Source organism: Oncorhynchus tshawytscha, linkage group LG13, assembly GCF_018296145.1.
Source record: "Oncorhynchus tshawytscha isolate Ot180627B linkage group LG13, Otsh_v2.0, whole genome shotgun sequence".
NCBI lineage: Eukaryota > Metazoa > Chordata > Actinopteri > Salmoniformes > Salmonidae > Oncorhynchus > Oncorhynchus tshawytscha.
In genome coordinates this window covers 76,735,924-76,844,900 of record NC_056441.1, presented here as the reverse complement: position 1 = coordinate 76,844,900, position 108,977 = coordinate 76,735,924, and the positions used below count along the sequence as shown (strand labels likewise).

General features: G+C 44.9%; 4 protein-coding genes, 1 long non-coding RNA gene and 1 pseudogene across 8 annotated transcripts; 3 read left to right on the top strand and 3 right to left on the bottom strand.

Moving 5' to 3' along the window:
* Positions 1-1,932: 1,932 nt before the first annotated feature.
* akt2 (v-akt murine thymoma viral oncogene homolog 2) lies at positions 1,933-23,899 on the top strand. Of its 2 annotated transcripts, none has more exons than XM_024443270.2 (12): positions 1,933-2,531; positions 14,089-14,257; positions 17,054-17,185; positions 17,466-17,577; positions 17,846-17,996; positions 18,632-18,763; positions 19,070-19,135; positions 19,248-19,439; positions 20,015-20,143; positions 20,449-20,663; positions 20,744-20,934; positions 21,055-23,899. In XM_024443270.2, the coding sequence occupies exons 2-12, from the start codon at positions 14,212-14,214 to the stop codon at positions 21,132-21,134; spliced, it is 1,446 nt and encodes a 481-aa protein (XP_024299038.1). In that variant the 5' UTR covers positions 1,933-2,531; positions 14,089-14,211; the 3' UTR covers positions 21,135-23,899. The 2 variants fall into 2 exon arrangements, with proteins under 2 accessions (XP_024299038.1, XP_024299039.1); XM_024443271.2 differs by having other exon boundaries at positions 2,037-2,143.
* A 1,004-nt stretch (positions 23,900-24,903) lies between these two features.
* ccnp (cyclin P) lies at positions 24,904-34,837 on the top strand. Of its 2 annotated transcripts, none has more exons than XM_024443273.2 (9): positions 24,904-25,083; positions 29,691-29,816; positions 30,258-30,333; positions 30,426-30,598; positions 32,473-32,571; positions 32,792-32,947; positions 33,170-33,328; positions 33,819-33,997; positions 34,127-34,837. In XM_024443273.2, the coding sequence occupies exons 1-9, from the start codon at positions 25,030-25,032 to the stop codon at positions 34,302-34,304; spliced, it is 1,200 nt and encodes a 399-aa protein (XP_024299041.1). In that variant the 5' UTR covers positions 24,904-25,029; the 3' UTR covers positions 34,305-34,837. The 2 variants fall into 2 exon arrangements, with proteins under 2 accessions (XP_024299041.1, XP_024299040.1); XM_024443272.2 differs by lacking the exon at positions 24,904-25,083 and adding an exon at positions 29,467-29,551.
* An 11,229-nt stretch (positions 34,838-46,066) lies between these two features.
* Positions 46,067-68,478, bottom strand: LOC112266194 (annotated as a pseudogene).
* Positions 68,479-74,845: 6,367 nt separating this feature from the next.
* On the bottom strand, positions 74,846-81,852 carry LOC112265991 (von Willebrand factor A domain-containing protein 7). 2 transcript variants are annotated; one of them, XM_042296376.1, is made up of 11 exons: positions 81,813-81,852; positions 81,494-81,610; positions 81,201-81,407; positions 80,753-80,885; positions 80,495-80,647; positions 80,296-80,388; positions 79,882-80,162; positions 79,508-79,644; positions 79,119-79,278; positions 78,557-78,878; positions 74,846-74,998 (listed from the first exon to the last, which is right to left on the bottom strand). In XM_042296376.1, exons 1-11 carry the CDS (start codon positions 81,831-81,833, stop codon positions 74,949-74,951), a joined length of 1,674 nt encoding a protein of 557 aa, XP_042152310.1. In that variant the 5' UTR covers positions 81,834-81,852; the 3' UTR covers positions 74,846-74,948. The 2 variants fall into 2 exon arrangements, with proteins under 2 accessions (XP_042152310.1, XP_024299267.1); XM_024443499.1 differs by lacking the exon at positions 74,846-74,998 and having other exon boundaries at positions 78,233-78,878.
* Positions 81,853-83,730: 1,878 nt separating this feature from the next.
* LOC112266193 (von Willebrand factor A domain-containing protein 7-like) lies at positions 83,731-88,217 on the bottom strand. The gene is made up of 7 exons (XM_024443646.2): positions 88,012-88,217; positions 86,776-87,021; positions 85,329-85,562; positions 85,047-85,143; positions 84,835-84,969; positions 84,411-84,606; positions 83,731-83,935 (listed from the first exon to the last, which is right to left on the bottom strand). The coding sequence occupies exons 2-7, from the start codon at positions 87,013-87,015 to the stop codon at positions 83,731-83,733; spliced, it is 1,107 nt and encodes a 368-aa protein (XP_024299414.1). The 5' UTR covers positions 87,016-87,021; positions 88,012-88,217.
* A 13,310-nt stretch (positions 88,218-101,527) lies between these two features.
* LOC112265710 lies at positions 101,528-102,488 on the top strand. Its single transcript, XR_002955805.2, has 3 exons — positions 101,528-101,562; positions 101,876-101,964; positions 102,251-102,488. It is a non-coding gene; the product is annotated as an uncharacterized LOC112265710 (long non-coding RNA).
* Positions 102,489-108,977: the final 6,489 nt, after the last annotated feature.

The window sequence follows — 108,977 nt, the reverse complement described above, 5'->3', positions numbered from 1 at the left end:
ACCAAAGTTAAGATGAGTTTTCATCCGTGTAGTAAGACCACTGGGAATGGTTTTGATCACAGAAATAAACTATCTGAAAGGTATTGGAAACTCAATGTTATAAATTGAAATGTGAAAGAAACATGAAAGAATATTACCCCTGTTGTCAAAAACATCAAGAACAAAGTTAATATTCTTTCTTCTCATGCCAGCTAGTGTAGAACAATTACTTATTCTTTAGGGTTATGTCTGAATTATGCCACAAAAGAGCTTTGTGTTGTTAAAAATTGTGCAGGAAACATATTTTCCAGGACATTAAAGCTTGTTGGTGAAACCTAGCCAATTTAGCGGGTAATATTTCAGGAATATAATTACATTTCAGTTCAAACTGAATACCTCCCAACTTATTAAACACATCGTTTAGAATTAAATACCAAATTGATTCTGTATTGACCAAACATATTTTCAACCAATTGCTCTTGAAAGTGTTATTTATGTCAACAAAATCCAACACTTCCAGACCTCATTCAGATATTTTATTTGAGAGGACTGACTTTTTTAGTTTGTAAAATGTATTTTTCCAGATGAAGTCAATAAAGGTGTTGTTGATGTCTTTATTAGGTAGAGGGATTTACAAATAAAGATAATGAGGCGTACACAAAGCGAGACAGTCCCTCTGCCTTGGACAGAAGCACTCTCCCAAGTATAGAAAGATCCCTTTGTAGCCAATTATTAAATATATTATTGGTTTTCTTAAAAAAACAAATTGCGAGAAATGAATGTCTGACTAAGTGGTTTTTTGGTAGATGTATTCCTAAATATTTAACACAGCCCTTTACAGGAATATTTTCGATTTCTTTACATCAGAGTCATATAATCATAAGATTTCACATTTAGAAATGTTCAGTTTGAGTTCAGATGTGATAGAGAATGCAGTGATAGCATTAAGGGTAGGGACGACCTGGTCTTTGTCTTAAAAAATAAAAAAAAGAGTAGTAGCATCAGCCAGTTGGGAAATTTTGATTGCTATGTAAAAATGGATAAGCCATGCAGATTTGTATTATTAAGAATATCTAGAGATAAAGTTCCACTACCAAAATGAATAAAAAGGCTGAAATTGGGCATCTCTGTTGTACACTTCTGTTGATACTGAATATTTTGGAAGTAGTAAGTTTTAATATCACATAACTATTTATCTATGTAAAAAAAAATGTGAATGACTTTGAAAACAATTTCTCCGAAACCAAAATGTTTAAGAGACCGAAAGAGAAATGAATGTTCAATTGTGTCAAAGGTTTTACAGAAGTCCAAAACTAAAATGACAGCATCGGAGTCAATTGCATCTGAACACTAAACGAGTGTATTGTAATCAATATTTAATAAAGTAATTGGTTTCCAATTGTCAATGAAAGAAGGGTATTTGTCAGGCTTCGGAATCAGTGAAATAAGGCCCTTTTTCATAGTGGAGACTATTTTACAATTTTCAATGACACCTTGAAGCATATTAAAAATAGGGTATTCTAGTATCTCCCAAACCTGCCTATAGAATTCATCTGACAGGCCATCAGGGCCAGGTTATTTCCCTTTTTTCATTGAATTCAGACCCTCATCTATTGTCTTCGATTGACACAGGTGAATCGCAAACTGTGGAACTAATCTTCAATTACAGGGACATAATTCTGAATGTGGCAAATGTAGCTATCACAGCCATCTTCCTGAAATTGTGAGTTGTAAAGGTTTTCATAAAAGGACTAGACCAATGTTGATAATATCAGCTATTGTAATGGGATCTTTGCATTATTTTAACTTTATTTAACTAGGCAAGGTAGTTATGAACAAATTCATATTTTCAATGACGGCCTAGGAATAATGGCTCATTTTTACCTTGTCAGCTAGGGGATTCGATCTTGCAACTTCCCGGTTATTAGTCCAACGCTCTAACCACTAGGCTACCTGCCGCCCATTTACGTCATCAATTTTCAGTTAAATTACACATTTTGTTTTGGAGTATCTCTTTTCAAGTGCAAACAAATAGTTGGTGTTTCTTTTCGAGTTCTTAGTTGTTTCATGTGGGGTGGCCTCTCAAAACGTCATATCCTGTTTGTGAGCGTTTGGACGGGGCCTGCTGATTAATTGAAGCACCAGCAATAACAGGGGACTGAAGGTAAAAGCAAAGATTGTTATAACGTAAAAGGGAGAACAATAATGCCGGAAAAAAATACATATGAACTGTAATTCCAAATCATAACGATTTGTAATTCTTTAAAAGTTGACTAGTAAAAACTAACGTACAATTCGCGAGTTTACACGACCACCGTTTTACTAACGTTATGCTAAGTTAGCTAACTAACCTGCAATAACACGCCGCCGTTGTGGGAAGAAAAACAAGCTCAGCTGGCATTCGTTGGTTATTTTTTGGAGGATGTGAGACAGAGATCAATACACCACCTTGGAGAATCTGCAGAGGATTTGCTACTTCGTGAGAGTGTTATCCAGTTTGCTATTATTTCGGGGAGAGGGTCTCTTTGGCTAAAGTATCTACAGAAGTCAAGGTAAGGAGCTTATTGTCAGTCGACGCAGAACTCGAATGATTGAGAACTAGCTGTTAGGAACTAACCAGCGAATGTTAGCCAGCTAGCTGCTAACAACACACAACTAAAGGCAGTAAAACGTTAATTTACTATTCAATTCAAATGGCTTTATTGACATGGGAAACATGTGCCAAAGCAAGTGCCAAAGCAAGTGAAATAATCAATACAAAATGTACAGTAAACATTACATTAACAAAAGTTTCAAAGGAATAAAGACATTTTAAATGTCATATGGCTATGTACAGTGTCATAATTATGTACAAAAGGGAAAATAAACATAGATATGGGTTGTATTTACAATGGTGTTTGTTCTTCACTGGTTGCCCTTGTGCCAACAGGTCACAAATCTTTCTGCGGTGATGGCACAATGTGGCATTTCACCCGATAGATATGGGAACAAAATGTAATATGTTTTCAAATTCTTTGTGGATCTGTGTAATCTGAGGGAAATATGTCTCTCTAATATGGTCATACATTTGGAAGGAGGTTAGGAAATCCAGCTCAGTTTCCACCTCATTTTGTGGGCAGTGAGCACATAGCCTGTCTTCTCTTGGGAGCCAGGTCTGCCTACGGTGGCCTTTCTCAATAGCAAGGCTATGCTCACTGAGTCTGTGCATGGTCAAAGCTTTCCTTACTTTTGGGTCAGTTACGTGGTCAGTTATTCTCCCTCTGTACTCTCTGTTTAGGGCCAAATAGCATTCTAGTTTGCTCTGTTTTTTTGTTAATTCTTTCCAATGTGTCAAGTAATTATTTTTTTGTTTTCTCGTGATTTGGTTGGGTCTAATTGTGTTGCTGTCCTGAGGCTCTGTGAGGTCTGTTTGTGAACACAGCCCCAGGACCAGCTTGCTTAGGGGATTCTTCTCTAGGTTAATCTCTCTCTAGGTGTTGACTTTGTTATGGAAGGTTAGGGAATCTTTTCTTCGGGTGGTTGTAGAATTTAACGTCACTTTTCTGGATTTTGATCATTAACGGTTATAGGCATAATTCTGCAGGGTCTTAATTTGTGGTTTGTCCCATTTTGTGAATTCTTGGTTGGTGAGCGGATCCCAGACCTCACAACCATAAAGGGCAATGGGTTCTATAACTGATTCAACTATTATTTTGCCAGATGCTTAAAGGCCCTCCTTGTCTTGTCACTCCGTACATGTTGGACCACCAACAGAGCTGATGAAAAGGACTAATCAAGCCATGTCTTTGTTGGTAAATGGCAGTTTGTTTGGTTGATAACGTTAATGCGAACAAATTGGTCAGGTCGTTGGCTAACTGTCACAGGTTACCGGCATCTTTGGCTTTATTTTAGCATGTTTAGTAAGTAACTAGCTACCTACTAAGGTTAACGTTTTGTCTTGCTAACGTTGCTTAGTTAATGTTAGCTAGCTACGCTAGTTAGCTATTAATTTCAGTAGGCCATACAGGATGGCTAATTGTAACTTCATTTTGTAAACATCAGTCATTGGTAGCTAGGTAGAGATAGCCAGATGGCTAAGCTAACCGGCAATTGTTCACAGCAGGTCCTGCAGAGGCGAATTTAGTTCAGAGTGTGTTAACTAACCATTATCCATTGTTGTTCATTCACCGACGCCTCCATGCAGTGGTTTCATTTTATCTGTCAACAAAATTTTTACGGGGCAGGTGTAGATGGCGACCTAGCCGATTAAACTAAACTAAACGATTTATGATGACTTGAGTCGGCTAATATCGATTCATGGTCACCGTTCGACGTAACGCTACTCTGAAAAGGCCCGGTCATTTAAGGCTTCAGTTGAGGTAGCCTCTTGTTTCATGCAGTAATGTTATTTAGCTAAGTCATGTCACCCACACACAAGTTTTTCTTTTGAAAGTAGCAACCTACCCACCTAGTTGATGCTGTTATTTGTGTTGTTTGAATTTGTATCAATTCAAGTGTCTTACTGGTACCCAGTTCTCATCAAAATCAACCCATTAAACAGCCCACAGATTTACACTTGATTATTTTAATAATAGATTTGGAATTGACTAAGTGGAAGGGATCCATTGGATTTTATCTCTGCAAACAGTACAGTTCAAACAGACACCAGTCACTTCTGTGTAATGTCAGGCCCCTCCCACTGTTTATCCTTTTATTTTGTTAACAAATAATCATTGAACATTTGACTACTCCTCTCCCAATAGAATATGGTTAAATCTATGGAGCCTATCCTGTAGCAGAACGTGTTGTCCCATTGTGTTTCTAGGAATTGATAATGCTGGTTCCCCTGTGGGGAGGCAGGTAGCCTAACGGTTAAAGGACAATTTCACCCAAAAATGGTCTTTAGGTATTTGTTTCATTAGTCTCTATTTTCAAAGTTAAATGTCTTAAATTTGATTGCTGACATGCAAAACATTTTGGGACTATATCAATAATGGACTAATAGTTTTTGGGTGGAATTTTCCTTTTCAGAACTTTGGACTGGTAACCAAAGGTCCCAGAGCTGACTAGGTGGAAAATCAGTCGACATGCCCTTAAGCAAGGCACTTAACCGTAATTGCTCCTCTAAGTTGCTCTGAATCAGTGTGTCAAATAAATGACTAAAATATATAATGTTATGCTATTTCTGCCATCTTGGAGATGGGAAGCAAAATGTTTTGGATCCCAACAGACGTCTGACCTATTAGTTGATGAAGGGAAAAGCTCATCCTCTAAAGCAGAACAACTTCACATGTGATTCTTTGAAACTCTCATGTCAATCTATTGGCCAGGAGACCAGTTGCCATGATGAGCTGCAGTTTGGATTGTGCTTTGTAGTAGAGGTCGACCGATTAATCGGTATAGCCGATTAATTAGGGCCGATTTCAAGTTTTCATAACAATCGGAAATCTGTATTTTTGGGCGCCTATTTTTTTTTTTTTTTCACACCTTTTATTTAATCTTTATTTAACTAGGCAAGTCAGTTCAGAACACATTCTTATTTTCAATGACGGCCTAGGAACAGTGGGTTAACTGCCTTGTTCAGGAGCAGAACGACAGATTTTCACCTTGTCAGCTCGGGGGATCCAATCTTGCAACCTTACAGTTAACTAGTCCAACGCAATAACGACCTGCCTCTCTCTCGTTGCACTCCACAAGGAGACTGCCTGTTAGGCGAATGCAGTAAGCCAAGGTAAGTTGCTAGCTAGCATTAAACTTATCTTATAAAAAACTATAAATCAATCATAATCACTAGTTAACTACACATGGTTGATGATATTACTAGATATTATCTAGCGTGTCTTACGTTGCATATAATCTGACTGAGCATACAAGTATCTGACTGAGCGGTGGTAGGCAGAAGCAGATGCGTAAACATTCATTCAAACAGCACTTTCGTGAGTTTTGCCAGCAGCTCTTCGTTGTGCGTCAAGTATTGCGCTGTTTATGACTTCAAGCCTATCAACTCCAGAGATGAGGCTCGTGTAACCGAAGTGAAATGACTAGCAAGTTAGCATGCGCAAATTATCGTTATGTTGCAGGTTCGAGCCCAGGGAGGAGCGAGGAGAGGGACGGAAGCTATACTGTTACACTGGCAATACTAAAGTGCCTATAAGAACATCCAATAGTCAAAGGTTAATGAAATACAAATAGTATTGAGGGAAATAGTCCTATAATTCCTATAATAACTACAACTTAAAACTTCTTACCTGGGAATATTGAAGACTCATGTTAAAAGGAACCACCAGCTTTCATATGTTCTCATGTTCTTGAGCAAGGAACTGAAACGTTAGCTTTCTTACATGGCACATATTTTACATGGAACATATTGCACTTTTACTTTCTTCTCCAACACTTTGTTTTTGCATTATTTAACCCAAATTGAACATGTTTCATTATTTACTTGAGGCTAAATTGATTTTATTGGTGTAATATATTAAGTTAAAATAAGTGTTCATTCAGTATTGTTGTAATTGTCATTATTACAAACAAATAAATAAATCAGCCCATTAATCGGTATCGGCTTTTATGGCCCTCCAATAATCGGTATCGACATTGAAAAATCATAATCGGTCGACCTCTACTTTGTAGGTCTAATCTGAGATTTGACACTGCAGTGTTCAGGCATGTTGCCCATCCCTTGGAACAAAACAAATCGCTAGTGACATACCAGTAGAGAGCTCATCTCTTTACCTGGCAACACCAGAGTACCAGTACTGTTGCCTACCTCCATCTGTCATTACGACTTGCATCATGCCATTTTCTTTTGAAATGTCAGTTGGAAGTCAGAGTAATGGGTAAACAAACCGAAAAGAGGCGACAGATCAAGCTAGCTGCAAAAGATTTTACCCAATTTGGTCATGTTACTACCATGATGGTAGCACTAGTTCTGTTTGTCTTGTTCCTCTAGAGCAGTGGTTCCCAAACTGAGGGGTCGGCAGGAACTCAACTTGCTCTTTAAAGTTGTAATTGTAGAATGCACCTTGGGTATTGCATCATCAGTTCTTCTGGTCATGTTTTCTAGCCCATATATATTGTTTTAGTCACTCAAATATCACATGAATACACATGGCAAAATGTATAGAATTGCAAGAAAATTTGCTTTAAACCCACAAAATGTCTCCACCAACAAGAGGGATGTGAACAGTTTGTGTCATCGGCAGTGCTTGTGCGCATAGAAATAGACGTGGATCGTTGCCGGGGGGGAAGCAAGATGTTCCCCAATGCTGGAATGGCGGCCCGAGTGAAAAGGTTTGGGAATCCCTGCTCTAGAGGACTTCACGTGTGTATGAGTTGGGTAAATGAGATAAGGAAGCAGCAGCGGGGGGTGGGGTGATGAAAGGTAGTTGGCAGTTATTTTATTGTGTAGCCTAGTTGTGTAACAGCCGGTGGGCAGTGCATCACAAGGTGGGGATTATTCGGTAGTGCGGTGCCCATGGTAACCAGGAGTACGGCCAGCCTGTGCCAGGGCAAGCTGAGACAGGTGGCCGCTGGGCTCTAACTGAACAGAGCTGGCTGCAGAACAGACACAGACCCAACACTTTCTGGTGATGAGGATTCACATACACACGGGCCAGAATCAGAAAGAGGAGTCAGTCAACAGAGACTTGATGATTTAATAAAAAACATGTCAGCCTTGCTGGTCCAATTTTTTTTGCTCTCCTCATTTTACACCTGCATGCCTGTAAAGGCATCCACATGCTTCCCAACCATAACAGTTTGGAACAGTTAGGCATATGTTTTGACATTTTGAACAGATATGTAATTGTTAATTGGATCAGTCTAAAACATTGCACATACACTGCTGCCATCCAGTGGCCATAATCCAAATTGCACCCGGGCTGGAATAATACATCATGGCTGTTCTCTTTCTCTCTCCAAAGATGGTACAAAAACAAAACTCATGTTTATTTTCTTTGTATTACCTTTTACCAGATGTAATGTTAAATTATCCTACATTAATTTCACATTTCCACAAACTTCAAAGTGTTTCCTTTTAAATGGTATCAATAATATGCATGTCCTTGCTTCAGGTCCTGAGCTTACAGGCACTTAGATTTGGTCATTTTAGGCAGAAATTGAAAAAAGGGTCAGATCCTTAAGAGGTTTTAACAAACAATAGAACTATGCACAAGGACTACTTTTAAAAATGGCCACTGAAAATGTTACCAACACATTTACAGTGCATTCGGGAAGTATTGACACCTTTTTCCACATTTTGTTACATTACAGCCTTATTATAAAATTTTGGAACACATTTAAAACAGATTCATTATGTACATAAGTATTCAGACCCTAGCATCCCGAGTGGCGCAGCGTTCTAAAGCACAGCAACGCAGGTCTATCTGCGTCACTACAGATCCTGATTCGATCCCAGGCTGTGTCACAGCCTGTCTCGACCGCAAGACCCATGTGGCGGCGTACAATTGGCCCTGCGTTGTGTGGGTTAAGGGAGGGTTTGGCTGGCCGGTTTGTCCTTGTCCCATCTCGCTCTAGCGACTTCTGTGGCAGGCCGGGCGCAATGCACGCTGACATGATCGCCAGGTGTACGGTGTTACCTCCGACACAATGGTGTGCCTGGGTTCTGGGTTAAGCGAGCGTTGTGTCAAGAAGCAGTGCGACTTGGCGGGGTCATGTTTCAGAGGACGCACGGTTCTCGACCTTCGGCTCTCCCGAGTCCGTACGGGAGTTGCAGCGATGGGACAAGACTGTAACTACCACTTGGATATCATGAATAAGAGGTGAAAAAATATAATTATTCAGACCTGTGGCTATGAGATTCGAATTTGAGCTCCGGTGCATCCTGTTTCCACCTGTGGTAAATGCAATCGATTCGGCATGATTATGAAAGGTACACACCACAGTTGACAGTGCTTGTCAGAGCAAAAATCAAGCCATGTGGTCGAAGGAATTTTCCGTAGAGCTCCAAGAGAGGATTGTGTCGAGGCGCAGATCTGGTAAAGGGTACCAAAAAAATTCTGCAGCATTAAAGGTCCCCAAGAACAAGTAGTTAGCTATTCATTTCAGTAGGCCATACAGGATGGCTAATTGTTACTTCATTTTGTAAACATCAGTCATTGGTAGCTAGGTAGAGATAGACAGATGGCTAAGCTAACCGGCCATTGTTCACAGCAGTTCCATCGTTCTTAAATGGAAGAAGTTTGGGCCTTGGCCAGGGAGTCGACCAAGAACCAGGAGCACCAAGTCTAGGTCCAAAGGCAGCTTCTACCCCCAAAGCCATAAGGCTCCTAAACAGCTAATCAAAGGGCTACCCACACCCCTCTTTTATGCTGCTGCTACTATCTGTTTGTCTTTCCATTGTACTTTAACTCTACCTACATGCACATAAACCTCAATTACCTCTACTAACCGGTGCCCCCACACATTGACTCTGTACCGATATGTCCTGTATATAGCATCGCTATTGTTATTTTTCGGCTGCTGTTCAATTATTTGTTAATTTTATTTTCTATTTTTTTACTTCATACTTTTTTCTTTACTTCATAAAGCGTTGTTGGTTAAGGATTGTAAGTAAGCATTTCACTGTAAGGTCTACACCCGTTGTATTCGGCACATGTGACAAATACAATTTTATTTGATTTTGATTTGAACCCGATGGTCACTCTATAGAGCTCCAAAGTTACTCTGTGTAGATGGTTGTCCTTCTGGAAGGTTCCCCCATCTCTGCAGCACCAATCGGGCCTTTAGTAAAAGGCACATGACAGCCCGCTTTGAGCGTGCCAAAAGGCACCTAAAGACTCTTAGGCCATGAGAAACAAGATTCTCTGGTCTGATGAAACCAAGATTGAACTCTTTGGCCTGAATGCCAAGCAACACATCTGGAGGAAACCTGGCACCACCCCTACGGTGAAGCGTGGTGGCAGCATCATGCTGTGGAGATGTTTTTCAGTGGCAGGGACTGGGAGGCAAGTCAGGATCGAGTGAAAGCTGAATGAAGCAAAGTTCAGAGAGATGCTTGATGAAAACCTGCTCCAGAGTGCTCAGGACCTCAGACTAGGAGCGAAGGTTCACTTTTAATAGGACAACGATCCTAAGCACCCAGCCAAGACAACACAGGAGTGGCTTCGGGACAAGTCTCTGAATGTCTTAGAGTGGCCCAGCCGGAGCCCAGACTTGAACCCGATCGAACATCTCTGGAGAGACCTGAAAATAGCTGTGCAGCGACACTCCCCATCCAACCTGACAGAGCTTGAGAGGATCTGCAAAGAAGAATGGAAGAAACTCCCCAAATACAGGTGTGCCAAGCTTGTAGCGTCCTACCAAAAGACTCAAGGCTGTAAATCGCAACCTAAGGTGCTTCAATAAAGTACTAGGCAAAGGCTTTGAATACTTTTATCTACAGTTGAAGTCGGAAGTTTACATACACTTATTAAGTTAACTCTTTTTTTCAACCACTCCACAAATTTCTTGAAAACAAACTATAGTTTTGGCAAGTCGGTTAGGACATCTACTTTGTGCATGACACAAGGAATTTTTCCAACAATTGTTTACAGACAGATTATTTCACTTAAAGTTTCTCACTGTCTGCATGTTTTATGGGCAAATGTTTGCTCTTTTGGGGGTGGGGGGGGTGTCTGTTATTGTACTGTCCTGAGCATTAACGTCTATATGTTGGATAACATGAATGACATGACTATTGTTGTCTCTTGCTAGGCACGTGAGGTTTCAAGACTGCTAGGGTTGGAGCAATTGTAGCGCAGTATTAATTATAATGAGCCAAGCAGCTGAATTATGAAAACAAGTGATTTTAACCTTAAGATGGTACGAATTCTACAAAAAATGTATTTAAATATCCTTGCTGTCCTGTAGAGCAATGGTTTCCCAACCTTTTTCAGTTAATGTAACACCAAGTACATTTTGCTCTGTTCAGAGTACCACTGAAGTACCCCCTTATGTATATTTTACCAGTAGGCCTATGGTCTCATGAGTCTTCTCAAGTACCCCCTGTGGATGGGCCAAGTACTCCCAGAAGTGGAAAGCCAAATTAGTTGCAAACAATATATTCTGGGCACCATCAGACTACTCAAGATGTTTTGAGAGCAACAAAATGTTCATGCAGAAACAGGGGTGTAACTGGAAATATTGGTTATGTAAAGAAATGGCTATAGCTATATACTTTGCTTTGGCAAATTGGGTGGGGTTATATCCTTCCTGTTTGGCCCTGTCCGGGGGTGTCCTCGGATGGGGCCACAGTGTCTCCTGACCCCTCCTGTCTCAGCCTCCAGTATTTATGCTGCAGTAGTTTATGTGTCGGAGGGCTAGGGTGAGTTTGTTATATCTGGAGTACTTCTCCTGTCCTATTCGGTGTCCTGTGTGAATTTAAGTGTGCGTTCTCTAATTCTCTCTTTCTCTCTCGGAGGACCTGAGCCCTAGGACCATGCCCCAGGACTACCTGACATGATGACTGTCCCCAGTCCACCTGGCCGTGCTGCTGCTCCAGTTTCAACTGTTCTGCCTTAATAATAATAATAATAATAATAATAATAATAATATTTCAACCATGCTGGTCATTTATGAACATTTGAACATCTTGGCCATGTTCTGTTATAATCTCCACCCGGCACAGCCAGAAGAGGACTGGCCACCCCACATAGCCTGGTTCCTCTCTAGGTTTCTTCCTAGGTTTTGGCCTTTCTAGGGAGTTTTTCCAAGCCACCGTGCTTCTACACCTGCATTGCTTGCTGTTTGGGGTTTTAGGCTGGGTTTCTGTACAGCACTTTGAGATATCAGCTGATGTACGAAGGGCTATATAAATAAATTTGATTTGATTTTGATTTGATCTATATACGATGATGATGATGATGATGATGAATGATATGTAGCCAATAATGGGTGCTCGATATGCACTAGGCTAGATATGCATATTGGCTGCCTAGGCTAGATAATTTGCTAATTCATAAACGTTAATGATATACAGTGCATGACACAAGTAATATTTCCAACAATTGTTTACAGACAGACAATTTTGCATATAATTCACTGTCACAATTCCAGTGGGTCAGAAGTTTACATATACTAAGTTGACTGTGCCTTTAAACAGCTGGGAAAAATTATGTCATGGCTTTAGAATCTTCCGATAGGCTAATTGACATCATTTGAGTCAATTGGAGATGTACTTGTGGATGTATTTCAAGACCTACCTTCAAACTCAGTGCCTCTTTGCTTGACATCATGGGAAAATCAAAGGAAATCAGCCAAGACCTCAGGAAAAAAAATGGTGGACCTCCCTCCAAGTCTGGCTCATCCTTGGGAGCAATGTCCAAAGGCCTGAAGGTACCATGTTCATCTGTACAAACAATAGTACGCAAGTATAAACACCATGGGACCACGCAGCCATCATACCGCTCAGGAAGGAGAGGTGTTCCGTCTCCTAGAGATGAACGTACTTTGGTGCGAAAAGTGCAAATCAATCCCAGAACAACAGCAAAGGACCTTGTGAAGATGCTGGAGGAAACCAGCTCAGCATTGAAGAAGCCTCTGCTCCAAAACCGCCATTAAAAAAAGCCAGACTACGGTTTGCAACTACACATGGGGTCAAAGATCGTACTTTTTTGGAGAAATGTCCTCTGGTCTGATGAAACAAAAATAGAACTGTTTGGTCATAATGACCATCATTATGTTTGGAGGGAAAAGGGGGATGCTTGCAAGCTGAAGAACACTATCCCAACCGTGAAGCACGGGGTGGCAGCATCATGTTGTGGTGGTGCTTTGCTGCAGGAGGGACTGGTGCACTTCACAAAATAGATGGGATCATGAGGGTGGAAAATTATATGGACATATTGAAGCAACGTCTCAAGACATCAGTCAGGAAGTTAAAGCTTGGTTGCAAATGTGTCTTCCACATGGACAATGACCCCAAGCATACTTCCAAAGTTGTGCCAAAATGGCTTCAGGACAACAAAGTCAAGGTATCGGAGTGGCCATCACAAAGCCCTGACCTCAATCCTATAGAAAATGTGTGGGCAGAACTGAAAAAGCGTGTGCGAGCAAAGAGGCCTACAAACATGACTCGGTTACACCAGCTCTGTCAGGAGGACTGGGCCAAAATTCGCCCAACTTATTGTGGGAAGCTTGTGGAAGGCTACCCAAATGTTTGACCCAAGTTAAACAATTTAAAGGCAATGCTACCAAATACTAATTGAGTGTATGTAAACTATTCTGACATTTCACATTCTTAAAATAAAGTGGTTATCCTAACTGACCGAAGACAGTGAATTTTTACTAGGATTAAATGTCAGGAACTGTGAAAAACTGAGTTTAAATGTATTTGGCTAAGGTGTATGTAAACTTTCAACTGTAAATGTGATTTGTCTAAACCTTGTTTTTGCTATTGTGTGTTTAAAATTGATTTAATTAGATTAAGGCTGTAATGTACTATCCCTTACTCTACTATTGTACAGGTGACCATCACAAAGTAGCCTTCTGCCATTGTAATCCTACTTTTTTTCATGCCGCCTAAGTCAAGTTTTTCTTTATTACTTTCAGAGATGGAAAAATGTGTTAAATATATATATTTTATATTTATTTTTTATATTTATATATAATCTTTAAGAACTTACAAAATAGAAGCTAGACAGGCAGAATAGAACATTCCAAAACAATGAATTTAGAAGTATTTTATGTTTGAGCAAAAGAACACCGGGCAAAATCTATAGAATTGCAGGAAACTGGCTTTAAAACGGCAAAATGTTCTCAGCTCAATGGAGAAATTTGTACAATTTGCAGCAAATTGGCTTCTGCGGCACCAAGATGGGGGCCTCTATAATGTACTCTAAAATGTAGCCTCCCCGACGACCAACCACGCTCATTGCCACGCCCCCTGCCATGCAACAGTGTTTTTCCTATCTGACAGTGCCTCTTTATTTCCAGTTTACATTACACACACATCTTGGAAAGTGATGTTTATGTAATCGTCATGTGGGCAATTATTTTCCATTGTCATAAACCAACGCAGTGACATGTTTTCATGATCATCAGTACTCAGCTTTTCATTTGTAATAATAATCAATGAATATGTATTCTCTTTCAATTGCGGCTAATATGTTTATCTCTGGTCTTTCTGTCCCCCAGGTATTGAGTGGCGTTTTTGTCAGAGACACATCTGACGCCCTTCGCCAACAGTCACAGCTCCCCCCCATATTCCCCCTGTGACCACACCCTGACACCACGCAACCCTCCGTCCTCTGCCCCAGCATGAACGACATCAGTGTGGTCAGAGAGGGCTGGCTCCATAAGAGGGGTGAGCTGAGCTTCACTAGTTGCTGTTTCACTGTGTCTGTTACTAGGACACTGTGTCCACTTTACTCAGAATTAGTTAAACATAAACCCTAATATAGTGGGGAGAACAAGTATTTGATAACCTGCAAAATCGGCAGTGTTTCCTACTTACAAAGCATGTAGAGGTCTGTAATTTGTATTATAGATACACTTCAACTGTGAGAGACGGAATCTAAAACAAAAATCAAGATAATCACATTGTATGATTTTTAAGTAATTAATTTGCATTTTATTTCATGACATAATTATTTGATACATCAGAAAAGCAGAACTTAATATTTGGTACAGAAACCTTTGTTTGCAATTACAGAGATCATACGTTTCCTGTAGTTCTTGACCAGGTTTGCACACACTGCAGCAGGGATTTTGGCCCACTCCTCCATACAGACCTTCTCCAGATCCTTCAGGTTTCGGGGCTGTCGCTGGGCAATACGGACTTTCAGCTCCCTCCAAAGACTTTCTATTGGGTTCAGGTCTGGAGACTGGCTAGGCCACTCCGGGACCTTAAGATGCTTCTTACGGAGCCACTCCTTAGTTGCCCTGGCTGTGTGTTTCGGGTCGTTGTCATGCTGGAAGACCCAGCCACAACCCATCTTCAATGCTCTTACTGAGGGAAGGAGGTTGTTGGCCAAGATCTTGCGATACATGGCCCCATCCATCCTCCCCTCAATACGGTGCAGTCGTCCTGTCCCCTTTGCAGAAAAGCATCCCCAAAGAATGATGTTTCCACCTCCATGCTTCACGGTTGGGATGGTGTTCTTGGGGTTGTACTCATCCTTCTTCTTCCTCCAAACACAGCGAGTGGAGTTTAGACCAAAAAGCTCTGTTTGTCTCATCAGACCACATGACCTTCTCCCATTCCTCCTCTGGATCATCCAGATGGTCATTGGCAAACTTCAGACGGGCCTGGACATGTGCTGGCTTGAGCAGGGGGACCTTGCGTGCGCTGTAGGATTTTAATCTATGACGGCGTAGTGTGTTACTAATGGTTTTCTTTGAGACTGTGGTCCCAGCTCTCTTCGGGTCATTGACCAGGTCCTGCTGTGTAGTTCTGGGCTGATCCCTCAACTTCCTCATGATCATTGATGCCCCACGAGGTGAGATCTTGCATGGAGGCCCAGACCGAGGGTGATTGACCGTCATCTTGAACTTCTTACATTTTCTAATAATTGTGCCAATAGTTGTTGCCTTCTCACCAAGCTGCTTGCCTATTGTCCTGTAGCCCATCCAAGCCTTGTGCAGGTCTACAATTTTACCCTGATGTCCTTACACAGCTCTCTGGTCTTGGCCATTGTGGAGAGGTTGGAGTCTGTTTGATTGAGTGTGTGGACAGGTGACTTTTATACAGGTAACGAGTTCAAACAGGTGCAGTTAATACAGGTAATGAGTGGAGAACAGGAGGACTTCTTAAAGAAAAACTAACAGGTCTGTGAGAGCTGGAATTCTTACTGGTTGGTAGGTGATCAAATACTTATGTCAAGCAATAAAATGCAAATTAATGACAACTTTTTATGGTATAGGGGACGCTTGCGTCCCACTTGGCCAAAAGCCAGGGGAAATGCAGTGCGGCAAATTCAAATAAATTGATATAAAAATCTAACTTTCATTAAATCACACATGTAAGATAGTAAATTAAAGGTACACTCGTTGTGAATCCAGCCAACATGTCAGATTTTAAAAAGACTTTTTGGCGAAAGCATAAGAAGCTATTATCTGATGATCGCACAACAGTAAACAAAGAGGGTAGCATATTTCAACCCTGCAGGCGCTACACAAAACGCAGAAATAAAATATAAAACATGCCTTACCTTTGACGAGTTTCTTTTGTTGGCACTCCAATATGTCCCATAAACATCACAATTGGTCCTTTTGTTTAATTGTTGTTTAATTCCGTCTATATATATCCAAAATGTCCATTTATTTGGCGCTTTTGATCCAGAAAAAAACAGCTTCCAAATTGCGCAACGTCACTACAAAATATTTCAAAAGTTGCCTGTAAACTTTGCCAAAACATTTCAAACTACTTTTGTAATACAACTTTAGGTATCGTTAAACGTTAATAGTCGATCAAATTGAAGACGGGTCTATCTGTGTTCAATACAGGAAGACAACAAACCAAGCTACTTTTCAAGTCTTGCGCAACTCTCAACAGTGTTACGCAGTTCCTAGATGGCCATACTTCCTCATTGCACAAATTAATAACCTCAACCAAATTCCAAAGACTGGTGACATCCAGTGGAAGCGGTAGGAACTGAAAACAAGTTCCTAAGAAATATCGTTTCCCAATGAGACCTCAGTGAACAGAGAGACTTAAAAAATAAAAACAATTCTGAACGGTTAGTCCTCTGGGTTTTGCCTGCTACATAAGTTATATTATACTCACAGACATGATTCAAACAGTTTTAGAAACTTCAGTGTTTTCTATCCAAATCTACTAATAATATGCATATCTTATATTCTTGGCATGAGTAGCAGGAAGTTGAAATTGGGCACGCTATTTATCCAAAAGTGAAAATGCTGCCCCCTATACCTTAAGTTAAAAATAATACAATGTGATTTTCTGGATTTTTGTTTTAGATTCCGTCTCTCACAGTTGAAGTGTACCTATGATAACAATTACAGACCTCTACATGCCTTGTAAGTAGGAAAACCTGCAAAATCGGCAGTGTATCAAATACTTGTTCTCTCCACTGTATGTATGGCTCATGTGCCCCTCTAACTCCCGCTCTCCCCCCTCTCTAACTCCCGCTCCCTGCAGGAGAGTACATTAAGACGTGGAGGCCGCGGTACTTCATCCTGAAGAGCGATGGCTCCTTCATCGGCTACAAGGAGAAACCAGAGATGTCGTCCGACCACAGCCTCCCACCCCTCAACAACTTCTCTGTGGCAGGTTGGTCTCTGTCATTTTTGGGCCAACTTCTGGAGCCTGGTGGTACTTGGATGAGAGTTGCTTGGTGCTGTTCACACAGATTGGCTCTCTTAATTGTTTTATTTTATTTTTTATTATTCCTTGTGTTTCCTCTCCTGGAATCCTTTCCTCACATCATAAGATTACTTTTTGAGGAGGTTTTTAGGGAAGACTGGGGGAGAGGAATCGAGGGACGACTATTGAGATTCACTCAGTGTCTAGAGTAGCGCACTCTAACTTCTCGATTACTCCCTGTCTGCAGAGTGCCAGCTGATGAAGACAGAACGGCCCAGGCCCAACACGTTTGTCATCCGCTGCCTACAGTGGACCACAGTCATAGAGCGCACCTTCCACGTGGAGAGTAACGAGGAAAGGTGAGAACAGAAAGGTCCAGAGGCAGGGACAACATGGAAGAGTTGAGTGGGTGTTTCTCTGTAAACTGGTCAATGCCCTCCTTCTCCAAGTTGTATTATTTTTACATAACCAACTTTCAGGATTAGAGGTCTGCAATTGACCCCATTAGTGACCTCACTAGTTAATCACCCTCATATCCACCGTATCTACACACATACACTCAGTCAATGTACATTAATGTCTTTTGGGCTTGAAGTGATCTACATTTAACCTCCTCTCTCCTTCCAGGGAGGAATGGATGAGGGCGATCCAAGCGGTGGCCAACGGCCTGAAGATGCGAGAGGAAGAGGCTCCCATGGACGTCACGTTTGGCTCCCCCAGCGACTGCAGCAGCATGGAGGAGATGGAGGTGGCCATGTCCAAGTCCCGCAACAAAGTGGTCAGTGTTCTGCTGCCAACCTAGCAGACCTGTCATTGTCCCCCTAGCAACCTAGCAGACCTGTCACTGTCCCCCTAGCAACCTAGCAGACCTGTCACTGTCCCCTAGCAGACCTGTCACTGTCCCCTAGCAACCTGCAGACCTCACTGTCCCCCTAGCAACCTAGCAGACCTGTCACTGTCCCCTAGCAACCTAGCAGACCTGCAACTGTCCCCCTAGCAACCTAGCAGTCCTGTCACTGCCCCCTAGCAACCTAGCAGACCTGTCACTGCCCCCCTAGCAACCTAGCAGACCTGTCAGTGCTCTTTGTGTTTGTCCAACAGCCCTCCTCTAGATGTGGCTGCGTTTGTCCATTGGAAACTCTGTATCCTAGTTCTGAATATCTCCTCCTTAGTAACAGTACCTCATCACAGCGGGTTTACCATCTCCCTATGTGACCTGGGCCATAGTGTGTGTTGGTGCGTTTTCTGCTCCATTCTCTGCCCGTTCTTCATCTAAAACCGTTGTGCAGGTCTATGTAAACTCTTTATTACTTATACTCTGTAATTGTCATGGTCAAATAAATCCTGTCATCCAAACTGTCTTGAGAGTTCAGATCTCAGACTTATTCATGGTGTTTGTCTCCCCCCCCACAGACCATGAGTGACTTTGACTACCTGAAGCTGCTAGGGAAGGGAACGTTTGGCAAGGTGATCCTGGTGAAGGAGAAGGCCACAGGAATGTACTACGCCATGAAGATCCTGAGGAAAGAAGTCATCATCGCTAAGGTAACCATTTGGCATCAAAGGAAATGACAGAGGCGTCCAAATGGTTCCTTATATATGGCGGTACTTTTGACCGGTACCCATAGGGCGCTGGTCAAAACTAGTAGTGCACTATATAGGGAAAAGTGTTCTGTTCTGTACGAGGCCAGACTTCTGCACCATACCCCTGGAAGTATGCTGCTTTTGATGACTGTTACTTCTTGGTTCTATTGTGGGTTCTTGAGTGGCTCAGAAGTCCAAGACCAGCTGTACACTGCTGGGTGAATGTCTGTCCCTCATGGTGTGTTTTTGTGTGATGTGTTCCATAAGGATGAGGTAGCACACACAGTAACAGAAAGCAGAGTCCTTCAGAATACAAGGCATCCCTTCTTAACGGTGAGTTCCTATCTGACATTATCTGACCTTACTGATTACAACATTTCATCAAGGAGCCACCTGATTCAAATGTGGTCACTAATTCTGACTCCTCCCCCCACCTCACACACAGACACTGAAATATGCGTTCCAAACACATGACCGGCTATGCTTTGTGATGGAATATGCAAACGGAGGAGAGCTGTTCTTTCACTTGTCGCGAGACCGTGTGTTCACAGAAGACCGGGCACGGTTCTACGGTGCGGAGATTGTGTCTGCGCTGGAGTACCTCCACTCACAGGACGTTGTCTACAGGGACCTGAAGGTAATGGCCGCTTCCCTGTCTGTATGTCTGGCTGATGTTTCCCTGACGCACCTCCTCACATTGAAAGTATATTCTCGAGACTAACATTTCGCACAATATGAAATATGGTCTGTTTTCCTGGACCCAGATGAAGCCCAGTCTTGGACTAAAAGTCCTTCTGAATTAGTATAGGACTAGGCTCAATCCTACCACAGACTGCTTAATCTGGGTCAAGGAAAACGGCCCATATTTCCTGTTGTTTGAAATGTTTCCGTACTGTTTCACCCATTTCATATGTAAATACTGTATTCTAGTCAAGTCCATTCTATTCAGCTATAGCTTTGTGTGTGTGTGTGACTATTCTATCCTACGTGTTCTTCAGATATACTACATATTCTGTCCACAACGTCTATACATCCCATCATATATAAATATGTGTATGCGACAATACTTTGATTTGAGCACAAGCCTCTTGGTGAAAAGCCTGTAAGTCTGTGGTCCATTCTACAGTTAGCTGTCATGTCAGCGGTGGTGTTTTCTGCTGCTGATTCTCCTGTGGTCACTCACTCTTCATTCTCTCTGTCTTCCTCTTCCAGCTGGAGAACTTAATGCTGGATAAAGATGGACACATAAAGATCACAGATTTTGGACTGTGTAAAGAGGGAATCACAGACGGGGCTACCATGAAGACCTTTTGTGGGACTCCAGAATACCTTGCACCTGAGGTAACTACAGCACAGTGAACAAAATCATACATTCTAGTTGTGCTTTGAACAGTACATGGCAGTGTGCCCAGTTAACAATTCCAGATGCATTCCTTGCTGGTTTCTCATCTTGGATTGGGTTCCAGTCAATAATTCTCTATCCAGCAAATAATGCTTAACATAAAAAGTTAATAACTCTACCATTGTAAAGTAAATGATTATCAACCGGAATAGACAGCCCGTCTCCAAATAGTTCATTGTTCAAATTGCAATGGCTTCCATAGAATTGGATTAGCTATTTCTCTTTGTATCTCTCTCCCCTCCAGGTATTAGAGGACAATGACTACGGCCGAGCGGTGGACTGGTGGGGCCTGGGTGTGGTCATGTATGAGATGATGTGCGGTCGACTGCCCTTTTACAACCAGGACCACGAGCGGTTGTTTGAGCTCATTCTCATGGAGGAGATCCGCTTCCCCAAGAACCTGGCCCCCGAAGCCAAGGCCCTGCTTGCTGGCCTGCTCAAAAAGGACCCCAAGCAGAGGTGTGTATTTCTGTCTTATATTTATATATATTGAGTGAAGAAAATAGTGACGATGCTGATGATTACTGATCATTTTGTAGGCTTGGAGGTGGACAAGAAGATGCCAAAGACGTGATGACTCATATGTTCTTCACCACCATCAACTGGCAGGATGTGGTAGAGAGGAAGCTCTTGCCTCCCTTCAAGCCCCAGGTGACGTCAGAGACGGACACGCGATACTTTGACGATGAGTTCACGGCACAGACCATCACCGTAACGCCCCCGGACAAGTGTGAGTTGAATGTGTCTCTTTGTGTTTGTCTCACTGTTTAAAAATGTTTTTTAATTGTAGGAAGAAAAATAAAACATTTCCTTGTTTGTGTATTAAATCTCCTGGTTCTGTCTACTCCAGACCACAGCTTAGATGCAGAAGACCAGGACCAGCGCACACACTTCCCTCAGTTCTCTTACTCCGCCAGCATACGGGACTGACCTCTCTCGCACACACTTCCCTCAGTTCTCTTACTCTGCCAGCATTTTGGACTGACCTCTCTCGCACACACTTCCCTCAGTTCTCTTACTCCGCCGCCAGCATACGGGACTGACCTCACACACTCACATGAGCAGGCAAGCTACCACATGTTCACACACTAGCACTGCTGGGGAAATGAGTGCGCGTGTGCACACAGACTGACACACTCAAACAAACACTTGCACAAGACACACACACACACCAGGAAGTGGTGAAAACATGGATCCTAGAGCATGACGTGATGACTGACCTCAGCAGGCCTGTGTGGATAGACTGGCGGCCCTGTCTCTCATTCTGACGGGACCAGGTGGAACAGGACAGGGCTGCCCTTGGCCATGCCTGCAGGACCCCACCTGTCTGCCCTCCACACTACTACTACACTGGGCACATCAAAATATCAACAACACTTTACCATCGCTGGGTTATGCCAGCAAATACCACTCCACCACCAGCCAAACGCATGCTGCACCTATCCAACACACACGAAGTCTCTGACAAGCAACACATTAATCCTTCCATACACTGCAGATGATTTTTTTTGTTTTTTTTTACTACTGGATAAAAAAAAAATAATAATAATAATCCAAACAAATGTAGAAACACATGAAAGAATAAGAAAAATATTTTTTTGGGGGGGGAGGGTGAAAAATATTTAAACTAGTTTTTATTTTGATTGTTACGGTTTTAAAAGCCATATTTCTGCAATTTACAAGTGCTCTTGCTGAAACTTGCTGTTACAAGTCGTGTGGACTGTTCCTACAGAGGGAAAGTGGAGTGGGAGAGGGGTAAGAAGAAGTGTGTACCTTGAAGAGTAGCCATTTCCCTGCTTGCACTGTGTATAGGAATGGGTTTGAGTGTGTGGAAGAGAATGTATGAACAACCATTTGAATTTCAACATCAGTTTTATGTTTATGCATCTGCATGGATATCTTTGGATTCTGCATGTCGGCTAAACAAGGAGAAGAAAGGACACTACAGCACAGTCGATGAGACTTTTAAAGGGAAAAGAGAGGTGGTGGAGTTGTAGCTTCAGCAGCCCTGTGGATTGACTTGTTCCCTGGTGGTTAGAACAGTCATGAGAAAAGAAAGAATAGAAGAGTGACCACAGCGCCAGCCTGACCAATCCCCTGTCCGGAGCCCAGTCCAGATCCCCACACAGCCATTCACATTTTTCCAGTAGCTGTCACTCCCTCTGAGCAGAAATATCCTGGAGAATAGCTGTCAATCATTTTTTCAAATCATCTGTTCACTTTTTATGTTGATGTAAAGATCTGTTGTTTTTTAAATAATTGGAACGTTTCCATATTTAAGGATGAAACCGTTTTAATCATGGATCAATTATTATTTGTGATGAGGCCAAGCTAGACTCATCACGAGGTTGATATTGAAGGTGGTGGTTAGTGTTTTTAAAGTAATATAAGACACAGACTAAGTCATTTGTCAGTATGCCGGAGTAGGACCATGTAAACAAGGGTTGGTGTCAATTTAGGAAGTCAACGGCGTTAGTCATGGATTGAAATGGAATTGACTCCAATTCTGGTGTGATGCTGTATATAATGACGAGATGGTCTTGTCTCTGCTCAAACAAAGGGAGTCGTCCCAAAGGCGGGAGGGTAGTCAATCTGCTTATCGCTGTATTCTCTCGTAGACAGATTTTGACGGAAGCGGAACCCTCACATGATGCACCAGTCTTGAATGCGTGCCTACTCCCCGTAAGGCATATAGAGAAGTGGTCACAGGTGAAACAACCATTGTGAGCCACAACTAAGTGCTGTGACATTTAATTTTTGCCTTAAAAAAAAAAAGATTCCTTCACTCATGGAACATTTCATTTATCTTTGTTCTTGATATAAGTTGTTCCCTTTTGGTCCACCTATTCCATAACTTTGGAAGACATTGTCTCAATTGTATATTATATTAAATGTGTGTGTGTATAAAACAAGTTTAAACATGTTTATTTCTTTAGGTTGTTCATTTCGATCATTCATGTGTTCCTTTGTGTGTGTGTGTGTGTTTGTGTGTACTCATGCACAGCAGCAGGTTGATGTGGGGCATTGTAGAACAGCTCTCGAGTCTGTACCTGTATCCTCCGTACCTCAGTGGGTTAGTATAGTCTGACTGCTGTACTCCAAGGCTGAGGCTATGAGAAACGGCAGGACCGGATTTCAGGGACAACCTCCCTCTGATGGACCTCTCATGTCGTCTTCAATGTTAGGATGGCCACGAGGGGGTGTTGTGGACCTTTTGTAATGTTGACACTGGCAGTAAAGCCACACGTCTCTGAACCTTGTTGCTCTCTGTCTCAATAAATTGACCATGCTTTGTCTAGTAGTGTGCACACCTAACATGCAAGCCAACACCCCTGACCTCTCTTGTAGGTTTTACACACAGACAATCGATATGGAACTCTTCACTGGCAATGTAAATACCAAAAAGGTTTGATGAATGCATCATTTATAGGCTAGAAGAGGGGAAATCCACAGCTTTGTAGATAGAATGTGAGTTGTAGCTTTACAATGATTACCTTGCTTCTCTGTATTTTGAATGTGATCAATAGTCACGAATGTCATATTGCAATGCTGGTGTACCAAGAGTTCTTAGCTTGTTTTTGAGTTGAGGTTTACCTGGGGAGGAGCTATGTTTTTAGGGAGAAGACTATGTCCTGGTAGACAGCTTCGGCTCCCTTGTTACAAGTATGTGCCAGTAAAGACTTTTACTGAATTAAGTGTTTGTCTCTTTCTTCATTTGGTTACCAGCTTCAATGTCCCATATGCTACCTTCTGCCGCTGTGCCCTCGAGCAAGGCACTATACCCCTAATTTCTCCAGTGCCCTGCTCCCAGCCTGTGATGTGTTCGAGGACCGAGCACGTCCCTATTCTCATAGACAGGTCTGCAGTGGAGCAGATTGAGAGCTTCAAGGTCCTTGGTGTCCACATCACCAACAAACTAACATGGTCCAAGCACAAAAAGACAGTCATGAAGAGTGCATGACAAAACATGTTCCCCCTCAGGAGTTTGAAAAGATTTGGCATGGGTCCTCAGATCCTCAAAAGGCTCTAGAGCTGCACCATCGGGAGCATGGTTGCTGGTTGCATCACTACCTGGTTTGGCAACTGCTCGGCCTCTGACCGCAAGGCACTACAGAGGGTAGTGCGAACGGCCCAGTACCTCACTGGGGCCAAGCTTCCTGACATCCAGAACTTCTATACCAGACGGTGTCAGGGGAAGGCCCGAAAAATTGTCAGACTCCAGCCACCCTAGTCAAAGACTGTTCTCTCTGCTACAGCACGGCAAGCGGTACCGGAGTGCCAAGTCTAGGTCGAAGCCATAAGACTCCTGAACATCTAATCAAATGGCTGCCCCGACTATTTGCACTCTGTACCCCCTCTTCTCTTATTCTTAAATGTTTTTTTAAGTGCATTGTTGGTTAGCGGCTCGTAAGTAAACATTTTACTGTAAGGTCTACACACCTGTTATATTCGGCGCATGTGACTCATGCCTTTTGATTTGGTGTTGTGTGTCGGTTTGGGTGTCGTCACAACAAAAATGCAAATAGACTAATAAAGCAAGCATTGTATTGTAAAAGTTTTGAATTACAAATGTATTGATGTAGGCTAATTCCTCATCTGCCAAATGTATGCTGAATATGTAAGAGTGTAAACTGATCTGGGATCACACACATGCAAATCATGACGTCCACCTCCCCAACCCCAATTAGTCAATCACGTGTGTTTATTAGCCGACTGTCAGATAATGTTGATTGTTTTGTGTCTCGCGTCTCATCTGCCACTCCTCGTGGTTTCAAAGTAGCTGCAGCGCCTCGAAGTGAATTTGCTCTCTCCGGATCGAAGCATCATGGCCAAGACCGGATTCTGCGATTCCATACCACTGCTGGACTTGCACAAGAAGGTGAGTTTAAAGTTGAAATATAATGCGTACAGTTTTGTGTATTCGACGTCCCATAATGTGTCCAAATATTTAAATGGGGCACAACACCGGTGACCCACACCTGCGAGTTTGTTTATCCCTTTCCAAGTAAATCACCAAATCAAGTAAATGCACGTCATCTTCTCTTCTCTTGTTGGGTAATGGCAGTGGAAACTGTGTTGCACTAGTTTAGTGTGTGGTGAGGGAATAATGACAAACGCACCTGGGGAGCTTTGTTTTCACATTGCCCTGAAAAAGGGAACCAGACTGAGAAATTCAAGCAAATCAAACTCAGACCAACTCTCAACAGGGGCTCTTTTTGAGGGCTCTGAGTTCCTTTTGGAGTGTTAACACTGAACAAAAAATGAAGCAAACCGCACTGAGTTCACACATTGGCTGAAAGGGACAAAGTGAGGACATGCTAACACACGTTGCTTGTCATATGGTTTATGAAACAAAGACTTTACCTTTCATATCAGCAAGAATCCCCCCAAAAATAATCATTTAGTACACAACTTTAGGGTTTCCACGCGGCCGTGGAGGGTCAGGGTTTCCATGCGGCCGTGGAGGGTTAGGGTGATTGTTTGTGGAAAACAGTATCTGCATATCTGTGTGTAACAGGAGACGGACACTACAAACATGTTGGCACTAAAAAATACTGTTGGCTGCAACTGTTACAACCAGTTAAAACTGTACAGCAGTGGAGGCTGCTGAGGGGAGGACGGCTCATAATAATGGTTGGAAGGGAGAAAATGGAATCTATGTATTCGATACCATTCTGCTCCAGCCATTACCACAAGCCCATCCTCCCAAATTAAGGCACCACCAGCCTCTTGTGGTATGCAGTGTATTTTGCATTTGTGAAATACTTTTGATGTGATATGAAAGTAGAGGGATTTGTTTCTAGAACTATACCGCGACTGAGCATTGGTTCACGTTTAGATGCATTTGGTTGTTTTGGTTTGCCTGGTTTTAAAAGTAAAAAGCCTTTAAACATGTCATGCTATTCTACATACTTTTACATATTAGCAGATTTTATTTATTTTTCTACCACACAAATTACCTAAATTACAGGCTAAGAATGGACAGTGACTCTTTAACTGCTGGCTACTCTTCAGTGAGTAGCTAAAACAACGGAGACAGCTTATGGTAGAGAAAATAACATTAAATTCTTTGGCAACGGCTCTTGTGCTCCCTCAACTTGACATCTGTAGCGACATGTTTTAGTGGCTTTCTTTTTTCCATAGCACAAGGTGCACCTGTGTAATGGTCATGCTGTTTAATCAGCTTCTTGCTATACCACAGCTGTCAAATGGATGGATTATCTTGGCAAAGGGGAAATACTCACTAACAGGCATGTAAACAAATTTGTGCACAATTTGAGAAGGTTTTGTACTTATGGAACATTTCTGAGATCTTTTATTTCAGCTCATGAAATATGGGACCAACACTTTACATGTTGCGTTTATAGTTCAGTCTCGATTACTTCCCAAGCGAAGTTTGTCTCTAAATGTCAATAACAATACAAGGATATCCCAATATGCATCTGATGTAATGTAAGTTACTTGAATCTGGTGTATTGTGAAGTCAATAACTCAGATAAATACATAATGGGAAAGAATTATTATAGTAGTAGTAGTAGTAGTAGTAGTAGTAGTAGTAGTAGTAGTAGTCGTCTATCAAAGTTGCTCTCTGGTCCTCCTCTATGCACTCTCCTTCTTACTCTGAACAGAACATAGACTAGTCTGCGCACAATATGGCATATTTTGGGGTGGGGACCAAGCCTAATCAAAAACTATTTTTGGCAGAAACCGTTGACTCCCCTCCTGAACTACCACCGTAGCTCTACACTGCACAGCCATTGGTTAAGAAGCACACAAACTATTTTGATCAGCAAGAGAAGAGCAGACGGGCATAGGGTTGGAATATCTATTGCAGTGTGTAAAAACGGCCTAGTTTTATTTACAGCATCCCAGCATCTTAGAAATATAACTTTGATCTGTGCTTAGTAGCTTGTTAATCAAATGATTGAGACCACATTAAATGGCCTATAGGCGCATTTGATATTGCCCGCCCAGAGGAGAATCGGAGATGAGGGGTGGCATCGCGCACGTGTGTGCACCTCATTTGGAAAGTATTCAGACCCCTTCCACATTTTGTTTTATTACAGCCTTATTCTAAAATAGATTTTTTTTTTAATACAATCTCATCTATCTAGACACAATACCCCATAATGAAAAAGCTGAAACAGGTTTTTAGAAATGTTGGCTAATTTACTTCCGTATTCAGACCCTTGCTATGAAATTTATCTCAGGTGCATTCTGTTTCCATTGATCATCCTTGAGCTGTTTCGACAACTTGATTGGAGTCCACCTGTGGTAAATTCGATTGATTGGACATGATTTGGAAAGGCACACACTTGTCTAGAAGGTTCCAGAGTTGGCAGTGCATGTCAAAGCAAAAACCAAGCCACAAGGTTGAAGGAATTGTCTGTAGAGCTCAGAGACAAGATTGTGTCAAGGCACAGATGCTGGGAAGGGTTCAAAAAATGACTGTCATTGTTGGGCCCCTTCGAACACAGTGGCCTCCATTATTCTTAAATGGTGGTTCCAAACTACTTCCAAGACTCTTCTTCTGGCCAAACTGAACATTCGGGAGAGGAGTGCCTTGGTCAGGGAGGTGACCAAGAACCCGATGGTCACTCTGACCGAATTCCAGAGTTCCTCTCTAAAGATGGCAGAACCTTCCATAAGGACAACTATCTCTGCAGCACTCCACCAATCAGGCCTTTATGGTAGTGGCCAGATGGAAGCCACTCCTCAGTAAAAGGCACATGACAGCCTGCTTGGAGTTTGCCAAACGCCACCTGAAGGACTCTGACCATGAGAAACAACATTCTCTGGTCTGATATAACCAAGATGGCATTCAGGCCAAAGAATTCAAAGAGTCACATTTGGAGGAAACCTGGCACCATCCCTACGGGGAAGCATGGCGGTGGCAGCATCATGCTGGGGGGGGGGGATGTTTTTCAGCGGCAGGGACTGGGAAACCAGTCAGGATTGAGGCAAAGCTGAACGGAGCAAAGTACAGAGTCCCTTGATGACAACCTACTCAGGACCTCCGACTGGGGCGACGGTTAACCTTCCAACAGGATAACAAGCCTTAGCACACAGCCAAGACAACACAGGCATGGCTTCTGGACAAGTCCTTGAGTGGCCCAGCCAGAGCCCAGACTTGAACCCGATCGAACATCTCTGGAGAGACCTGAAAATGGCTATGCAGCAAAGCTCCCCATCCAACCTGACGGGGCTTGAGAGGATCTTCAGAGAAGAATGGGAGGAACTCCCCAATACAGGTGTGCCAAGCTTGTAGAATTACACCCAAGAAGACTTGAGGCTGTAATTGCTGCCGAAGGTGCTTCAACAAAGTACAGAGTAAATGGTCCGGCTACTTACGTAAATGTTTCCGTTTTTAATAGTTAATTTCTAGACCTGGTTTCTCTGTCATTATGGGGTCATTATGGGGGATTGATTGATAGGGTGGGGGGTTGAATCCATCTTAAGAGGCTGTAACAACATGTAGAACAAGTGCAGGTCTGAATACTTTCTAAATGCATTTTCAATTTCAGACAAGTGGATGGTTTAGTGATTTTTAAATCTAGTCCAGGGGAGGGGCATTGTAATTTGTCAATTCTGTTTTTAGAATGCTTATTAGGATTTAAACTCAGCAAAAAAAAGAAACGTCTCTTTTTCAGGACCCTGCCTTTCAAAGATAATTTGTAAAAATCCAAGTAACTTCACAGATCTTCATTGTAAAGGCTTGAAACAGTTTCCCATGCTTGTTCAATGAACCATAAACAATTAATGAACATTAAATCAAAGTTTATTTGTCACGTGCGCCAAATACAACTGGTGTAGACCTTACAGTGAAATGCTTAACATGCACCTGTGGAACGGTCGTTAAGACATGAACAGCTTACAGACGGTGGGCAATTAAGGTTAGTTATGTAAACTTTGGACACTGAAGAGGCCTTTCCAGAAGGCCCCCAAGACGGCACTACAGGGAGACAGGACGGACAGCTGATTGTCCTCGCAGTGGCGGACCACGTGTAACAACACCTGCACAGGATCGGTACAAAATGGCAACAACTGCCCGAGTTACACCAGGAACGCACAATCCCTCCATTAGTACTCACTGTCCACAATAGGCTGGACTGAGGGCTTGTAGGCCTGTTGTAAGGCAGGTCCTCACCAGACATCACCGGCAACAACGTCGGCTATGGGCACAAACCCACCGTCGCTGGATCAGACAGGACTGGCAAAATTGCTTTTCACTGACGAGTTGCGGTTTTGTCTCACCAGGGGTGATGGTCGGATTCGCCTTTATCGTTGAAGGAATGGGCGTTACACCGAGGCCTGTGCTCTGGAACGGGATCGTGTTGGTGCTGGAGGTTCTGTCATGGTCTGGGGTGGTGTCACCGCATCTTCGGACTTTGCTTGTCATTGCAGGCAATGCTGAGTTTATATAGGTAACCGTTGTGTACATTTTAATCTGTCCCTAAGATGTATTTTTGGCTGCCTCCAACACAGGTGGTGGAAGAGAGACGAGCCCCCTTAAGAGCCTTGGCCAATGCCTGTGGGCCCAAAGAGCGTTGGCAGCCCCAGGAGGGAGAGTCCAAGGGGACCTACCAGAAAACTGAGCCAGAGGCCAGATGGGTACACCTTTTTCATTCTAATAGAGCCTGACCTGCCTTCTATTCCATTTCCTCTTCCCCCTGGTAATGCTCTTCCATCTTTTCTGGAGTGTAATCCTTAGTCCACACTGTAAAATTTGAGGTTCTATTGGACAAATTGAGGTAGGTTCCTTTCAGTTGGCTTATGTTTAAGGAGTGTTTTGCAACATAATTTGCATAATGAATAAACCCCAGCTGTGAAGGCCCACATTCAAGTGCATATACTAATGTCTCACCCCATTGCTTGCTCTCTAGTCTTTATGCATCGAGTACACTTCACATCAAATCATTTATTGAAGTCTCAGAACAGTATGTGGAGTCTCCATATTAATGCAGTCTTACAATACCAGATTTTGATATCTTATCCTTCCTCTGTGCCACGCTCTGTGTTAATGTAATTGTCCTGCTGTGTATGTCTGTGCAGGCCAGGAGGCTGCCTGTGTCAACAGATGATGGCATTATCATGGGCTTCCATGAGGACGACAGCCCCTCTCATTCAGGTCACTGCAATATATTCCTGTACCAAATATAACATGTAATTGTGTGTCAAGCCATGTCTGTACTAAGTTAACCCTATCTCTACTAAGGTCAGGTGGCTGTATGGAGGAAGAGGCTGTGCTGATCTACCTGCATGGCCTCCAGGGCCTCTATAGCCTGCAGGCGTTGGTGCCTGGCATGCTTCGTCATGAGACTGAGCTGGCCATGGAGACGCTTGGTCTTATCTACGACAGGAGCTACGCATGGGACATCTTCTCTGACATGATGGTGGGGGGTGTAATAGAGGTGGTTCCATGTAATGAGTAGCCTTGTGTCAGACCCAGATAGTCTTGTTAGATCCCAGAGTTAATTCCTAGGGTTTTTAGCTTCCTAGGCTTTAGCTCACACTCTTGTCACAACTTAGGAAAGTTGAACAAGATTGGGAATAGGCTTGTATTGTTAGTCAATCGCTCTACATTTTGAATCAGTAAATAGGTTTCCATCTACAGTTTTTATGCTGGTAGTCATACCGTATAATAAAAAAAAATATCACGTCAGCTGTGCTGCAACAGGAAGTTTTGGTACGATTTTTTAAATGCGGACAGAGCATTTGTTCATTCAACATGGTGTGATCTTTCTGTCTGTAAAATTAATTCAGCAAGCTATTGATTTTAGCAACCATAAACTTTGAGTCACGAAGGCCAAAGTCTGCACATTTGCTATTTAATGCAACCGTTTCTGTGACAAAACTATCGGTAGAGTTGAAGCTGTGATGGAAATGCAAACTTTATTTTTGTCTGCAAATTTCAATTTGGTGGAAATGCCACTGGGAAATTGTTTTTTTGCCAATGGGCTGGAAACCAAGCTAGTGGAGTTATTTTTGTTGGTTTGCTGTACTTCTGTCATTGACACGAGGTCGGCCGATTTAATTAGGGCCGATTTCAAGTTTTCATAACAATCAGAAATCTGTATTTTTGGGCACCGATTTGCCTTTTTTTAAATGTTTATTTATTACCTTTTTATATAACTAGGCAAGTCGGTTAAGAACATTCTTATTTTCAATGACGTTCTAGGAACGGTGGGTTCACTGCCTCGTTCAGGGGCAGAACATCATATTTTCACCTTGTCAGATCGGGGGATCCAATCTTAGTTAACTAGTCCAACACAATAACGACCTGCCTCTGTCTCTCGTTGCACTCCACAAGGAGACTGCCTGTTACGCGAATGCAGTAAGCCAAGGTAAGTTGCTAGCTAGCATTAAACTTATCTTATAAAAAAACAATCAATCATAATCACTAGTTAACTACACATGGTTGATATTACTAGATATTATCTAGTGTGTCCTGCGTTGCATATAATCTGACTAAGCATACAAGTATCTGACTGAGCGGTGGTAGGCAGAAGCAGGCGCGTAAACATTCATTCAAACAGCACTTACATGCGTTTTGTTGCAATGTTTATGACTTCAAGCCTATCAACTCCCGAGATGAGGCTGGTGTAACCGAAGTGAAATGGCTAGCTAGTTAGCGCGCGCAAATAGCGTTTCAAATGTCACTCGCTCTGAGCATGTGGTTGTTTCCCTTGCTCTGCATGGGTAACGCTGCTTCGATGGTGGCTGTTGCGTTGCTGGTTCGAGCCCAGGGAGGAGCGAGGAGAGGGACGGAAGCTATACTGTTACACTGGCAATACTAAAGTGCCTATAAGATCATCCAATAGTCAAAGGTTAATGAAATACAAATGGTATTGAGGGAAATAGTCCTACAATAACTACAACCTAAAACTTCTTACCTGGGAATATTGAAGACTCATGTTAAAAGGAACCACCAGCTTTCATATGTTCTTGAGCAAGGAACTGAAACGTTAGCTTTTTTACATAGCACATATTGCACTTTTACCTCCTTCTCCAACACTTTGTTTTTGCATTATTTAAACCAAATTGAACATGGTTCATTATTTACTTGAGGCTAAATTGATTTTATTGATGTATTATATTAAGTTAAAATAAGTGTTCATTCAGTATTGTTGTAATTGTCATTATTACAAATACATTTTTTTTATCGGCCGATTAATCGGTATTGGCTTTTTTGGTCCTCCAATAATCTGTATCGATGTTGAAAAATCATAATCGGTCGACCTCTAATTGACACTGCCTCCTTTTCCAGAGAAGTCAGTTGCGGTTCACCTTCCCCAATGCAGACCTACCCAGACCTTTCACATACACCACCCGTGCCATCCTGGTCGACTGGCTCATCCAAGTCCATGTGAGTTCCCCTCGTGTCCCTCTACTATTTATCTAAAAGGATTTCCTGGTTAAAATGTACTCAAATTGCTACTTCTCAAATTTAGAAAATGTGCACTTGACAACAGGTTGACCCTCTAAAGTGAAGCAGGTTTTAAGCAGATGCCCTTCAGCGTACCTAAGACTAAATGTATGTGGTAGAATTCAGGCCATTGTCCTCCCATCACCCCTGCCTCTTACAGGAGGTGTTCCATTTCTCAGAGGAGACCCTCTACCTGTCTGTCCACCTCCTGAACCGCTGCCTACACCAGATCAAGGTGAACACAGCCAAACTGCAGCTACTGGGAGTGGTCTGTCTCTTCCTGGCTGCCAAGAAAGAAGAGTGTCTTCTCCCTGAGGTACTCTACATCAAACCTAGGTCAGATACATATGGTGTTCTTCACCAATGTTTTCCCTCCCTGAAGCCATTATGCCTAGCTTGGTCAATTAAGAGTTGGATATATGTCTGGTTCTTCCAGACTTTCAAACACTGACAGTGGGAGCTAGAGAAGGGGATTGAGCAGGGTTGTTTTTGGACCAGGGCTTTCTCTAGTGTTCTCCAAACCCCTCCCTCTCTCCAGGTGTCTGAGCTGTGCTTCCTCATGGAGAATGGCTACTCCAATAGACAGCTGCTCCGGATGGAGCGCCGTGTCCTCACTGAGCTGAAGTTTGAGCTTTCCCACTGCTCTCCCCTGCACTTCCTGCTCCTCTCTGCCTCAATCGCTCACTGCAGTGCCAAGGTGGGTGAACCCTCACCACTTTAACCCTGAGCAGTTCGGCCAGATTCTAGAATGGACGCCATGTTGGCTCCTTTATTCTCTAAATGTTGGAGAGTTAACAAGACGAGTGCCTCTGACAGTTCCCTCAAATGACAGAGCAGTGAATTTAACACCCGTTTTGTTTTGTTTAGCATTCAGGATAATATGTAAATTGGTACGGTATTGTGATGTCAACAAATTGCATGTCTACCTTCACTGGACATCTTAATAGGGATATAAAACGTTCAGAAATAAACCGCACAATGCAGAATGTCAATTAGCAAGTGCTATATGGCGCCCTGGGAATGTTCAGACAGAAACCGCATTGGCCAAATGACTGCTTTAACTTAGTTGCTAGTCAAACTGCTCAGATTATCAGATCCACATGAAAATATTAGTTATCTGAGATGTGCAGCACAACCGCAATTTAAGACAACCTGGAACGTCCCCCTTTACGTGTCTCTACATCCAGGTGGTGTGGATGGCCCGTTACCTTCTGGAGCTCTCTCTGTTGGAGGGACAGTGTGTTGTGTTCCTAGCTGCCCACCTGGCTGGTGCTGCCCTCTGTCTGTCCCGCAGGGTACTGCAGGAGCCCCCCACCCCAGAGGGAGAGACTGCCTGGTGTGTTGCCTCAAGTATCCACGTAGGCAGGTGAGAAGAGGCTCTTTTCTTGATTGCAAATATACTTGACATCCAATCATTTTCACTATTAGACTTTGAAGTAGAATGTACTTCTGTTGTGTTTTGACTCAACCTTTGTGTCCTGTCTGCCTCCTTCAGTGAGACGACCCTGCTGAGGATAATGCTCATCCAGGCAGGGGCTGCAGCCCGGGCCCAGAGCAAAGACACTCGCGCTACTTTCCTCAAGTACTCCACAGCAGGGACCATGCATGTCAGCAGCCACCCGTCCCTGCTGAGTGCCCCGTGTCTGTTGGGCCTGCCAACTACACACACCTGAAGCCCCACAGTAGGCTACACATGAGGTGCGCGTCACTGTTTTTCTCTGGGAATGGGCCATTTTAGGAGGAATCAGTATCACATTTTGAGGAAGGGAGACGGACATCCTAAATGAGGACTGCTGGCCCTTAGTCACCTTTTACTTCCAGACATTTCATATTGTAAATGAGAGGGCTTGAGATGAAGGCTTGCGAGATTACATTTGACCCACCACATCAAGAAGAAGTGTGAGTGGGAGGAAGGGGACGTCAATATAATATGCAGTACCAAACTGACTTGTATGGTTAAGCAGGACTTGAGTGCCTGTTCTGGACTGGCCAGTGCCACATTTCTTTTATGCTCTTATCTTGGATCTAATTGCGAATAAAATTTAAAAAAATGTTTTGTCTTTTGATGATGTTTATCTTTTTTACTGTTTCTTGTAAAATGTTGGGACAAAAAAAGCAGGCTTCCATTGTTTAAATGTGAGATGGTTTAATGGAACTTTTTTAATAATGTTAAATAAAGTTGTCTGCTAGCATTTGTTGTACGCTACCTCTAAGTTTCTGCCTGCACTTATTTATATAGCCTGGCTACATTTGCCCCTTAGCTCAGGGATTCTTGAAAGTTGGGACAATCCTTGTCCAGCAGATAAACTGTCTACTGTGATTTCGGAAAGTATTCAGACCTGTTTCTCCACATTTTATATTACAGCCTTATTCTAAACATTTATGAAAAACAATTTAATACCTCTACATATAATGACAAAGGAAAAACAGGCTATTAGGAAAAAAATGTGCCCATTTATTATATTTTTTTAACCTGTTTGGGATAGGGGGCAGCATTTTCACATTTGGATGAAAAGCGTGCCCAGAGTAAACAGCCTGCTACTCAGTCCCAGTTGCGAATATATGCTTTATTATTATTATTAGTAGTAGTATTGGATAGAAAACACTCTGAAGTTTCTAAATTGTTTGAATGATGTCTGTGAGTATAACAGAACTCATATGTCAGGTGAAAACCTGAGAAATCCAACCAGGAAGTGGGAGATCTGAGGTTTGTAGTTTTTTCAAAGCTTGGCTTATCGAATAGTGTCTACAGTATCTAGTGCTCTTACCTCATGAAGATGGATTACTGGGCTGACCGTGCTAACAACAAGTAGCTATTTGGACATAAATGATGAACTTTATCAAACAAATCAAACATTTATTGTGGAACTGGGATTCCTGGGAGTGCATTCTGATGATCAACAAAGGTAAGTGAATATTTATACTATTTCTGACTTATGTTGACTCAAATGGTGGATATCTTTTTGGGTTGTTTTGGTCTCTGATTGCTGTACTCCGATTATTGCATAGTATGCTTTGTCCGTAAAGTTTTGTTTTAAAATCTGACACAGCTGTTGCATTAAGGAGAAGTCTATCTTTAATTCTGTGAATAACACTTGTATCTTATCAATGTTATGAGTATTTCTGTAAATTGATGTGGCTCTGCAAACTCACCGAATGTTTTGGAAGCAAAACATTACTGCACGTAACGCGCCAATGTAAAGATGTTTTGATATAAATATGCACTTTATCGAACAAAGCATACATGTGTTGTGTAACATGATGTCCTATGAGTATCATCTGATGATCATCAAAGGTTAGTGATTCATTTGATCTATATTTCTGCTTTTTGTGACGCCTATCTTTTGGCTGGAAAAATGGCTGTGTTTTTGTGACTTGGCTCTGACCTAACATAATCATGTTGTGCTTTTCGCTGTAAAGCATTTGTGAAATCGGAACAATGGGTAGATTAACAAGACGTTTATCTTTCATTTGGTTTATTGGACTTGTTAATGTGTGAAAGTTACACATTTCTAAAATTATATTTTGAATTTTGTGCGCTGCCTTTTCAGCGGAATGTTGAGGGGTTCCCTTAAGTATTTAGACTCTTGCTATGAGACTCAAAATGGAGCTCTAGTGCATGCTCTCGCCATTGAGCATTCTTAAATGTTTATACAACTTGATTGGAGTCCACCTGTGGTAAATTAAATTGGTTGGACATGATTTGGAAAGGCACACACATGTCAAGTCTCTCAGTTGACTGTACATGACAGAGTAAAAACCAAGCCATGACGTGGAAGGAATCATCTGTAGAGCTCTGAGACAAGATATGGGGATGTTTTTCAGTGGCAGGGACTAGAAGACTAGTCAGGAGTGTGGTAAAGATGACCTGCGCAAAGTACAGAGCGATCCATGATGAAAACCTGCTCAGGACTTCCAACTGGGGGGACGGTTCACCTTCCAACAGGATAACGACCCTAAGCACAAAGCCAACACAACACAGGAGTGACATCGGGACAAGTCTCTGAATGTCCTTGAGTGGCCCAGCCAGAGTCTGGACTTGCTGGTGGCACTCTGGATCATTGCTACTCATACAAAGCCCTCCCTCGCCCTGCTTTCGGCAAATCTGACCCACTCCATTTTGTTGCTCCCAGCCTATAGACAGAAACTAAAATGGGCAAAACCCGTGCTCACGTCTATTTAACGCTGGTCCGACCAATCTGATTCCATGCTTCAAGATTGCTTCGATCACGTGGACTGGGATGTGTTCCGTATAGCCCCAGACAACAACATTGATGTATACGCTGATTCAGCGAGAGAGTTTATTAGCAAGTGCATTGATGAATTCGTACCCACGGTGACGACTAAAACCTTCCCCAACCGGAAACCGTGGAATGATGGCCTTGAGAGGATCTGCATTCGCTGCCATGGTTTAAATCATGGCATGGTGACCTGAAACATGGCCGAATACAAACAGTGTAGCTATTCCCTCAAAGGCAATCAAACAAGCTAAGTGTCAGAGTTAAAGTAGTTTCAATTCAACGGCACAAATACGAGATGTACAGTGGGGCAAAAGTATTTAGTCAGCCACCAATTGTGCATGTTCTCCCACTTAAAAAGATGAGGCCTGTAATTTTCATCATAGGTACACTTCAACTATGACAGTCAAAATGAGGTTAAAAAAATCCAGAAAATCACATTGTAGGATTTTTTTGTGAATTTATTTGCAAATTATGGTGGAAAATAAGTATTTGGTCACCTACAAACAAGCAAGATTTCTGGCTCTCACCTGTAATTTCTTCTTTGAGAGGCTCTTCTGTCCTCCACTCGTTACCTGTATTAATGGCACCTGTTTGAACTTGTTATCAGTATAAAAGACACCTGTCCACAACTTCAAACAGTCACACTCCAAACTCCACTATGGCCAAGACCAAAGAGCTGTCAAAGGACACCAGAAACAAAATTGTAGACCTGCACCAGGCTGGGAAGACTGAATCTGCAATAGGTAAGCAGCTTGGTTTGAAGAAATCAACTGTGGGAGCAATTATTAGGAAATGGAAGACGTATACAAGACCACTGATAATCTCCCTCGATCTGGGGCTCCACGCAAGATCTCACCCCGTGGGGTCAAAATGATCACAAGAACGGTGAGCAAAAATCCCAGAACCACACGGGGGGACCTAATGAATGACCTGCAGAGAGCTGGGACCAAAGTAACAAAGCCTACCATCAGCAAGGGCATTGAAGATGAAACGTGGCTGGGTCTTTCAGCAGGACAATGATCCCAAACACACCGCCCGGGCAACGAAGGAGTGGCTTCGTAAGAAGCATTTCAAGGTCCTGGAGTGGCCTAGCCAGTCTCCAGATCTCAACCACATAGAAAATCTTTGGAGGGAGTTGAAAGTCCGTGTTGCCCAGCAACAGCCCCAAAACATCACTGCTCTAGAGGAGATCTGCATGGAGGAATGGGCCAAAATACCAGCAACAGTGTGTGTGAACCTTGTGAAGACTTACAGAAAATGTTTGACCTCTGTCATTGCCAACAAAGGGTATATAACAAAGTATTGACAAACTTTTGTTATTGACCAAATACTTATTTTCCACCATATTTTGCAAATAAATTCACTAAAAATCCTACAATGTGATTTTTCTGTATTTTTTTTCTTCTCATTTTGTCTGTCATAGTTGAAGTGTACGTATGATGAAAATGACAGGCCTCTCTCATCTTTTTAAGTGGGAGAACTTGCACAATTGGTGGCTGACTAAATACTTTTTTGCCCCACTGTATATACTGTACTCTATACCATCTACTGCATCTTGGCTAAGCCACACAGCCATCACTCATCCATATATCTATATGTACATATCCTTATTCATTCCTTTACACTTGTGGATAAGGTAGTTGTGAAATTGTTAGATTACTTGTTTAGATATTACTGCATGGTCGGAACTAGAAGCACAAGCATTTCGCTACACTCGCATTAACATCTGCTAACCATGTATGTGACCAATACAATTTTATTAGATTTTGACTTGAACCTGATCAAACATCTCTGGAGAGACCTGAAAATGGCTGTGCAGCAAAGCTCCCTATACAACTTGAGAGGATCTGCAGAGAAGAATGGGAGAAACTCTCCAAATACAGGTGTGCCAAGCTTGTAGTGTCATACCCAAGACTCAAAGCTGTAATCGCTGTAATAGTTATGTAAATATATTTCAATTTTTTAATTTAGTGTAACCGATGTGAAATGGCTAGCTAGTTAGCGGCTAATAGCATTTCAATCAGTGACGTCACTCGCTCTGAGACCTTGACGTAGTTGATCCCCTTGCTCTGCAAGGGCCGTGGCTTTTGTGGAGCGATGCTCATTGTTGATGTGTGCAGAGGGTCTCTGGTTCGAGCCCAGGTAGGGGCGAGGAGAGGGATGGAAGCTATGCTGTTACATTGATGCCGTTGACCCGGATCACTGGTTGCTCCGGAAAAGTTATTTTACCTGAAATGCACAAGTTCCTCTACTCCAACAATTAACCCACACATAAACGATTCTGTTTGCCGTTTTGTAGTCATCTGTCCTCCCAGGCTTTTTCATCTTTGAACTTATATGGTGATCGGAATCTAAACTTTCATTGTATTACCACACCGACCTGCAACACAGTTCGTCTTTCAATCACCCACGTGGGTATAACCAATGAGGAGATGGCACGTGGGTACCTGCTTCTATAAACCAATGAGCAGATGGGAGAGGCAGGACATTCAGCAAGATTTGCGTCAGAAATAGAAAGGAGTTCTATTTTAGCCCGTGGCAACGCAGATGCTCGTAGCACGAGCAGTGTGGGTGCCATTATTGAATAACATGGATTTCTAAATTTATTTTGTGACGCTCGCTACGTGTCAGGTCTAGTCAGCGCGTAAGAATCGCTCTCGCTCTTCAAGGGACTTTATTGGCATGGAAAACATATGATAGCATTGCCAAAGCAAGTGAAGTAGATATATACAGTTGTAACGATGTGAAAATGGTTGAAGTTAAAAAGGGAAAATAAACATAAATTGGGTTGTATTTACATTGGTGTTTGTTCTTCACTGGTTGCCCTTGTGGTAACAAGTCACAAATCTTGCTGCTGTGATGGCACACTAGTATTTTTTTCCATCTTTATTTAACCAGGTTGGTCAGTTGAGAACAAGTTCTCATTTACAACTGCGACCTGGCCAAGATAAAGCAAAGCAGTGGCGACACAGAGTTACACATGGAATAAACAAACACAGTCAATAACACAATAGAAAAATCTATATACAGTGTGTGCAAATGTAGTAAGATTAGGGAGGTAAGGCAATAAATAGGCCATAGTGGCAAAATAATTACAATTTAGCAATTTAACACTGGAGTGATAGATGTGCAGAAGATGAATGTGCAAGTAGAGATACTAGGGTGCAAAGGAGCAAAAAACAGTATGGTGATGAGGTAGTTGGATGGGCTGTTTACAGATGGGCTATGTACAGGTGCAGTGATCTGTGAGCTGCTCTGACAGCTGGTGCTTAAAGTTAGAGAGGGATATATGAGTTTCCAGCTTCAGAGATTTCTGCAATTCGTTCCAGTCATTGGCAGCAGAGAACTGGAAGGAGAGGTGGCCAAACGAGGATTTCAGCAGGTAGATATGGGGGGTTTTCCAAATCGGGTTTGTTTTCAAATTCTTGGTGGATCTGTGTAATCTGCGGAAACATGTGTCTAATATGGTCATACATTTGGCAGGAGGATTGGAAGTGCAGCTCAGTTTCCACCGCAAACTAAGTATTTATTATTCTACATTCTCCCAGATTGGGGCTCGAGGGCAGCCCACAAACAATTCCTTAATATCGACGGGAACAGTTTGTCGTTCTAGCAAGGGGAGGGTCGTCACTAGTTACCACAGCCACAAAGTCAACACGCATGTCTGCAATGTATCCTCTTAAACTGTGATTTTAAACTTAACCATGCTGCTAACCTTTAAATTACGACAAAAAAAGCTATTGTTTTCATGAATGTTTACAATAGGCCTATAACCAATTTTGACGTTGTGGCTGTGGCAACTAGTGGAAACCAGAGGGGAGGTCTAGGAAGCGGGGTTTTTTTCAGGTTGGGTACCGATTTATCAATTTTAGGACTGAGAATCGTCTCGTATGAACTAACCGTTAGGCTTCAGGCAGTCTTCACATCCCGGCAGCTAGATTATAAACTGAATGAGATAGGTGTAATAGAAACGCAGCGATAGACGCTTAGAGATGACATAAAGAAAGATCTAGAAATTAGGTGCTCTAATCAACAATAAGGCGAGACCGTAGCGCTATGCAAGGGAAGTGAGCCTCCAGTGGCAAAGAGTGTCAATTATTATTGGAGGTAAACTGTTGGTGATTTTTATATATATATGTACTTTGAGACACATTTTTAAAACAATTTTATTAAAAGTTCACTGACCAGTTTCTTTATGTGTACTATTTCACTTGATTTAAACCTGCTGTCCATGCTCAACCGGCCCTTTATCCACTATTAAGAAGCACATGCATACAAATTTGACAAGTATTGTTTTGTAATTTTCTTTCTTAGATGTATTTTTTTAGGCCTAATTATTTGACTTATTTTGTGCGTTTTGTATGTGGGGTTTGTTAACGTGTGCTAAAGCAATGGTTCCCGAGCAGGGGTACTAGGACCCCAGGGGGTACTTGGCCTGTCCACAGGGGGCCTATCCACAAAATGTACTTCAGGGGTACTCCAGGCAGAGCACAATTCAGTTAGTGGTACAGTAACCAAAAAATGGTTGGAAACCACAGTACAATAGTGAAAGTGTGTCTGCTCTGCCGAAGTTGTGATGTTAGGTAAAGGGTAGGGGAGAAGCCGCAGGTTGTGACATCGCACGTTTGATACACATGCACGTTTGTCCTAGTGCCCCTTTGTTTACGAAAGAACACCATAGAAATTTATCCATAAACAAAAGCTTAGTTGGAACATCATGAAACCTGCCATTGGGTACCATCATGTACAAGAAAGTGTCAGTTGTGCATCTATATTGGCCCCTGAAAACACTACTTTGTGCCTGCTAAAAAAGCTTGAAGCGCAAATAGATGTAATTTTGTCAACTTTTGTTTATTACATACATTTTTAACCAATCATTCTGCTTTCAAGTCTGTCCAAATACTGACTTAAATATTTTCTCCATGAGGTGTGTGTGTGTGTGTGTGTGTGTGTGTGTGTGTGTGTGTGTGTCAGTCAGAACAGAAAGGATGGGGTCGATCGGGTCAGACTCGAGCTATTATTTTCAATGACAGCCAAGGAACAGTGGGTTAACTGTCTTGTTCAGGGGCAGAACAACAGATTTTTACCTTGTCAGCTCGGGGATATAATCTTGCAACATTTCTGTTATGAGTCCAACACTAACCACTAGGCTACCTGCCACCCCAGATGTCAGAGAGGTGGAGCTCAGGCTGCTGGTTATGTATCCAGCAGCATACATAATTATTTTATTTCAAACCACAGAAAAACTCCTCACGAGGTCATTTTTCCTTTTACTTGGAGCCGAAGAGTCTCATATGACATGAGCTTTTTGAAGTACCATAGGCCTATGCATTTCAAAACATTCCAGTGAAATGTTACTAGATGATGTGTATTTGGTTGTCCATCAGTGCTCAGTATGCCTCCGGAACAGGGTTGTCGAAGTGGGCGAGAGCCACGCGCATCCAGGAAGAATACCAAGGACAGGAGCAACCCTGTCACCCTCCTGGCCTCAAGGAGTACTGCAGACAGAGTCCATCGGAAGAGGCTCTAGCAGCGGCTCTGAAAAATATTCTGGATATTCCGGTGAGGGAGAACGTTCCGGACACTCGCCCCAAAACGTGTCACCCTCCTGCCCACTTGCTCTTACTCACTCATTGTGTTTCCTGTTAACTCTCACACTGCCAGACTCGCTCATGAGTCATGACACACACAGGCTAGGCAGTGCAAGTCACAGCTTCTAATAGGATGGGTTACTGATGACAATATCACAATTATGTGATGAGGCAACCAATCAGTCAGAGGTGTTGTATTCATGCACACTGGCCCTCTACTCAGTAATATTGCTGATATAATTTCATGAATTCCTTCACGAGGGCTACTAGATTACTGTCCTTGATGATGTGTGAGTAGGACTTCACAGGTACCAGTGGGAAACTGTATAGCAGGAATCACGTGTCACATTTCTTGTGAGGACAGCTCCCATCCCCCCTGTATTCCCTTTCAATCTGTCTGTAATTCTTCAAGTCTTTACACTAAACTCTTCCCTTAACCTGCTTGTCTCTCTCTCCCCTTCTTCCTCTCCTCCAGACAACAACAGCTGTACAGACTGGCTCCATGCAGATGGGGAGGACCAGGGTAGCAGCATGAGTGAGCCCAGGGGAAGGAGGGTCTTCAGGGCCAGGTCAAGCCCGAGCAGGTCCCTCTCCAGGGTTACGACTTCCTGGTCCCCAGCCCCGGAGGCCCCGACCTCACCCCCACCTTCATCATCAAGAACATGGTGTTCAAATAGGTGAGAGAGGTGGGAGGCAGGCTTGGGGTCAATTCCATTTCAGTTACAGCCAATTGAGAAATTAATCCAAATTTCAAATGTTCCTAATTGAAAAACATGAAACTGACCCCAATCCCTGGTGTGAGGAGGGAAACGGAGGAGGAGAGCTTGAAACTGGAACAAGAGTGTGGGAGGTTGCCAATCATAGGACAGCAGAACTAAAAGGAGAGAAATAAATGTTGTGACAGGTGGAGGAAGAAGAGGTGACAACGGATGGGTAGAGCAGGTGGAGGAGGAAGAGATGACAGGTGACAGGAGGAAGAGGTGACAGGTGACAGGAGGAAGAGGTGAAAGAGGAGGAAGAGGTGACAGGTGAAAGAGGAGGAAGAGGTGACAGGTGAAAGAGGAGGAAGAGGTGACAGGTGAAAGAGGAGGAAGAGGTGACAGGTGAAAGAGGAGGAAGAGGTGACAGGTGAAAGAGGAGGAAGAGGTGACAGGTGAAAGAGGAGGAAGAGGTGACAGGTGAAAGAGGAGGAAGAGGTGACAGGTGAAAGGAGGAAGAGGTGACAGGTGAAAGAGGTGGAAGAGGTGACTGGTGACAGGAGGAAGAGGTGACTGGTGACAGGAGGAAGAGGTGACTGGAGGAAGAGGTGACTGGTGACAGGAGGAAGAGGTGACAGGAGGAAGAGGTGACTGGTGACAGGAGGAAGAGGTGACAGGAGGAAGAGGTGACAGGTGACAGGAGGAAGAGGTGACTGGAGGAAGAGGTGACTGGTGACAGGAGGAAGAGGTGACAGGAGGAAGAGGTGACAGGTGACAGGAGGAAGAGGTGACAGGAGGAAGAGGTGACAGGTGACAGGAGGAAGAGGTGACTGGAGGAAGAGGTGACTGGAGGAAGAGGTGACTGGAGGAAGAGGTGACAGGTGACAGGAGGAAGAGGTGACTGGTGACAGGAGGAAGAGGTGACTGGTGACAGGAGGAAGAGGTGACTGGTGACAGGAGGAAGAGGTGACTGGTGGAGGAGGAGGAGGTGACTGGTGGAGGAGGAAGAGGTGACTGGTGGAGGAGGAAGAGGTGACTGGTGGAGGAGGAAGAGGTGACTGGTGGAGGAGGAAGAAGAGGTGACTGGTGGAGGAGGAAGAGGTGACTGGTGGAGGAGGAAGAGGTGACTGGTGGAGGAGGAAGAGGTGACTGGTGGAGGAGGTGGAAGAGGTGACTGGTGGAGGAGGTGGAAGAGGTGACTGGTGGAGGAGGTGGAAGAGGTGACTGGTGGAGGAGGAGGAAGAGGTGACTGGTGGAGGAGGAAGAAGAGGTGACTGGTGGAGGAGGAAGAAGAGGTGACTGGTGGAGGAGGAAGAAGAGGTGACTGGTGGAGGAGGAGGAAGAGGTGACTGGTGGAGGAGGAGGAAGAGGTGACTGGTGGAGGAGGAGGTGGAGGAGAGGAGGTGACTGGTGGAGGAGGAAGAGGTGAGGTGACTAGTGGAGGAAGAGGTGACTGGTGGAGGAAGAGGTGACTGGTGGAGGAGGAGGTGACTGGTGGAGGAGGAAGAGGTGACTGGTGGAAGAGGTGACTGGTGGAGGAGGAAGAGGTGACTGGTGGAGGAGGAAGAGGTGACTGGTGGAGGAGGAAGAGGTGACTGGTGGAAGAGGTGACTGGTGGAGGAGGAAGAGGTGACTGGTGGAAGAGGTGACTGGTGGAGGAGGAAGAGGTGACTGGTGGAAGAGGTGACTGGTGGAGGAGGAAGAGGTGACTGGTGGAAGAGGTGACTGGTGGAGGAGGTGGAAGAGGTGACTGGTGGAGGAGGTGGAAGAGGTGACTGGTGGAGGAGGTGGAAGAGGTGACTGGTGGAGCTGGTGGAAGAGGTTTTGGAGGTGACTGGTGGAGGTGTTGACTGGTGGAAGAGTTGACTGGTGGAAGAGTTGACTGGTGGAAGAGTTGACTGGTGGAAGAGTTGACTGGTGGAAGAGTTGACTGGTGGGTAGAGGAGGTGACGGATGGGTAGAGGAGGTGACGGATGGGTAGAGGGTGGAGGTGACGAATGGGTAGAGGAGGTGACGAATGGGTAGAAGAGGTGGAAGAGGTGACGGATGATGGGTAGAGGAGGTGGAAGAAGGTGACGGATGGGTAGAGGAGGTGGAAGAGGTGACTGATGGGTAGAGGAGGTGGAAGAGGTGATGGATGGGTAGAGGAGGTGGAAGAGGTGACGGATGGGTAGAGGAGGTGGAAGAGGTGACGGATGGGTAGAGGAGGTGGAAGAGGTGACGGATGGGTAGAGGAGGTGGAAGAGGTGACGGATGGGTAGAGGAGGTGGAAGAGGTGACGGATGGGTAGAGGAGGTGGAAGAGGTGACGGATGGGTAGAGGAGGTGGAAGAGGTGACGGATGGGGTAGAGGAGGTGGAAGAGGTGACGGATGGGTAGAGGAGGTGGAAGAGGTGACGGATGGGTAGAGGAGGTGGAAGAGGTGACGGATGGGTAGAGGAGGTGACGGATGGGTAGAGGAGGTGACGGATGGGTAGAGGAGGTGGAAGAGGTGACGGATGGGTAGAGGAGGTGACAGGTGGAGGAGGAAGAGGTGACGGATGGGTGGAGGAGGAGGTTACAGGTGGTAAATGTCACAGTGAGCCAAGTCAAAACAACTGAATGATTTTAGGGATGTATTTGATGGCACCATTAGACTCATCCTCTTACAGCAAGTCAAGTCCCCTTTCAATAAGTTACCCTTTCTTTACAGTATGTGTTAGCATAAGGAGTTGCCTCTCTTTCTCTCATCTTCCCTTTATCTTTCCTTTCGGCTTCAGTATTGACAAAGTATTGTGATTTTAGACTAAATACTGTATACTGTGTAGTAGAAAAAGTGTGTGTGTGTTTGCTTCTTGAGTCTCATCTAAGGGAGTGCCAATACACACATTTCTATGTGACAAAGACAAAACACGCTTCATTTTTTAATCTACTTTAATTGGTGTTTCTAGAAAAACATCCTGTTTCTGATGTCTAGTAAGGATTATAAAAATGCAAGTGAAGGTTAACGTTGAGGTAAAGCACTAATTTACAAAACAAAAATGCCATTAGTCAGAGTTGCTGTATATTAGCCAAAGGTGGTCTTTCATAATAAGAAACTGACAATCTAGATGACATTTTATATGTGACTACAACTGCTACCATGGAAACTGGATTGAGTGACTTCAGAAAGGAAAGTCATGAGCTGCCAGTAACCCATGTTAAGCCCTGAGTGGGGACAGTTGAAAGAACTTTGTGTTGTACAATGTCAACCTACAGTGTCTCTAGGTTGCTTGAGCTATGTCCTTTCAAATGTAAGGTGGCAACACTTCAAATATGGAACATGATGACACTGTATTGAAACATGCACCATTGTTCATTATCAATGGGTTTCTCTCAATGTGTTGGTAAAGATACAAGAGTTCAGCTAGGTGTTAAAATAAACGTTCAGTATACGAAGAGCTTTGACACAGAAGCTTTTCTGGGTGTGTGTCAGTTGTCTGTGCTTTCCCCTGCTGCAGTCATGAGTGTACCTCCATCTCTGCTCCAGAGGACAGCCTTTCTCTTCCGGGTCAACGGGAGGTCATTGTCTGGTCGACACAAGTGGAGGAAATGCTGGGGAGTTGAGGGGAAAGTCAGCACATCAACATGTCAACTTTAGTGGTTGTTGGTTTCTTCAATAATTTATAGTGAATTAATAATACCTACCCACTCACTTTACAAAAATCATTTAAGATCTATATGTCCTCCAATTTGACCCTCTAAACATAATTATTCTATGACCAATCCACAAAGGAAACCTGAGTTTAAACTCCAGTCACAGGGCAGTCCCACTCTCACCTCTCTAAGGCTGCCTGTCACAGGGCAGTCCCACTCAAATCAAATCAAATCAAATTTTATTTGTCACATACACATGGTTAGCAGATGTTAATGCGAGTGTAGCGAAATGCTTGTGCTTCTAGTTCCGACAATGCAGTAATAACGAGCAAGTAATCTAACTAACAATTCCAAAAAAACTACTGTCTTATACACAGTGTAAGGGGATAAAGAATATGTACATAAGGATATATGAATGAGTGATGGTACAGAGCAGCATAGGCAAGATACAGTAGATGATATCGAGTACAGTATATACATATGAGATAAGTATGTAAACCAAGTGGCATAGTTAAAGTGGCTAGTGATACATGTATTACATAAGGATGCAGTCGATGATATAGAGTACAGTATCAACGTATGCGTATGAGATGAACAATGTAGGGTAAGTAACATTATATAAGGTAGCATTGTTTAAAGTGGCTAGTGATATATTTACATCATTTCCCATCAATTCCCATGATTAAAGTGGCTGGAGTAGAGTCAGTGTCATTGACAGTGTGTTGGCAGTAGCCACTCAATGTTAGTGGTGGCTGTTTAACAGTCTGATGGCCTTGAGATAGAAGCTCTTTTTCAGTCTCTCGGTCCCAGCTTTGATGCACCTGTACTGACCTCGCCTTCTGGATGACAGCGGGGTGAACAGGCAGTGGCTCGGGTGGTTGATGTCCTTGATGATCTTTATGGCCTTCCTGTAGCATCGGGTGGTGTAGATGTCCTGGAGGGCAGGTAGTTTGCCCCCGGTGATGCGTTGTGCAGACCTCACTACCCTCTGGAGAGCCTTACGGTTGAGGGCGGTGCAGTTGCCATACCAGGCGGTGATACAGCCCGCCAGGATGCTCTCGATTGTGCATCTGTAGAAGTTTGTGAGTGCTTTTGGTGACAAGCCGAATTTCTTCAGCCTCCTGAGGTTGAAGAGGCGCTGCTGCGCCTTCCTCACGATGCTGTCTGTGTGAGTGGACCAATTCAGTTTGTCTGTGATGTGTATGCCGAGGAACTTAAAACTTGCTACCCTCTCCACTACTGTTCCATCGATGTGGATGGGGGTGTTCCCTCTGCTGTTTCCTGAAGTCCACAATCATCTCCTTAGTTTTGTTGACGTTGAGTGTGAGGTTATTTTCCTGACACCACACTCCGAGGCCCTCACCTCCTCCCTGTAGGCCGTCTCGTCGTTGTTGGTAATCAAGCCTACCACTGTTGTGTCGTCCGCAAACTTGATGATTGAGTTGGAGCGTGCATGGCCACGCAGTCGTGGGTGAACAGGGAGTACAGGAGAGGGCTCAGAACGCACCCTTGTGGGGCCCCAGTGTTGAGGATCAGCGGGGAGGAGATGTTGTTGCCTACCCTCACCACCTGGGGGCGGCCCGTCAGGAAGTCCAGTACCCAGTTGCACAGGGCGGGGTCGAGACCCAGGGTCTCGAGCTTGATGACGAGCTTGGAGGGTACTATGATGTTGAATGCCGAGCTGTAGTCGATGAACAGCATTCTCACATAGGTATTCCTCTTGTCCAGATGGGTTAGGGCAGTGTGCAGTGTGGTTGAGATTGCATCGTCTGTGGACCTATTTGGGCGGTAAGCAAATTGGAGTGGGTCAAGGGTGTCAGGTAGGGTGGAGGTGATATGGTCCTTGACTAGTCTCTCAAAGCACTTCATGATGACGGATGTGAGTGCTACGGGCGGTAGTCGTTTAGCTCAGTTACCTTAGCTTTTTTGGGAACAGGAACAATGGTGGCCCTCTTGAAGCATGTGGGAACAGCAGACTGGTATAGGGATTGATTGAATATGTCCGTAAACACACCGGCCAGCTGGTCTGCGCATGCTCTGAGGCGCGGCTGGGGATGCCGTCTGGGCCTGCAGCCTTGCGAGGGTTAACACGTTTAAATGTCTTACTCACTTCGGCTGCAGTGAAGGAGAGACCGCATGTTTCCGTTGCAGGCCGTGTCAGTGGCACTGTATTGTCCTCAAAGCGGGCAAAACAGTTATTTAGTCTGCCTGGGAGCAAGACATCCTGGTCCGTGACTGGGCTGGGTTTCTTCCTGTAGTCCGTGATTGACTGTAGACCCTGCCACATGCCTCTTGTGTCTGAGCCGTTGAATTGAGATTCTACTTTGTCTCTGTACTGGCTCTTAGCTTGTTTGATAGCCTTGCGGAGGGAATAGCTGCACTGTTTGTATTCAGTCATGTTACCAGACACCTTGCCCTGATTAAAAGCAGTGGTTCGTGCCTTCAGTTTCACACGAATGCTGCCATCAATCCACGGTTTCTGGTTAGGGAATGTTTTAATCGTTGCTATGGGAACGACATCTTCAACGCACGTTCTAATGAACTCGCACACCGAATCAGCGTATTCGTCAATGTTGTTGTCTGACGCAATACGAAACATCTCCCAGTCCACGTGATGGAAGCAGTCTTGGAGTGTGGAGTCAGCTTGGTCGGACCAGCGTTGGACAGACCTAAGCGTGGGAGCTTCTTGTTTTAGTTTCTGTCTGTAGGCAGGGATCAACAAAATGGAGTCGTGGTCAGCTTTTCCGAAAGGGGGGCGGGGCAGGGCCTTATATGCGTCGCGGAAGTTAGAGTAACAATGATCCAGGGTCTTTCCACCCCTGGTTGCGCAATCGATATGCTGATAAAATTTAGGGAGTCTTGTTTTCAGATTAGCCTTGTTAAAATCCCCAGCTACAATGAATGCAGCCTCCGGATAAATCGTTTCCAGTTTGCAGAGAGTTAAATAAAGTTCGTTCAGAGCCATCGATGTGTCTGCTTGGGGGGGATATATACGGCTGTGATTATAATCGAAGAGAATTCTCTTGGTAGATAATGCGGTCTACATTTGATTGTGAGGAATTCTAAATCAGGTGAACAGAAGGATTTGAGTTCCTGTATGTTTCTTTCATCACACCATGTCACGTTGGCCATAAGGCATACGCCCCCGCCCCTCTTCTTACCAGAAAGATGTTTGTTTCTGTCTGCGCGATGCGTGGAGAAACCCGCTGGCTGCACCGCTTCGGATTGCGTCTCTCCAGTTAGCCATGTTTCCGTGAAGCAGAGAACGTTACAGTCTCTGATGTCCCTCTGGAATGCTACTCTTGCTCGGATTTCATCAACCTTGTTGTCAAGAGACTGGACATTGGTAAGAAGAATGCTAGGGAGTGGTGCACGATGTGCCCGTCTCCGGAGTCTGACCAGAAGACCGCTTCGTTTCCCTCTTTTTCTGAGTCGTTTTTTTTTTTGGTCGCTGCATGTGATCCACTCCGTTACACTGGTTGTAAGGCAGAACACAGGATCCGCATCGCGAAAAACATATTCTTGGTCGTACTGATGGTGAGTTGACGCTGATCTTATATTCAGTAGTTCTTCTCGGCTGTATGTAATGAAACCTAAGATGACCTGGGGTACTAGTGTAAGAAATAACACGTAAAAAAACAAAAAACTGCATAGTTTCCTAGGAACGCGAAGCGAGGCGGCCATCTCTGTCGGCGCCGGAAGTACCGGGGGTGTGACTAGGACAAACACACTCTCACCTGTCTAAGGCTGCCTGTCACAGGGCAGTCCCACTCTCACCTCTCTAAGGCTGCCTGTCACAGGGAAGTCCCACTCTCACCTCTCTAAGGCTGCCTGTCACAGGACAGTCCCACTCTCACCTCTCTAAGGCTGCCTGTCACAGGACAGTCCTACTCTCACCTCTCTAAGACTGCCTGTCACAGGACAGTCCCACTCTCACCTCTCTAAGGCTGCCTGTCCCGGTGCAGATCTGCAGCAGGGCCCACCCGGGGACCAGGACGATGGAGGAGAGGGCCAACAGCCAGCCCAGAACATACACCCATCCTGGGTACACATACCAGCGGTTGAAGGTCAGGGGCTGGTACTCCACCAGAGAGCAGATGAACGACACCTGGGAGAGACGAGGGAATGAGGATTTCTTCAACATTAATGCTTTTAACTTCTAGAATAACTCCAGATCAGTCCTTGTTGACGTGAACATAGTTGCTTGTGTAAAGCAAGTGAACGTCCAAATGCAACAGGTACCATTTGGCAAAACATGAATTTGTAAAATATTGCATTGTGATAGTGCCATCTCCTGGTACCTTAGAGGATTGCACAATGTGAGTCTTGCTTGCCGTTACTGTCTATCAAAGCCTGAAACTCACCAGAGAAACCAGAGGGGTCAGGTAGAGCCAGCAGAGCTTGAAGACGGGGTTAGGCCTCATCCCTGTCATGTCCTCTATTACGCCATACATACGCTCTGCACCTGGTGGGCAAGATTGGGTGCACGTTAATGACATTATCGACATTGTTGTATTGATACCAGGTTTATCATCTCAATAAGATTGATAGTGGAATGATACTGGTTTACCATTCTATAGGATTCTATGGCACTACAGTGTTTATCTTTTAAATATATTTTATAAATGATATTTTTTATTCAACAGAAATCATTGACAGAAATGTATTCCAGGTTAGTTCACATCAGCCTCACCAAATATCCATCCCATGGCCAGGGACTCGAACACAGAGAGGAAGAGCAAACAGGTTCCATTACAGGCATAGTAGTCAAACAGCTGGAACACATACATCCCACCCTGGGGACAGGAGGAGAGAGGTGTGACTAGGACAAACACTCTCTTTAAGTAGATCACAGAGATCTGGAACACATACATCCCACCCTGGTGACAGGAGGAGAGAGGTGTGACTAGGACAAACACTCTCTTTAAGTAGATCACAGAGATCTGGAACACATACATCCCACCCTGGGGACAGGAGGAGAGAGGTGTGACTAGGACAAACACTCTCTTTAAGTAGATCACAGAGATCTGGAACACATACATCCCACCCTGGGGACAGGAGGAGAGAGGTGTGACTAGGACAAACACTCTCTTTAAGTAGATCACAGAGATCTGGAACACATACATCCCACCCTGGGGACAGGAGGAGAGAGGTGTGACTAGGACAAACACTCTCTTTAAGTAGATCACAGAGATCTGGAACATATACATCCCACCCTGGGGACAAGAGGAGAGAGGTGTGACTAGGACAAACACTCTTTTTATTTATTTATTTTATTTTTTTGAATATTTTATTTTTGCATTTTTCAATTAAGAACATTCAAAACAAGTGAAAAGATATTAGACAACGATAGGACAAAGTGACAGTAACAGACGAGCGTAACAAAAATAAATAATAATCATAATTATATAAACAAACATACAATAAGAAAAGAAAAATAAAATGAGACAATGGATCACCTGCCGTAGGCTACATATTATACATTACGTGTGAAACATTGTGAAGATTATATATAGATTCAATCAATGTGATGTGGGGGGAGATTCTCCATATAGTCAATAAAAGGTTGCCAAATTCTGTAAAATGTCTTTAACTTATTCCTCAAGCAGTAAGTGATTTTTCTCCAAAGGGTACAACTATTAACTTCCGATAGCCACATTGCAACTGGCAGGGAGGAATCCAAGTTCCATTTCAAGGCAATACATTTCTTGGCAATCGCTAGCAATATTTCTGTTAGCTTTATAGTACGGCTTTGCCTAAGATTGGTGTTAGTAAAGTTACCCAGTAGACAGACCTCTGGGTCTAAAGGGAATGCAACCCCGTGAATTGAGGATATGGTATAGCATACCCCCTGCCAGAAACCGTGTAGTTTTGAACACTGCCAAGTGGAATGGAGGAATGTTCCTTCATCTGAGCCACATCTAAAACATAGGGAGGAGATATATGGGTTGAACTTGTGCAGTCTAGATGGGGTGATATAGAGCTGATGGAGGAAATTAAACTGGATCAGTCTGTATCTGGAGTTCAATGTGGATGTAACACCATCCCTGCATAGGTCACGCCATAGATCCTCATCAAGATCAACACCCAGATCTTTTCCCCATCTAAGTCGGGGTTTATCTAGCCCAGGCAGTGTTAGTCCTGACATAAGAGCATTGTAAACACGGGAAATGGCCTTGAACAGTGGTTGGTCTGCGTAGCAGAGTTGTTCAAAAGGTGACATCTTAGGTAGGTTCCATTGTCCCTTGAGAGTCACCCTAATAAAGTTTCGTAGTTGTAGGTAGCTAAAGAAGTCCCTGTTAGGCAAGTGGTATTTCTGTTTCAGCTGATCAAAAGACATAAGAACTCCCTCCTCGTAACAATGTTCCAGAAAGTTACTATTCTGGAAAAACATAGGGATCAATCGATTGTTCCATAAAGGGGTTTTAGGGAAAGGAATCCCCCTCGTCCGAACAGCTCATGCAGTTTGCACCATGCCAGGACAGAATGTATGATTAAAGGGTTGTCTGTGATGGTTTTTATAGATTTTCTGTCCCATTTGTAAAACAATTCTGCTCCAGTGTCATCATTTACCTCAAGCTTTTCAATGTTCAACCATGAGGGACAGGGACCATTGTCAAACCTCTGAGCCAGAAACCTAGACTGTGCAGCCCAGTAGTACATTCTAAAATTGGGGAGGTTTAAGCCCCCTTGACTGTAATCAAGGGTCAGTTTATCCAGGCCAACCCTAGGGGTTTTGCAGTGCCAGATAAACCGTCTGGTCAGCTTGTTGAGAGAGGAAAAAATGCTGCGGGAACAGGGATAGGGAGAGATTGAAACAGATATAGAAACCTGGGCAGGACATTCATTTTAATTACATTGATTCTACCCAGTAGAGTGAGAGGTAAGTCCATCCATTTACAAAGGTCAACCTCCACCTTTTGCAACAAACTGGCCAGATTGAGTTTATAGAGGATGTTCAGATTACCATCCACCATTATGCCCAAATATGTGAAGCCCATAGGCGACCATCTAAAAGGAAACTTGTGCTTGATGGTATGATGGTCAAAGACAGACAACGGTAAGATTTCGCTTTTATCAAAATTGACCTTATATCCAGAGAAAGAACTATAACACTGTAGTAGGATCTGCAAGTGAGAGAGGGAGTGTTCTGGGTTTGTTAGAAATAAGATAAGGTCGTCCGCAAAGAGTGATAATTTATGGGTATGGGGGCCCACCTCAAAGCCATGTATGTCAGGGCACGTTCTAATAGCCTCAGCCAACGGTTCGATGGCGAGGGCAAAGAGGTGGGGGCTAATTGGGCAACCTTGTCTGTTCTCCCTATAAAGAGGGAAAGAGGAGGAAGTAATCCCATTGGTAGCAATCCTAGCTTTAGGAGATTTGTAGAGTGATTTTATCAACTTTACAAACACGGTACCTAAACCGAACTTTTCCAAGACGCGAAAGCGGTATGGCCATTCAACCCTATCAAAGGCCTTTTCAGCGTAGAGGGAGACTGCGACACTAGGTATTTTGTTTTTGTTAGCAAGGTGAATTATATCAAAGAACCTTCTGAGATTATTGGAGGACAATCTATTAATTATGAAGCCAGTCTGATCTGGGTTGACCAACAGGGGAAGACATGACTCCAGTCTCTTAGATAGCATCTTGGTGACCAGTTTACAATCTGTGTTAAGGAGAGAGATTGGTCTATAGGAGGTGCACTTTAGCGGGTTTTTCCCTTTCTTGTGGATTACAGTAATCACTGCTTGAGAGAAGGACTCTGGAAAGCAGTTGTCTTCTCTGGCTTTTTAAGTACCTCCATAAGGTAGGGGACCAACAGCTCCCTAAATTCTTTATAGAACTCTGGAGGGAAGCCATCCTCCCCAGGAGATTTATTAGAAGGTAAGGATTTAATGGCCTCCAACAATTCAGGAACTGACAAGTGTTCACTCAGGCGCTCGCTGTCTTCCCCTGACAGGCATGGGAGGTTGAGAGAGGAGAGAAAGGAGTCGATCTCTGATAGATCATCGCCTGATTGGGAAGTGTAGAGGTCTTCATAGTATTTCTTAAAAGTATTATTAATTTCAGTAGGGTCGAAAGATATCTCATTAGTAAGAGTTTCTATGGCATTAATTGTCCTCTTACTTTCCTCTGCTTTCAGTTGCCATGCCAATACTTTGTGAGCTTTCTCTCAAGCTCGTAATAACGCTGTTTTGATTTAGTGATGGCCCTCTCAGCTTGATATGTGTTCAGAATATTATATTTCAGTTTTTATTTACCAAAAGCCTGTATAGATCTTTAGTTGGGCCTCTTTGGTAGGTTCTCTCGAGCTCTGAGATTTCAGATTCAAGGGCACTCAGTTCCGCACCGTGTTTTCTCTTCAGCCCTTTAGTATAGGAAATAATCTGTCCCCTCAGATAGGCCTTCAATGTGTCCCAAAGAATGAAGCTGTCAGGAGCAGAGGGTTTGTTTGTCAAAGTAAAAATATTGATCTGCTCTTTGATGAATGCACAAAATTCAGGTTGCTTTAGGAGTGTAGAATTGAGTCTCCATCTATATGCTCCATTTACCTTGGTAGGAATGGAGATTGATAATACCAGAGGAGAATGGTCACTAAGCAATCTGGGGAGATACTCGACATCTAACATTGGCGTAAACTAAAACCTGCGAGATATCTAAATTGAAAACAAACGTTGTGAATAGATATTTATGGCTGAATATTTACTGCCCACGGTAAGGGATGTTTGAGCCTCTTTTCGAAAGATTAACATAAATGAGGGGGAAAGCAGTGGGCCTAAGCCCATTTATTTTTTCGCCCAGTAGATATGGACTAAACCAAAATATACTCTCCTGTAAATGTAATAGAACTCACCCCGGAAAGATACGGTTAGTTGAAAATGTACAAATCAATTATAGTGACCGGGAGATACCAGCAGTTCAATCCGGAAAAGAGAAAACAAACGAACTGCATTTTATCCCCCAGAGAGACCGTCCTGGCTCAGACGTTGTTCAGTTCTTTGAGAAAAGTGTGCACTTCTCCCGGTGTGTTGAAGAGATGGCTTCGGCCTTTGTACTGAACTTTCATCCGTGCAGGGTGGATGAGGTAGCCGGTGATGTTCTTCTCCTTCAGTGCTTCGGCGGCAGGTCTGAACTGCTTGCGACGTCTGGCGAGGTCCGCGCTTATATCTGGGAAAAGGCTGACCCTCTTTCCATCGATGGTGATGTCCCCTTTGGCTCTTGCGAGTTGCAGTATCTTCTCTCTGTCTTGGAAACAGAAGAACCTGATCAGGACGGCTAGTGGGGGCTCATCTGGCCGGGGTTTCGACGCTGATGTTCTGTGGGCGAGTTCAATTTCCAGCGGCTTGGTGAAGTGGATTATGCCTAGGACACCTGGGATCCATTGAGTGAAGAAACGGACCGGGTCACGGCCCTTGCTGTCCTCTTTCAATCCCACCACACGGATATTACTACGTCTACTCTGGTTCTCCATCTGATCTACCTTGTTTTTGAGGTAGGCATTGTCCTTTTGCAGTTGTTTCAAGACCTGGTCATGTCTAGCGATGGTATCTTCAACTGTGCTAATGCGCAACTCTGCCTCAGTCGTTCTCAAAAGGAGATTCATTCATGGAGGATTTCAGGTCGTCAATGGAAGAATGGAGTTCAGCCGATTTCTTATCAATTTTCAGAGAAAGACCTCTGTTACCATCCTGAATTTCCCGGAGGAGAGTAGCCAGCATGTCGGCAGGCTCGCAAGAGGCTGCTGAGAGCAACAGTCTGGAACTGTCGTCTGAGTTATGAGGGCTACTGCTAATCTTGCTAGCTGTAGCATTATCGTTATCTTGGGAATCAACAACGTTTTGGTCGTCCTTCTTGCCTCTCGGTCGGAGGTCCATGGCTCTTTGGGAAGGTAAGTACTTGAAAATTTATCAGCCGATGTTAGAATATTGTTTCAACGTTGGTATTTAGGTAAAAATAGAATAACTTTGAAGAGCTCGGTTTGTCAACGTCTGCTCAGCTCCGCGGCATCACGTGCTCTCCACAAACACTATCTTTAAGTAGATCACAGAGCTCTGGAACACATACATACCACCCTGGGGACAGGAGGAGAGAGGTGTGACTAGGACAAACACTCTCTTTAAGTAGATCACAGAGATCTGGAACACCATTCCTGGCATTTCTCTCTCTCTTCTCTCTCTCTCTGCTCTCTCTCTCTCTACCCTCTCTCTACCCTCTCTTTCTCTCTGACCTCCGTGACCATGATGAGTTGGAAGAAGAAGCAGGTGAGACAGAAGAAGAGGAGGAAGAGCTCCCTGCGCCCAGTCCTCCGCAGCACCGTGGGAAACAGGTCTGATACTGACGTCATCACCACCTCCATGGCAACAAACTGGATGGGGGAGGAATACAGAACACCTTTAAACTTTAGAGATGAATGTGTGAACTATTGTGTGTGGACTGTGTAGATAATAGCTAACCTGTGTATCCAGACCCAGTAGAATGATCATGATGAAGAAACAAGCAGCCCACATCTGAGGCAGGGGCATCATGGCTACTGCCTGGGGGTACGCTATGAACGCCAGCCCAGGACCTGAGAGAACCCAGTTTAAAATACAATGTATTTGTTTCACTTCATTTCATCCAAGTGTCCAACTGTCCTGAAAATAACAATAAAAACTAATTTGTGCAGTACCTGACTCCGCCACCTCCTCAATGGGGACGCCCTGTTCATGAGCCATGAACCCCAGGACTGAGAAGACTGCGAACCCAGCAACCACGCTGGTGACGCTGTTCAGCAAGCACAGCCACAGGCAGTCTCTGAAACATACACAGACACAACATTCGGTCAACACACACACAGTGTCAACACACACAGTGTCAACACACACAGTGTCAACACACACAGTGTCACCACACACAGTCATCACACAGTCACCACACACAGTGTGCTGATGAGTATAAGGACTCACTTGTAGCAGTTGTTGTTGTAGGTATTGTAGGAGCCCAGCACGGTTAAGGAGCCCACTCCCACACTGTAGGAGAAGAAGATCTGGGAGCCAGCCTCCATCCACACCTGGGGGTCAGAGAGCCGGTCTGGTTCAGGGTAGAGGTAGAACAGGACCCCCTGCAGGGCCCCTGGCAGAGTCAGGCCTCTGATCAGTAGTACCAGCAGCATCACGTAGGGGAAGGTAGCAGTGAAATATACAACCTAGAGAGAGAGCGTGTGTATGGATGGAGACAGGGAGAGGGTGTAAAATCACAAAGACAGAAAGCCATGAGAGAAAAAGGATAAGAGATTGTACTCTTTCAATGCTAAACAGAGCATATGCTGTGTGTGTGCATATGTGCTGTGCACAAAAACACACACCTTGCCTGTTGACTTGACCCCTTTCCAGATGCAGAAGTAGCAGATGACCCACATGACGATGAGACAGAGCAGCACCTCCCACCTGACACTGCCCACCTCCTCTATACCCCCGAGATGGCCAGCACACGACGCCTAGATGGATAGAGGGAGAGACACAGAGGGGAGAGACAGAGATAGGAGAGAAGCAGAGAGGGGAGAGAAGCAGAGAGGGGAGAGAAACAGAGAGGGGAGAGAAACAGAGAGGAGAAACAGAGAGGGGAGAAACAGAGAGGAGAGACAGCGAGAGGAGAAACAGAGAGAGAGAAACAGAAAGAGAGACAGAGGGGAGACAGAGAGGGGAGAAACAGAGAGGGGGAAACAGAGAGAGGGGGAGAAACAGAGAGAGGAGAAACAGAGGGGAGAGAAACAGAGAGAGAGGGATAGAGAGGGGAGAAACAGAGAGGGAGAGAGGGGGAAAACAGAGGAGAAGAAACAGAGAGAGAACAGAGAGGGAGAGACACAGAGGGGGAGAAACAGAAACAGAGAGGGGAGAGACACAGAGGGGGAGAGAAACAGAGAGGGGGAGAGACACAGAGATAGGAGAGAAACAGAGAGAGGAGGGACAGGGGGAGAAACAGAGTGAGAAGAAAACAGATAGGTGAGAGAGACAGAGAGAGGAGAAACAGAGAGCGGAGGGACAGAGAGGGGAGAGGAGAAACAGAGAGAAAGGAGGGACAGAGAGGGGGAGAGAGACAGAGAGAGGAAACAGACAGAGAGGAGAGAGAGACAGAGAGAGGAGAAACAGAGAGAGAGGGACAGAGAGAGGAGAAACAGAGAGAGGAGAAACAGAGAGAGGAAAAACAGAGAGGAGAAACAGAGAGAATAATCAGAGAGAGGAGGGACAGAGAGGGGAGAGAAAAACAGAGAGAGGGAAACAGAGAGGGGGAGAAACAGAGAGAGAAACAGAGGGACAGAGAGGGGAGAGAGAAAAACAGACAGGGGTGAAACAGAGAGAGGAGAAACAGAGAGGGAGGGACAGAGAGAGGGTGAGACAGAGAGGGGAAACAGAGAAAAACAGAGAGAGGAGAAACAGAGAGAGGAGGGACAGAGAGGGGAGAAACAGAGAGAGAAACAGAGAGAACAGAGAGGGGAAACAGAGAGACAGAGAGGAAGAAACAGAGAGGGAGAGAGAAACAGAGAGGGGGGAGAAAGAGAGAGGAGAAACAGAGAGAGGAGGGACAGAGAGAGGGTGAGACAGAGAGAGGAGGAGAGACAGAGAGAGAAAAACAGAGAGAGACAGAGAAAGAAGAAAACAGAGCTAGGAGAAACAGAGGAGACAGGAGGGACAGAGAGAGAAGAAGGACAGAGTAGGTGACAGAGGGAGATGGGTGAGAAACAGAGAGAGGAGAGACAGAGAGGGGGTGAGAGGGACAGAGAAGGGTTGAGACAGAGAGAGGGAGAGAGACAGAGGGAGGAGGGACAGAGAGGGGACAGAGAGACAGAGCTAGGAGAAACAGAGAAACAGAGAGAGTAGAGGACAGAGTAGGTGAGAGGGAGATGGGTGAGAAACAGAGAGAGGAGAGACAGAGAGAGAGGTTACAGAGAAGGGTTGAGACAGAGAGGAGAGACAGAGGGAGGAGGGACAGAGGGGGGTGAGACAGAGAGATGGGTGAGAAACAGAGAGAGGAGAGACAGAGAGGAGGGACAGACAGAGAGATGGGTTAGAAACACAGAGAGGAGGGACAGACAGGGGGGAGACAGACAGAGAGAGGGTGAGACAGAGATGGGTGAGAAAGAGAGAGGCGAGACAGAGAGAGGAGACAGAGAGGGAGGGACAGAGAGAGAGAGGAGGGACAGAGAGATGGGTTAGAAACAGAGAGAGGAGAGAGAGAGAGAGAGGAGGGACAGAGAGGGGGTGAGACAGAGAGATGGGTGAGAAACAGAGAGGGGAGAGAGAGGGGGAGGGACAGAGAGATGGGTGACAGAGAGAGGGGGACAGAGAAACAGAGAGAGGAGGGACAGACAGAGAGGGGGGTGAGAAACAGAGAGAGGAGGGACAGAGAGAGGAGGGACAGAGAGAGGAGTGTCACAGAGAGGGGGTGAGAAAGAGAGAGGAGGGACAGAGAGGGGGTGAGAAACAGCAGCAACTCCCACGTGGCACTGCCCACCTCCCCTTTACCCCCAGATGACCAGCACACGACGCCTAGAGAAAGAGACTTGTGGAGAATGTAGACAGACTGACATGGTCTTTTATTTTGTAGCCAACTGGAAGATCAAGATATGTTGAATCCGTAAACTTACTCCCAGAATTCAGTGGCTGCAGAGGTTGAGTTATTCTGTCCAGTCCAATTGAAAGTACGGTTTTGAGAGGAGAAGTCAACACAGTCATCTAATGGGGAAGAGAGAACATAATGTTTTTGTTGTTTTAATATTATATTTTTGTATTTTTATATTAAGAACATTCAAAACAAAAGTGAAAAGATATTAGACAACGATAGGACAAAGTGACAGTAACAGACGAGCGTAACAAAATAATAATAATAATTATTATTATTATATAAACAAACATACAATAAGAAAAAAAATAACAATGAGACAATGGATCACCTGTCGTAGGCTACATATTATACATTACGTGTGAAACATTGTGAGGATTATATATAGATTCAATCAATGTGATGTGGGGAGATTCTCCATATAGTCAAATAAAGGTTGCCAAATTCTGTAAAATGTCTTTAACTTATTCCTCAAGCAGTAAGTGATTTTTCTCCAAAGGGTACAACTATTAACTTCCGATAGCCACATTGCAACTGGCAGGGAGGAATCCAATTTCCATTTCAAGGCAATATATTTCTTGGCAATCGCTAGCAATATTTCTGTTAGCTTTATAGTACGGCTTTGCCTAAGATTGGTGTTAGTAAAGTTACCCAGTAGACAGACCTCTGGGTCTAAAGGGAATGCAACCCCGTGAATTGAGGATATGGTATAGCATACCCCCTGCCAGAAACCGTGTAGTTTTCAACACTGCCAAGTGGAATGGAGGAATGTTCCTTCATCTGAGCCACATCTAAAACATAGGGAGGAGATATATGGGTTGAACTTGTCCAGTCTAGATGGGGTGATATAGAGCTGATGGAGGAAATTAAACTGGATCAGCCTGTATCTGGAGTTCAATGTGGATGTAACACCATCCCTGCATAGGTCACTCCATAGATCCTCATCAAGATCAACACCCAGATCTTTTCCCCATCTAAGTCGGGGTTTATCTAGCCCAGGCAGTGTTAGTCCTGACATAAGAGCATTGTAAACACGGGAAATGGCCTTGAACAGTGGTTGGTCTGCGTAGCAGAGTTGTTCAAAAGGTGACATCTTAGGTAGGTTCCATTGTCCCTTGAGAGTCACCCTAATAAAGTTTCGTAGTTGTAGGTAGCTAAAGAAGTCCCTGTTAGGCAAGTGGTATTTCTGTTTCAGCTGATCAAAAGACATAAGAACTCCCTCCTCGTAACAATGTTCCAGAAAGTTACTATTCTGGAAAAACATAGGGATCAATCGATTGTTCCATAAAGGGGTTTTAGGGGAAAGGAATCCCCCTCGTCCGAACAGCTCATGCAGTTTGCACCATGCCAGGACAGAATGTATGATTAAAGGGTTGTCTGTGATGGTTTTTATAGATTTTCTGTCCCATTTGTAAAACAATTCTGCCCCAGTGTCATCATTTACCTCAAGCTTTTCAATGTTCAACCATGAGGGAGAGGGACCATTGTCAAACCTCTGAGCCAGAAACCTAGACTGTGCAGCCCAGTAGTACATTCTAAAATTGGGGAGGTTTAAGCCCCCTTGACTGTAATCAAGGGTCAGTTTATCCAGGCCAACCCTAGGGGTTTTGCAGTGCCAGATAAACCGTCTGGTCAGCTTGTCGAGAGAGGAAAAAAATGCTGCGGGAACAGGGATAGGGAGAGATTGAAACAGATATAGAAACCTGGGCAGGACATTCATTTTAATTACATTGATTCTACCCAGTAGAGTGAGAGGTAAGTCCATCCATTTACAAAGGTCAACCTCCACCTTTTGCAACAAACTGGCCAGATTGAGTTTATAGAGGATGTTCAGATTACCATCCACCATTATGCCCAAATATGTGAAGCCCATAGGCGACCATCTAAAAGGAAACTTGTGCTTGATGGTATGATGGTCAAAGACAGACAACGGTAAGATTTCGCTTTTATCAAAATTGACCTTATATCCAGAGAAAGAACTATAACACTGTAGTAGGATCTGCAAGTGAGAGAGGGAGTGTTCTGGGTTTGTTAGAAATAAGATAAGGTCGTCCGCAAAGAGTGATAATTTATGGGTATGGGGGCCCACCTCAAAGCCATGTATGTCAGGGCACGTTCTAATAGCCTCAGCCAACGGTTCGATGGCGAGGGCAAAGAGGTGGGGGCTAATTGGGCAACCTTGTCTGTTCTCCCTATAAAGAGGGAAAGAGGAGGAAGTAATCCCATTGGTAGCAATCCTAGCTTTAGGAGATTTGTAGAGTGATTTTATCAACTTTACAAACACGGTACCTAAACCGAACTTTTCCAAGACGCGAAAGAGGTATGGCCATTCAACCCTATCAAAGGCCTTTTCAGCGTAGAGGAGACTGCGACACTAGGTATTTTGTTTTTGTTAGCAAGGTGAATTATATCAAAGAACCTTCTGAGATTATTGGAGGACAATCTATTAATTATGAAGCCAGTCTGATCTGGGTTGACCAACAGGGGAAGACATGACTCCAGTCTCTTAGATAGCATCTTGGTGACCAGTTTACAATCTGTGTTAAGGAGAGAGATTGGTCTATAGGAGGCGCACTTTAGCAGGGTTTTCCCTTTCTTGTGGATTACAGTAATCACTGCTTGAGAGAAGGACTCTGGAAAGCAGTTGTCTTCTCTGGCTTTTTTAAGTACCTCCATAAGGTAGGGGACCAACAGCTCCCTAAATTCTTTATAGAACTCTGGAGGGAAGCCATCCTCCCCAGGAGATTTATTAGAAGGTAAGGATTTAATGGCCTCCAACAATTCAGGAACTGACAAGTGTTCACTCAGGCGCTCGCTGTCTTCCCCTGACAGGCATGGGAGGTTGAGAGAGGAGAGAAAGGAGTCGATCTCTGATAGATCATCGCTTGATTGGGAAGTGTAGAGGTCTTCATAGTATTTCTTAAAAGTATTATTAATTTCAGTAGGGTCGAAAGATATCTCATTAGTAAGAGTTTCTATGGCATTAATTGTCCTCTTACTTTCCTCTGCTTTCAGTTGCCATGCCAATACTTTGTGAGCTTTCTCTCCAAGCTCGTAATAACGCTGTTTTGATTTAGTGATGGCCCTCTCAGCTTGATATGTGTTCAGAATATTATATTTCAGTTTTTTATTTACCAAAAGCCTGTATAGATCTTTAGTTGGGCCTCTTTGGTAGGTTCTCTCGAGCTCAGAGATTTCAGATTCAAGGGCACTCAGTTCCGCACCGTGTTTTCTCTTCAGCCCTTTAGTATAGGAAATAATCTGTCCCCTCAGATAGGCCTTCAATGTGTCCCAAAGAATGAAGCTGTCAGGAGCAGAGGGTTTGTTTGTCAAAGTAAAAATATTGATCTGCTCTTTGATGAATGCACAAAATTCAGGTTGCTTTAGGAGTGTAGAATTGAGTCTCCATCTATATGCTCCATTTACCTTGGTAGGAATGGAGATTGATAATACCAGAGGAGAAATGGTCACTAAGCAATCTGGGGAGATACTCGACATCTAACACTCTATGAAACAGTTGTGTCGAAAGTAAAAGGTTATCTATGCGTGTGTGTGTCTTGTGTGGGTGTGAATAAAAAGAGTAGTCCCTATCCTGTGGGTGCAACTGTCTCCAGATGTCTAGTAAATTGAGATCTTTCATGAATGACATGGTGAGCTTGCCGGCTTTGGTAAGAAGTGAGGGTTTATCAGAAGACCTATCAAGAACTGTATCTAAGCAAAAATTAAAATCTCCTCCAACCAGTAGCCATCCTGGTGGTGCTTGAGCAACCTGAAGGAAGACATTCTGAATAAATATATGGTCATCGAAGTTAGGAGCATAAATATTCAATAGGGTCCAAGACTCTGAAAACATATGCCCCTGCACCAAAACAAACCTGCCAGAAGGATCAGAGATGGTGTTGTTGACGCAGAAGGGGATGTGTCTACTTATCAAAATTGCAGTTCCTCTTGCTTTGGAGTTAAAAGAGGATGCAAAAACTTGTCCTACCCATTCCCTCTTCAATTTCTTGTGTTTACTGGCTGTAAGATGTGTTTCTTGTAAAAACACAATGTCAGCCTTTAATTTCTTAAGGTATGTATAGAATCTGTTCCTTTTAATCGGGCTGTTAAGACCTTTTACGTTGAATGTGACATATTTTAGTGGATTAAGCATAGGTTGGGTTTCAAATATGTAACTGAATAGAAATCTATCATATGCAGATCATTAGGAAATGTTTCAACTTTGGTTTGAGCACAAAAGTGACCTGTGTCTCTCTTTAGGAAGGAGACAATAAACATAGAAAAAAGGAAGAAAAACATAATAAAAATCCCACCCACCCTGATTAGACTAAAACAACAATCCCAACAATCAAACATGAATACACTTGTAGAGACACGTTGCTGCTCGCTTTCCATCTGGCTCTTACTAGCTAAACCTTGGCGTAAACTAAAACCTGTGAGATCTCTGAATTGAAAACAAACGTTGTGAATAGATATTTATGGCTGAATATTTACTGCCCACGGTAAGGGATGTTTGAGCCTCTTTTCGAAAGATTAACATAAATGAGGGGGAAAGCAGTGGGCCTAAGCCCATTTATTTTTTCGCCCAGTAGATATGGACTAAACCAAAATATACTCTCCTGTAAATAGAACTCACCCCGGAAAGATACGGTTAGTTGAAAATGTACAAATCAATAATAGAACTCACCCAATCCGGAAAGATACGGTTAGTTGAAAATGTACAAATCAATTATAGTGACTTATCGGGAGATACCAGCAGTTCAATCCCCCAGAGGACCGTCCTGGCTCAGAGAAAACAAACCGTCCTGGCTCAGCATTTTATCCCCCAGAGAGACCGTCCTGGCTCAGACGTTGTTCAGTTCTTTGAGAAAAGTGTGCACTTCTCCCCCAGGTGTGTTGAAGAGATGGCTTTTATCCCCCAGAGAGACCTTTGTACTGAACTTTCATCCGTGCAGGGTGGATGAGGTCCCCCAGAGAGACCTTCCTGGCTGATGTTCTTCTCCTTCAGTGCTTTTATCCCCCAGAGCGGGCAGGTCTGAACTGAGAGACCGTTGCTCAGACGTCTTATCCCCCAGAGAGACCTCCTGGTTCAGACGCTTATATCTGGGAAAAGGCTGACCCTCTTTCCATCGATGGTGATGTCCCCTTTGGCTCTTGCGAGTTGCAGTATCTTCTCTCTGTCTTGGAAACAGAAGAACCTGATCAGGACGGCTAGTGGGGGCTCATCTGGCCGGGGTTTCGACGCTGATGTTCTGTGGGCGAGTTCAATTTCCAGCGGCTTGGTGAAGTGGATTATGCCTAGGACACCCGGGATCCATTGAGTGAAGAAACGGACCGGGTCACGGCCCTTGCTGTCCTCTTTCAATCCCACCACACGGATATTACTACGTCTACTCTGGTTCTCCATCTGATCTACCTTGTTTTTGAGGTAGGCATTGTCCTTTTGCAGTTGTTTCAAGACCTGGTCATGTCTAGCGATGGTATCTTCAACTGTGCTAATGCGCAACTCTGCCTCAGTCGTTCTCAAAAGGAGATTCATTCATGGAGGATTTCAGGTCGTCAATGGAAGAATGGAGTTCAGCCGATTTCTTATCAATTTTCAGAGAAAGACCTCTGTTACCATCCTGAATTTCCCGGAGGAGAGTAGCCAGCATGTCGGCAGGCTCGCAAGAGGCTGCTGAGAGCAACAGTCTGGAACTGTCGTCTGAGTTATGAGGGCTACTGCTAATCTTGCTAGCTGTAGCATTATCGTTATCTTGGGAATCAACAACGTTTTGGTCGTCCTTCTTGCCTCTCGGTCGGAGGTCCATGGCTCTTTGGGAAGGTAAGCACTTGACAATTTATCAGCCGATGATAGAATATTGTTTCAACGTTGTTATTTAGGTAAAAATAGAATAACTTTGAAGAGCTCGGTTTGTCAACGTCTGCTCAGCTCCGCGGCATCACGTGCTCCCGAGAACATAATGTTTACAACTAAAACTTGCTCTAACAATTCTTATGGTAAAGAACACCCTTTATGTTATAATTTTTTTACTATTTTACCAGGTGAGTTGACTGAGAATACATTCTCATTTACAGCAATGACCTGGGGAAAGTTACAAAACATAGTCAAAATACATACCAAAAACGTGAGTGAAATTCACCTGGAGGAGAGTTGGAGTACTACGTACCAATGGTGCAGCCGGCCCAGCGTACCTACCAGCGTTCCAGGGGCTGGTGCAGCCGGCCCAGGGTACCTACCAGCATTCCAGGGGCTGGTGCAGCCGGCCCAGGGTACCTACCAGCATTCCAGGGGCTGGTGCAGCTGACCCAGGGTACCAAACAGCGTTCCAGGGACTGGTGCAGCCGGCCCAGGGTACCTACCAGCGTTCCAGGGGCTGGTGCAGCCGGCCTAGGGTACCTACCAGCGTTCCAGGGGCTGGTGCAGCCGGCCCAGGGTACCTACCAGCGTTCAGGGGCTGGTGCAGCCGGCCCAGGGTACCTACCAGCGTTCCAGGGGCTGGTGCAGCCGGCCCAGTGTACATACCAGTGTTCCAGGGGTTGGTGCAGCCATCCCAGGGTACATACCAGTGTTCCAGGCGTTGGTGCAGCTTGCCCAGGGGAGCTGAGCGCTGAAGGAGAAAACCAGGTAGAATAGAGCCCAGGCCAAAATGATGATGTAACACATACAGCTGTAGAGGAGGATCAACTGCCCTGCATAGCCGATACCTGAGAGGGAGACACATTGACAGACTACATAACCAGATGATTTTCACATGGTCCTGAATGGACAGGTGTTACACTAACCCTAACTTTATCAAGAGTGAATTACCACACTTTCTTTCTGCCAAAGGTTGGGGAACAAGGCTCAGACCAACAGTTCCCACTCATCTTCCATCTCTTCAAAAAGGAACTTGATTACTTGATTACAAAAAGGAACTATTACTCCCCTCTCCCTCTAACAAAATGTAATAAAACCTTTCCTGCTCTAACACTTGTCTTTTCCTTCTAGCACTGACTTTGCTGATAGCTGCTCTACTGAATGAAAACATGTACTTACTATTACTGTGATATGTGTTTGTCTCACCTAGCCACCTTAAGCTGATTGGACTAACTATACGTTGCTCTGGATAAGAGCATTTGACTGAAATGAAAAATGTATATGTAAATGACAGAAGCATTTACCTTTGATCTGTGAGAAAGTGTCACCAGACTTGGCACTTGTTGTGCCTCCCGCCTGCTTACATGTTAACCCCTCTGTATTCACAAATGAACCTCTTCATGTCATTCTCATCCAGTGGCACCGAGGCCATAGGTGTCAGTGTTTTCGGCCTCCTAGAACGGCCATGGATTCCTTTCATTTGTCGTCAGGAGTTTGTGTCAACTTATTTAGGATTAATTGGAAATCCACCCTAATTACACAGTCCAATTCAGATGAATTGAAATAGTTTGAGCATCATGTATTCCTATGTTCTTCTGCCTGTCCTGTCTACAGCCCTGTTTCTGTGACTCCTCAGTGGGTGGGGGTGTCATCGTGTTGCCATGGTGCTCACCCTCGGCCAGTGGGCACAGCCTCTTCCAGCAGGTGATGCCCCCCTCCTGAGTGTACTGTCCCATGGCCGTCTCCAGCAGGAACAAGGGCACCCCGCAGGTAATCACAAACACCAGGTACGGCACCAGGAACGCCCCTGACAAATACACACCACCAGATCACTACATGAGAACAAAATGATAGCTACTATATAGCTACTATGAAGTACCTTATAGAAACAAGAAGAGAAATGCCATGCTTCCATACCATGGCTTTGTGATCTCTATACCTGGTCTGTACGAACGGTACTGTATCAAACATACTGTATGATACAGGGGTTTAAATGATCTAAGTTGCCTAATTTGATCAGCTGATCATCATTTGAAAAACAATGGCACCCTCTCCTTCATGGACTCACCTCCACCATTTTTGTAGCAGAGGTAGGGGAACCTCCACACGTTACCTAGTCCCACCACGTTCCCTGCTACGGCCAGAAGAAACTCCGTCTTGCTGCCCCAGTGACCTCTCTCCTCCTTCTTCACCTTCGCTGATCCCTCCTTCACTGCACATCCTTCCTTCACCATCACCAACATTTCCTTCTGACCCAGGTCGTCATCCTTTCTTTTTTCGCCCTCTATCCAGGCTTTTCCTTTTGTTCCATCTCTCTCATATGCCTGTCCGTCCATTGTGTTCTGAAGGCTGGTATCTATCCCAAGTTCAGCCAGCGTGACTGAAGCAGCAGGAGTCTGAAATGTACTCATTGACTCAGACAGACACATTCCAACTTCTACCGTTGCGTTTGGACGACTACAATCCTTCAATAAGTTACTGAGGCCTGAAAGGACCCTACTCAAAGACATGGGCTCTAGAGTCCATCAATAAGTTACTGAGGCCTGAAAGGACCCTACTCAAAGACATGGGCTCTAGAGTCCATCAATAAGTTACTGAGGCCTGAAAGGACCCTACTCAAAGACATGGGCTCTAGAGTCCATCAATAAGTTACTGAGGCCTGAAAGGACCCTACTCAAAGACATGGGCTCTAGAGTGCATCAATAAGTTACTGAGGCCTGAAAGGACCCTACTCAAAGACATGGGCTCTAGAGTGCATCAATAAATTAGCATGATGAGTTATGATTAACCTACATAATCTACTTAGGGTTCAAAACAATAAAATGTTCAAAGAAAGGGGAGGAATGGCATTCCAACTCCTTGCATTCACAAAGTTTTTAATTTAATTGAAATCAAAATGGGTTTTTTTCTCAACCATTAACACTCTGTTTTGTTCAACAGTGTGATCATGATTCCTGACAGACATGAAGGGGGAATTCCTAACTAGTCGAACCTGTCTGCTGTACGTGTAGGAGGAAAACTGACGTGCTACTCGGAGTCTGTGATGCAATCTTTGCAAGGGACCAATCAGTGTGTTGTACAACAAGGTAATGAGGCTTTGTCAACAAACCCACAGTAACAAAAGTGTGAATGGAAACTCGTCTCTTCACACTCAAGGTGCACACATCCATCTTCACATGAAGCTTATCTTGATTTGGGCTCTGCTTTGCAGCCACACCATACCATACCATACCTTATCATACCATATCATACCATACCATACCATATCATACCATACCATACCATACCATACCATACCATACCATACCATACTATATCATAACATACTATACCATATCATATCATACCATACCTTATCATACCATATCATACCATATCATACCATACCATACTATATCATAACATACTATACCATATCATACCATACCATACCTTATCATACCATACCATATCATACCATATCATACCATACCATAAAATGTCATATGATACCATATCATATCATACCATACCATAAAATGTCATATCATACCATACCATATCATACCATACCATACCATATCATACCATACCATATCATACCATACCATACCATACCATATCATACCATATCATACCATATCATACCATACCATATCATACCATATGCAGGTGGGTGAATTTAAGGACATTTACATGGCACATGTATTCTTTATATTAATCACATTAACCATATCTTTGCTTAACATATTTATAATTACATTTTCTCTCTGCATGTTCTGTTGTTATGCAGATGCTCAGGTCCTCCACCTACATCACATAGGGTCAGAGGGTGTGGCAGGTCTGCCAGAGTTCATGGGGTCGTGGAGTGTAGATGAGAGAACCATCCTCCAGTATGACAGTAGCATCATGCACATGGACGCTGACGCCCCAATAGCTGATTGGCTCAGCAGCAACGAGGGTCTCTCTCGTTGGAGGGGAATGAACTTTGTCTCCAAAATCATTCACAGGTTTTTGGGATACACCTGGACTACGATTGGGCAGCATGATAACCTTACAGGTGAGTGCTGTCGACTCAATGTCTTTGTATACCCATTAGATTATAATCTTGATAATTTATTTACAAAATAACAAGTTAAACAACAGGATGTCGATTTTTTTCTATTTCAATTTCATTGAAGAATAATGAACTGTATGTATTTACACCTCCATATACACCCCTGACAATTCTGGGCAGACCTGGGCAGCTGCAGTCCTTCAAGCTGTCCACTTCATGAAGTGCAGAGCCAACGGGGCATTTGATCTGGAGAGCCTTTACTACAAGTGCATCGAAAGGCTAAAGACCATTTAAATACGCACCTTGGATCCACAACAAATAAAAGGTAGACAAAGTTTAGTCTTGAAATGAAAATTACATCAGTGGTAGAGACAATGTTGACAACACTATGAACGTTGAGGTGGCTTGACTACGCCTGGCGTTCTCGCAGTCCCTCCTGTGTGTGTTATTGATTGAAGAGGCCTACAGATGACCTCCACCTTGGAGGGTATGTGACAGGGTTCTACCCGCAGGCAGTGCAGGTGGAGTGGCTGGGCGCACAGGGTCTTCCCCTGGTGGACAGGGTGAGCAGTGGAGAGGTGCAGCCCAACGGAGATGGTTCGTACCAGCTGAGGAAGAGCCCGAGTGTCCCACAGGGATCCCAGGACACCCAGAGGTACAGCTGCTCCACAGTGGTGTAGCCAGGAACATCACAGTAACCCGGGATAAGGGAACATTCATTTGTGTCATCTTTCCATTTGTTAAGGAATCAAATCAAAAATCAAATCAAATTTATTTATATAGCCCTTCGCACATCAGCTGATATCTCAAAGTGTTGTACAGAAACCCAGCCTAAAACCCTAAACAGCAAGCAATGCAGGTGTAGAAGCACGTTGGCTAGGAAAAACTCCCTAGAAAGGCCAAAACCTAGGAAGAAACCTAGAGAGGAACCAGGCTATGTGGGGTGGCCAATCCTCTTCTGGCTGTGCCGGGTGGAGATTATAACAGAACATGGCCAAGATGTTCAAATGTTCATAAATGACCAGCATGGTCGAATAATAATAAGGCAGAAGAGTTGAAACTGGAGCAGCAGCACGGCCAGGTGGACTGGGGACAGCAAGGAGTCATCATTTCAGGTAGTCCTGGAGCATGGTCCTAGGACTCAGGTCCTTCGAGAGAGAGAAAGAAAGAGAGAAAGAGAGAATTAGAGAAAGCACACTTAAATTCACACAGGACACCGACTAGGACAGGAGAAGTACTCCAGATATAACAAACTGACCCTAGCCCCCCGACACATAAACTACTGCAGCATAAATACTGGAGGCTGAGACAGGAGGGGTCAGGAGACACTGTGGCCCCATCAGAGGACACCCCCGGACAGGGCCAAACCGCAAGGAATGAACTGTTACCTACAGTATGAGGAAAATGTAACCTGTTCATTTGGAACGTCATTTTTAAATGACTGACACTTTGAACTGTCTTCATGTATGTCCACAGTTCAAGACCCGATCCAGCTTCTGGAGGAACAGTATCTTAACAGTGATTGGCTCTCTGTTTTAGTCTGTGTTGGTCTGTTGTGGAAGAGAGGAGCAGTCAGAGACCTCCACTGTGACTCCCAAGTCTGACCACGGCATGACCCAGTCCAGGTACTGCAGGCCACAATTCACTGTTTTGCGTCAACCGAGAGGAAGGAGCTCATTTGCTATAACCAGTGGCTTGGTTGATGTGCTTTTATCCTCAGCCTATGACAAGACAGAGGCTTAAACCAGACTTGTAAAAACATGTCATACTGTAATGAACACAATAGGAGACAGAGCTGAAGGTGTTTAATGGAAGGGACCAGGAGGCAGGCAGGTCATACATAGTAGGTCCAAAGTGGCAACAGTACAGTGAGGGAATAGGCAGAAAGCATTGTGAGTGAGGCAGAAAGCATTGTGAGTGAGGCAGAAAGCATTGTGAGTGAGGCAGAAAGCATTGTGAGTGAGGCAGAAAGCATTGTGAGTGAGGCAGAAACCAACATAGGACTGAAGGATGGGAAAAAGAGCTGCGAGAGAAAGTGTCACAAAACAAACAAACCTCTGTTAGGTTCTAATTTCTCAGAGTAAACAACTCACGGACACTAGAGAAGCTTAACCAAGTTTAATTATTCCCAAAGTGTCGTTACAGCTGTAATTCAGACAGAAACATTCACTGATTTTTAACCCTCTCCTAGGCGGAGTCAGTGGAAAACAGTGGTTTTCCTATGAGAAATTTAACGAAAATGTACTTTGTGGTCCATGATGAACACAAAGGTATTTTGGTAAGTTAATCCACAAAGTGAAATGTTTATGTTTGTGCACGAGATGTGTTTAACCTGCACTGGTCCCCAATCGTGTGTGTCTTGTCAAAGGGATTTCCAGTGCTAGGTTGAGTGGTTTCCAGTGCTAGGTTGAGTGGTTTCCAGTGCTAGGTTGAGTGGTTTCCAGTGCTAGGTTGAGTGGTTTCCAGTGCTAGGTTGAGTGGTTTCCAGTGCTAGGTTGAGTGGTTTCCAGTGCTAGGTTGAGTGGTTTCCAGTGCTAGGTTGAGTGGTTTCCAGTGGTTGCTTGAGTTCGATGTCTTTTACTGGTCTCACAGCAGAGCTTGAGTTGTGTCTATATGCCACGCATGCTGACCTACAGTAGAACAGTCCAAATTAAACTCAAAACCAGATATAGCTTGGCAGCCAAGTTTCTTATTTTCAATTACATTTGAGTCATTTAGTGCCTTGCTCAAGGGCTCATTGACAGTTTTGTGTCGCTTTGTCGGCTCAGGGATTCAATCCAGCAACTTTTCAGTTACTGGCCTAATGTTCTTAACCCCAAGGCTACCTGCCACCCATCCCATAGAGTTAGTTAGAGGACTTATCATGGATATAATCTTTTTTTGCATGGACATTGCCATTAAGTGCTTCCACCAGCTTGATTTTGACTTCTGACATTTGGCTTGCGTAGTAAACAGCACAGTAAGTAAGCATTTCACTGTAAATCTACACCTGTTGTTTACAACTCTTCTTCCGTGGCCTCCAACTGCTCTTAAACGCAAGTAAAACTAAATGCATGCTTTTCAATCGATCGCTGCCCGCACCTGCTCGCCCATCCAGCATCACTACTCTGGACGACTCTGACTTAGAATACGTGGACAACTACAAATACCTGGGTGTCTGGTTAGACTGTAAACTCTCCTTCCAGACTCACATTAAGCAATCCAAAATTAAATCTACAATCGGCTTCCTATATCGCAACAAAGCATCCTTCACTCATGCTGCCAAACATACCCTCGTAAAACTGACCATCCTACCGATCCTCGACTTCGGTGATGTCATCTATAAAATAGCCTCCAACACTCTACTCAACAAACTGGATGCAGTCTATCACAGTGCCATTTGTTTTGTCACCAAAGCCCCATAAACTACCCACCATTGCGACCTGTACGCTCTCGTTGGTTGGCCCTCGCTTCATACTCGTCGCCAAATCCACTGGCTACAGGTTATCTACAAGTCTCTGCTAGGTAAAGCCCCGCCTTATCTCAGCTCACTGGTCACCATCGTAGCACACGCTCCAGCAGATATATCTCACTGGTCACCCCCAAAGCCAATTCCTCCTATGGTCGTCTTTCCTTCCAGTTCTTTGCTGCCCATGACTGGAACGAATTGCAAACATCTCTGAAGCTTGAGACTCACATCTCCCTCACTAGCTTTGCACCACTCCAGAATCGATCCGCTGCACCACTCCAGAATCGATCCGCTGCACCACTCCAGAATCGAACCGCTGCACCACTCCAGAATCAACCACTGCACAGAATCGAACCGCTGCATCCAGAATCGAACCGCTGCACCACTCCAGAATCGAACCGCTGCACCACTCCAGAATATAACCGCTGCACCACTCCAGAATCGAACCGCTGCACCACTCCAGAATCGAACCGCTGCACCACTCCAGAATCTGCACCACTCCAGAATCTCCAGAATCGAACCGCTGCACCACTCCAGAATCGAACCGCTGCACCACTCCAGAATCTGCCGCTGCACCACTCCAGAATCGAACCGCTGCACCACTCCAGAATCGAACCACCACTCCAGCTGCAACACTCCAGAATCGAACCGCTGCACCACTCCAGAATCGAACCGCTGCACCACTCCAGAATCGAACCGCTGCAACACTCCAGAATCGAACCGCTGCACCACTCCAGAATCGAACCGCTGCAACACTCCAGAATCGAACCGCTGCACCACTCCAGAATCGAACCGCTGCAACACTCCAGAATCGAACCGCTGCACCACTCCAGAATCGAACCGCTGCACCACTCCAGAATCGAACCGCTGCACCACTCCAGAATCGAACCGCTGCACCACTCCAGAATCGAACCGCTGCACCACTCCAGAATCGAACCGCTGCACCACTCCAGAATCGAACCGCTGCACCACTCCAGAATCGAACCGCTGCACCACTCCAGAATATAACCACTCCAGAATCGAACCGCTGCACCACTCCAGAATCGAACCGCTGCACCACTCCAGAATCGAACCGCTGCAACACTCCAGAATCGAACCGCTGCACCACTCCAGAATCGAACCACCACTCCAGAATCAAACCGCTGCACCACTCCAGAATCAAACCGCTGCACCACTCCAGAATCAAACCGCTGCACCACTCCAGAATCAAACCGCTGCACCACTCCAGAATCAAACCGCTGCACCACTCCAGAATCGAACCGCTGCAACACTCCAGAGCCCTAAAAAAACATCAGAAGTGGGATATTTGACTCAAGCCAACTTCCTGTTACACTTCAGCTCATAAGCTGTGTTCATGAATACACCAACAAGAATATATTATTGGCAATATGATAACCACAATTGTAAATTCATTAATGCAATTCTCCATCCTAGGTTTATTCATTATTTGAGTTATGCTTTTGGAATTCTTGTCTCACCAAGTTGTATCATAGTACAACAAACCAAATGCAGTTTTACTTGGTATACTTTTGTTTAAAGGCTAAACCCAGCAAACACAACGACTACACAATGTTGTCTTAATGTTTTCTATTGAAACAGGCTACAGAAACGATAACTTCAAATGTTGTCTTCCAGCCCCTCCTCTTCATTGCATCGCAACCCAATGGATCTTGAATCCAAAACTCGTCCATTCAGTAATGATAGATGGTGTCATTGTCTATTTGTACAACAGCAGTGGCAAACAAGAGGCTGTGATGCCAGAATGGTTGAACCACCCTGAGGGAATTGAATTCTGGCGGGACGTCAATCGAAATCTGAATTGTAATCGATATGTAATGGATACGGCTGTGAGAGTAACAAGTGAACATTACAATCATTAACATGGTAAGACAAAATATGTGTGCCAAGACAGTGCAACAGAGAGCTAAAGGTATGGCTATACAAGCCGTCAGATTTGAAATGTCTAGCACTGAGATGCAGTGCCTTAGACAGCTGCATCACTCAGGAGCCCAAGTGACTAAGTTGCATTTGTTGAGTAAGGAATGGACGGTAAGGCACAGGTACATTTCCCAATATCATTTACAATTGAATTGGCTGGAGATATACTACCGCATGCAGTGGAAGCCACTGAGGGGAGAACGATTCATAATAATGGCTGGAATGGAGTATAATGGAATGAATGGAATGGTATCAAACACAAGAAAAACCATTCTGACCATTATTATGAGCTGTCCTTCCCTCAGCAGTCTCCACTGACAGCATGTAGTATGTTCACACATGTGAACTTTCTATCCAGTTCCAAAGAAGAACCTGGCCAACATGTACATAGTGAAAGGCATCATTTGGGCGGCAGGTAGCCTAGTGTTTAGAGCGTTGGACTAGTAACCGAAAAAAGGTCAAATAAAAAATGGTATCTGTTAAATTCATCTTAATACTCGCTGTCCTGTTCAAGAGGGGTGTGATTGGGCCTTTCATTGCCATTATGGATCATTCCAACTTAGTATGGAGGAGAGTAGTAGGTAAGAGTCCATCTTATAACCTCTTGCTACACTAGGTGTTATGTTTGGTCAGAGTAAAGTAAACAAGCCACATGTTATTTCAGCTCAAAATCAAGAGGAAGAGGGTGACCAATGATTCATTAAAAAGTAATTTTCAGAAGTGGAGAGAGATGAGGTGCATATCATTTACAGTTTTATACTCCACTTGCCAAGTATTATCTAACAGTGTTGATTTCTGGTCTTCCAAGTGCTAGCTCATATTCTGAGCGATAAGGGCTTTGTATTTCAGTTAACGAAGTAGTTGATCTGTATACATTTCTGAACACCAAAGAAATATCTGTATGAATTTGTGCTCTATAAAAACCTAGTAATTTACAAATGGTAGACTTTCTGCTTTTGTTGTTGTGGTTGATGTTGTAAAAACAAATCCTGTTAATTGTTATTTTACTGTTACATTAGCTGCAAGATACACTTGAAACCACAAATCAACGTTTCAGCATATCATTGAAGGAGTGGTTAGCATCAGGAAGTAGCTCCATGGAGGAGGATTTATCGTTCTGTTCCAGGGCTGGAGAAGTTTTGTGTGACTGTTAAACAGTAGCTGTGCCTGGGTAAAATCACCAGGGAAGTCAAGCCAGGAAAAAAAGACACAGAACAATCTATGCGTTGTGATAATTGCATTGTTTGCTCTATAACCTGTTCATATGCCTTGCCACTGTGATACACAGGCCTAAAGGCCGAGACAATACGAAGACACAGTGGCAGAATAAATTCAACCACACATTTCTTTCATTACAAAACCCAAGAGCAACATCTGTCCAGTGAAGTCCACAAAACATATTGCATGTAACAAACAGTTACATGACCAACAACATGGTCAAGCGAGTTCATGTTTCCGAAATGTTGGGACTACTAAACAACTATCACTTACAACCTGTTACAGCAAGTGGCAAAGAAAACAGCCGCTGCCTCCACTATTCCAGCACATTTCAACATCATCTAATCACCTACAGTATGCTTAGTCGAATACAGTGACAACTAAAATGTACCAAAAACTATTTAGTCTAATCAATGTAATCTAAATATGACGTGACTGTCCATGGTAATGATTTATGTGTGTGGTGTGTGGTGTGTGGTGTGTGGTGTATGGTGTGTGGTGTGTGCCCATGCGTGTGTGCATGAGTGCAAGTTAAAGAACAACAACATGTTGACCAGTGGCAGTCGATGCCGTTTAAGATGAGGGTGGACTTCTTTTTCATGAGCATGGCCTTATTTTTATTACAGCATATTGGATGACTGTCATTCATATTCCATTCACCCAGTTCAATGTAACATGGATAGGTTTAAACTACTACATGATACTAAATGTTTCCCTATACCCAGCATGAGGTTGCTACATCCTAGCCTTTGAATGAAAGTTTACAATGTAGGTGCACACAGGTGATTTGATTTGAACACCACCGTGAATGGTTCGGACTGGGTGAACTACATTCACGGGTAATTCAAGTCTGGTGCAGCGGTCTAAGGCACTGCATCTCAGTGTTAGATGCGTCACTACAGACCCTGGTTTGATTTCAGGCTGTGTCACAACCGGCCGTGATTGGGAGTACCATAGGGCAGGGCACAATTGGCCCAGTTTCGTCTGGGTTAGTGTTTGGCCAGGGTAGGCCGTCATTGTAAATAAGAATGTTTTCTTAACTGACTTGCCTAGTTAAATAAAAGGTAAAAAGGACACAGCATTTATTTGTCTCTAACACCTGTAGTGGTGTAAACAGTCTGTTCGGGAGTCAGCGATGGGACAAGACTGTAACTACCAATTGGGAAGGAAAAGGGGTAATAAAAAAATATATTAACAAAAACAAATGGCAACAAGGATAAGGGTTTGTATGACACAATGTCAAGAAAGTACTATTTAAAAATCAACTTAATTCATCATTGTCTGCTTTCCAGTGAAAGGTTTAGGTGAGGAACTGAAGTCTAAAGTGTGCTTCTAGTGGCCCATTAAAAACAGAAGCCTTTTGGTTACAGAACATCTTTAAGGTTATTTGACATAGAGAAATGATCCCACATCAACCAACAGTGGAACAGTCCAAATCAAACTCAACAATGAAAACAACAGGAAGCAACTTTGCAGCGGCATCTCTCCAGCACTGTCTGACACTCCACTCCTCTCCCGTATACCCCTCTGCTGGCTGGCGGTCAGATGGCAGCGCCTCGTATTTCCGGCCCCGTCCCACACCAGGAGCTCCGCCTGGGGGGAGCAGCAGGGGGAGGTGTACCTCACCCACAGAGGCTTGGGCAATCTACCTGTCCACTGGGCCACGTTCAGAGGAGGGTTACCTTGTACCAGCCTGGGATCCAGTTCAGCATAGCCATTCTCCCCATGTGCTGGGCTTGTCCTCTCCCTGTCTCTCTGGTTCTGAGGTTTGTGCTTGGGGGTGGGCTGGTTCTCCTCCAGGCTGTCCCCTAGGGGGTCTGTGGGGCTGTGGAGCAGGGTGAGAATGCCCTGACCCTGGGAGAGCTGGAGGGAAGCCAGGCCAGAGCACCCCCTGTCTGTCACAGCCAGAGAGACAGTCCATCTGACTCCTGTGCACTGAGTCGGGCCTGGGCAGGTGTGTTCTACTCGCATGATGGAACATGATGGGGGAGACATGTCAGGATCCTGGGGGAGAAGGGGACAGGATGTGATATCAGGGATACTACACAGGAAATGATGACATAAAGAGGGGTGGGCAAGGTGATTAGTATGTGTATATTAAATAGACATTTCCCTATGTATTTTGAATGCTTGATTCCAGTGAGCTTCTGATCTCCAAAGCTGAGATTCAAAGGCCTTGTTTCTACAGTATGTATGTATAGTACTCATGGTAGAAGCTCGGTTGTCTCAGTGTATGGGTCTCACCGGAGGAACCACAGTCAGGTGCAACACTGCGTAGTTGGAGTCCAGGGAGTCCAGCACTCGCACTGTCAGAGTCATAGTGACAGCCCCTCCTGCCTCAGCCCCCTTAGGAGTTTGGAGCTCCACCTCCCCCCTCACTGACCCTCTCTCCCCCACAGAGAGGCTGAGAGAAAAACATTTTAGAATGAGAAATAACAGAGTAGGGAGCAGTGATTACTATCTGCTATACAGTATATATTTTTTAATTAATTGTTGTTTATTTTGCTTAACAAGAGCTTTGCGATTCTGTCTGTAATGCAAAGTGCTATAAAAGTGTAATAAATGATTCATTATTATAATAATTAGCCATTTTGTGACAGTTTGACATTGTTGGTCCGTTTTGCCCTGTCTACCTGTGTGGTCCTCTCTGAGAGAGATATCCCCGGTCATCGTCAGCGATCAGGGTGAGGTTTCGGGCAGGGCCGTGGTTCTGAACATCAAAAAATACTGTCGTACTGTGGCCAGGAACCAGACGTGGGATAGACAGGACCTGAGGGAGGGAGGGAGGGAGGGAGAAGGTGCATAATGTCTTACTCTTTCTTCTATTGTGTTCATGGCTGTGTTGTGCTAGACTGTCTTGTTATTTGTAATGTTCTGCTTGACAACTGATTTTTGTGGTGTGTTCTGTTATGCACAGTGTAGCATTGTGCTCGGCCTTATTGTCCATGATGTCCAGATGTTGGGCTGTACAGTATCAGTTGGCTGTTTGTTGCTGTTGTTGTTGTACCTGTATCTTAATGTGTGTGTGCTGGATCATCTCCGTGGAGACGCGTTCCAGGCGGTTCCCTCCCCCGTCTCTGCCGGATAGACGGACACAGAAAGGCACCCTGGGAACAGAGGCCATCCAGCCAACCAGCTCCTCTCCAGAGGACGCAGATGAAGAGGACGAGTTTAGCCACACTTTCTGGAGGCTCTCCCCATTGGCTCCCAGCAGGGTCACGTGACTGAAAGAGGCCTTCTCATTGGGCGATAGACCTGTGACAGCCAGCACTAGAAAGGTTGGGACACCTGAACGGACATGAAACAGCAAATGGATGAATAGATGTGATCATGATTTTTTTGTCATGAAGCGTATAGGCTAGACAAATGAAGGATAAATAAATATATACTGTATTCTAGCCAAAAACCACACTCCCCTCACCTGCGATTGGACTCCCCTCCACTTTAGCCAGGCCTGGATGCGTTCCATTGGCCTCCACAGCAAAGTAATACAGGAAGTCCACATTGCTGTCAGCTTTGGAGACAGGTATTACTCTGTTATCAGTCGGCCTACTCGAGTTTTGCTCATGATTACTCTGTGGGAACAGGTACTGTGTGTAGTATAGTGACAGACGGGGTACCTATGGCATTAAAGGTGACGTGACCATCAGCAATGGTGTTGAGGTGCCACTGGCCTGGCTCTATAGGGGACAGTAGGCTGATCCTGTACAGACCCTGAAACTGCTCACACTCTGCCAGGGGACCCTGCTGATTCAACAGAGACTGAGTACGATCTGGGAGGGGTGGAGGGAGACAATGAGAGAAGGAAGATGTCATACAGAAAAGGCTGTCGTCCATGTGTGTATCTACATGTCAGTGTGTGAAATGTGTAGTCGTACCAGTTGGGCTGCTGAGGACACATTGTCTGAGGTCTCCAGTGAGATGAAGGGTCACGTACTTCACTGAATTGTCCACACTGAAGGAGTGGGATAAGTTGGAGTCACTATCACTCTCTGCATGTAGCAGAGTCACCTACAGAGGGAGACAGAAGGCTTTGGCGTGAGGGCAGTGTTTCCCAAATGACGTATTGTAGTCTACCAAATCCCAGACCTAGGGCAACATGTGGGAGGCAACTCATCTGCCTAGGGATAATACCAATGACGGGTCTCCTGCCTGAAAAGAATAAGGAGAGAAGTACCATTCTAAGAAACTATTTTATTTAGCATTGTATCATATAGTAACAAAACCTATTAATTTCAAACAAATAGTGGATCAGTATGGGCAGGTGTACCTCTGTAGATAATGATTGTACTCTACCACAGTGAGCATTTTGCCTTGTTGCAGTACCTTATCTGCAGCTGTGTTGTCCTCAACTATGGCAGAGACACGGTGGATGTCTGAGTTAGTGGTGAAGACAGTCAGTCCCCCGGAAACAGAGGACAGGGAGGAGTAGAGAGCGAAACGGTCAGGGGACAGAGTCTCCCTCCTCCTCCTCCTCTTCCTCCTGCTGACCTTCATCTTGTGACTGGGGTCTTCAGTCAGGAGGAAGGTCATCTGGTGGAGCCAGAAGGGATTGGATTGTTTATCTGGGATCCTTTGTTATCATTTATCATTTTGATCACTAAAACAAAAAGTGTTACCTTGCATTGTTTCTCTAGTATAAGAGCCCTCACAGCATTGTACAGGTGAGCGTCTTTAGGGGAGGCATCAGTGAATACAAATATCTCTGACAGGGGTGGGCTATGAGTGAGGGCCAGCTGTAACACACAGGTACATGAATGTACATAAGACTATCAACAAAGAGAGGGTAAAAAACTGCTAAAATATGAAATCCTCTGAAAATGATGATTTGGCTGTTGCTATGTACAATTGATGTTCTGTTTACTGTATGTTATCCTATGCTGTTATTAAAAGATAATAATTTGATGTCAAATCAGCTGTAGCTACTCTCTGTGTTACCTGTATGGCAGAAAGACACATCTCAGGTTCATCTCCTCCACCCACACTGCGTGAGTTACACTGGTATCACCGCAATATAATTATATATACAGTGCATTTGGAAAGTATTCAGACCCCTTAACTTAAAAATAAATAAATACAGCTTTATTCTAAAATTGATTAAATGATTTTTTTCCTCATCAATCTACACACAATACCCCATAATGATAAAGCGAACACAGGTTTGAGTTTTTTTGTGCAAATTTATAAAAAATAAAAAACACATATACCTTATTTATATAAGTATTCAGACCCTTTGCTATTAAACTCAAAATTGAGCCCAGATGCATCCTGTTTCCATTGATCATCCTTGAGATGATTCTACAACTTGATTGGAGTCCACCTGTGGTAAATTCAATTGATTGGACATGATTTGGAAAGGCACACACCTGTCTATATAAGGTCCCACAGTTGACAGTGCATGTCAGAGCAAAAACCAAGCCATGATGTCGAAGGAATTCTCCGTTGAGCTCAGAGACAGGATTGTGTTGAGGCACAGATCTGGGGAAGGGTACCAAAACATTTCTGCAGCATTGAAGGTCCCCAAGAACACAGTGACCTCCTTTCTTAAATGGAAGAAGTTTGGAACCACCAAGACTCTATTTAGAGCTTGCCGCCTGGCCAAACTGAGCAATCGGGGGAGAAGGGCCTTGGTCAGGGAGGTGACCAAGAACCCGATTGTCATTCTGACAGAACTCTAGAGTTTTTCTCTAGAGATGGGTGAACCTTCCAGAAGGACAACCATCTCTGCAGCACTCCACCAATCAGGCCTTTATGGTAGTGGCCAGACAGAAGCCACTCCTAAAAGGCACATGACAGCCCGCTTGGAAAGATTCTCAGACCATGAGAAACAAGATTCTCTGATCTGATGAAACCAAGATTGAACTCTTTGGCCTGAATGCCAAGTGTCACGTCTGGAGGAAACCTGGCACCATCCCTACGGTGAAGCATGGTGGTGGCAGCATCATGCTTTATTCAGTGGCAGGGATTGGGAGACTAGTCAGGATCGAGGGAAAGATGAACGGAGCAAAATACAGAGAGATCCTCGATGAAAACCTGCTCCAGAGCACTCAGGATCTCAGACTGGGGCAAAGGTTCACCTTCTAACAAGACAACGACCCTAAGCACACAGCCAAGACAATGCAGTAGTGGCTTTGGTGCAAGTCTCTAAATGTCCTTGAGTGGCCCAGCCAGCGTCTGGACTTGAACCCGATCTAACATCTCTGGAGAGACCTGAAAATAGCTGTGCAGGGACGCTCCCCATTTAACCTGACAGAGCTTGAGAGGATCTGCAGAGAAGAATGGAAGAAACTCCTCAAATACAGGTGTGTCAAGCTTGTAGCGTCATACCCAAGAAGACTTGAGGCTGTAATCGCTGCCAAAGGTGCTTCAACAAGGTACTGAGGGTCCTAATACTTATGTACATTTTTAAAACATTTGCAAAAATGTATAAAAAACAGTTTTGGCTTTGTCATTATGGGGTATTGTGTGTAGATTGATGAGGGGGGAAAACGATTTAATCAATTTTAGAATAAGGCTGTAACCTAACAATGAGGAAAAAGTCAAGGGGTCTGAATACCTTCCGAATGCACTGTATACATATGTTTTTTTTCATGTAATATAGTTTTATGTGGACCCCAGGAAGAGGAGCTTCTCCACGTGCAGTAGCTAATGAAGAACCTAATGAACTAAACTAACAACTTGTATATTGCAGCTATAACATTAGCATAATGCCTGTCATATAGGTTTGATATTCTTGTAGACAATTACACGTAAAATGGTGCCCCAAAACTGAAGAAAGGAGTTTAGCCTGTAACACACTTTTGGCACAGGTAACATTTAAGGTTCCATGGTTTGGCCCTGACCCTAACCCTGTCAACTAACACCCTGGCCTGGTCATGCCCTCTCCCTCACCTGGGTCATGGAAGGGCACCAGCAGGAAGGTGCCAGGCTGTTCGGGAGTGTTGGCGCGGGCCTGGATGATAGAGTGGGCACGGAGGCGGGCTGCGGTGATCTCCTCAAACATGCTGCCTGTGGTGTCCATGACAAACACCAGCGCTGGAGGCTGCTTCACACTGAAGAGTCTGCCCTCAGAATAGTACAGCCAACAGAAGGAAACAGTCTGCCCTCAGAATAGTACAGCCAACAGAAGGAAACAGTCTGCCCTCAGAATAGTACAGCCAACAGAAGGAAACAGTCTGCCCTCAGGATAGTACAGCCAACAGAAGGAAACAGTCTGCCCTCAGGATAGTACAGCCAACAGAAGGAAACAGTCTGCCCTCAGAATAGTACAGCCAACAGAAGGAAACAGTCTGCCCTCAGGATAGTACAGCCAACAGAAGGAAACAGTCTGCCCTCAGGATAGTACAGCCAAGAACAGGAAACACAGTAGCACGAGTAGTTACAACACATTGTATGATACGTTCTGTGTACCATTTTTACCATGTTTAGAATATCAGCACAAATGGATTGTCTATAGATCAAGTTAAAATGTAATCATATCAAACTTTATTTAAAAAAGTGTATTTAACATCATAATGAAGGCTACATAGACCCCACCTGAGGAAGCTGATGTTGCCCACACTGTCTCGGAGGTCTCTGAGCACAGTAAGGGTTGCCGTGGTAGCGAGGCGGGCAGCCTCCACATGGAGGTAGTGATGGGGGGAGAAGAGGGGGGAGGTGCTGTCCTTATTGATGCCCCCCTTGGCCCCCTGGTGACGACTGCTGTCCAGTACACCCCCGTGACTACACTTCCCTGAAAAACACAGTATTTATAATGATTCTTCATCAAAGATAAAGTTATTAAAAAGTGTGACAGAGATTTTTTCAAATGGAAACCACACTCATGTTGAAGCTTGCAGACGTTTGAAGTATTTCAATTTTTTTTTTTTAAGATTACAAATAACTGAATCAATATACTGTATCTGGCTCAGATGTTAGTTCTTCAATCTACACAGGAATGAAAATAGCTAGGCCTCCGTACCTTGTGGTTTGGGTGGGTAGGTGCTGAAGTACCCAGTGGTGAGCAGTAGAGGGTACTGCTGACTTTGGGTCAGTCTGGGCAGGAGGTTATCTCTGCAGGTAGCGCTGTGACACTCCATACAGGTAGGAGTGTCCTCTGGGGAGGACAGATAGACAAAGAGAACTATGAACACAGATCTCGTTAATTTAACCCACAATGTGTTTTAACTGTACCTGTGGCTACAGGGAAGGCTGGCTGCCCAGGCTGCAGCAGGTGGAGGTATATTGAGTGCTGACCCATCTCCACCCAGTTACTATGGCTGTAGAAATCCTGTTCACAGAGACAGACAGTCAGCGTCCTGCAGGTCAGACACTGGGGACCTCTCCTGTCATTCTCATGTAAAAGGCTCATTGCATATTCAAATTGCCACAACGCCAATTATTATTGGATGAGTGATATTTACATTTGACATGATGTGCTATCTTACAGAGTATCGTGTGTTTTGCCTATTGTACCTGCAATGAGTGTAGCAGCTGTCCCAGACTGTGTCTCGCCCCCTGGTACTCTTTGGCTCGTGCAGAGAGCAGGGTTTGGGCCCAGAACTGCCGGAGCATCGCCATAGATTCCTCCACGCGCTCCGAGTCAAAGTGGTAGACTGGGTCGGACCGTGTAGAGCTCAGGAAGTCCATGGCCGCATTGGAATGCACCACCTCCCCCACTGCATGCCAGAACCCCCGACCCAGACCTGCCTGTGAGACCGTCAACATCATCATCATCATCCAGCAACTGAGTTTATTCATAATCATCATCATCATTGTCATCCACTAATTCCACTCCAGCCATCATGTTATTTGTTTCTCTGAAATGAAACCAGATGGCGTAAAGGAGCTTGCAAGGATTTGTAGTCTTCCATGATATCTACTTTGATGCTAATTGGTATTTTCGAATTTGAGTATTAATAAAAGTCATGTTGTCTGAGAGAGATTTACATGGTTAACAAAACATCACGCCAGACTAAGCCTACACGAAACACAGACCTTGTTTTAAGTTTTTCTAAAATCCGCTATGGGGAAAATTCTGGGAAAAAACGATTGGAATAATTTTCCTGTTTGAACGCTAGGTTTTATGGGTATTATGACTCAAAATGTGGTACTATTGAACAACCCCATGCCATGATTAGACAGTGAAAAACACACCAATCTCTTTCATAATTTCTTTAAACAATAAAAGCTAATTTACCAACATTTCTGAAAATTGATATATTGTCACGACTTCTTCCGAAGTCAATGCCTCTCCTTGTTCGGGCTTGTGCTCGGCGTCACCGGTCTTCTAGCCATCATTGATCTATGTTTCATTTTCCATTGGTATTGTCTTGTTTTACACACCTGGTTCCAATCCCATTCATTAAGTGTTGTGTATTTAACCCTCTGTTTCCCCTCCTGTCCTTGTCAGAGATTGTTTGTTGTTATGTTCATGTTTTATGGATTGGTGTGCGACGGGTTCTTGTACCCACATTTATTTTATTGTGGACTTTGGTTTAGGAGTTTGTGTTTTAAGTTATTAAAATACTCCCATTTGTACCGAATTTGATTCTCCTGCGCCTGACTTCCCAGCCACCTACATACATGACAGAGTGGGTTAACTGCCTTGTTCAGGGGCAGAATGACAGATTTTTATCTTGTCAGCTCAGGGATTAGATCTTGCAACCTTCTAGTTACTAGTCCAAAGCTCTAACCACTAGGCTACTAGGCAGCCAAAGCAACATTTCCCAAAAGCAGCAATAAAACAATGCTGGTCGTGATACTGACAGCAGTCATCATCATCATCATGGTGTCTATAGACATGTTTGTGTCTATAGACAGCCTTCCATGCATTACCTGGAGCTGGATTAAACACTCTTAAGATGGAACACAGTACTGCAATGTGATTATCTGTGTTTACACACACAGACCACAGCCTCACCTGCTTCTGTGTGTGCTGGTGTGTGTTGGCCATGCTCAGTGTCTCCAGAGTGACGTTGAGGACACCCTGCTCAGTGATGAATTGGTGTGTGTAGGAGTCCAAGGACAGGGTTAACACACGGGACCAGAAGTTGGGGAGGAAGCCTCTGCAGCCTGGTAGAGTCAGTACCACACACAGCAGAACATACAGCTCCCTCATCCGAACCCCTGACCCTCCATGACCCCTGCTCTGTGACATCATCAGTTCCTGGGGAATAGGGTGGGGAGAAGAAGAAATTACACCTGAAACATATAATTACCATTAGACTTTGGTCTTCGGTATGTTGTTTCGATAATTGTATCTTTACACAAAATGCAAACCAGTGTGTTATGTGTGTTATGTGCCCGTGTGTGTTGTGTTAGTTGTGAGAACAGGAGGATGTGTGTCTTGAACCTTGTGGCCACATAAACAATTGTTTGTGGTGACAGAGATTTTCCAAGTAGAACAAAATAGGCCATGAACCGTTTTGCATTTATCCACCATGTTTATGGGGCATTGATCAGTGAAGTCTCCGAAATACCCCTCACCAAATGTCAAACCTCCAACTGAACAGTGTTCTGGAATCTCTGAAGCCTTCTAGCACATTCTCTGTTGTGCATACTCACCACAGTGACTATCAGTTTCATGTCTCTAACCTCAACCACTTTTGCTACTTGTCCTATCACGAGCCTTGTTTTCATCAATCTAGAGCATTAGTGACTGTAACTGTGCTGCTAGCAACAATTTAATTTAAAAAATTTGCCAACCTTTACTGACACCTGTCATATTCAATGGGGGTTACGTGTTAGTAAATTCATCAGTTATTCTGCGCTCTTGCACACTCAAAGGAGAGTTCTCTGAAACCGGAGTAGCCAAAATGAATTTACAAACGCACTCAAAGTTAACTAATAATGTGTATGATCATTGCCATAGTAATAAAGTTAACAAAGTTGTACATACATGTCATATTGCATTAGATAAACAATTTTAGTCCCCTGTGCTGACTTGTAACCATGGATTTCAGCCATAGATATATGAACCTAAAATTATTTAAATAAATACCATTGAATAGCATTGCATTTCATAAGCAGTTGTTACTTATAATTACTTTAGTTACTATAATTTCTTGGTGTATATCAGATGAAGAAAGCCCTCATCTTCAATTTGATAATCTAATGTATTACTGTACGTATGTACGTCGCATAGTAATTTTTTCACCTTAATTCATGACCTGTCTTGATCCTGTTCCTTCTACTTCCTGCTTGATAAGTGAGTTTGATATATCTCCAGAGTTCAGACACTATTGGCGTACGTGTCAGACATGCTGTGTCAACTGTCTGTAGAGGAAATCCACATGTGAGTTCTGCTGAGCCTTCAACCACAGTCTGTAACCAGAGAAAAGTTATTTAGAATATCACACCGTTATTGAGTCTTCCAGTCCTTTGTTCTTGGGCCTTGTCTCAAGATGTCCTCTCTGGTATGAAAATACATAAATAAGTAATAGATGGGATGGGCGCCGCTGTTGCAGCTTGCATGAGATTCTGGTTGACACTGAGTCTTTCTGAGGGGGTAAACGGAAGGCTGAAGGTATCCCCCCCCCATTAATGCACGGTGCATTGACTCTCCACAATAAGGCTGCATATATTACCAGCCATAGTGTTCAACTGAAGGCCCCCCTCCCCCTTCTCTCAATCCCTAACTCCCTCTCTTTTATCCCAGGAAGAAAAGCATTGGGCCGGCCTCTATGATGAAAAACACCCTCTCCACACCCTCTCCCTCCTAGTAGATCCTTTCTTATGACTTTATAAAGAAAGGGGGTCAGTTGCTAACCAACGAGAGACTCAGCATTGCACTTCAGCTCGTTGGCCTGTGTGTTCTAAGAAGAGATGGGGCACAGAGAGGTTAGCTGTAACATATCCAGTACAGTGGTGGAACAAGTACCCAATTGTCATACTTCTGTAAAAGTATTGATACCTTAATAGAGATTTACTCAAGTAGAAGTCACCCAGTAAAATATTACTTGAGTAAAAGTCTAAAAGTATTTGGTTCTAAATATATTTAAGTATCAAAAGTAAATGTAATTGCTAAAATATACTTAAGTATCAAAATAAAAAGTAAAAGTATAAATTATTTTAAATTCCTTATATTAAGCAAAACAGATGGCACCATTTTGTTGTTTTTTACATTTATGCATAGTCAGGGCTACACTCCAACACTCAGACATAATTTACAAACGATGCATTTATATTTAGTGAGTCTGCCAGATCAGAGGCAGTAGTGATGACCACATGTTCCCTTGATAAGTGCGTGAATTGGACCATGTTCCTGTCCTGCTAAGCATTCATCATGTAACAAGTACTTTTGGGTGTCAGGGGAAAATGTATGGAATAAAAAGTACATTATTTTCTTCAGGAATGTAGTGAAGTAAAAGTAAAAGATGTCAAAAATATAAATAGTAAGGGCCTCCCGGGTGGCGTAGTGGTCTCGTGCACTAGCGACTCCTGTGGCGGCCGGGCGCAGTGCTTGCTAACCAGGTCTCCAGGTGCACAGTGTTTCCTCCGACACATTGGTGCAGCTGGCGTCCGGGTTGGATGCTTGCTATGTTAAGAAGCAGTGCAGCTTGGTTGTGTTTCGGAGGACACATGGCCTTCATCTCTCCTGAGCCCATGCGGGAGTTGTAGCGATGAGACAAGATAGTAACTAGTAACAATTGGATACCACGAAATTGGGGAGAAAAGGGGGTAAAATCAACAAAAGAAAATATGTATAAAAAGTAAAGTATAGATACCACAAAAAAACTACTTAAGTAGTACTTTAAAGTATTTTTACTTAAGTACTTTACACTACTGATCCAGTAAAGATAGCTGTTTACCTGAATTGTATAGCTAGTATTCCATTCCAGCCATTCCCTTGCCGTGTGTCTCACTAGTAACTCAGCCCAGGCAGTTAATCATATGATCCTGTTCAAGCAACCAGGCGTCAGCTGACAGACCATCCAAGGGCCATTTTTTGGGGGAGGGGATGCATGCCGGCAAAGTCACGACACAACACATCACTAAACAATAGATTAATTGCACTATAACGGTGAAAAACCCTTCCCACAAGCTGTTAGAGCCTACATAAAGCTGTCCCAACAGCAGAGTCCCAACACCTTACCACTGCTAGACATGGCTATCAGCGGAGCTTTTTCTGGCAGCGAAACAGTTCATTCAGGCTTATTTACTGCCTTTAAAAAAAACATAGCTGTTATGGCTGACTTGCTTAAAACAAATGTTGTTTCTACTGACAATTGAGATGTACAAACTATGGCATAAGAGGACAATCCGTAATTTCGATTAAGACATTAATGAGCAAGTTAGGACAGACATAGTCAATATAAATATTTGTTCAGCACTTTTGAAATGTACAGCTACAGAATTCAGAACATGGGCCGTTCTTACAGTGTTCTCCCTGTACACAGAGTCAGAACTGTAGGATAAATAAATGGGACATTTAAGCAGACAATGAAAGCTCTTACAATATTCAATGATTACATTTCTCTAAAACAGGTTATAGGCTACATGTGCACCACCAAGTCAGAACAGTAGGCAAAATTATTAGGGTCAGGCACATGGGCTACTAACAGCTTACTACACAACATGCACTTAGTATTACTTTCTTAGCTACAGTATACATGGTCTCCCTGGCAGATTACATAATTTATGCAGCAACATACGAGACATTTTGGCTGCCGTTTTACGACCAATTGTTCTACTGTGTATGTTTTTTCGCGTTATTTGCAACTTATTTAGTACATAATGTTTCCGCCACCGTGTCTTAAGACCGAAAAGAGCTTCTAGATATCAGGACAGTGATGACTCACCCCATACTGGAAGAATACTTTTCCTTCTTTCGGGCGGGAAGGATTTACTTTAGACGCCTAACAAGGCCCTCATCAGCGTCATTCGCAGGAGAAAGAGACGGAGATATTGAAGACGAAGGTCCGGGTGCCTTGCAAGGATCCAACGCTGAGATGGTAATCTACCTCTACCATCGGTCCTATTAGCCAATTTACAATCAATCGATAATAAAATAGACAAACAATCACATATATCCTCCCAACGGGACATTAAAAACTGTAATATCTTATGTTTCACCAAGTCGTGGCTTGAAAGACAACATGATTAACATACAGCTGGCGGTTTTAAGCTTTTTCAGCAGGATAGAACAGCGTCCTCTGGTAAGACAAGGGGTGGCAGCATATGTACAGTGCCTTGCTAAAGTATTCGGCCCCCTTGAACTTTGCGACCTTTTGCCACATTTCAGGCTTCAAACATAAAGATATAAAACTGTATTTTTTTGTGAAGAATCAACAACAAGTGGGACACAATCATGAAGTGGAACGACATTTATTGGATATTTCAAACTTTTTTAACAAATCAAAAACTGAAAAATTGGGCGTGCAAAATTATTCAGCCCCCTAAAGTTAATACTTTGTAGCGCCACCTTTTGCTGCGATTACAGCTGTAAGTCGCTTGGGGTATGTCTCTATCAGTTTTGCACATCAAGAGACTGACATTTTTTCCCATTCCTCCTTGCAAAACAGCTCGAGCTCAGTGAGGTTGGATGGAGAGCATTTGTGAACAGCAGTTTTCAGTTCTTTCCACAGATTCTTGATTGGATTCAGGTCTGGACTTTGACTTGGCCATTCTAACACCTGGATATGTTTATTTTTGAACCATTCCATTGTAGATTTTGCTTTATGTTTTGGATCATTGTCTTGTTGGAAGACGAATCTCCGTCCCAGTCTCAGGTCTTTTGCAGACTCCATCAGGTTTTCTTCCAGAATGGTCCTGTATTTGGCTCCATCCATCTTCCCATCAATTTTAACCATCTTCCCTGTCCCTGCTGAAGAAAAGCAGGCCCAAACCATGATGCTGCCACCACCATGTTTGACAGTGGGGATGGTGTGTTCAGGGTGATGCGCTGTGTTGCTTTTACGCCAAACATAACGTTTTGCATTGTTGCCAAAAAGTTCAATTTTGGTTTCATCTGACCAGAGCACCTTCTTCCACATGTTTGGTGTGTCTCCCAGGTGGCTTGTGGCAAACTTTAAACAACACTTTTTATGGATATCTTTAAGAAATGGCTTTCTTCTTGCCACTTTGTGCAATGTACGACTGATTGTTGTCCTATGGACAGAGTCTCCCACCTCAGCTGTAGATCTCTGCAGTTCATCCAGAGTGATCATGGGCCTCTTGGCTGCATCTCTGATCAGTCTTCTCCTTGTATGAGCTGAAAGTTTAGAGGGACGGCCAGGTCTTGGTAGATTTGCAGTGGTCTGATACTCCTTCCATTTTAATATTGTCGCTTGCACAGTGCTCCTTGGGATGTTTAAAGCTTGGGAAATCTTTTTGTATCCAAATCCGGCTTTAAACTTCTTCACAACAGTATCTCGGACCTGCCTGGTGTGTTCCTTGTTCTTCATGATGCTCTCTGCGCTTTTAACGGACCTCTGAGACTATCACAGTGCAGGTGCATTTATACGGAGACTTGATTACACACAGGTGGATTGTATTTATCATCATTAGTCATTTAGGTCAACATTGGATCATTCAGAGATCCTCACTGAACTTCTGGAGAGAGTTTGCTGCACTGAAAGTAAAGGGGCTGAATAATTTTGCACGCCCAATTTTTCAGTTTTTGATTTGTTAATGTCACGAATCCCGCTTCCTGAGTCTGTGTTTGCCTGTGTTTCTGTCCTGGAGTGTGTTTCCGGTGTCCTGGAACGCACCCTGTCTGGTTGCCGGGCTAATTAGCTTGTTGGGAGATCGATGTTCACCCGCACCTGTATCCCATCAGTAATCTGCACACCTGTCCTGATCATCACCTCTCTCCTTCAAAAGCTCTGACCGCCTGGTCGTCGGAGGATTCCGCTACCCCATTGGACCTATTTACTCCCATCAACTCACCACCGCTGCCCGCTACGCCACCTGGATATATCTACCCATTCACATTCACTTGTAAAGAAATACTCACCTTCTTCCTACTCTCCTTGTCCTGGTCTGCTTCTGGGTTCGATTTTGAAAGAACGTGACAGAACGATCCGGCCAAGGATGAACCCAGCGGACCTGGACTCCGTTTGCCATGCCATTACCCAGCAGGGGAAGACATTGGGACAACACAAGACGGCGCTACAGGAGATAGCGGGTTCAATCCAGAATTTATCTGCTAGCTTGACACAAATCCAGGATCAGCTCAGTTTGCCGGCGATTCATTCACCACCTGTTTCTCCCATCTCACCTGCCGTGTCTGGTGCGGTTTCCTTCCGTGAACCCAAGGTACCGACGCCTGATAAATATGAAGGGGATTTGGGAAGATGCCGTTCTTTTCTTATGCAGTGTGGGTTAGTGTTTGATCTGCAGCCCCATTCTTACGCCACTGACAAGGCTAGGATAGCCTTTGTTATTGAACTGCTGCGTGGAAGAGCTCTGGAATGGTGTTACGCACGCCTCTATGAAGAGGGAACGCAACACCCTGCTACAACTAAACTCTCTGTGAAGCGAAAAAGGTATGGACTGTAGGTGCGAGTAAAAATGACAACAAGCAGAATGTGGTACCGTTTACAAGGACTTTATTCCTTTACACGGTAATATGGGGAAAAGGGGCTGGACGGAACCAAAGCAAAGAAAGTAAATCTCAAAGCCCCCCCCTCTCCTATCTTACCTGCCTACCCACTACTTACCTAATTTAGCACCACCTGGGGCCCTAACCAAAATACAAGGGGTGGTCCGCCCAGGTCTTATCTAGTGTACCTAGACAGCGAATATGCTACGGGTATATGTATGCCCGCGGGCCTCTTGCCTAAGCACTCCCTAGGTGCCTTCCCCATCCCCCCTGGGAACAAATGAAACAGAATATTAAACAATTTCACAAACAAACTAAGAGACAAAGGACATCAAATAAGTTCTATCTGAGCAACAAACCCACAAAACATACCAACTCTCAGCAATGAACTCCCAGCAAAATCAACCTCTAGAAAAATCTCTCTCTCTAGCAAAATCTCTACAATGACCTCCCAGCAAATCTCTCTAGCAAATCTACCTCCAGCAAAATCCTCTACAAAAAGATCTCCTGAACAGAACACTGGCTTTTATATAGCTTCTGAAGGAATGGGTAATTGGAGACAGCTGTGTCTTGACGAGGGGGCGGGGTCAGCTCTCCAATTAGCCCTGGAGTCGACCAATCAGCTGCTTGAGGGATTTCAGGAAGCCATTTCCTGAAATAAACACATGCAAATACACAAACTACAACACAAAATCTGGGGAACGTAACAAATGGGCTTCAGCTGTTTGGGAACGACAGGAGACCTGCATGGCTTCATACCAGCAGTTCACGGGAGAGATGAGAAAGCTTTTTGACCATCCGGTCCGAGGTAAGGACGCAGCTAAGCGTTTGTTCACTCTTCGCCAAGGAGCTCGCAGGGTGGCAGACTTTATGATCGAGTTCAGGACATTGTCTGTGGAGAGTGGTTGGAATGAGGAGTCACTACAAGCGGCTTTTTACCAGGGGTTGTCGGAGCAACTCAAGGACGAGCTGATATCCTATCCAGAGCCTAGTGATCTAGACAGCTTGATCACCTTAGCTATTCGGGTAGATAATAGAGTCCGAGAGAGAAGGAGGGAGAAGCAGTGGGGTCCATCTAATCAATCTGAGACTCGGTTACCATTCGGGTCAGGAAGTGGACCAGAACGGGTTGATTATTTTCCTTCACACGGGATTAGTGGAGGAGTCCTGCCGCCAGATCCTGAACCTATGCAAGTGGGGCGGCACGGGTTAATTAAGGACGAGCGCCAACGTAGATGTGAGACCAACAGCTGCCTCTACTGTGGTAGCTCGGGACATTACATCTCCGTTTGTCCTCAGCGCCCGTTAAACTGCTCGGCTCGTTAAGTTTGGGAGGTTTGTTAGCGAGCCAGTTTCAACCTCTCAAGAGCCCTGTCAGACCTCGTTTTCCTGCTACCCTCATAAGTAAGAATCAGAGTTTAGCGATTAACGCTTTCATCGATTCAGGTGCCGATGACAGCTTCATTGATGCCGACTTAGTGGAACAGCTGGGGCTTTCCAAGGAGCAATTACCGGAAGCCATTGAAGCAACCACTCTGAACGGCAGTATTCTGGCACGGATCACTATGAGGACTGAACCGGTTAAGATGTTGTTGTCGGGGAATCATTCAGAGGTTATTTCTTTTTTCATTTTGCCTTCCCCCATGTTCCTCTGGTTCTTGGATACCCCTGGCTAAGAGAACACAATCCTTCGTTCGATTGGGTGACTGGTAAGGTAACTAGTTGGAGCATTGAGTGCCATGCTAACTGCCTCAGGACTGCCTGTTCTCATGCTGTCCCCAGTCGGGTCAGTGAGTCTGCTCCTCCTGATTTGTCCCTGGTTCCTGAAACATATCATGAGTTGGGTGAGCTGTTCAGTAAGCAGAAAGCTCAGTCACTTCCTCCCCACCGACCTTATGATTGTACAATTAAGCTGTTCCCTGGAGCTGCCTTTCCCAAGGGACGGTTATACAGTATTTCTCGACCTGAGCGGGAAGCCCTGGAGACCTACATAAAGGAGTCTCTTGCTGCAGGTCTCATTCGTCCCTCGTCATCACCCCTGGGAGCTGGATTTTTTTTGTGAGTAAGAAGGATGGCTCTCTTCGACCGTGTATTGATTATCGGGGGTTGAATGATATTACGGTCAAGAACAAGTACCCCTTGCCCTTGATGAGCTCCTCTTTCGATTCTTTACAGGGTGCTACTGTGTTTACGAAGCTTGATCTACGCAATGCGTATCATCTGGTTCGGATCAAAGAGGGGGACGAGTGGTTGACTGGATTCAATACACCTATGGGACATTTCGAGTACCAGGTGATGCCGTTTGGACTTTCCAACGCTCCAGCAGTGTTCCAAAGTTTGGTGAATGACGTGCTGAGGGATATGATCGGTCTGTTTGTGTTCGTTTACCTGGATGACATCCTGATTTTCTCCAAGGAACTTTCCAGCCACATCCAGCATGTTAAGCAGGTCCTGCAGCAGTTATTGGAGAACCGTCTGTTTGGGAAGGCAGAGAAGTGTGATTTTCACGCCCACACTACATCCTTCCTCGGGTACATCATCTCCAGGGGTGAGATCAAGATGGACAAAGAGAAGGTTCGGGCGGTTCGGGATTGGGCCCGGCCCGGTACGAGATTGCAGCTCCAGAGATTCCTGGGATTTGCAAACTTCTATCGGAGGTTTATCCATGATTACAGCCGGGTGGCTGCCCCTTTAACTGCTCTGACGTCTTGCACCAGAATTTTCTGTTGGACTCCTGAGGCAGACCGAGCATTTCTGAACTTGAAGAGCCGATTCACCAACGCGCCGATTCTCTCTCAACCTGACACTTCCCGTCAGTTTGTTGTTGAGGTGGACGCGTCTGATGTGGGGGTGGGCGCCATCCTGTCCCAGCGTAGCTCCACTGACGGTAAACTCCATCCCTGCGCCTTCTACTCTTGTCGTCTTTCACCAGCTGAGAGAAACTACTATGTGGGTAACCGGGAGCTTCTCGCTGTGAAGCTTGCCTTGGAGGAGTGGCGTCACTGGTTGGAGGGAGCGGAGCAACCGTTTGTGGTCTGGACTGACCACAAGAATCTGGCTTACGTGCAATCGGCTAAACGTCTCAACTCCCGTCAGGCCAGGTGGGCTTTGTTTTTTGGACGCTTCAATTTTTCCCTGACGTTCCGACCTGGGTCGAAGAACGGCAAAGCGGACGCCTTGTCCCGGATGTTCTCCAAGACGGATGAGAGTGGGGCCAAGACTGAGACGATTCTTCCCAGAACCTTGTCGTGGGAGCCGTTACATGGAGGATTGAGGAGGATGTGATGGCGGCCCTTCGGACGCAGCCCGGCCCCGGTAACGGTCCACCCGGTCGGTTGTTCGTGCCTGAGTCGGTCCGTTCGGCTTCAGTGGTCCCACGCCAGCAAGATAGCTTGTCACCCTGGCGTTGCTCGGACTATGGCGCTACTGCGCAGACGATTTTGGTGGCCTGCCATGGGAGAAGATACCCGGAGGTTTGTTGCCGCATGTCCTGTTTGTGCTCAGAACAAAAGTACCAATCGGCCCAGCTCTGGGCTTCTTCACCCCCTACCTATTCCTCGGCGACCTTGGTCGCATCTGGCCCTGGATTTTGTCACGGGATTGCCCCCTTCTGTTGGGAACACGGTCATTCTGACCATTGTGGACAGATTCAGCAAGTTTGCTCATTTTGTCCCTCTCTCCAAGCTTCCATCTGCCACGGAGACGTCCGAGATCCTGGTTAGGGAGGTTTTCAGGGTCCACGGATTGCCCAGTGACATTGTTTCTGACCGTTGTCCTCAGTTTACCTCTGCTGTCTGGAGATCCTTCTGTTTGGCCATTGGAGCTACAGTCAGTCTCACTTCTGGATTTCACCCACAATCTAATGGTCAGGCGGAGAGAGCCAACCAGAAGATGGAGTCCACGCTGCGTTGTCTTGTCTCCTCTGATCCCACCTCTTGGTCATCTCAATTATCCTGGGTCGAGTATGCCCATAATACCCTTCCTTCATCTGCCACTGGGATGTCCCCCTTCCAATGCCTGTACGGATACCAACCTCCCTTGTTTCCTTCTCAGGAGAGGGATCTTTCGGTTCCTTCTGTCCAGGCCCACATTCGTCATTGCCACCGGACCTGGCATCGGGCCAGGAAGGTCCTCCTTAGAGTTTCTGACCGGAATCAGGTCCAGGCGAATCGTCGCCGTATTCCTGCTCCCGCTTATACCATCGGAGATAAGGTTTGGTTGGCTACACGGGATCTTCCTCTACGGACTGAGTCGAGGAAACTGTCACCAAAGTTCATTGGTCCGTTTGTGGTGGAGAGAATCATTAACCCTGTTGTGGTCCGACTCAAATTGCCAGCAACGCTTCGAGTACACCCCACCTTTCATGTCTCCTGCCTCAAGCCGGTTCTCCTCAGTCCTCTGTTGCCCCTCCTCCTCGTCCTCCTCCTCCTCGGATGATCGGAGGTGGTCCTGCCTACACGGTGCGCCGCATAATGGATTCCAGACGGCGGGGTCGAGGTTTCCAATATCTTGTGGATTGGGAAGGATATGGTCCAGAGGAGAGGAGTTAGATTCCTCGGCGTCAGATCCTTGATGACGACCTGCTTCGTGACTTCTACCGCCTCCACCCTGGCGCTCCAGGTAGTCTGCCCGGTGGCGTTCGTCAGAGGGGGGGTACTGTCACGAATCCCGCTTCCTGAGTCTGTGTTTGCCTGTGTTTCTGTCCTGGAGTGTGTTTCCGGTGTCCTGCAACGCACCCTGTCTGGTTGCCGGGCGAATTAGCTTATTGGGAGATCGATACACCCGCACCTGTATCCCATCAGTAATCTGCACACCTGTCCTGATCATCACCTCTCTCCTTCAAAAGCTCTGACCTGACATCCGTTCCCTGCCGGATCGTTAGCCATGAACAGTATGTTGTGCCATAGTATCAGCCTCAAGTTGGATAGAATTTGTTTTGTTGTTTTTTACATATTGCTTGCCTTAAACTTACCCCCGTTTGTTCTGTCTTCAGTTACACACCCGGATCATTTACCCCATTCCCGCCTGGTCGTCGGAGGATTCCGCTACCCCATTGGATCCACCTATTTACTCCCATCAACTCACCACCGCTGCCCGCTACGCCACCTGGATATATCTACCCATTCACATTCACTTGTAAATAAATACTCACCTTCTTCCTACTCTCCTTGTCCTGGTCTGCTTCTGGGTTCAATTTTGAAAGAACGTGACAGTTAAAAAAGTTTGAAATATCCAATAAATGTCGTTCCACTTCATGATTGTGTCCCACTTGTTGTTGATTCTTCACAAAAAAATACAGTTTTATATCTTTATGTTTGAAGCCTGAAATGTGGCAAAAGGTCGCAAAGTTCAAGGGGGCCGAATACTTTCGCAAGGCACTGTATATTTGTAAACAACAGCTGTGCACAAAATCTAAGGAAGTCTTTAAGTTTTGCTTGTCAGAGATGATGATAAGCTGTAGACAACAGCTTAGAGCTTTCATTTGTATTTTTTGTAGCTGTCTATATACCACCACAAACTGATGCTGACACTAAGACCGCTCTCAATGAGCTGTATACGGCCATAAGCAAACAGGGAAACACTCATCCAGAGGAAGCGCTCCTAGTGGCCAGGGACTTTAATGCAGGAAAACTCAAATCCGTTTTACTTCATTTCTACCAGCATGTTAAATGGGCAACCAGAGGGAAAAAAACTCTAGACCACCTTTACTCCACACACAAAGACTCGTACAAAGCTCTCCCTCGCCCTCCATTTGGCAAATCTGAACATAATTCTATCCTCCAGATTCCTGCCTACAAGCAAAAACTAAAGTAGGAAGCACCTGTGACTCGGTCAATAAGAAACTGATCAGATGAAGCAGATGCTAAGCTACAGGACTGTTTTGCTAACACAGACTGGAATATGTTCTGGGATTCTTCCAATGGCATTGAGTAGTACACCACATCAGTCACTGGCTTTATCAATACGTGCATCGAGGACGTCGTCCCCACAGAGACTGTACGTACTGTACATACCCCAACCAGAACCCATGGATTACAGGCAACATCCACACTGAGTGAAGGGTAGAGCTGCCGCTTTCAAGGACTGGGACTCTAACCCGGAATATTATAAGAAATCCCGCTATTCCCTCCGACAAACCATCAAACAGGCAAAGCGTTAACACAGGACTAAGACTAAATCGTACTACACCAGCTCCAACGCTCGTCGGATGTGGCAGGGCTTCCAAACTATTTTAGACTACAAAAGGGAAGCCACGAGCTGCCCAGTGACACGAGCCTACCAGACCAGCTTAATTACTTCTGTGCTTGCTTTGAAGCTAGTAACACTGAAGCATGCATGAGAGCCTGAGCTGTTCTGGATGACTGTGTGATCACGCTCTCCGTAGCCGATGTGAGCAAGACCTTTAAACAGGTCAACATTCACAAGGCCGCTGGGCCAGACGGATTACCAGGACGTGTACTCTGAGCATGCACTGACCAACTGGCAAGTGTCTTCACTGATGTTTTCAACCTGTCCCTGACCGAGTCTGTAATACCAACATGTTTCAAGCAGACCACTATAGTCCCTGTGCCCAAGAACACTAAGGTAACCTGCATAAATTACATTCCAACCCGTAGCACTCACGTCTGTAGCCATGAAGTGCTTTGAAAGGTTGGTCATAGCTTACATCAACACCATTATCCCAGAAACCCTAGACCCACTCCAATTTGCATACCTCCCCAGATCAGATCCACAGATGATGCAATCTCTATTGCACTCAACACTGCCCTTTCCCACCTGGACAAATGGAACACCTATGTGAGAATGCTATTCATTGACTACAGCTCAGCGTTCAACACCATAGTGCCCTCAAAGCTCATCACTATGCTAAGGACCCTGGGACTAAACACCTCCCTCTGCAACTGGATCCTGGACTTCCTGACAGGCCGCCCCCAGGTGGTAAGGGAAGGTAACAACACATCCGCCACGCTGATCCTTAACACGGGGGCCATTCAGGGGTGCGTGCTTAGTCCCCTCCTGTACTCCCTGTTCACGCACCAAGTCAAGGTCCTAAAGGTTTCTTAACAGCTTCTACCCCCAAGCCATAAGACTCCTGAACAGCTAATCAAAGGGCTACCCAGACCCCTCTTTTACGCTGCTGCTACTCTCTGTTTATAATCCATGCATAGTCACTTTAACTCTACCTAGATGTACGTATTACCTCAATTACCTCAACTAACCAGTGCCCCCGCACCTTGACAATGTACCGGTACCCCCTGTATTTAGCCTCGCTATTGTTATTTTACTGCTGCTGTTTAATTACTTGCTACTTTTATTTTCTATTTTTTACTTAACACATTTTTTCTTAAAAGTTCTCAAAGCATTGTTTGTTAAGGGCTTGTTAGTAAGCATTTCACTGTAAGGTTGTATTTGGCACATGTTAAATAAAGGTTAAATAAAATACAAATGTGACAAATAAAATTTGATTTGATTTGAGTATGGCATTCTCTGGATTTATGGTGCTTTCCAGACAACTGGGAAAAAACAAGGTTGAGTCATGATGACGTCAGTGATCTTCAGGTCGTAGCTCTAGAAAGAGGCCCGAGTTCCCGACTTACAATTCCAAGTTGGATGACCTTTCAAAATGTGTTTTGCCGGTCGGAGCTCATTTTTTTCCCCGAGTTCCCAGTTGTCTTGAACTCACTGAAGTCAGATTTCCCAGTTCTGTGTTAACAGTTGTTTTGAACGCATCAGAAATCATGCTGGATTGACAGCATGGCCAATGTTGAATGTCTATCATTTTAAGCTTGGAATAGAGACCATTCAACCCAGAATTAGGACCACACACCCACTCCACTGAATAGCAGGCTAGTGATTGCTCTGCAATGCTTGCAGTTAGCCACTGATTAAATCCCCTCTCTGACTGCTCTGCCTTCAGAAAAGCTGTTGGACACTTCTGTTCTCTCTCGCTCTCTCTGTCTCTGTCGCTCGCTCTCTCTTCTCCCAGGCTCTCTGATGGGTGACCCAGTGGTTATGTTGAGCCTGTACCCAGAGTTCCCCAAGGATGTGATGTCATCGATGACCTCACACAGGGAGTTCCTGATCGTAGTGGATCACTCTGGCAGCATAGAATACCCCATTCACAATGGATCTGGGTCACAGGACCGTATTGGCAGTGCCAGGGTATACACACACACACACACACACACACACACACACACACACACACACACACACACACACACACACACACACACACACACACACACACACACACACACACACACACACACACACACACACACACACACACACACACACACACACACACAGCAACCCTATTCTAGTGAATGAACAGCTCAATCTGCACAGGATTCACCACAAGGTAGTTTGGAGTTAAATCCAATACACAGTGGTTACTCTGTACTAGTTCTTTAAGACTGTCTTATAAGGTTTATTGAAGAGTAAAGACACTTGTTGGACTTTTCTCTTGCAGGAAACTCTGCTGCTCTTGCTGAAAAGCCTGCCCATGGGCTGCTACTTCAACATCATCGGCTTTGGGTCCAGTTATGAGTCCTTCTTTCCGTGAGTGTTTTCTCCTTCCAACCCGTTTAAATCTGTTCAAGTCAGTGTCTGAGGAGTTCAGTTGTTTACAAACACATTTAGCTATGTCATTCTAGGGTTGTATCATGTATGTTGCACCAGGTAATCTAAATCCAAAGATAAACAGTGACATTGTTTGACAGTTCACGTTTACATCTAATCATTTGCAGCAGGTAGGGGAAAGATTCAAATGTCCATGGCTTGGGTCTGTAATATGTTGTGGTGATGACCCTTTGACCTTGTGTGTGTTTATCTATCTGGACATCAGTAAGTGTGTGGAGTACAGCCAGAAGACTATGGATGAGGCTCTGCAGAATGTGAAGGGAATGAGGGCTGACCTGGGAGGTACAGAGATCCTCCAGCCTTTAAAACATATCTACAGTCAGCCCTGCCTCCCTGACAGGTAGCTAACACAGTTTACTCATACACCTTATACATACCTCATACACAAACACACACACACACACACACACACACACACACACTGTAATTCACATGGGCTCCTCCTGAAACACCTGAAACTCCTCCCACCTTTCCATGACTACAATCACATGAACCTTGTGTTCACTACAATGGCATGTTTAGTTACACACTTCCACCCAACCAATGGCATGTTTAGTTGCACACTTCCACACAACCAATGGCATGTTTAGTTGCACAGTTGCACCCAACCAATGGCATGTTTAGTTACAGTGTTACACCCAACCAATGGCATGATTAGTTATTGTTACACCCAACCAATAGCCTGTTTAGTTAGTGTTACACCCAACCAATGGCATGTTTAGTTACAGTGTTACACCCAACCAATGGCATGTTTAGTTACAGTGTTACACCCAACCAATGGCATGATTAGTTATTGTTACACCCAACCAATGGCATGATTAGTTATTGTTACACCCAACCAATGGCATGTTTAGTTACAGAGTTACACCCAACCAAACAGTGTATTTTGAGTGTGTGGTATTTAGAGTAACACACCTGGCTTACTGGGACCGGAAACCTGTGTTTCTGGTTACTGAGGAGACATACTCAGTATACTTCAGTGCTGCACGTACATTATTTAACGTTGACACATGATCAACATACCCGCTCTGTCCTCCACAGCTCTTCTTGTTCACTGACGGTGAGGTGGGGAACACCAAGGAAGTCCTGGATCTGGTGAAGACGAATGCCGGTTCTCACAGGTGGGCCCACAAGCACTGTTTCCCCTATCATTACCTAGTTGGGGCAGAGATCCCATAGCTAGGTCTGTCACCTCCCACCTGAAAGAATTGGACTAACTGGTTTTAATAGAGTTTGTTACAGAACCCACTGCGCCTGTCTGGAAAGTAAAGGTCTAACCACGGGTCTTTTTGACTCAAAAGATGAATTGTAAAACCCAATCTAAAGTAAACCTACCCAACCTGTCTGTGAGCAGCAGTGTGGGAGAGTTCTGTAGGTTAGGGCTTTTTCACCAGTTAGAAAACGAAAGCCTTCTTATTGATGATTCTTTCTGTAGGGGTTAGTGAGGTAAGTTTAACCATTTTTTACACGCAGTATCACCCTGTCAAGAGAAATACAGTATTCTTTCTAACAAAGACATCTACATATACTGTATTTCAGGATGTTCTGTATCCCTGGAAATAATCACAATTATTAACATTAGCGTAGCATGTTTGACATTTAAGTGGAAATACTTGTCATGTATTGTCATATTATGTCTTGTTCCTGTTCTTTCTCTTCACTCCGTTTCCCTCTGCTGGTCGTATTAGGTTACCTTCTCTTCCTCTCCTTCCCCCAGCTGTTCCTCATCTTCTCTAACTACCTCGTTCACCCTTTTCCCACCTGTTCCCTTTTTTCCCTCTGATTAGGTCTCTATTTCTCTCTCTGTTCCTGCTTCTTTCTTTGTCAGATTCTCGTTTGAGTTTCTCATGCCAGAACCAAACTATCGTCTTGTTTGCTTCACCCTTGTCCCATCCTGTCGGAATCTGCCTGTTCTTCTGATGCTACGTGTGATCAGGTACCTCTGTCCGCTACGACCCGCGCCTACCCAGAGAGACCAGCAGTCTGTCGCCGCAACCCAGCTATTCTCCTCTGCTGCTAAGAAGGGGACTCTTTTGTAAATATCAGAAGGACTTTCTGTTTCATTTGTCGCCCTCTCTGAGGGTTGTCTATTTTGCCATTTTCTACATCTGAAGAGGATCTATGTCTTCCCTGTGTTTTTACATTAAAGGACTCTGTTTTTGTTAAACCGCTTTTGGGTCCTCACTCAAGTGCACAACAGAAGAATCTGACCAAGAATGGACCCAGCGATTTCGGATCCTTTCCACTCAGCCGTCGAGATCCAGGGAGCGATGCTAGGCAGACACGAGCAGGAATTGTCTGTTGCTCGACATGCCGTTGAGACCCTGACCGCCCAAGTCTCCGACCTCACAAGACAGGTTCACCATCTCCGCCTCGATCCACCGGCCACTACCAGGGCTTCCGAATCTCCGGAGCCCAGAATCAATAACCCGCCGTGTTACTCTGGGGAGGCCACTGAATGCCGCTCGTTCCTCACCCAGTGTGATATTGTGTTTTCTCTCCAGCCCAACACTTACTCCAGGAGCACAGCTCGTATCGCCTACGTCATATCTCTCCTTACTGGACAGGCTCGTGAGTGGGGCACGGCTATCTGGGAGGCGAGGGCTGAGTGTACTAACCAGTATCAGGACTTTAAGGAGGAGATGATACGGGTTTTTGATCGTTCTGTTTTTGGGGAGGAAGCTTCCAGGGTCCTGTCTTCCCTATGTCAAGGTAATCGATCCATAACAGATTACTCTATTGAGTTTCGCACTCTTGCTGCCTCCAGTGACTGGAACGAGCCGGCTTTGCTCGCTCGTTTTCTGGAGGGTCTCCGCGCGGAGGTAAAGGATGAGATTCTCTCCCGGGAGGTTCCCTCCAGCGTGGATTCCTTGATTGAACTCGCTATTCGCATAGAGCGACGGGTTGATCTTCGTCACCGAGCTCGGGGAAAGGAGCTCGCGTTCTCCGTTGCCCCCCTCTCCGCATCACTACCATCTTCCTCCGCCGGCTCGGGTGCTGAGCCTATGCAGCTGGGGGGGTATCCGCATCTCGACTAAGGAGAGGGAACGGAGAATCACCAACCGCCTCTGTCTCTATTGCGGTTCCGCTGGTCATTTTGTCACTTCATGTCCAGTAAAAGCCAGAGCTCATCAGTAAGAGGAGGGCTACTGGTGAGCGCTACTACTCTGGTCTCTCCTTCAAGATCCTGCACTACCTTGTCGGCCCATCTACGCTGGACCGGTTCGTCAGCTTCCTGCAGCGCCTTGATAGACTCTGGGGCGGAGGGCTGTTTTATGGACGAGACCTGGGCTCGGGAACATGACATTCCTCTCAGACAGTTAAAGGAGCCCACGGCCTTGTTCGCTCTGGATGGGAGTTCTCTCCCCAGGATTCAGCGTGAAACGCTACCTTTAACCCTCACTGTCTCTGGTAATCATAGCGAAACCATTTCTTTTTTAATTTTTCGTTCACCTTTTACACCTGTTGTTTTGGGTCATCCCTGGCTAGTTTGTCATAATCCTTCTATTAATTGGTCTAGTAATTCTATCCTCTCCTGGAATGTCTCTTGTCATGTGAAATGTTTAATGTCTGCTATCCCTCCTGTTTCCTCTGTCTCTTCTTCACAGGAGGAGCCTGGTGATTTGACGAGGGTGCCGGAAGAATATCACGATCTGCGCACGGTGTTCAGTCGGTCCAGGGCCACCTCTCTTCCTCCGCACCGGTCGTATGATTGTAGTATTGATCTCCTTCCAGGAACCACCCCCCGGGGTAGACTATACTCTCTGTCGGCTCCCGAACGTAAGGCTCTCGAAGATTATTTGTCTGTAGCTCTCGACGCCGGTACCATAGTCCCCTCCTCCTCTCCCGCCGGAGCGGGGTTTTTTTTGTTAAGAAGAAGGACGGGTCCCTGCGCTCCTGCATAGATTATCGAGGGCTGAATGACATAACAGTTAAGAATCATTATCCGCTTCCTCTTATGTCTTCAGCCTTCGAGATCCTGCAGGGAGCCAGGTTTTTCACTAAGTTGGACCTTCGTAACGCTTACCATCTCGTGCGCGTCAGGGAGGGGGACGAGTGGAAAACGGCGTTTAACACTCCGTTAGGGCACTTTGAATACCGGGTTCTTCCTTTCGGCCTCGCAAACGCTCCAGCTGTCTTTCAGGCATTAGTAAATGACGTCCTGAGAGACATGCTGAACATCTTTGTTTTCGTTTACCTTGACGATATCCTGATTTTTTCACCGTCACTCCAGATTCATGTTCAGCACGTTCGACGTGTCCTCCAGCGCCTTTTAGAGAATTGTCTTTATGTGAAGGCTGAGAAGTGCACTTTTCATGCCTCCTCCGTCACATTTCTCGGTTCTGTTATTTCCGCTGAAGGCATTAAGATGGATCCCGCTAAGGTCCAAGCTGTCATTGATTGGCCCGTTCTAAGTCACGCGTCGAGCTGCAGCGCTTTCTCGGCTTCGCGAATTTCTATTGTCGTTTCATCCGTAATTTCGGTCAGGTGGCAGCTCCCCTCACAGCCCTTACTTCTGTCAAGACGTGCTTTAAGTGGTCCGATTCCGCCCAGGGAGCTTTTGATCTTCTCAAGAATCGTTTTACATCCGCACCTATCCTTGTTACACCTGACGTCTCTAGACAGTTCGTTGTCGAGGTTGACGCGTCAGAGGTGGGCGTGGGAGCCATTCTTTCTCAGCGCTCCCTCTCTGACGACAAGGTCCACCCTTGCGCGTATTTTTCTCATCGCCTGTCGCCGTCGGAACGTAACTATGATGTGGGAAACCGCGAACTGCTCGCCATCCGCTTAGCCCTAGGCGAATGGCGACAGTGGTTGGAGGGGGCGACCGTTCCTTTTGTCGTTTGGACTGACCATAGGAACCTTGAGTACATCCGTTCTGCCAAACGACTTAATGCGCGTCAGGCTCGTTGGGCGCTGTTTTTCGCTCGTTTCGAGTTCGTAATTTCTTATCGTCCGGGCTCTAAGAACACCAAGCCTGATGCTTTATCTCGTCTCTTCAGTTCTTCAGTAGTCTCCACCGACCCCGAGGGGATTCTCCCTGAGGGGCGTGTTGTCGGGTTGACTGTCTGGGGAATTGAGAGGCAGGTAAAGCAAGCACTCACTCACACTCCGTCGCCGTGCGCTTGTCCTAGGAACCTTCTTTTCGTTCCCGTTCCTACTCGTCTGGCCGTTCTTCAGTGGGCTCACTCTGCCAAGTTAGCCGGCCACCCCGGCGTTCGGGGTACGCTTGCTTCCATTCGCCAGCGTTTTTGGTGGCCCACTCGGGAGCGTGACACACGTCGTTCGTGGCTGCTTGTTCGGTCTGCGCGCAGACTAAGTCCGGTAACTCCCCTCCTGCCGGCCGTCTCAGACCGCTTCCCATTCCCTCTCGACCGTGGTCTCACATCGTCTTAGATTTTATCACCGGACTGCCTTCGTCAGCGGGGAAGGCTGTTATTCTTACGGTTGTCGATAGGTTCTCTAAGGCGGCTCATTTTATTCCCCTCGCTAAGCTCCCTTCTGCTAAAGAAACGGCACAAATCATCATCGAGAATGTTTTCAGAATTCATGGCCTTCCGTCAGACGTCGTTTCGGACAGGGGTCCGCAATTCACGTCTCAATTTTGGAGGGAGTTTTGCCGTTTGATTGGAGCTTCCGTCAGTCTCTCTTCCGGCTTTCACCCTCAGTCTAACGGTCAAGCAGAACGGGCCAATCAGACTATTGGTCGCATCTTAAGCAGTCTTTCTTTTCGTAACCCTGCGTCTTGGTCAGAACAGCTCCCCTGGGCAGAATACGCCCACAACTCGCTTCCTTCGTCTGCGACCGGTCTATCTCCTTTTCAGAGTAGCCTCGGGTACCAGCCTCCGCTGTTCTCGTCTCAGCTCGCCGAGTCCTGCGTCCCCTCCGCTCAGGCTTTTGTCCAACGTTGTGAGCGCACCTGGAAGAGGGTCAGGTCTGCACTTTGCCATTATAGGGCGCAGACTGTGAGAGCCGCTAATAAGCGTAGAACTAAGAGTCCTAGATATTGTCGCGGTCAGAGAGTATGGCTCTCCACTCAAAACCTTCCCCTTAAGACAGCTTCTCGCAAGTTGACCCCGCGGTTCATTGGTCCGTTCCGTATTTCTCAGATCATTAATCCTGTCGCAGTGCGACTTCTTCTCCCGCGAGCGATATCTTCGTCGCGTCCACCCGGTCTTCCATGTCTCCTGTGTTAAGCCCGTTCTTCGCGCCCCCGCTCGTCTTCCCCCATCCTTGTCGAGGGCGCACCTATCTACAGGGTCCGTAAGATTTTGGACATGCGTCCTCGGGGCCGTGGTCATCAGTACCTAGTAGATTGGGAGGGGTACGGTCCTGAGGAAAGGAGTTGGGTTCCCTCTCGGGACGTGCTGGACCGTTCGCTGATCGATGATTTCCTCCGTTGCCGCCAGGTTTCCTCCTCGAGTGCGCCAGGAGGCGCTCGGTGAGTGGGGGTACTGTCATGTATTGTCATATTATGTCTTGTTCCTGTTCTTTCTCTTCACTCCGTTTCCCTCTGCTGGTCGTATTAGGTTACCTTCTCTTCCTCTCCTTCCCCCAGCTGTTCCTCATCTTCTCTAACTACCTCGTCACCCTTTTCCCACCTGTTCCCTTTTTTCCCTCTGATTAGGTCTCTATTTCTCTCTCTGTTCCTGCTTCTTTCTTTGTCAGATTCTCGTTTGAGTTTCTCATGCCAGAACCAAACTATCGTCTCGTTTGCTTCACCCTTGTCCCATCCTGTCGGAATCTGCCTGTTCTTCTGATGCTACGTGTGATCAGGTACCTCTGTCCGCTACGACCCGCGCCTACCCAGAGAGACCAGCAGTCTGTCGCCGCAACCCAGCTATTCTCCTCTGCTGCTAAGAAGGGGACTCTTTTGTAAATATCAGAAGGACTTTCTGTTTCATTTGTCGCCCTCTCTGAGGGTTGTCTAT

What these genes read in the sequence shown, in the direction of transcription:
- akt2 (XM_024443270.2), top strand. Translation starts at nt 14,212, where the DNA reads ATGAACGACATCAGTGTGGTCAGAGAGGGCTGGCTCCATAAGAGGG. An exon ending in GGGCTGGCTCCATAAGAGGG is followed by an intron (nt 14,258 to 17,053) that starts GTGAGCTGAGCT and finishes CGCTCCCTGCAG; the next exon opens with GAGAGTACATTAAGACGTGG. An exon ending in CAGAATACCTTGCACCTGAG is followed by an intron (nt 20,144 to 20,448) that starts GTAACTACAGCA and finishes TCTCCCCTCCAG; the next exon opens with GTATTAGAGGACAATGACTA.
- ccnp (XM_024443272.2), top strand. Translation starts at nt 29,468, where the DNA reads ATGGTCGGATTCGCCTTTATCGTTGAAGGAATGGGCGTTACACCGAGG. An exon ending in GGATCGTGTTGGTGCTGGAG is followed by an intron (nt 29,552 to 29,690) that starts GTTCTGTCATGG and finishes CCTCCAACACAG; the next exon opens with GTGGTGGAAGAGAGACGAGC. An exon ending in TCAAGTATCCACGTAGGCAG is followed by an intron (nt 33,998 to 34,126) that starts GTGAGAAGAGGC and finishes TGCCTCCTTCAG; the next exon opens with TGAGACGACCCTGCTGAGGA.
- LOC112265991 (XM_024443499.1), bottom strand. Translation starts at nt 81,833, where the DNA reads ATGTGTCTTTCTGCCATACAG. An exon ending in CGTCACCTTTAATGCCATAG is followed by an intron (nt 80,389 to 80,494) that starts GTACCCCGTCTG and finishes CTGTCTCCAAAG; the next exon opens with CTGACAGCAATGTGGACTTC. An exon ending in ACACACACATTAAGATACAG is followed by an intron (nt 79,645 to 79,881) that starts GTACAACAACAA and finishes TCCCTCCCTCAG; the next exon opens with GTCCTGTCTATCCCACGTCT.
- LOC112266193 (XM_024443646.2), bottom strand. Translation starts at nt 87,015, where the DNA reads ATGATGTCACAGAGCAGGGGTCATGGAGGGTCAGGGGTTCGGATGAGG. An exon ending in ACCAGCACACACAGAAGCAG is followed by an intron (nt 85,563 to 86,775) that starts GTGAGGCTGTGG and finishes ACGGTCTCACAG; the next exon opens with GCAGGTCTGGGTCGGGGGTT. An exon ending in AGCTGCTACACTCATTGCAG is followed by an intron (nt 85,144 to 85,328) that starts GTACAATAGGCA and finishes CTCTGTGAACAG; the next exon opens with GATTTCTACAGCCATAGTAA.